The sequence below is a fragment of the Pan paniscus genome, chromosome 12, assembly GCF_029289425.2.
Source record: "Pan paniscus chromosome 12, NHGRI_mPanPan1-v2.0_pri, whole genome shotgun sequence".
In the NCBI taxonomy this organism is placed as follows: domain Eukaryota; kingdom Metazoa; phylum Chordata; class Mammalia; order Primates; family Hominidae; genus Pan; species Pan paniscus.
This window is the reverse complement of record NC_073261.2, coordinates 62,188,655-62,315,767: the sequence shown is the minus strand read 5'-3', so window position 1 is coordinate 62,315,767 and position 127,113 is coordinate 62,188,655. Positions and strand designations below refer to the sequence as shown.

At 38.5% G+C, this 127,113-nt stretch overlaps 1 protein-coding gene across 2 annotated transcripts; it reads right to left on the bottom strand.

Annotated features, from left to right (window-relative positions):
* Window positions 1-9,009: 9,009 nt before the first annotated feature.
* On the bottom strand, window positions 9,010-65,138 carry PELI1 (pellino E3 ubiquitin protein ligase 1). Of its 2 annotated transcripts, XM_003830894.7 has the most exons (8): window positions 61,495-65,138; window positions 60,731-60,939; window positions 24,404-24,543; window positions 20,870-20,999; window positions 16,532-16,633; window positions 12,561-12,758; window positions 12,273-12,461; window positions 9,010-11,416 (listed from the first exon to the last, which is right to left on the bottom strand). In XM_003830894.7, the coding sequence occupies exons 3-8, from the start codon at window positions 24,472-24,474 to the stop codon at window positions 10,850-10,852; spliced, it is 1,257 nt and encodes a 418-aa protein (XP_003830942.1). In that variant the 5' UTR covers window positions 24,475-24,543; window positions 60,731-60,939; window positions 61,495-65,138; the 3' UTR covers window positions 9,010-10,849. The 2 variants fall into 2 exon arrangements, with proteins under 2 accessions (XP_003830942.1, XP_034809157.1); XM_034953266.3 differs by lacking the exon at window positions 60,731-60,939.
* Between the last annotated feature and the right edge of the window lie 61,975 nt (window positions 65,139-127,113).

Sequence of the window (127,113 nt, the reverse complement as noted above, 5' to 3'; positions counted from 1 at the left end):
AGTTCTTCAACACATGAAGGATGAAGGCTCCAGTTCTAATCTGCTCAAATATTCAATGAATATTTAACTGCAGGCTGACTGTATGCAAGACATCTTATTTCTCATAATCTCCTCAGGTCTCCTGTAAGTATTTTATTCTCTTGGACAGACCTCCGTTTAAGAAAAGGAGACCCTTACTCTATTGACAAGCCCCCCTAGCCTTTAAGAAGCAGAATAACAGCTGATAGTTTCACTTCCAATCATACCGGTACCAATCATGCTACTAATTTAAAATATCAAAAAAGAGATTTTGGTAATGGCTAATGGAAAGCTGTCATGGGTCAATATATAATTAAATTCCGATACAAATACCAAAAAAAAAAAAAAAAGAATTTTGGTATCTTAAATTATCAGATAATTTTGCTCTGAGCTGTTTTTCTAATCAGATTGATTGTGATGTATTGCATTATTCACACTCTTTTATCCATTCATTCCAGTATATATTAGCCCCAATATATGTGTGCAAGATTGCTGGTCATAGGATAGTTTTTCTTCAGGAGAAAATAATTGGTCAACAAAGGGGATCAAATTTTAGATTTATTAACATAATAACTGACTCAAACCCCACTTCAAAAAGAACTGATGATCTGGCATTCCATTAAAAACACAGCATTATCTTCTTGGCACCCATATTAGTTTGCTTAGACACAACACCAGAAAACAAAAAGCAAATGTTGGCATTTCAGAAATGCTGTGTTAGCTGGAAATGAACCATGCAAACAGAAGCACATAAAGAACCTTAAGAGTCAATGTGTTTTTTCCAGCCAGGAAAATAGTGTCACTACATAAGATTCCCTTTTGTTTAATTATACCTAGTTCTCTAAATAAAGCCTTTTATCACCTTTCCACATAAAGGGAAACTTTAAAGAAACAAAGTGACAAAATAGATGTTTTTGAAATATTTTCACTCAGTGAGGTATGAGCTTCTTGTTGCAAACCCTCTCTAGTAGATGCTGGGTCCTGTGGTTACAGATGTACTTACAAATCAGGCCAAGGATATCTGGAAATCCAGGTTAATCAGCAGTCCAAAATGTCAGTCATAACAAACAACAATAATGACAAAGGTCAAATTAATGTAATATTCTCAGAGTAAAAGTGTGTATTTCTCCTTGTTATGTCAATTATTTTGCTCATGTTGCTCCCATTTTGTAGGACATTTCATTGGTCAGCAGGCTTAACTCATCGTAATGAAGGAATGAATGAAAAGGTGAAGATCAACTTTCTATTTTAATTCCCATTATGACAAAACATTTTTGCAGATCAAAAAGATGTTTGAACTAGTGTCACAGATCAACACAGAATTACATTCCAATACAAACTAATAGGAACAAATTCCTTGGAATTTGTTGTTAGAGAATTTGATATGTTGGGTCATTGCTCTGTACTCTGTCCTCCAAACTATATATCCTTTCAAAAGTGTTTCAGCTACAGATAATTTGGATTATCCTTTCCATTAGCCATTGAATGATTAAAAAGCTCCTTAGACTGAGGATAACTTTAAAATACATTTAAGATGCTCCAGCTGGGTACAGTTGCTCACGCCTGTAATCCCAGCACTTTGGGAGGCCGAGTTGGGTGGATCACCTGAGGTCAGGAGTTCGAGACCAGCCTGACCAACATGGAGAAACCCTGTCTCTACTAAAAATACAAAATTAGCCTGGCATGGTGGCACATGCATGTAATCCCAGCTACTTGGGAGGCTGAGGCAGGAGAATTGTTTGAACCCGGGAGACAGAGATTGTGGTGAGCTGAGATTGCGCCACTGCACTCCAGCCCAGGCAACCAGAGCAAAACTTCTTCTCAAAAAAAAAAAAAAAAAGCTCTGATTTTGTTTTATTTCAAAGAGCCCACTGAGCTCCCAAAATAAAGAGGCTGTAAATTTGTTAGTCTGAGACCATCTGCTGTTGCAAGTCTAATTCCATACATAGGGCCACCACCAAAGACCCAAGGAACTAAAATAGGGTAGAAGAAGTATTAATTCATTGATGCCAAAGGGTTGAATTACTTTGTTCCCATAGAATGGTAGGTAATGAGATTCATGATCACAGAGCCAAGGAGTTAAAAGTATGTTACAAAATGATAGGAAATGCTGGCTTCAGTACAACTGAATCCTCTCCGAAGGGCAAACTGCTTATCTTGATATTTTCTAACTCCCCTCACTCAGTCCCTAGTTTATTTACAGTGAATAACTGCCCATTGTTACCTACTTTGATAAAGGAACATTTAAGGACTGGTATCTGAGGCCAGACTGGATTAAGGCTTGGACCCATGCCTTGTCTGAAGAATTCCTTGTATTTGTGAAATTCCACCCAGACAACATTTTCAATGGTCCTTTTGTATTTAAAGAGGAATTAAAACACTTTGGTAAATAAATATGGCTATATTTGAAATCAGTAGCAATAATGAAACCATAAAAGCAGCTGCAAAGAAACTCTTGATTGTTAGCTCTCAAACTTTAAAAGTCCTATAGCATATACCAAAGCAGAATAACATTCTTTTAATGCTTCTCTGCAAAAGGTTACATCCCAAGAGTCATATCTTTCACTTTAATTTCATCATAACAAGTATCACTTCACAGTTGTATTACCTTTGCAACAAGATACCAACTTTGCATAGTATACTTGATTCAGGGATTCCTGTCACAGTTGAGTTCTTTGAATAAAATCAATGAAAAATAGAATCAACATTTGCATTCATGCAGTATGACTAATATAGAAATGACACTAAGAAACATGTTAGAATTCACACACTCAAGTGAACACTGTTTCTTTCAACCTAGTCACCTTGAGAAGCTATACTTATTCCAGAATTTGGAGGATTTCTTTGGTGGGTGTGTTTATGAGAGAGGAGAGGGAGACAGAGAAAAAGAGGGAGATGGGAGTTGGGGAGAGAGACCAATCTCCAAAAAACTGCTTGTTCTCTCTTCCCCAACCCCTGTGCAAAACAACTTGGGAAGACTCACAGTGGGGGATTCCTCCCACTACCCCTCCGCAGCTGCCACCTGAGCCCATACTACTTTGGGAGCTCCTGGCTGTAGATAGCAGACAGCCTGTGTGAACCGTTCATTCTCTTGTCCCTATACACCTGGTCCAATTCAACTCCTGCCCCTCACGATTCCAGATTTTGACAACTTTGTTTTTTGTTTTGAGACAGTCTTGCTCTGTCGCCCAGGCTGGAGTGCAGTGGTGTGATCTCGGCTCACTGCAACCTCCGCCACGCAGGTTCAAGTGATTCTCCTGCCTCAGCCTCCCAAGTAGCTGGAATTACAGGTGCCCGCCACCATGCCTCACTAATTTTCATATTTTTTAAAGTTGAGACGGGGTTTCACCATGTTGGCCAGGCTGGTCTTGAACTCCTGACCTCAGGTGACCCTCCCCCCGTCTCGGCCTCCCAAAGTGCTAGGATTACAGGCGTGAGGCACTGCGCCAGGGCCCAAATTTAGACAACTTTATGGTCGCTATGGTTCAGGTTACTATTGTTCAACTACTTTGTGAATTGAGAAAGATTTTTTTGAATTGCTTGATAGTATAGTGATTTTAACATTTTAATAAAACATTACCATCTCCATTTCAAATAACTATTTTCCCAAAGGTCATTTGACAAAGAAGCCAATTGAAAGTGAACAGTATCTGAATACATTGCATTCCTGCAGAGGTATGCTAGGCAAAATAACTGTCCTAACTCCATAACAAATAGTAGAGTAAAATAAGAGCCTTGTCATTGAATGAGCACTCATATTAGCTGAATGATTTATAATGATTTATATAGCATACCAAAGGACTGTAAGTGAGTCTACTGGACAACTCTTGATTCTCTTTCCCTGCTTTTGTCTTTCATTTCCAAACTAGGCAGCCTTTTAGTTAAATGAAATCTGAAGCAGATCATTCCTTACATTTGGGAATCATTGTTTACATGACAAGAGTTGATAGTTTTACTCTGCAGACACTTATAATTTAAAAATAAAAACTTAAAATGCAATGTTCTTACCTCTGCTTCAACAAACAAAACATGGAAATATAACTGAGTCTTGGAGGATAGACATAGGCATGGAAGTTCTAATACCAGATCTGTCAATCAGTAATCAGTTCATCTTGGCCTTCATTTCCTCATCTGTAACTTGATGTCCAGGATCCTCTCTGGTTTATATTTTATTATTTTTATTAATAGTTATACAGTAATATGATATAACTTCAGGAAATCTTAATTTTCCCTTTAAATATTGGCTGCTTGTTGTGCCTTTCCTCATTAAAATAGGTTCTTAAAAATTTGAATGTCTGGATGACATCCTTTTTGGCTATCATTGATATTTCTTCTCTTTCTTCCAGGGCAATCCTTTTGTTCTATTCTGGCACCATCGATTTTCTTCTTGTTGCCTTGTCAACTTTCCAGTTAGTGCCACTTTTTGTAGTATCTTCACCTTTTCCCTTCCTATTTTTCAGCCAATGAAAGCATATTTTCTGATCAAATAATAGCTTGTATGTAACCTTTATTCTTCTGACTATTTTTATTAATGCTTCTACTCAGTATTAAGTAGCTTAAAGGTCCAGAGTTCTCAGTTTTCTTCAATCATCCATGAAATAGTTTTCGAACATCTGTCATGTGCCAGAAGTCATACTTATTTACCAACTCGCAAAAGAATTCCTTCAATGTGTTCCATCATTAAAATGGGGAAGCAACAAAATGTGGCAATTATGTACACACAAATTGGGTGAGACTTCCAAAGTTCAAATTCCAAGTCCCCCAGTTAAAAGACACGTGAATCTCGGGCAAGTTACATTGCTATGGCTGGTTTCCATTGTAAAATGAATGTAACAGTTGTTTCCTCACAGGGATGCTTTGATTTTTAAAATAATATCAGTAATATTCCTAGTAGGGTACATTTAGAATAGTGCTTGACACATAGCATACACGCACAGGTTAGCTGTGAGGAATGCTTGTATGCTGTGGCTTAATATTCACACACATAGCCGAGTTGACAATTTAATGTCAACCTAAATAACCCAACATTCCTGTTCCATCATCTAACACAATGCATGGACATGGTATTTTATGGCGATTATTAGGAAAACTCGATCTTTTTTTTTTTTTTTTGAGACGGAGTCTCGCTCTGTCGCCCAGGCTGGAGTGCAGTGGCGCGATCTCGGCTCACTGCAAGCTCCGCCTCCCGGGTTCACGCCATTCTCCTGCCTCAGCCTCCCAAGTAGCTGGGACTACAGGCGCCCGCCACTACGCCTGGCTAACTTTGTGTATTTTTAGTAGAGACGGGGTTTCACCGTGGTCTCGATCTCCTGACCTCGTGATCCGCCTGCCTCGGCCTCCCAAAGTGCTGGGATTACAGGCGTGAGCCACCGCGCCCGGCCTGGAAAACTCGATCTTATTACTGTTTTTTGTTGATAATTATCAAATACAGGCCTATTTCCTTCAGGGAAACTGGACGTTAAAATCTGAACTTATAGGTTTAAGAATTCTGTTTTCCATAAGCACTCAAATATTTTTTCAAAAACTTTAAAAGCAAAGCACAACTTGTGCTCTGCCACTGCCAAAAAGGATTTGAAGCAGCAAAATATTAAGATTCAAGAAAACTGAAGACTGTTTTTTTTTTTTTTAAAGGCAAGAGCCAAGGAAAAAGGTGTATATGGCGAGGAAGAAAAACTTTATCAGAATACTTTCGCTAAATGAAGCGATTATAGTTGAAAACAAACCTTCATTTCCTTAGAGGGAAGCCAAAGCAAAGAGAGAACCATGAGACGTGTCCCAACTCTCTATTTCAATGAAAGGAAATTCACCATTCATCAGGAGGGATACTTTTTTGTTTGTTTCTAAGCTAGCGTGGGGTATACAGAGAACACTGATCATAATGGTTGAGAACTTTGATAGTAGTTAAAAGTGGAGATGTCCTTCCTTTGGCAAATGTCGTCTGACAGGTGCCTCAGTCTAATACTCAGGACGGAGTTCCTGATTCCTCCACCGGTGAGCCTCATCCCCCAAACAGTTCTTCCTATAATCTCTACTTCAACAAATGGCAGTTCCATCCTTCTAGTTGCTGAGGCTGATTGAGTGGAGTCATCCTTGATCCCTCTTCTGTCTTTCAAACCCTGTAGCTGATCTGCTAGCAAATGCTGTCAGGTCTGCCTTTAAAACACATTCAGAATCTGATCACTTTTCAAACCACCTCCACTGCCACCACCTTATTCAAACCATGATTTATCTCCAGGATTACTGCAATGTTCTCCCTGATCCCACCTTCAGTGTATTCAGATCCTATTAAAATATGTCACATCAAGTCACTCACCTGCTCAAAACCCTCCAATGTCCCAATCTCATTCAGAATTAAAGCCATAAATCCCAGGGGGCTCTCCATAATCTATTGTCATCCCCATCTCTCACTTAAATTCTGTCGTTTTACTTCTTTGACCTTACCTGCTACTCTTCCTTGATTCATACCACTTGGCATCACACGCCTCTTTGCTATTGTAGAAATATCCCAGACATGCTTCTATTTCAGGGCCCTTGCAAGGGCCTTGTAGAGCTCTCTGCCTAAATGCCCCTCTAAGTGGCCACTCCTTCTCTCTTCAGCTCTTTTAGAGCTTTATTCAAATACCACCTTCCCAGTGGGGCTTTCCCTGGCCTTCCTGTTTGATATTGCAAACACTTCTCCTCCTGCCCCAGCATATGACATTTTGCATCTGCATCTCCTCTTTCTACTTTATTTGCCCCCTCAGCACAGTTCACTATCATATTGTATATATACATATATTTACTTTTTCTTGTTCATTTCTATCTTGTACACTAGAATACAAACACGATGAAGGCAGGGATTTTTTTTTTTTTTTTTTTTGCCCGGCTATATCACCCAGTTTAGGACAGGGCTTGGTGCACAGTGGGTATACAAAAATCTGTTTTAAGAAAGCAGAGGCCGGGCATAGTGGCTCACGCTTGTAAATCCAGCACTTTAGGAGGCCGAGGTGGGTGGATCACTTGGGTCCAGGAGTTCGAGACCAGCCTAGCCAACATGGCAAAACCCCATCTCTATGAAAAATACAAAAATTAGCCAGGTGTGATGGCAGGCACCTGTAATCCTAGCTACTTGGGGAGGCTGAGGCAGGGAGAATTGCTTGAAGCCAGGAGGCAGAGGTTGCAGTGAGCCAAGATCACACCACTGCACTCCAGCCTGGGCGACAGAATGAAACTCCATCTCAAAAAAAAAAAAAAAAGTAGATAAAATTTGAGGATAAAACATTAAAGAATACTTATATAAGAGTAATTCTGAAAGTGGGGGTGACAGACAGAATAAGAGTTCAGTGATGCAGAGTTTTGCTGTTCTGATTTGCTATAGGGCAGTGCTTAGAGAAAACAGAGAAGGGAATGGAACATAGGTTTATTAACCAGTGGTCTCTAAAGTGTGGTAGCACAGCAGGGTGTGGTGGCTTAACACCTGTAATCTGAGCACTTTGGGAGGCTGAGGCAGGAGGATTGCTTAAGAGCAGGAGTTTGAGACCAGCCTGGGAAATCTAGTGAGGCGGCGTCTCTACTGAAAATGAAAAAAATTAGCCAGGAATGGTGGTGTGTATCTGTAGTCCCAGCTACTCAGGAGGTAGAGGTGGAAGAATTGCTTGAGCCTGGGAGGTTGAGGCTGTGGTGAGCTGTGATTGCACCACTGCAGTCCAGCCTGGGTAACAGAGTAAGACCCTGTCTTAAACAAAAAAAGTGGTAGCACAAGATGATCCATTGCAACCAAGGGCCAAAGTGTTAAGAGTTATGTTGAGCTTATAACCTTAGAGACATAATAAGTGGACTTTCACCAGTGCCCTCAGTCTGGGTCAGACGGGAAGAAAGTGAAGTGGGACACTCAAATGTTAGAAGTAATTAATCCTAGCACTTTGGGAGGCCAAAGTGGGCGGATCACGAGGTCAGGAGATCGAGAGCATCCTGACCAACATGGTGAAACCCCGTCTCTACTAAAAATACAAAAATTAGCTGGGCATGGTGGCGGGCGCTTGTAATCCCAGCTACTTGGGAGGCTGAGGCAGGAGAATGGCGTGAACCCGGAAGGTGGAGCTTGCAGTGAGCCGAGATCACGCCACTGCACTCCAGCCTGGCGACAGAGTGAGACTCCGTCTCAAAAAAAAAAAAAAGTAATTACATACTTACATTATTATTTATTCCTACCCTGCTTTACATGTACTGGAAGACTTTTACATGAGGGAAGTAAGCAAAGAAGGTTGCAAGAGGATAACCTAGTAAAAGAACTCTGATGTCTGAATGGCTTCCCTTCATGTCTTGCTTCATTACCCTAACATTTTAGATAAAGGGAAATTTAATTCCTTGAACAAATTAAGTAGCATTTAAATATAAAGATTACTTTGATAAAAGAGTTAAGCCATAAAGATTATCTTTCTTGAGAATGCATTTAGGAGACCTAAAGACAACTTTTTCTCCTCCTTGGCCAGAATACTGACATTCCCTTAATACAACTGAGTAAGTAAAAGTGTTCTATTAGGCCATGACAAAATAACAGTTCTGCTTGAACAGCAAACACCCAACTGATCATTTAAATTGCCTGAATTTTTAAAACTTCAATTTGATAGAAAATGAGCCAGGGTTTTCCCTGTTAGAAGAGATTGTTTTTACCTGTTAGAAGAAAATGCAGCCAACTTTGGGAAGGGCGAGCAACTTTTATGGTTACGAAGCCACTATTTAAATAGTCTAACATGCAACTTACAGGTGCCAACTCCCTAGCAAGGCCTAACTTAGAAAAGGCCTCAATTATTCAACCACTAACAAAGTTCCTTTATTAATAAGACATGCTTTTAAAAAAGAACCAGAGACTTTAAAGTGTTACATTAAATGCAAACTCTTCATCTATTTCAAATGAGTATTTTTGGAGTGTGGAATAGAGTTGTTCACAGTTTTCACTTCTGGTTTCTCATTCTCGATTATGCAAAAATGAACTCACAGAGACGAATTCAATTATGTATTTTGAAAAGTATTTACTTAGTTTAAATAAATTAATTGCAAATAAAAATTAAGCTACAATATATAGCCTGAATAGAAATGACTAGAACAAATACAACACAGGACTTGCTTTCTTGCATTAGTCACAAAGCATGTGACAATCTAGAAAACTTCAAAAATCAATTATATTTCTTTGAAAAAGGGGTAACAGCAGTTACTGATACATCACAACTAATAAACTTATAATACAAGTTTCCTGACATGCATTTCCTGAGTGAACCCAAATGATCATTTTTTAAAACAAGGAAGTTTCGACAGTTGAAGTAAAATAAAATAATTCATGGCTTCTAAGCAACAAGTTTTGTTTTTTAAAAACCAAAAGAAAATTCAGAACAGTTTTGTAATAGGATAAATTAAAGCTATGCTACCACATATAAAACTTTGCTACAGTCAAATAAGTATTATACAACTTTTCAAACTGAAGGAAAACAAATCAAAATATTAAAAGAAGATAGTCTAAAAGTGTACTGGTTTCTACAAGTGTCAAAAAAAGATTTGATGTAGTGCAACTGTCTATACTTGGGGTGCCTTTGAAAAAAGGGTGGGAAGGAGGGGAGAGAAGAAACTTTTCTTGCTTCTGGAAGCAAAAGACATATTGGAATTAGAGAATAAACAGACCGTGCAGTGCGTCACTCCACGCTGCAGTCATTGGTGCTCATCTGCCAACCAAACATTTGCTTAAGTCTCACTGTGGCAATCTCCTTAGGATTCAAACCCAGAGTTAAGGCTGGTCTGCTAAAAACGGGGGCACTATTGTCATTCAACCCTTTAGATCTCTAGATTTCCTAATGCCCGAATAGGGCCAAATACAGAATAATTAATTAAGCATTTCTTTTTCCAAAAGCAAATCAAGTCACTCTCCTTTCTTGCTAATTTATACTTTTTCTTATGGGAATGATTTTTTTCTAGAAACAGTGAACAGATGAACCACAGTTTATATCCAAAAAATAAACTTGCCAAATGCTGCTGATACTAAAAACAGATTAGTTATCATGGGAGAAAAATAGATAATCTAGATTAAATTGCATATCCAAAGGAGCATATAAAATGTTTCTTAGCATTAAGTTTTTGTTATAGTACTACGCTCGAGAGAAACATTAAGAAAAAATCTTTCCTGATTATCTTCAATGTGGTTAAAAAGAAACACCTTTCACACGGGTAATTAGTATGAATTTGGTCTTACAAATTACAAAGTATTCTAATTTACCAAATTCCATATTTAGACTGGGGTGGGGAGAGAGGCTCTCTTGTCCTTCTTCCTAACTTTGCAAATCCTTGAGCTAGGTTGCTCACTAAGCTACCATTCACACCAAGGGTGTGACACCATCGTTACCATGCTACTCTATCAAGAACATTCTAAGGTATTTTCTATAATAAAGATAAATAGAAAAAAGTTAATATACATGTCGCTGTATTTTACAATGTTTGCAACAAACTGTAAACTAACATAGTTTGAACCAACAGTACCCTCAGTTATACAAAACAATTTCAGCACTGAGGATAGGTGATTCAAAAACACTAAAAGGAAGGCATCAAATTAGACTATGTCTTTTTCTCCTCAAAATATATTTTCAAAACTCAGAATTCAGAAGACTGATACTTTCAGAAATTCCTTTGCTTGAGTTTCCCAGATTTTTGCTCAGAAATTGCTACTATTTATTATAAATGTTTTAAAAAATTCTTCATCTTAATGCAAATGACCAGAGCAGAAAAACTGTGACGTGGACAACAGGTTCGAAAACCCAACTCACTTAGCTTATAAATTTATAATGTAGTCCTGCAGGACAATGGTCTGTTAGTCTAGAGGTCCTTGAAAAATAAGTCTGATGTAGCCTTGTTCACCAGCCAACTGATGTGCACAAAAGGGACAGGCTGCATGAAAAGTATGAGTACCATGAGGAAGCGGGATCTGGGACCAATAGGCAGTTGTCTTTTCTGAACACACATGCCCACACGGGCTAAACGCATGGGTTGGAGGGCCGGCGTCCACATAAAATCCAGCTTCACATCCAAGCCACAGAGGAACATAGGGACCGACAGACCTACACATAGGACATTCACGATCTTTTCCATCACGTTCTTCTTTGTTTCCCCAGTTATGATAGCCATGTACATGGCCGCAGTTTAGATATACCCATGGTTGTTTTTCATCTACAACATCTTTCCTCTTCATACTAGGAAATGCTAGTGTGTTGAACCCTACAGGGCACTGAGGTCGTGCTGCATTGATTTCCTGTCTTAAAGCTTCTAAATGCTTCACGGTAGGAGTGTGGGAAAGGCCTTCTGCAGTACGCCATAGCAATGTTGCACCACAGAGGTCAATTAACGAGCCATCTTGTAACTGATTGGTTTCAATTTCCACCTAGAGGAGACAAGAGTTGAAAAACATATTCACCACTCTGTTTTGGATTTTTACATAAGCGTTTTGGTGTTAAGTACTCCTTACTCAAGAAATGAGATTTCCTAGGATTTTCACTAAATATTCAAGAAACTAACAGTAGTTATGAAAAACGTTAAGTTTCAAAATCAAGGATAAAATATGAAACATTAACATATTTCTTTTTAGCCTTATGGTAAAGACAACTTATGATTAAAACATCTGGCTAATCAATAAGTCTAATATTTTTAATGAGGTAAATATGGTCAAAGATATACAGATGGCAACAGAAAAGATCAGAGAGAATGCTGTTTAGTTTAAGAAAGCTTAGGTTTTAAAATATATTAACATGATATGACAGAAGAATGAACTTCCAGAGTTTACTAAAATGCTCTTGTTGCCCAGGCTGGAGTGCAATGGCGCGATTTCAGCTCACCGCAACCTCTGCCTCCCAGGTTCAAGCTATTCTCCTGCCTCAGCCTCCCGAGTAGTTGGGATTACAGGCATGCGCCACCATGCCTGGCTTACTTTGTATTTTTAGTAGAGACAGGGTTTCTCCATGCGGGTCAGGCTGGTCTCGAACTCCTGACCTCAGGTGATCCATCTGCCTCGGCCTCCCAAAATGCTGGGATTACAGGTGTGAGCCACCGCACCTGGCTACTAAACAAAATATTAAAGAGACTGTCCTCTAGTATAGAATTTGGTAGTCAGTGTTTGATAGACTTAGTATTCTGTGTTGGCAATAGATTTAAGAGTTTTCTGGAATGTATGTAATGCATTCAGTTCTACTCATCCTATGTGTTTATTGTAGCTAATTAAGAAAATACCATTCAGTATTTACCATTTTTCCTCTCTGCTGAGCTGATCTGGTTTCACGTAGGCTAAATACATTTCCACACACCGATATTTCTCTCCATATTCCAGGCTTGGAGTCTTCTGTGAACCCATTGCGTGGATGCATCACAAGAACACCATTAGTGGTCAAGCCATCCATCTGTCCATCTGATGTCTTCCATTTGGCAGCCTTCTCCTAGTAGAAATAATAGCAGTGAGCTTCCAACTTGTAACTTGTAACTTGGAATGAAAGCTAGTATAAAAGAAAGCATCATTTAGAAAAAAAGCTTTTTACCCCAAGAAAGATGTTTTTTGATGAGTCAAATCCTGCAGCATAAATCCGTGCTGTAAAGGGAGGATTCCGTTCACATATGATTCTGCAGGCAAATCTTGATATAGTGCTTTGTACTGACTGTGTATCAGAATTACTTTGACTTCCAGGAACCGTGTCAGTTACTACAAAATCAATGGGGCTTTCAGTCGACCGGCCAATCTGAGGGAAAAAAAAATACCTATAAACCCATTCAAAGAACACAGTGGAAAATCCATTCAAGAAGGGCACAATAAGGAGAAAACATTAGGTCTCTGAAATTTCTAAAGTTGAAGTTTACCATACTTAATGCTGGGGGCATCTATACTCTTGAAAACTAATCAGTCAGACTGTCTCTGATGAAGTAATCACTTAGAGCATAGCATTAAATGAGAACTTACAACAATATACGAAACCCTTAGGGAATGAAGAATTCAGGAATGGCTGAGATTTCTAGATGGCTGCAGATTTTAATTTTAACCCTTTTGGATGGAAATATGTGTATCATGTAGGTTTTTTCTCTTTAGAGATATTTAAAGAGATATTCTACCTTATTTAACAGAATATAGTGAACATATATATATAAGTAAATCTTTTAGGATGACTGCAGAACATTACACTATAAATACCACTTACGTTAAGCTGAAATGCAGTGATGTCTTCAGGTGCTATAAGAGGTATACAAGACTGCTGGTCCTTATGTCAAGGGCTTACATAGCCTTGCTTTGAGGTCTTATGTATACTTCATATATTTTCTTGTTTCTTTTCTGTCAGGTTGTCAGCTATCACTCCTTGTTTTTGGTCATGCTTGTTTCCAGCAACAAGCCCCTCTTTTAACTGGCTACTCTTACTGTTATGGGTTGAGAAATCAAATAACCTATTTCAGAGAAAAGTATTTCAAAAGGTTCTGGTGAGAGCCTAAGGGATCCTCTAGGGAGAACAGAAAAGGAATTTCACTGCATCAACTTTGTGGCATTTATTTTATATATATACTCTTCCTGGTTCTTACGGATATTACAGAGAGACAAGGTTCCCAGATAAGAGTTCTGGATGGGTGAGGTGTCAGAGATTTAAAAATATCTTCAGAGGTACTAGCTAGTAAATAAGTTAATTTCATTTTGAAAGTTGAAAAGAAAAAAGGAAATCAATGGGGAGATGACAAAAGTGACAAGTGTCACAGGGCTTTAAAGCAAACATTTGGAAATTATCAGTTCATGAATGTATTTGTTATAAAGTAGTACCATAAAATTGAAGAATGTGGGTACTGAGAAAAAATATTGATCCACTACAAAGATAAAGACTCTTAAAAGTCATTCTTTACATATTTTAGCCTCAAGTTCCTCATATCAGCACACTTTCAGATAAACCTCTTTAGTGTTTTTGTCCAATTGTCAAGTATAAAGTCTTTTTATTTAGATTGGATAGTTTTAGAGGGAAACTAGTTAACAAATATAAGATTGGATATTCCTTTTCTTTATTCTTAAAAATAAAGATATCTTAAATGGCCTCAGATCTTTGAAACTAAAAATATTCCCCCAAATAAAAAGGCTCTTTAAAAGCTAAAAGATATAGGCCAAGGATTGAACTAATATTCAGAATCAACAGAAGTAGCACTTATTTGGAAAGAGACTGTTCCAGAGAGCTGACATTTCAACTGGGTCTTGGAAGAGAATATTTAAGACACTGAAGCAATATTTGTAATGACAATGAGAAGGAAGAAACTTAAGTATCTATAAAGAGAAAAAAACCACCATGAATGTGATCAGATGGCAAAATATGATTGTTAATAATTCTTCCCCTGCTATTATTAGCATTAAAAATACAGCTCTTTTGTTACTCTCCCTTACCCTCATGAGAAAACTCAAGGGTTCCTTATAGCTTATCCAAAATTTGTAGTTTATTATTTCTGATAATAGTTAGAAACTGACTCAAGATTTGCCTCCCATCTACCAATCCAGCCGAATTTCCTGCTATTTGTGTATACTAGCTACAACAGCTTATTCGTCAATCTTTCACCACACTGTGTACTACTTCTTTGCCATCTCTTTTGCTAGAATGCTTTTCTACCGGTTGCTGGCAAAAATCCTACTTAACCTGATAAAAAGATCTACATGAAAAGGCACCAGTGTAAAGTCTTTTCTCCATCCTTCTTCAACACAATCAATGTGCTTAAGATTTACAGGGTCAGTACAGCACCTAGGCATGTAATCAGCTTGTAATGTCTCCCTTATGTACTTCATAGTGACAAACAAAGCATAGAGTTGGAGTTGGAATATCTGATGACTTCAACAATAAATGTTCTTGTTCAGTTTACAGGGTAGACAATCCTAGAATGTTTCCAGTACAATTCCTCGAAGACTGGCTAGTTTATCAAGGTAGTTTCTGATACATCATAGTCTTTTTGATGCAGAAATGTTTGGATTTTCCAAAGGTATAATACCTGTAGAAAGGGCATAATCAGTTTATGATACTGGGAAAAATTCTCTACTTTATGAAAAAGACAAAACCCAAACTGTTAAAACTTATTTAAGGGCCTTCATTAGATGGTGAAGACATTGTTTCAGAATTCAGGATGCCTGGTTTAATTTCAGTTTTGCCCCCAAGTAACTCTATCATCTTTAACTCACAAGATTTCAGTTAACTTCATCTACAAAAGGTAAGCAGTAAACAAATAAATATAACATACTTTCTGAAGCTAAAATTCTAGCCTGTGACCAAATATCTTGGAGATACACACACACACACACACGTATATATATATTTATCTATATTTTATTAAAGAGACGAAGTCTCACTATGTTGCCCAGGCTGGCCTCAAGCTATCCTCCCACCTCAGCCCCCTGAGTAACTGAGACTACAGGCCTAGTAGCATCTTGATTTTTAAAAAAGCTAATAAGCTCATTCATTTTCACTGCTTGTCAGTGAAACAAAATGTGAAAAATCATCCTAAAGCTTTGTGTTAGGTTTTTCTTGGATCTAAACATTAATCTTCATTAAAGATGTTATTTATTTTTGGTAAAAGTGAGGAAAACATAATAAATGCCCACATTCTAATATTAACTAGAGAAAAGAAATTCAGTATCTCATCTCATTAAAAGGGTTGGGCAGAGGGAGTGGCTTCAAAGAAATATTTCACTATTGACTGAAATTAAATATATTTCCAGGTCTTTTCACTTTTATTTGCCTTGTAAAATAAAGAAAAATGGAAGTCAATGTGACAGTAATTATAAAAGCAACATTATCAGGCAATTTATGTTCTACTTAAGTTTGTTTTTAAAAAGCCTAAGCTTCAGAGAGCTCAATATTAAGGGAGAAGATCAAGGATTCTATTTACATCTTTGGAATTGACTGTCCTAAAATCTATCAGTTTATAAAAATATCAGCACTGGATTGGTACAAAAAGTAAGAGAAAAATACCTTTATTGCATGAGTAGCATTGACCAAATACATGCTGAGAAAAAGGTTTGATTTCACATAGATAATACAAATAGTTAGCAAGTGCCTGGATTGTTTATTGCCTAGAGAGGAAGGTGGGAGGTAGTGGTAGAAAAAGTCATAAACGTATGCAGAGTATTTACTGTTTTCTTTTTTGGATAATAGCTACTATTCACTAAGTGTTTTTACTAAGTGCCTGGCACAGTGCTGAGTACTCTGCATGTACTAGATCATTTAAGCCTCTTAACAGTCATAGGGGAGAGTCTATTATCTGCACTTTACAGAGGAGGAAACTGAGGCATATAATGGTTATGTAATATTTACCAGTAATTCTTATTCTGGAGCCCATCTCAACCACGCTAGATTGACTTCTATTTATAAGGGTTAGCAATCAATCTATATTTTAATAAAATACAATATAAAAATCTGATAATCCTTTATCTGACCTCAGCAAAAGTCACCAACAATAGATTTTTAACTTTTTTGTTTTTTAAGAAAAAAAAATTAAGATGTTTTAATACCTGAAACATATCGGTGTTGCTGTCATGAGTATATTCAACCACCACAGTCTGGGCCCGAGATAAAGTATATGATATGCTATGCTGGTCTTTGTTGCTTATTGCCTAAGAACGAAAAAGTTAATAGCAAAAATTAGTAGGCAGGTCAATCCAATCAGATAATCTTTTCATTAAAAAAAGGGAAAACTATTTATCAAATACATGACATATTTATACATTTTCCCCCTGAAATTTAGAGAGGTTAATAACTCCTGTCAGCTGTGACAGTAGTTTCTCAGGTTGAATGGGGTACTGAAGAATATTTAGAAGCAGTTACAGAACAAAAACATAATTTTCTTTCCTTTTTTTTAAAGACAGAGTGTTGCTCTGTTGCCTAGGCTGGAGTGCAGTGGTGCAATCTCGGTTCACTGCAACCGCCGCCTCCCAGGTTCAAGTGATTCTCCTGCCTCAGCCTCCCAAGCAGCTGGGACTACAGGTGCACGCTGCCATGCCTGGCTAATTTTTTTTGTATTTTTAGTAGAGACGGCATTTCACCATGTTGCCCAGGCTGGTCTTGAACTCCTGAGCTAAGGCAATCCGCCCGCCTCAGCCTCCCAAAGTGATAGGATTATAGGCGTGAGCCACCGCGCCCGGCCCATAATTTTCTTTTATCAAACCACTAGACTCCCTTATTACGTATTTTAAATTATAATCAAAACCAAATCCCACATAAAAACAGAAAACAATAGTACTGCTCTGATAAGAAAATCTTGCAAAATAAGAGGAATCTTATTTTTGAAGTCATTCAGAGAGCTATAAAGTTCACTCATAAGCCAAGTTAACTGGTTTTCTAACCATTCTGTGACTCTACAGATGACAAATGTTTGCCATATGCTAGGTGAGATACAGAAAAATGCATTTGGGATTTGGTCCCAGGAGATAAAAGAAAAAAATTAAAAAAAAAAAACAAAAGAAACATTCATAGAATGATTAAACATTACCAAAGGAAAGGGATGTAATGCTTATGACTGTACTTCTGATTTATCTCAAACTAAAAACATTGCTAAAAAGAACTTTTCAGTTTTGTTTTCAAGTGTTTTCTATGTATATGAGTTGAAGATAATATCAAAGGAGGGGAAAAATCTAGTCATCACACAAAGGAAGTAGAAATGGGCTGCATAAAAAGAAAACAGACACAAAGACAGAAGAGAATAATTATATACAGCAAAGAAGCTAAATGAAAAAATCCTTCTTAATTAGAAGTTTGGCATCATAAGCTTTTACTTGGTTTCAATTTGCAACTAATCTATAATAGACAAAGCCTTAAAACAACAGCTTTAAGATTGTCAAATTTCCAAATATACAAACAAAATACAGAAATACCCTATTTCCAAATATAGAAGAGACTATACTAACGACTCAGCTTTATCAAAGCTTAATACTGCCACTTTTGCTTCTGATTTTTTTTTTTTTTTTTTTTTGGAGACAGAGTCTTGCTCTGTTGCCTAGGTTGCAGTGCAGTGGCGCTATCTCGGCTCACTGTAACCTCCACCTCCCAGGTTCAAGTGATTCTCCTGCTTCAGCATCCTGAGTAGGTGGGATTACAGGTGCATGCCACCATGCCCGGCTAATTTTTGTATTTTTAGTAGAGACGGGGTTTTGCCATGTTGGCCAGGCTGGTCTCGAACTCCTGACCTCGCGATCCACCCACCTCGGCCTCCCAAAGTGCTGGGATTACAGGCGTGAGCCATTGTGCCTGGCCTGCTTCTGATTTTTTTAAGGAATTAAACTACAAATACAATTGAGGCTGCCTACATGTCTCTCCCAGTTCCCTTTTCTTCACAGAGGTATCCAACCTCAAGAATGCAGTGTAGATCATTTACATGCATGTTTTACATATTTCTTTCTACACATTTAGGTATTCATAAATACTATATAATTGTTTTACAAGTTTTAAACATATATATACATATATATACACACACACACACACACATATACATATATATATGTTTAAGAGACCAGGTTTCGCTATGTTGCAGAGGCTGAAGTGCAGTGGCTATTTACAGGCAGGAAAATGGCACACTACAGCTTTAAACTCCTGTGCTCAAGTGATCTTCCTGCCTCTGCCTTCCAAGGAGCTGGGACTAACAGGCATGTGCCACTGTGCCCCGTTAAACAGCTCACTTTTCAATGAAACAATTACTCGGTATTTTGAAAATTAATTCTTAGTGGCTAAAGAGATTTTAAAACATTGGTTTTTATGTGCTTTGAAATTGTAATCTTTGTTAGTTATTAAACCTACTCTAAGACTGAGAATAAAAACTATGTCAAGTTACGTTTGAGTCTCACTGGACTAGAACGCAGGGTTTTAACTACTCATCCCAGATGACTGCCAGACTAAATGCTTAATTTTCATCATGACCTCACAAATACATTCCTCCAAAATTTAAAGAGGAAGAGTCAATCTTTTTTTTTTTTTTTTTTTTTTTTTTTTTTTTTTTTTAACTGAGACAGGGTCTTACTCTGTCACTCAGGCTGCAGTACAGTGGCATGATCTCAGCTCACTGCAGCCTCTGCCTCCCGGGCTCAAGTGATCCTCCCACTTCAGCCTGCCAAGTAGCTGGGACCTCGGGGCATGCCACCACGCTTGGCTAATTTTTTGTATTTTTGGTGGAGATGGAGTTTCACCATGTTGCCCAGGCTGGTCTCGAACTCCCGAGCTCAAGTGATCCGCCCACCTTGGCCTCTCAAGTGCTGGGATTATAGGTGTGAGCTACCGCACCCAGCCAAGAGTCAATCTGTGATCCCTAAGATTCTTATTGCCTAGTAAAGATGAAAGATGAAAAAGAGATAACAATGAAAACATGAGGGCATGGCAGAGTAAAACAGGAAGAAAAGTACAGAATATGGTATTACAGAGGCAGGGATTAGAAATATTTTCCCTGATAGTGGTTTTCAACCAGAGGTAGTATTAGCAGTCTAAGGGGCATCTGAAAATATTCTGTGCATTTTTTGGCTGTTTTGAGGATTTGTAGGCTCAAATGGCATTTTGTGGGTGAAGGACCCATAAATGTCCTGTAGTATGTGGGAAAGTCCTGAACAATGAAAAAGTGGCACACCCAAAATGTCAAGAGCACTCCGGGGGGGAGCTACTGTAAGAAGCTCCTCAGATTCAATCAATCTGAGATTTACTTCCACCACCTGCTTAGTATATTCCTTCTCGCCAAAGGAGCAAAAAGAAACTGTCCCTTTTCTGCACCAACTGGCTCCCAAATAGTAACGGAGGAGTCCTAGTCAAGGCCTAAGGATTCTTTCACAAATCAAACTGGATATAAAACAAAGCTGAAAAGCCAATTACCTTCAGACACTGAAGCTGCAACCTAAAACCACATCATATGCCAATTTTTCTGTCTCTTGTTTATTTAACTTACAAAGATAGGCTTCAGATGGTATAATATTAATGTACATCCTAGGGCTACTTAGCTAAAGATACAGGTACTTCCAGGAGTCAAATAACTCTTTCTAATTTTTCTTATTTGCTCATTACAATATTAAATTCTTTGTAACACAAAGTCAGTGTTATAAAATTGGAGGCAGAAGAATTCACAGAAAATATAAAGATGTGAAATTCCCCCTCCTTGTCTGTCACTCTAGGAAAAGCCCAAGTATCCTGAAATGGTGGTCCAGCTTCTGGAAATTTTGTTAGAAGAATACAAGGGGGCTAGAAGCACAAAATAGGCTAGGGGGTTGAGAAGTTATATTGTAGATGCAGTTGGATATTGCCTTCATAGCTTTGATTCAACTTAATAATTATTGAGGTCTACTTTGTGCAAGGTACTATGCTAAAATATATGAAGTTATAAACCAAAAAGGAATACAACCAATACACAGAATCTTAAGACCCTTAGTTTAAAAATTACCTCATCCAAACATGCTTCTAATACCTGAATACACATATTATACATCACATTCTTCATCCAGTCCAGGGAGGCCCCTCTAGTAACAGAGTGGGAACTTCCCACTTCTCAGGGCAGACAGCTGCATAATTCTAAGTACTAGATAAAGCCCTGTCCCCCATCCCACCTCTTTTAATAAGGAAACAGAGTGTTTCCTTCTAATTTCCACCCACTGATCCTGGTTTGTTATTTTTTTTTTTAAAAGTCCAATTCCCCTTCCATATGGCAGCTCTTCAAATACCGTATCTCCAAAGTCTCTTCTCCAATCCAAAGAAAAAGCAATTTCTGAAATAGAAATGTGAGGGGAATGCTAGAGAATACAAACAACACATAAAAGTCTTTCAATTTCTCCAAGTTAATTTATGTAGTTTTTTTTTTTTTTTTTTTTTTTTTTTTTTTTTACCTTTGCAGCCTGAGGAGTACAAGCAATATGCACAGTGCTGGGCTTCACCCCATTTGCCTTAGGTCTTTTAAACAAAGCAAACCTACTTTTCCTCCTTCCTCTATCGCCATTTGGGAGAGACCCATTATACCTGATGGGGGAAAAAAAGTACAGGTGATCTCTTGCAAGAACTGCACAATTATAAAACAAATGTTTGACTTTGCCTTGCAGAATCAATTCCCAATTAATTATCTATTAACACATTATAATTATTTAAAATTCCTTTGAGCAACTGTTGATCTCCATACCAGGTGCCAGTGTGTGAAACAAAATGAGATTCTTTTTCTGGCTTCATTCCAAGTCACAGAGAACCTTTTGGATTATACACAGATTCGAGTTATCTCTATTTTTTTCCTTCCCTCTTTTATGGAAGATAATTAAGAGCTGATTAATGGCATGTCTGACTCCTTATGACTCATTCTGTTTTTTTAAGGTGAACTGTTTGCATGTGCTAATACAACCTTTAAAAAGTACAGTATGTATTGTTTAAAACACAATCTCCTTTAATTGTGAACCAAACACTTTAAATAGCTGAACTTTTGAAGTAAGGAATTTTTAGATTTGTTAAGTCTTAGCTACCTGAATGTACAAATGCACTCTCATTATGTTAGCAGAACCTGTCCAACAGACATGTTTGCTAAGTAGTAAACATACTTTTGTTGTTCAGATCTTATGACCATTTCTCCATAACATGTACACATATACACACACACACACATACATCCTAAAGGTAAGCAAGTACTAAACCAATGGAAACAAGTTAAAAACAAAATAAAAATATTTGGGTGTTTACTATGTACCAGGCACTATTGAATGCTATCCCATACACATCACCTCACTAAATCTACCCTTGCAAAAATTCTACTAGATTGAAATCACTGTCCCCATTTGTGTACATTAGGAAACAGACTCAGAAGAATTATATTCTGAAGTGACGCTGGCAAAGCCAGAATTTGAATTTAAGTATGTTTGTCATGTGGTTATGTCATTCTTTACTGTTTCATTGAGGCATGAGCAGTAGCTTAATAATAATCTTTCCTCATTCACCGTCCACCTCCCCTGCCCCCGCCCCCTGACAAATCTTGGGTTTGATGATCTACCATATGTAGTTGGTCAATCTAGGGGGAAAGGAAGCAGGGAACAGGGACAGTTTTGAGGCTGGAGGAGGAAGTGATTATAAAATGGCCTGTAATTGTGGCTGGCAAGGAAGAATGTTTTAAAGCTGAGAAGAGAGTTTACTCAATGACTGCCATATATAGAAACTACATTGACCCTTTATAAAAAATAAAATACTTTATATTGGAGAAAGCCCTTGGTAATGTTGCTAGCCTTGCTGTAAGTCCAAAGTACAGCCCCTTAGCTAATAATTATTTTAGCTATTCTAGGCTTTGTGTTGCCCCCAGACCCTCTGTTGATTCCTCACTGCCCCTTCACTACTGTCCTCTGAGTTGCATGACTCATCCCACTTCTGGATCTTGCTCTTTAGTCCCACATTGCGTTCCTGTAGTTCAAAGCTCTTTTCTAAGTAGCAACAGCATGAAACCTTGTCCAGCTTCACTTCTAGAGGGTTGAGAAGAAAAATTATCTGTATTTTAAGACACCAAGTACCAGACACAGAGACAATTACTGTTGCTAATGATTAACTAAGGAACCTATAGGCTAAGACTGGCAGTTTAAAACCCTAAGCTAAATATTAAACTATTCTTCAAATGACTTCTCAAATTTCCTGCTAGAAGAATTTAATCTGGAAAAGTTTTTGGTAGTTAAGAGCTGTTTGTCATTGATACCATTAAAATCTATGTGATCTGAAGTTCTAATACTGTAGTTACTATGCTAAATTTATGATCTTTTAAAGTTTTGTTTCTGAGAAAAGAATTTTAAGTCTCAAAGGGCCTTAGATGATCTTGTCTGTCATTTTTACAGACAAGGAAACTAAGGCCCAGGATGGTTCAGTGACTTGCCCAAGGTCACACAGCTAGCAGTGCTGAACAAGCACTGGATTCTAGGATTCCTAACATCCAGTCAAGCTCAGTAACTCCATATGATTTCCCCAGTTTCTCTTACTGTCTCATCTGAAACAACGCATTCTCAGTTTAACAACCTGACTCTCAAACATACTGCAATATCTAGAGTTGCTTTTTAGGCAAAAGGAGAGAAACAGCAGGGGGAAAATAAAATTAGCAATTTTCTTTTTTCTCATTTTTTTCGAGACGGAGTCTTGCTGTTGCCCAGGTTGGAGTGCAGTGGCGCTGATCTCAGCTCACTGCAACCTCCTCCTCCCAGGTTCAAGTGATTCTCCTGCCTCAGCCTCCCAAGTAGCTGGGATTACAGACATGCACTACCATGCCCAGCTAATTTTTGTATTTTTAGTGAAGATGGGGTTTCACCATGTTGGCCAGGCTGGTCTCGAACTCCTGAGCTCAGGTGATCCGCCCACCTAGGCCTCCCACCTGTAAGCTGGGATTACAGGTATAAGCTACTGCACCTGGCCTAAAATGAGCAATTTTCTAGTTTCTGAGATCTCTAGTTAGGAAAGGCTAATACTGTGTCTCCATTTTGATAGTTATGGCAAGTTTAAGTGGAATAAATTGAAATAATTTGGAATAACAGAATCATCTATTCCTCAATCTTCAGATTCTATTTCTGTGAGTTACATGGATGAAATTATGTTAGGAGCTAAGAAGTAGCTAGGTCCTGGGCTTCAGGGGCATTATGCTGTCACCATACACATATACAACTCCTTTAACCCAAATGTACAGCACAAAGCAATAACTACTGTAGAGAGGCAAAAGAATAAATGAAGACTAACCTACATTAAATGACTTAAAGCAGGGAAGGGAAAGGGAATTTTTGGTAAAGTCAGCTGAGGCAAAACATGGGATAGGGAAGACAAATGGAATGACTGTGACAGTGGACAAATACATTTTTCATTTCATTTCTTTTTTTTTTTTTGAGACAGAGTCTCACTCTGTTGCCCAGGCTGGAGTGCAGTGGCGCGATCTCAGCTCACTGCAACCTCTGCCTCCAGGGTTCAAGCAATTTTCCTGCCTCAATCTCCCAAGTAACTGGGATTACAGGCATGCCTCACCATGCCCGGCTAATTTTTGTGTTTTTAGTAGAGATGGGGTTTCACCATGTTGGCCAGGCTGGTCTTGAATTCCTGGCCTCAGGTAATCTGCCTGTCTCGGCCTCCCAAAGTGCTGGGATTACAGGCGTGAGCCACCATGCCCGGACTTGCCATTTCATCTTTGAGAAACTCTGCCCTTTCTGTGGGTAAGGGTGAGACAAAGCTTATGTCATATTTGAGTGCTTTTAAAAGATGGCATGAATATGAGAAGTAAAAGAGTTTCTTGATTTGGTAACATTACCTGTAGCTTTAAATTCTTTTTGGAAGCAGGTAAGATATAAATTCCAAAAAAAAAGTACTTTTAGCCTAGATGCCAAAGTTAGCATGTATTATTAAACTGTGTGTGTCATCAAATGGAGAAACCTTACCCTAAGACAATGAGTTCACCATATTTTACTGGTGCTTTAGATGGATGATTTTCTTGATCAGGAGAAAACATGAGCTTGGCTGTCTTTCTCAAATCTTTGTTCACTGGTCAGGAGCCTTGGGACACCTTTTGCATTATTTCCTAGAGGGGAAAAGTTTTCATTAATAATGTGAACAATTCGTTTCAGTTTAAATAAAGATGTTATTTTTCAGCAGTCCTCTTGAACACAATATTATGCAAACCATCACAAGGTATATACGTTTTATGGGACATTTTGCCCAATAATGATTATATATTTTACAAAACTGTTTAAAGGAATCAAAAATGCAAATTTGAAGACTTCCACTTACAGAAGCATAGAGCAGATATACTTTTCCCTTTTATTTCTGCTAAGTATAACTAAAGACCCTGGACATTATATACAAAACATGAGAAGACTGTGAAAAGTGGAGAGAAGGCAGACTAAGTAAGGGACCTCAGGACCCATGGAATGACACGGTGGTGTAAATTCTCTGGGTTTTCTTTTTGCCTAATATATCCCAGACTTGGAGCTAAAGAAGGCAGCAACCTGGAAATGCCAACTGGCACAGACAAAAAGAGCCACAACAAAAGCTTGCTCTCTCTAGCCAAAGAAACAAGAAAGGGACAGCCTGGCAAGATAGAAAACTTTTGACAGTAACTGCTCCACTCCAGCCAAACCCAGAAAACAGTTTTGCCCCACCACCACCCACACCAACGAAAGCTAAGTGAGGAGCCTTGACTTCCAGCTCATAAACCATAGTGAGGAGCTCCAATGCCCTATTAGGGCAATGTCAAAGTAGGCCAACTAGGGAGCCAGGACTTTCACCCTGATGGCCGGGCATGCCCCAGCACCTACCTCAGTAGGTGTCAGCTAGACTTCCACCCCTACCCAGCAATAACAAGAAGGATCCTCTTCCTGAGGCATCAGTAGAGGCTGAGTAGGGACCCTTGACTTCTATGTCCACCTGGCAGTAATGAGGCACCCCCTATGACCTTGCCAAAGCAGTGTCAATAAAAGCCAGTGGAAACAGAAGGTTTAGATAATATCCAGAGCCTAGGAACATAATATGAAAATATCTAGTTTTAACAGAAAATCATTCATCCTAGCAAGAACAAGATTTAAAACAATGCAAAAGATAGGCTGGGTGCAGTGGTTCATGCCTGTAATCCCAGCACTTTGGGAGGTCGAGGCAGGCGGATCACTTGAGGTTGGGAGTTTGAGACCAGCCTGACCAACATGGATAAACCTGGTCTCTACTAAAAATACAAAATTAGCCGGGCGTGGTGGCACATGCCTGTAATCCCAGCTACTAAGGAGGCTGAGGCAGGAGAACCACTTGAACCCGGGAGGAGGAGGTTGCAGTGAGCCGAGATCAGTGCCACTGCACTCCAACCTGGGCAACAGAGCAAGACTCCATCTCAAAACAAAAACAGAAACAAAAACAAAAACAATGCAAAAGATAATCAATAGGTGCCGAAACTTAGATGACAGAATTACCTGACAAAGATTTAAAAGCAGCTATGATAAAACTGAACAGTGGAAATTACTTGATCTGAATAGAGAGAAAATAGGAAAAACAAAATGAAACAAAAAACAGAGCCTTATAGACCCATGCGTGAGACTATAGCAAAATCTAACACGTGTGTCACTGGACACACATGTCAAAAAGACAGAAGAAAGAGTAAAGCTGAAAAAATACTCAAAGAGGCTGGGAGCAGTGGCTCACGCCTGTAATTCCAGCACTTTGGGAAGCGGAGGCGGGAAGATCACTTGAGGTCAGGAGTTCGAGACCAGCCTGGGCAACATGGTGAAACCCCGTCTCTACTAAAAATACAAAAATTAGCCAGGCGTGGTGGTGTGCCTTGTAGTCCTAGCTACTTGGGAGGCTAAAGTGGGAGTAATCGCTTGAACCTGGGAGGCAGAGCTTGCAGTGAGCCAAAATTGCGCCACTGCACTCCAGCCTAGGCGACAGAGTGAGACTCCGTCTCAAGAAAAAAAAAAAAAAAAAAAGAAAAGAAAATATCCTGGAAGCAGAGAGAGAGGGAGAACACTGCATTTATAGGACAATTAGACTGACAGTGGAGTTCTCATCAGAAACCATAGAACCCAGAAGATAGTGGCATAGTATTTTTCAGGTGCTGACAAAAATGGAAGGGAAGTCAAGACATTCTCAGACGAGGAAAAACTGAGAGAATTTGTTACCAGCAGACCCACTATAAATAAAGAATGGCTAGAGGAAATTAACTAAACAGAAAATAAATAAATAAAAGAAGCTTAAAATATGAGAGATGTAAAAACACGGTAGCAAAAATATGAGTAAATACAATCAACTTTCCTTCTCTTGAATTTTCTAAATTTTGTCTGATGGTGAAAGTGAAAACTATAATACAGTTAGATGTAGTTCTAAATGTGTGTAAAGGAAATAGTTCAGAAAGGCCAAGGTGGGAAGATCACTTGAGGTCAGGAGTTCAAGACCAGCCTGGCCAACATGGTGAAACCCCATCTCCACTAAGAATACAAAAATTAGCAGGGCATGGTGGCACATGCCTGTAGTCCTAGCTACTCGGGAGGCTGAGGCAGGAGGATCACTTGAACCTGGAGGCAGAGGTTGCAGTGAACCCAGATTGCACCACTGCACTCCAGCCTGGGTGACAGAGCAAGACTCCATCTCAAAAAAAAAATATATATATATATGTATTTGACACAAGTATAACAAAAAATTAACACTTCTGATCAGCCGGAAAATCACTACAATAAATAACCCCCAAAATATTATCATGTCTTTTTCATCCTCAGTTTAATGGGATCAAGTATTTCCTGCATTTATTTCTCTCCCTAGTTCCTGATAGACCTGTTACAAAGGTTTCACAGCAAAACTCCTACTAGCTAGCCCATAAAAGTCTCCTCATTTTATACCTCCACCAACAGGTTTCATAGGAATCTCATGAATGCAAAAGGTCTACTTGTCTTTTTCTACAGTACAATGAAATACAGCCTGTGTAGTGGCACTTTTGGTGAGAAGGCAACAGGGAATGCATGTAGCCCAATGAATAAGAACACGTCAAAGGAAAAGTCAATGATTAAAACAAATCATTCTGACCCCTACTAATCCCTTGGAAGTGACATACACATTTAGACCAGTCATTCACACTAACACACAACTACTATCATCAATAAATTCAAAAAATTATTTTAAAAAATGCTTCAGAAATATTTTAAGAAAAACATTTCCATCATTCAAATACACTTAAAAACACCTCTCATCACCCTAGATATATTTGCTTTTGCTGAAGAGATTTTAATTCATTACAGTATTTAAAAGGTTACAGAAACCAATATATTGCTATTTCACCATAACTGTGATACATCTGAGTTGTGAGGCAATCAGATTCCTTATTTAGAAAAATAAACTTATGCTAAGCTAACTAAAACCTTCAAAGTAAAAACTGAAGTTTCAAGAACAATTAAATCAACCAAAGAATAATTTTGGTTCCATATAATAAGATCTTCTGATATACATGAAATCATACTTTAGTATATAAACATGTATTCATGCCCTCTCATTTCCCCTCTAAGAAGCATTTCATTTAAAAAAGTTATACAGAAGCTTAACTAGAGGCATTAAGCTGTGCTTTTTCTGTTTAGACAATTAAGGAACTGACATCAAACATGAAAACAATGCTTTGACACATTTCTGACCAAGAACAGCAATAATTAAAAATTTAATAACAATTAAATTTAAATTAATTTTAAATTAAATTTTAATAATGTTGCTTTGTTTTGAATTCCTATTTAGAGTTACTATTTAAAGGATATAATGGTTTTCTATTTATAGTAGCAAAAAATTTCCTTTAAAATAAGCTTATTTAAAGGAGTCAATTTAAATTGTATTAAATAGAATTAGTAAGTACACAGATATGGCAAACATCTGAAAGTGTAAATGCCCGTATTTGGCTGACATTAGTATATCACATGGCTAGCAAGTATTAGCCTGTGTTCTAGTTCTAGCTGTCTTTGAACAAAGCAATCTGTTTCCTCATCTCTGAAAATGAAGGGACTAAAGTAGAATAAAGGGAATTTGGGAGCTGGAAAAAATATAAGCGACCATTTGGTCCTGACATAAGAATTTACAAGTAACATGCATAACACTATAGATTTAGTTCTATTGCCTCTGTATCAAAAGAACAATTTTTTTGCTTAGACAAGAAACTAAAAAACAAGAGTATGGCTGGCATATACCCTCCATATAATTTCTAGAGCCCTTGGTCAAATTAGCCAAGAAAAACAATATATTTCCAATCAGACATATTCTTACTCTGCTTAGATCTCTTAGAAGGCCTTATCTAGGGATATTTTATCAGTGACATCAAAGTTTCAATCACAGGAACACATTCAATCTTGGCTTCTACTTCTGTATTTGATAATCTAAACCCAAAATAAAACACTTTTGTAGTACCAGTTATTTATATACATAAATGACCCAAGATAGTTTTCAAAATTTAAAAATGGCATATAATCAATCAATATACAACTGGCCTTATTAAACTGCAAATAAAATGTGCTGTGACAGCTATTCCTCCTGGAACTTTTTTTTTAATGTGTTCTCTGAAGATTCATGATCTTCCCAAAGGTTTATACTCTTTAACAAAGACCAGTACCTAGACATTGCTTTCCTACTCACTCTCTTTATATATTCTCTCTATATTTTAAAATCTGAGTAAAAGAATTCTTCAAAATGAATTCCTAGGCTGGGCATGGTGGCTCATGCCCGTAATCCCAGCACTTTGGGAGGCCAAGGTGAGAGGATCACTTGAGGCCAGGAGTTTGAGACCAGCCTGCACAACATAGTAAGACTTCCGTCTCTACAAAAGATTTAAAAAAAAAAAAAAGTAAAAACAGAAAACATTAGCCAAATGTCATGGCATGCACCTATAGCCCCAGCTACTCAGAAAGCTGAGGTGGGAGGATCACTTGTGCCCAGGAGTTTGAGGCTACAGTGAGCTGTGATCCTCCAGCCTGGGTGACGGAGAGAAACTCTGTCTCAAAAAAAAAAAAAAAAAAAAAAAAAAATTCCTGAAGTCATGTACTTGAGAACTTTAAATGAGTATGTACATAAAAAACATCCGAATGTCTCGATTACTGGCTTCATTTGTTGGTCTTCAATTAAGTTAGTTTGACCTCATGTATTCAGCCCTATCCCAATGTTATCTAGCACCAAGAACATGAAATAGCACCATTAATTCTACTCAAGACTAGAAGAAATGCTAAAGAAAATCTTCCTAATAAAACTGTCTTCTATTTTATCTATTACTTTGAAACTTTGCTTGATACTCGAAAGCATGTTGCTCTCATTAGCAGGAACTAAACTTTCAGAGTTAAAAAAAAATTTTTAAATAAACATATTCTGAATAGTGTTATTTTCTTTGTGGGCTGGGAGAACATGAAAAGTTACTCATAAAATATGTATTTATTAGGAATAGTATTATTAATTTGACTGTTAAACATTCTAATCATTTCCTTTTTAAGGGCCAGTGAAATACAATTATTTTCATATCAAGTCTTCCCAAAGGAAAGACTTTCTATAATATCTGTCAGTTTCACCTAAAGAAGAAAAACTGAGAAATCAATCTTTGTCTCTCAACATAACAAATGTTTTCTTTCATTATTTACATCACACACAGCCTTTTGCTTACTACCTACTAAACACAAGTACAAAATTCCTGCCCTAAAAAAAAAAGCAAAACAAATACTAAGCAAGGGACAAAACAAATCTTATGCAGATTGTTTACATATCTTCTGAGCACTTCTATTTTAGTGGGCAAGTGGGTAGGCATAATGGGGTACTGAGAAAAAAAGGAAAATGTTTTAAAACATGAAAATGTTATAACTTTTTTTATGATGAAAAACAATGTGGACTGCATATATTATCTCAGATAAAACAGATTTCCATCTATACTAGAGTTTCCTTGTGGCTGATTTCAAAAGGATGACTCAAACAGAACTGCTTTAGTATGTTTGCGGTGGAACCATTTTATGAAACCAATTCAGCTGATGACTGGAGTTTAATTCATAGCAGTTTCTTGATAAGAGTGAAAATTTAATCACCTTCTTCATTCTTTTGCAACCAGCAGGAGTAACACATAGCATTTTTACATAAAAGGAGAAATAATGGTGTGCAGTAGTACTTGGAGGTTACTACTTTCTGCTAGTGTCTTTTAGCTTCTCAACACAGCAGTGGAGGAAGTGAAGTCTATGTTCCCCTTCCCAAGATACGGGACACCACCTGTGTAAATTCCCACCCTCCTCTCTTAGAGAAGCCAAATAGCATGCTGATAGTCTATCACCTACAGGGATAACTTATTTCATCCTGATGGAAAAGGAGTTAACATCTTTCCTAGGGACAGTATTTGTTCCTTTAACTGGGGCTTCTCAACTTGGGCATTACTGACATTTTGACATTGTGGGGTACTGGCCTGTGCATTGTAGGGGGTTCAGCAGTATCTCTGGCCTTCCTGTTCTACCTAGATGCCAGTAGAACATTCTAGTTGTGACTTTAAAAATGCCTCAACTTCCTATCTCCCCACTACTCACTCCCCTACCTTGTGAGAACCACTGCTCTAATCTTGAAGACAACATACTTTGTTCTTAGGATGGAAATTTCCCCTTTTTTTGGCATACTTCTTGGCACACAGTAAGGTACTTGTTTGCTTACTAACATTATACTGATACTGATAATAAAAGGTTATTTATACTAAGACTTGTGTTAGTAAAGGCCGTGGCTTTGAAGGTGGGTGTAGTTTCAGTATTTTACTAGAATTGATAGGGGCTGAGAGTGAGAATGAGAATCTTGCCTTGATGGCAATTAATGATTAATGTTTCTGTACATTTAAAATATTTTAATATTGTGGCTACCTCTCTCAAATGGTTGAAGGAAAGCGACTAGAGCTGGAGTGGCCACGGAAGTAGCTATAAGGCTACTGCTGGGTAGCCTGCTGTTTAGAGAAAGGCAAATCTTTGGAGGCTAGATAAGTATCTTCTGGACTAAGGGGCCCATATTTAGAAAAATTAAAAGCAGGTTTTGGCAAGCATGGGAGAATTCTTTTAGGTCAACAGAGGGTGTCAATTTGAATCAACCTTGGGGTAAGGTCTATCTTGAACTTGCATAGAATGGTAATTAGCCAAATGCTTTCAGGTAAGATTATTTTATTTGACCCCCATAATAGCCCTGTGAATTGGGTAGGAAAGTCTGAACTCTATTTTCCAGATAAGGGAACTGAGTAGGTCAGAAAAGCCCAGTGACTGAAGGCCAAAGAACTCTGGCAGAGCTAGGACTGAGATCCACATGTTAACTCAACATACATTACCCCATTTAATTTCTATTACAACTATAAAGTACAATCATTTGTCCCCATTTTATAAATGGAGAAACTGAAGCTACCAAAGTGGTCCAGATTTTCTAATGTCATTACTCCACACCCCAGACAAGGTAGAATGGGGCTAATTCCTAAACAGACTAAAAGACCCTATTACAGGACCATTTAGAAGACTAGAACGTATTCATATGTAAAATAAACTGTAAAAAAGTTATACTTCAGCATAGATTAGTAACAACTATTCAATTATGAGTAGTGCTGAGATTATCTGAACCTTTGTCACTTCCTCAATGTTCATTGTATTTGTCAACCATTTCCTGGTAGTGACCAATGACAAATATTTCAGTAAATAAAGTGGACTTTGTGTGCTTATTTTAAAAATGAGGACAGAAAGGAACCTAAGGGTGGAAAATCAGGGTATTTCACAAAGGTAAATTCCTGGTACTACCAGGAAGAAAAACATACACATTAGAAGTGAGTCCAGACAGTTTAGGAACAGACAGGGTCACGTGCTCCCTGATTGTGGAAGGAGAGCTGTTTACATAGTCTTGCAACCTTACCCACAAATAATCACTTAATTCCCCACACCTAGAAAATACATTTTTAAACACACAACTAAGAACCCAAACAGTTTTATTGTCTGTGCCCATTCTTAGCTTGTATTCAACAATTTTAGATTACCAAAGTTCCTAAAATGACAAAATGATCCTCACAAAGCAAGACTAGAAAGTCCTCTAGGTTTAACCATTAAAGTCCCAAATAAAATTCTGCATAAAGCAGCAAATTCAGTGGGATTTGGCAGTTATTTGGAACAAAAACATGAGATAAAAGGATATTCATGGGAAATCCTATCATTTTCTAAAGTCAGCATCCCACACTGATAGTCCCTTTTCATAATGGCTAACACTGAATTCAGTCTCTGTGCCAAGCACTGTTCTAAGCACTTTACATGTATTAAGTGATTTAATCTCTGGGACAACCTTATGAGATAGGAACTATTATAACCCACATTTTACAGATAATAAAACTAAGGTTACAAATGAGCACTCTGGAATTGCTGAAACAATTGAGTTTTAAAGTTTTAAAGTACAGGCGCATCTGGTTTTATTGCACTTTGCTTTATTTTACTGTGCTTCGCAGATACTGTGTTTTTTACAAATTCAAAGTTTGTGGCAACCCTGCGTGGCCAAGTCTATTGGTGCCAAGTTTCTGACAGCATGTGCTCACTTCATGTCTGTGTCACATTCTGGTAATTCTCACAATATTTCAAACTTTTTTCATTATTATTATTACTATTGTATCTGTTATGGTGGTCTGTGATCAGTGATCTTTGATGTTACTGTTATAACTGTTTGGGGGTGCCCTGAATTGTGTCCATATAAGGTGGTACACTTAATTGATAAATGCTGAGTGGGTTCTGACTGCTCTACTGTTTCTCCCATCTCTGCTCACTCTCCTTAAGCCTCCCTATTTCCTGGGACACAATATTGAAATTATGCCAATTAATACTCCTACAGTGGCCTCTAACTGTTTAAGGGAAAGGAAGAGTTGCAAGTCTCTCTCCCTTTAAATCAAAAGCTTGATTTATGGTGATGCTGCTCCATCACTTAATATTTAATTATTTTCTCAGAGATTCATATTTTTCAGTATCTTAAGAAATGTTTATAATCTGTTCTTTGTAGATAACTTTTGATACAATGAATTAAGTTCTATTTTTTTTTTTTTACCACTCTTAATATATAATAGACCTGGAAATACAATCAAAGACCTCAAAAAACATTGCACTTAGTTTCAAGGTAGAATGCTGTATAAATGTTTGATTCTCCATGGGGAGGGAAAACTACATCTAAATCAAATATCTAAATAGAGCATATATTCTCTGCTCTTTTAGAGAAGCTAACTTTAAGCCTTTTAGTTTCGAAATTCCATTATAAGCTCCATTCAAAAGGGATGAAAACAGAAAAATGTAGTTGAAAATTCAAATTACAAATAAGTCTCCAATATTGTAGTAAAGTCGACTACTAATAGAGAGAAATCATTATTAAAAGATGACAATTATTACTACTTTAATGAAAAAAGGTTTCATCTTATGAGAGTTCTAATTTTCTCTTTGGGTCACAAAAAGTTTTCAAAAGTAGCATCTAATCTTTCTTTAACCAAATCATAATGTTTTCCCAATAATTTTTTTTTTTTGAGACAGGCTGGAGTGGAGTGGAGCGATCTCAGCTCACTGCAACCTCTGCCTCCCAGGTTCAAGCGATTCTCCTGCCTCAGCCTCCTGAGTAGCTAGGACTACAGGCGCATGCCACCACGCCCGGCTAATTTTTTGTATTTTTAGTAGAGACAGGATTTCACCATGTTAGCCAGAATGGTCTTGATATCCTGACCTCGTGATCTGCCCAACTCGGCCTCCCAAAGTGCTGAGATTACAGGTGTGAGCCACCGTGCCTGGCCCTTTTGTTTGTTTAAACAGAGTGAATATTTTAAATCACTCAGTATGATATTCTTATTTAACCCTTTTCATTAAGAAAACAATAAATACATACAGCTGGGATATTTCTATGAATTCCCTCTTTATCCACTCTTGATTATTGTTATGTTAGCACATTAAAAATACCCCAATTAGGTAAATTATTATGAACAACTTTCTCCCCAAAATTACAACTTTTCTCGTCACTAACTTAATAACATCCATTTTATACCTACACAAGAGAATGAATACTGCCTTCTCACAAATAGATTAGAAAACTGGACCCAAAACAATCATACATTACTGAGCAGCGCATGTCTGTATTCTAGAAATCAGATTAAGCTTTTCATGAATTTCCTATAGAAAGAAAAAAAGTTCAATTATACTTTTTCTTCTGGTGAAAATAAAATGTTTCAAAAAAGAACACTGCTGGGAAACTAACAATTATTCATTTTTTAGCAGGAAGACTCCCCCTAATCAATTATCAGACCTAAAATTATTAAATCTCTCCCAACCATATCAGAGGAAGAACAAACAGAATATTCAGGTAGAAACATTACTTAAAATCTCTATAAAGTATGACTGTCAATATTTTTAACAAATTCTTCATAATTTTTCCCACCTTATGATAATATTTAAATATTAAATTGTAGTTGTCTCAAAGGTCCAGATCTCTTTCTTGAGAAGATCTTGGGAAAAGATTTATGGCTGAAAAACTATGCTTCTGAATAAGCTGTCTACAGCTAACTAAAGTACAATGACAGCATCACCATTCTGGCTACGAAACAACAACATAATTCTCAAATTTGTAACGGAAAAGTAAGCAATGAACAACATTAAGTTCTAAAACATGTTTTTGTTTTTTTTTAAAGCCCTAAGTACTGTAGCTTGGATTGCAAAAATATTAAAAATGAACAGCTTTCAGTTCTCTGTTGACCAATAATCAACAGGCAATATACACCTGTAGTGATATTTCTTAGGCTTTAAGGCTGATGAGAGATGAGATACATAGTGTAAATATTCTCTAAGAACACAAAAGCCTTGGAGCTTGAGATTTATTTAACTCCTTCCCTAAGATGGAAGGAAATTAAATCCATACAACATACTTCCTAAAACTGAATATGAAAAAATAAATGTGAAAAGTTAAATAGAAAAGATCTGATGAATTATGCTTCAAATTATTCCCTTTGCAAGCTTACTTTAACCTGAAGCATTGACAATGTGACACTTAAAATGAAGCCACAGAACACATACCTCTCTGTTTCATCGTTAGCACCACAAGCTATACAGAAAACCTTCTCACAGAAAAATAAAATCCAGATCGTATTAAAGCATCTGCCAGTTACAGTTGGAACCACACACTGAATAGCTGGCTGTCTGTTCACAGTTCTTTCACTTAAGCACCTCATAATGTGTGTGGGTGGGCCTATGTTACGCAAAATAGGTAAACACTACATAATTCTAGATTCCATTGACTGAAGTGAGAATTCACTTCTCCCTCACCTCCTCCCTAAGGAAGTCTGTGGCCCAAAAGGAAAGAAACAGAAGTAAGAGGAAGCACAGAGCAATTTTTAACACAGGCTTAATATCAAGTTATAGAGTAAGGTACTTCCAGAAAGAGTATGATATTCCATTTCTTAAAAAGCAGCCTGAATTAACTACATAAATATTCTATAAATGTCAGAAGTATAACTATGATACTGAAGCACCTTTTCATATTAGTAAACCTATTTTTATAGTACTCAATCTGTTAAGCAACACTCCATTAAAAAAAAACACAAAAATCAATACAATTCATATGTAAAGAAAGAAGCCCCTTTAGCACTATTAAGTGAAACTGATTTTTGTGGTCTGGTTATAAAATACTATATTATCCCAGGCATAAAAATAGGTGAACATTCAATCACATTTTCAATTGATCACACTTGTTTATTTCCAGCTTTATTCTTTACAATTTTAAAATAAATTAGATACATTTGATGCTCATGAATACGGAGGAACTACAGCAGTAGCCAGAGGTAAGCTGGGATTGGACAAGCTTAATCAAATGGCTATGGAAAGCACCTACATACTGACATGTGCTGTTCTCAGATTATCCCACTTGTAAATTCCATTCTAGAAAGTACTGCCTGCTACTCCAAATTTCCCCATATGCTGTCTCAGGAAAAGAACTGTGTTTTCTTATAGTGAATGGTTACACATAGAGCTAGTCTAATCCTCCAAATAGCCAAAGGCGAACCTGATTAATTACATTTAAGATTATTTAAAAGAATACTAAAATTAAGTCACAAGTAAATGCTGTTCATACTTGTTCAATAATTTGCCCATGCAAATCATCGATAATCTCCACCCATTAAAGTTCAACTTGAGTCTAGATGCTTGATATTCTTTTATTAAAGTTCTTTAGTAGCCCTAAAGTGTTCAACTCTTTTGTAAAAAGTTACTAGTTATTACAGCAGAGCCCTAAAATTAGTATTGATACCCATAGTTCACAGCCACCTAAGTAAATGGCTATCCAGACAATTTCAGCCTTAATTCAATTACACTATACTGAATGATACATTGCTAATAAAACCTGACTGGAGAGTCAGTAAGTGTCCTTGGTGATCTTAATTGGAATCATTCAAAGTCCCACCTATAAATACATTGTTATCTTTTTTTAAAAAAGTAGTATAAAAATACTTTTGGTGGTGCTAAGTTTATCTGCAAAGCCTTCTTACAATGTGTCCACAGGACAATAGTTCTGGTTCACAGTAAGGCTATCATTTTTAAGAGAACATCACTATAATAGTACCTAGTAACTTAATGCCTTGGCACAAAACGAACCACCCTTTATCACACAGCTACAAGTTTACTTCTGTTGCTTCCCAGCATTCTGTAACTGTCCCATTCCCTGAAGCAGTTCTGTAAATCTGTTTAATGTTTCTTTTGCTCCTTGTGCTGGCAGCAGGCCCACTTAGGTTACAGCGAAATAAATCTGCGCAGGTAGGCTGCTTATATCCAATGTTGATACCTGTTCAGTCCAGGAAACATACCTGCAAAAATGATCGGGGCATATTCTAGGGTTTGCTGTTTGATGATCCTGCCTTGTCATGTGATTCCGGGCTGATGAGATTGCTCAAGAAGCCGGACATGACAAATTTAATATTCATACTAAATAGAATGTAGTTGTAGCTGACTCTCAATGTCTTATACTTGATTCCATAACAAAACCTGAGGTCCTGCCATTCTTTGGACCAACATACCAACTCTCTTAACTTTGGAAGTATATTTCCTGCTTAACCCTAGGGAAACCAAGATATCAATAGTCCTTATATCATCATTACCATCTTAATGATTAAAAACAGAGCACTGAGAGTATAAAAATTCCTTATGTCTTTAAAGATCTGTGTTTATATCAAATAATCTCTTGAGGAAATATTTTTTTTCTTAAAAAGTTCTAAAAAGACATTAAAGATAAAATCTCCATATTTTCTAAGTATTATAATGAGCTGGCCAGGTGCCATGGCCCACGCCTGTAATCCCAGCACTTTGGAAGGGCAAGGCAGGTGGATCACCTGAGGTCAGGAGTTCGAGACCAGCCTGGCCAACATGGAGAAACCCCGTCTCTACTAAAAATATAAAATTAGCCAGGCGTGGTGGCACATGCCTGTAATCCCAGCTACTTGGGAGGCTGAGGCAGGAGAATAGCTTGAACCCGGGAGGCGGAGGTTGCGGTGAGCCGAGATCAAGCCATGGCACTCCAGCCTGGACAACAAGAGCAAAACTCCGTCTTCAAAAAAAAAAAAAAAAAAAGAGTATTATAATGACCTATTTTTATAATGGGACAAATAATCGTATTCATAAAGAAAAAAGGGTTAGAATAAAATTTCTAAGCTTTTCTTTTCAAAACTACATTTTTTAAAAAGACAACTTTCTTTTTGCTTCTCATATATGCTTTATTTACAATGATGTTTAATTAATAACATCATGGAGGCCAGTCAAATACAAAAACAAAACATAACCAAAACCTGAAGTAGTGTTCTTCGTGGGAATCAAAGTTACCAAACTTTGGCAAATGAACCTGAATCTCAATGACTTTCCCCTACTCTTCCATATCCTGCTTGGCTTACAAAAGTCTTAAACTTCCTTATTTTCCTCTACGATGTCTGAACCTCTAGCAATTACCTCAGTTGAGCTCAGGGAAAATGATAAACTTTCAGTACTCTGAAACTTAAAAAAAAAAAAAAAAAAAAACTCCAGGAAAAAAACCGAACAAAACAAAGTGTACTTACCTCACAATTTCTAGGCCTTTTCAGATGTCTCTTTTCTTACGGACCTATTTTTCTTATTAGGTTTTTGTTTCACCCTTGGACACACTGACCTCTGAGAACGTCCTGCTTCTTTAATGATCTCTGAATACTTCCAAGAAGGCAATCAGGACTCATTCGTCACAGTCCCTTTACCTCTAGCCACACCCTCAGCAGGTGCATAAATTATTTCTTCCTTTAGTTCCACTCCACTGGTGACTCTTAGGTCACGTTCCTCCATCCCACAATGCAAATTCACGCAGATGGCATTTGCTATTCTACAGTAAATTTGTATTGAATATCGACACATGCCCAGTTTTTTACTTGTCAAATCCATCTAACTCCAATCCTTTTGAGAAAATGTACATTAGGCCTAAGATTTTTCAACAAGGTTTAAGAAGAAAAATAATCACTGTATTACTGTATTATATAATTACATTTTAAAGCTGGAAAGAACCTTAAAGAATATACTGTGCAATTTGTTCAATTTTCCTTCCAATTTCATTTTATAATAGATGAGAAAAATCTATATTCAGAGAGGGTAAGTTATTTGATGACAGTCATAGGGCTAAGTAGTGCAGCTAGCTAACTGATCTTGGGACTCCTATGTTGGCGTCTGTTTCATTAATTTTGGAGGCAATACCACAAGCACTAAAGAACAGAGCAGTCAGCCAATAAGTAACTCCTACCTTGTACTGTGTATTATTACAGGAGATGGCCAAGTGTTCAACTTTAGCTCCACTCTTTTCTATATGTTGTTATAATTTTATATCACAAAGAAAAAGCTGAAAATCAGACAAAAATTTAATGAAAGGCATACCATGGAGATTTGTTTCTTTTTGCTCACCAGATAGAGCACTGCCTCCCTAAATTGGCTGTTCATACTCCCACTTTGTGGGCTGTGTTTACCTGGCAGTCTCTTTAAACGAACAAAAGAAAGCTAGGTATCAAAAGTACTGCCATAGGTAACCCACATAATGGGAAAAATTATTTGCAAATCATGTATCTGATAAAGGACTTATATCTAGAATACCTAAAAAGGTCTCATAACTCAATAAAATATAAATGAAATTAAAATTTGGTAAAAGATCCATTTATTTCTCCAAAGAAGATATACAAATAGCCAATATGTACATAAAAAGATGCTCATTAGCCATTAGGGAAATACAAATCAGAACCCACAATGACCACTTCAAACCCATGGCTATTATCAAAAAGTCAGATAATGACAAATATTGGTAAGGATGTGGAAAAGCTGGAGTCCTCAATCATGGCTAGTGGGAAAGTAAAATGGTGTAGTTACTTTGGAAAACAGTCTGGCAGTTCCTCCAGATTAAACATTAAGTTCTCATGTGACTCAGGAATTCAATTCCTAGGTATATACCCAGGAGAAATGGAGACCTATGTCCACACACAAACTGTGCATTAATGTTCACAGCAGCAATATTCATAATAGGCCCAAAGTAGAAACAACCCAAATGTCCATCAACAGTCGGATAAACAAAATGTGGTATATCCATATAATGGAATATTATTTTGCAATAAAAAGGAATGAATTACTGATATATACTACAACATGGATGAACCTGGAAAACATTCTGCTATGTGAAAGAAGTCAGTCACAAAGGATCACACATTGTTTGATTCCATTTACATGAAATGTCCAGAAAAGGCAAATCCAGAGACAGAAAGAAAGTAGATTAGTGGTTGCCTGGGAGGGGAAAGAAAGGGGAGAAAATAGGAAATTGGGGAATGATAGCTAAAGGCTATGACATGAGATTCGTTTTTCGGGTGAAAATGTTCTAAAATTGATGGTGCTGCACAGCTCTGAGACTATACTAAAAACCACTGAAGTGTACCCTTTAAGTGTTTACATAAATGGTATAAAAATTATACCTCAATAAAGCGAAGCAAGCAAGCAAGCAAATAAAGCTCTAGCACATTAAAAACAAAAGCCTGCTATAGACTCAAGGTTCACTGGAAGCTGGCACATACCTCTGGAATTCAAATATATTACTGATCTTATGCAACTTTATAACCTACATAAATTTTAAAAATTCTAGATACTGTTAACTCCTACTTCTTGGCCAGAGAAACTGAGGGAAACTAATCATTTGAACATTCTACAAGATAAATTTTCACAAGCAAAACTGAAAGCTTTCCCAAATGAAGTGCTTTTTGTACCAGAAATTATGAAATTGACACTTAGGTTTGGAATTTTAAATCTCATAATCTGTTTCAGACTAGCTTTAATCATAAACATGTGCTTTTTTGTTTATGTTTTTGCTGATAATCTTGCATCATGTTCAATGAGTGTTCTCTCTGACATCAACCACCAACTCTCCAATTCTGACACCAACTGGGCATCCAACAAATCAATTCAGTTCTGACACTATTATCTACCTGTAGTGTCAGATCTCACAAGTTAAAGGGCTCATGCCACAAGACTCCCCTAAGTTCAGATGCCAATCAAAGTCCCAAACCACCTGACTTCTGACCAACTAGCTATAAATCGGGGGTTCCCACAACCCCCTCCTCAGGTTCCATAATTTACTGGTACAGCTCACAGAAGAACAAGAAAACACTTCTTTTATGTTTACTGGTTTATTAAAAAGAATGCAACCCAGGAACAGCCAAATGGAAGAGATGCACAGGGCAAGGTATGTGGGGGTGGGGGCGGGGGTGCGGGGAGGGTAGAGCAGTGGAGCTTCCATGCCCTGTCCAGGAATGCCACCCTCCCAGCAACTTGATGTGTTCACCAACCCAAAAACTCAATCTCCAGGCCTCTGTCCCTTTCCCAGAGGTCACTGGGTGAGACAAAAGTCCCAACTCTCTTAATTTCTTGGTCCTTCTGGCGACCAGCCCCATCCTGATGCCATCTCAGGGCCCCACCCTAAGTTACCTATTATGATCAGAAAGGGGGTTGTTATAAATAATAAAAGACATCCTATCACTCAAAAAAATTCTCAGCATTATAGGAACTCTGTGCCAGGAAGACAGCGTGGTAGAAAGACCAAATAGATTTTTGTATTACACCACAGCAACAATATCGTAGTAAGCTGAATATTCAAATACACAGCTCAATATAATCCCATGACCAATAAGTTTCACTTGATTCCTCTGAGGACAAAGACATTACCAAACCAACAGATTTGGTATTTAATCCAATGCCTGGTATTTAATATAAATACCCAATGTTTTAATTAATTACCTAGCCTGTCCCTCTAGCTAGCTAATAGTTCTATTTGGTTAAACAGCTAGAAGTCAAAATCTTCTAATAACTAATATACCTAGGTTACCAGATGATGATATCCCTTCACCACAGAAGTACCTAGATTAGTACAGGTTGAACAACCCTAATCTGAAACCGCAAAATGCTCCAAAACCTGAAATTTTTGAGCAACACGACATCTTAAGTGGAAAATTCCACATGTAAGTACTTAACACAAACTTTCATGCACAAAATTAATAAAAATATTGTATAAAATTGTCTTCAAGCTATTTGTATAAGGTGTATATGAAACATAAATGAATTTTATGGGTCCCATCCCAAAGATATCTCATAATATATATGCAAGTATTCCAAAATCCAAAACACTTCCGGTCCCAAGGATCTGGTTAAGGGATATATTCAACCTATACTCTCCATAAAATGCTAATTAATGATTTCTTCTGTTAATAACCATTGTGAGCTTTCTTTGCAGTTTAATTTGCTTTGATGTTGCAGCAGTTCTTAAACCAAGGGCTGTGGTCTCCCTATTTTTTTTTTTGAGATGGAGTCTCACTCTGCTGCCAGGCTGGAGTGCAGTCACACGATCACGGATCACTGCAACCTCTGCCTCCCGGGTTCAACCGATTCTCCTGCCTCAGCCTCCCAAGTAGCTGGGACTACAGGCACACACCACCACGTCCAGCTAATTTTTGTATTTTTAGTAGAGATGGGGTTTCATCATGTTGGCCAGGATGGTCACGATCTCTTGACCTCGTGATCTGCTTGCCTTGGCCTCCCAAAGTGCTGGGATTACAGGCATGAGCCACTGTGCCCAGCGGGTCTCCCTACTTTTAATTTAGTGCATCTAGAGTCACCAACAACACAATTACTAACCCAACAAATATTACTGAGCATTCACTATAAGGTCAGAAGTTATGGGAGTATTCAAACTAATGCAAAAGGTATGCCTCCCTATACCAAACATTTGTTTACTTATGTTTACTAAAAAAGGATGTAAATTAAATCAGTATAGAACAGATATCATATTAATGCAAAAGACCATAAATACTGTAAGACTTCAAAGAAAAGTGTTATTACTTAGGAGGAAGAGGAACAAGAGGAAGCTTCATAGCAGAGGTATTCAATTTGGACCTTGAGAGACAGACCAGACTTTGATAAGTGAAAAAAAAAACCCAGTTTAGGTGGAAGAAACAATCGCATGAAGATAAAAAAGACAAGGGGTAAAAAGTATATTGTGTTCTCAGGAAAGGGTAAGTCAGTAGGTTCCCTGGAGTTTGGTTAGGAGATAAATAAAAAGTAAGTTTGTGGAAATCAGGAACCATGGCTTTGTAAGCTCAGTGACTGTTAGGAAGTGCTGAATCAATGTTTAATAGCTGAGTGAGATGCATCTGGAAAGGTAAAGAAGCACCTGTAATAGTGGGCCTTAAGAATCAGGATAGAGACTGAACTTTATCCTAGAGTTAATGAAAACCCTTTAAACTTAGGTTTCAGAAAGGGGAAGAAAACACCCATGTATATTGTAGGTACTAGGAACTTCCATATGTTAATCTTTACAATTGTCCTATGACAAATGAGGAAATTAGACTAAATAATTTGTTCAAGGTCATTTAGAAACTAAGTGGCTAGAGCTGGGATCTAAATCTAAGCATGCGTTCTTTCTACCATTCCATACTGCATGAATAGATAAATAAACCAACCAGTGCCAGATGTCTGGAAACAATGTTTAGGAAAAAATAATGTACTATATCAATTTAAATTTTTAGTCTGTTTATTATTACATTATGGTAACTTACTTTTTTTGACAAATTTGAGGGGAATATTGAAATAGTCTGACCCAAAACATAGGCTGTATAGCACACATAAAATTCACTTTTGCAACTCTTGGGAAATCATCTCAAATAGAGACACCTTTCAGAACAGATTAACTGATAGATGAGAGGTCAATCTAATGGTGGAGAGAGAAAGATGTGCCATATATATTAAGACAAGACAGATTAGGAAAGCTATAAATTGAAAGCCACAAAAGACACACACAGCCTGGTTGTCTTTCTAGTTACTGATTCTCATTTGTCTTGGTAATTTTTTATTGTTTATTTGTGAAAATCTATGTTGATGAATATAGGAGGCTCATGCGGGCTCCCTCAGTATTTGCATATATTACGGCTTAATTTCTCCCAGGAGAAAGGCTCTTTCCCTAAGAAAGGCAGGATCCTTGGAATCACCAAAGATGAGTTTGCACCCTTCCTTTTTCTCTGGGTAAATGGATCAAGAACAGATCAGTAATGTGGCTCTTTCCTCAAGTAAAATGAGTTGCATGAAAATGTCTGGAATGCAATTATGTTAAAGAAGTAAGAAACTGTATATAAAGCTGGAGGATGCTTATTAAACTATGTAAAACTAGCCTGGACAAAATTAATCAGAAGGAATCTCTGTAGATGTTAGATATGGTCTTCCTATTTTTACATATTGAGAACAAGGACAAATTAGATCAAGTATGAGTTTACTTAGAGATGGGGGGAGTAGGAGAAGGTGGACTGGAACAAACCCCCCAAAATTATTCAATTATGATTTTTAATATCTGTGTACCAAAATATAAAACCTTACTTGAAAAAATTCAGTTTGCTGTAAACAAAAAACAAAAAGTATGACAATTATTAACTCTTTACATCTGTATAGTAAAGAAAAATCTCTTTATACTCTTAGAAAGATGGATAGACTACCAAGACCAGAGAAAAGATTCCCTTAACGCCTATTAATTTGTAAAAGTCCAGGTTGTTAAATAACACTTGTGCTGATATTTATTAAACAACAACAACAACAAAATAAAGGAGAATGAAAGCACAAGACCTGTTAAATTCCAAGCCATTAAGAGTTTATTTGAGGCCGAGCAAGGTGGCTCACACCTGTAATCCCAGCACTTTGGGAGGCCCAGGCAGGAGGACTGCTTGAGCACAGGAGTTTGAGGCCAGCCTGGGCAACAGAGTGAGTCCTTGTCTCTACAAAAAATGTAAAGTTTCAGACAGGCATGATTCTGTATGAAATTTGTTGGGATACCATGCTTTAGTAGATCATAACATCACAGTTATGTTTTTCAAACAATGTCGAGTGAGGTTTTCTTGTTTTTTAAGTTTATTTTATTTTTCCTCACACTATCAGGGAGAAGAGTAAGGTTTTTAACATTGATGAATATGGCTTGAATTTGAAGTGGATGTCTTCTGGGAACTTTTGTTATGTTAAAAAATATATTCATTTAATGCTGTTTTAACTTTTTCCCCAACCCTCTATTACCAACAAGACCTTGACTGTGACAACTGCAATTTTGCTAACTATAATTCTTTTCTATGTTGTCAAAGGATTATTGTACTTGAAATTGGAACTAACTTGGAAAATCTAGGTGGTTGTCTCAGCTGACCCCTGAAAGTTGAAATTTAGCTCCCCTTTAACCACACTGTTAGGACTGACCACTAGACAGGACTATCTTTTTTCCTTTTTTCAAATCAACTCTCCACCTTAGTTTATCTATTCTTTTTCCAATCAACCATCTCAGATAAAAACAGGCTCCTCCCGTTCATATAATTTAGTCTAAGTCCTTCTTTCTGAAAAGAAGGAATTCTGCTAAATCAAGTTCCCTTTCAGGCAATTTCAGCTCTGGCCAACATTTAGTAGATTAAAAAAAAATATCAACCAGTTTTCTTCACACCCAAAACTGAGAACCTATTTGTATCAAAACTGAGATTCGAAGGTGTGTACAGGGGTAAGGAGCAGTGGTATAGTTTTAAAGCCTAGAAAAATAATTCTGCTTTGCACCCTGATATTTCTAAAATTCAGGTTAGTTCAGTAAACATTTATGGAGTGCCTATTATGGTTCAGATTCTGTGCTAGGAGACTAATATGAAATGTTCCTATCTTAAAAGGAGCTAATGGAATTAGAAATAACACTTTTACCCTCTAGAATTTTTCAAGATTTTCTATTTTCAATCATGTAATAATAATAATAGTATTAAAAGTAAATAAAGCTACACATGATATATTTTTCTCCTTTTGAACTAAGTGATTAGAATTGCAAATGTACTTCTTAAATATACTATATACATCTTAATTGCCACAAACATTTCTTTCTCCTCACATCCCACCCCCAAAGCAGATTCTTTTCTTATAGTAGCCCAAAAATCCCTAAAATTTACATTTCTAACTAGAGTTACAGACTGAGTCAGACTAATGTGACATCCATAAGGTTTTTTAAAAATTCTTATTTTGCTTCTACTGTTATCTTTGTCCTAATTATGCCATCCGCCTTTATTGGCATTTACTGCGGAGTATATGATAAGTTTAAATTTCTACACACATCTATGAATTTCATGCAGATTTAAATTCTCAGCAAGGATCTCCTCTATTAATATTTTCACATAGTAACATTTGTCAAACTCTTGGGTTTTATGTAAGTTAACATGATTATTTTTTCACTATAGAAATTCAAATGAGATCCTAATTAACACATTGCTCCTTCTTTGAAGACCTTGACACAGACACAAAATTGCTGATATTTGGATCTATAAGTTTGATGAGTTTTTTGTTGCTGTTCTGTTTTACCTTTCACCATGGAAAATTTGGTCTATCACCATCACAATGTTTACTGAGCCAACTATCTACAAGGACAAATAGCAAAGCTTCTTATTCATTCCAGCTAAATCAATTAGGCTATTCATACACTTACTGACCATTTGCCAAAGTGCCACCCTTTTTTGGTATCAATAAAAAGCAATCTTATAATAAAGGTTTATTTTGTTTTGAAAAAAAGCCAGGGTTCTCAAATTCACTGTATTACTTTGCAACTCTTGCTTCCCTTGCCTTCAACATTGTGTGGGTGGAGGAAAGAAACCAACATATTCAGAACAAAATGTGAAGTCAAGGGAAATTTTTAGACAGCAATAAGTTGTGAAAATCACTTAAACTTACTGTCAGAACAATCTTTTGTATAGAAACATAAAGGGAGGCATTTTAATATACCCCTGGCATTCAATGAAAAAATACGAGGCTCAGAATACCATAAACCCAGATACTGTATTTGTTTAAACTAATTGGGCTTTTTTATATATAACTCAGTAAACTGCAATTACAACCATATTCAAACAAGTTTTGTCTAATTCCTCTTCTTAATACCTTTTCAAAAAGAGGACTTTATTTAAAAAACAAATTCTTAATAATTCATGAGATATATTATTTCTTTTTTTGTGATTATGAAATGTTCTTCAGTACATATTTAGGCTATTTATAAGTTTTCTAAGACCATTCTTTTAAAGTCACACTGTATCTTCAAAAGCCCACTTTAAACAAACCCTCCTATTATTTATAAAACACACTAAGACTTACGTAAACACCAAACAAATAAATACATTGCTGATTCTAGAATATGTATAATAGAATATAGTCTACAATTGCTTGTATTGATGATCCACATAAAGTCACAGGAATTTCTTAAATGATAGAAGATTAAAGTAGCACTTTTTAAGGCAATGTATGTACTATTAAGTTTTCATGCAAATCACTGATTACCTCTCCAGAGACACAATGTAATTTTTGTTAGAAATGATTTTCAACTCTAGTATATACTACGAAAAATTATTGTGGTGGCTGCAGTAGAAAGCTTCTCATTTGATGTGTCCCAATAAGCTATGTGACTTTTGATTTTGAAATTTTGAATCATGTGTCTTTTGAATCCACCATAATTCCAGATTCTTCCCAACTTTCCCCCCCAATTTAAAGTGACATGGTTGTTACTCTCTATATCACATATATCAAAAAAAGAATTTCTTTTGAGATAGGGTCTGGCTGTATTGCCCGGGCTAGTCTGAAACTCCTGGGTTACTCCCATTTTAGCCACTCGAGTAGCTGGGACTACAGGCATATGCCACTATGCTACGTTCATATATCAGACATTTTTGAAAAAAATGAAACTGAATATGTAATAAATACTCAGCAAACAAGTGTTGTTAACGTTATCACTATTCACCTGTAAAAAATTCTAATAGTATTTCAAGGCCCATTTGATGTTCTTTTCCCAGTCTGAAAGTTTTTCCTTATTCCCTAAACTGGGTATAATCTTTTTTGAGCTCCCATAGTTTATCTGCAATTCTTTTATGGGCCTTATCCAGTTTTATATTATAGTTACATATGACCCTGTGCTATCTTCTATTAAAGCTGAACACTCCTCCAAGGGAGAAACTGTCTTGCTCATTTTGCAGCACTTAATATTGAAGAAATAAGGGAAAGACATTAAAAAGTTTGCTAAATTAGATCTTACGAAATCTTCATTTTAATTTGGTGCATAAAAAAGCATACATATTTCTATAAAATTTATTCAAGAAATTTTGAAGAAAAAAATAAAATTTCCTAGAGACTATAGAATGTTAAAGCCTTTTGGGAACAGATGTGCTCATTCATATACACAGTAATATAACACAGGAAATAGAAGAATCTATCTAAATGATATTAGAAGCCATAATGTATTATTTTTTATTTCATTTCATATTTTGGGTGTTAAAAAGGAAGAGTAAAACACAATGGGTAACTTATTTTCCTTTTTGGTAAGAACTGGGTTTTCATTTTCAGACTAAAATCAGTTCTAGAAATCAACACATAAAGACTCTGTTGTTACTGCCCTTCATAACCCTTTACTCCTATCTCTCCCTGAGGCCCTGAGTACCTAGGAGAGAACCTTCGTTTTCATGGTTCTTTATGAATTTCTTGGTCCAAAAGCACAGTTTGCTTAAGACATTAAAAAACTAGCTATCAACAAATTTCATTACTAAAGCTAATAGGAAAATTAATAATAAGATATTATATTAAATTTGTTAAAGTAGTGCCAAATTTTAAATTTTGATATATTCTTAAAGCTCTCAGGGGTCAAAAAGTTCTAGCAATTCATATATATATATACACATATATATATACACACATAGGTTCAGGTCAATGCCCTGGGGGTAGGGACCTCTGACTTATAATACCTAATAAAATGTAAGTGCTATGAAAATAGTTGTTATACTGTACTTTTTAGTTGTATTTATTGTTGTATTGTTATTTTTTATTATATTTGTTTTCCAAATATTTTTGATCCATGCTTGGTTCAATCCTCAGATGCAGATTCCATGGATACAGAAGGCCAACTGTACTCGAGAAACAAAGGCAGAAACGACAGGATCCTAACCGGCATGTAGAGAGTGAAATAGTAATCTCTCTCTTTTTTTTTTTTTTAATTGAGACGGAGTCTCACTCCATTGCCCAGGCTAGAGTGCAGTGGTGCCATCTCGGCTCACTGCAACCTCCACCTCCCGGGTTCAAGCAATTCTCCTGCCTCGGCCTCAGGAGTAGCTCAGATTACAGGCACACACCACCACGCCCAACTAATGTTTGTATTTTTAGTAGAGATGGGGTTTCACCATGTTGGCCAGGCTGGTCTCGAACTCCTGACCTCAAATGATCCACCCACCTTGGCCTCCCAAAGTGCTGGGGTTACAGGCATGAGCCACTGCGCCCAGCCAGAAACAGTAATCTCTACCAGTATTGAGGGAGGCAGAACAGATATGGAAAGAAAACAGAGGTCTTTTTCACTATGGTAAGTTTGAAGAATTTTAGTTAATATGTCTAATAAGCAGTTGAAAATTTAAATTGGCTCACAGAGAAAGGTACTGAATTGGCAACAGATCTTTCCCCCTCCTTTTTCTCTTTCCACTAGACCAAGTCAGGATGCCAGTAGAAATAATAAAAATAGCTTCCAATTCTTGAGTACCTACTTTATGCTTGACATCGTGCTGAGAACTTTATATATTATCTCTATTCCTTTCAACAACCTTACCAGGAAGATACAGGTTGAGCATCCCTAATCTGAAAATCTGAAATCCAAAATGCTACAACACCTGAAACTTTTCAAGTGCTAACATGACTCTCAAAGGAAATGCTCTTCCAAGTATAATGCAAATATTCCACGATCTGAAAAAATCTGAAATCCAAAACACTTTTTGCCCCAAGCATTTTGGATAAGGGATTTAATAAGTCCCGGTGAGGCTTGTTCTCAGAACCTTGAGATTAAGTAAACTGAGTCAACTGTCCAAGGCAAAAGAGCTACCAATTAGTGGGGGAGGCATCTGAATAAAGTTTTCTTCTTATTAAAGACTCTATTATACTACCTTAGCTTTAACTTGAATGACCACCTATGTCAAGTTCATTCTGGAAAGGGAAAAACAACAAAATTAATGGAGCTCTCAGACTGAGAAAATAGGGAATAAGTCTAGGAATATGTGGTTTCAAAAAGTACAAATTTAATAGTGATACGAAAGAGCTGGAGAAAAAGAAGTGGAGTTATAGTTTAAAGACCCTTTAAACCAGAAGGAGCCTTGGAAATGGCATAGTACTTTTATAAGTAAAAGTGTGGTCCATGGCCTATAGCAGTAGCACACCCAGAAGCCTGCTAAAAATGAAGAATCTCAAGCCCCAGCCATACTTACTGAATTAGCATATGCATTATAATATGATCCTTAGGTAATTTGTATAATACATTAATGAAAAACACTGGTCTGATACCATTACAATAGATGAAGACACTAACCAGGTTAAAAAAACAGTTTGCAAAGCTAGAACTCAGGCCTCTTTATTTCTCGGTCTAGGATTCCTATGTCTTCATCATGTGCCCTCCAGACAAATACATCACTTCGAATTTCACTAACCTGAGGTCTGTGCCATAAACATTTAGAACTTAAAATGAGTTTCCATCAAATTAGCACTAAACATTTTTATGTTACCATTTCATTTGGAATTTTAAGTACCCCCATGAGTTTTCTTCAATCATTTGTTTTAACATCACTAAATGAAACATAAACATGCTATCCCTGACTACAAAGAATTCTTAAGCTCATATAGTAAGTTTCAACCCTGAGCACTCAATGTGAAGAGACAGTATAGATAGAAGAGAGAGACTTTCTATAGGCAAATTATTTAAAGTCATAGAATCCTGGAGCTGGAAGAGACCCAATATAGCTGAGATGACAAAGAGATTTCATCAGAATGGCAATTATATATATAGTTTCTGACAGTGCTGTATAAAAAAGTTACCTGAAACTGGTTTGGGATACAGATACCGATACAGATACAGCTACTAGCTGTACCTGCCATGGGTTGGTTCCAAAGAGGGTGTGAGTGATGGAGTTACTGACCTTGTAAAGATAAGGAAACTCAAGCTCAAAGAGGTTAAATGAAATATATAAGGTCACATATTGAGAAGATAAACCAGAACTCCAGGTCCCCTAACTTCTGATATAGTGGTTTTTATCCTGTATCATATTGCCTCTCCTATTTACTCAATAAAAAATACAAAATCCTTTTCATGTAATAGATAATAAAAACCAAACCAATTAGAAATTAACTGGGAATAAACACCTCAGATGGTTTTATGGGCATTATAGGATTTATAATCCTATAATAAGGACATACATGGAAGTACGTTAAAAGATTTAAAATGAAGCCCACAACCTATAGATTGTATCATTGTGATCAATGAATGATCTCTGACTCAGACTGCTTTCTAACATTCTTACTTCATGTAGAGTTTTTCCATATGACAATTCTTCTTTAGAGTTTATCCATGATGACTCAGGGTACCTAGATGGTATGAAGGAGCCTTCAATTTAAGGAGTAGGAGGAAAATGAGGGGGCCTACTGAATCATTAGCAGCCTACTCAGTTCTGAAACTCAGCAAATCCTTTTGGAAGCCATTTTAAAGTCAGCTTTAGGAGACAAATTCTGGCTAAAGCCTTAAAGACTGGTCCTTAAGAGCTGAACTATATGCAACTAAATCAACATGTTATTTCTAAAAGAGACACAACCAAAAGGCTTTAGCAAAATCTGATCTTCTTTTTGTTGAATAAATGTCAGTGATGAATTTTTAAAAATGTCTGCTCTCAATGAAGTTACAGATCTGCTCAAAGTTTAAGAGCCCCTCCTCAAAATTCATCCTAGTTCCTTTGGAGAACAGACAGGGCTAGTTCAGAAACTGAATCATCCTATTTTAAATGAAAGTAACAGTAAAGCAGTAAGTATATTTAAAAAGCTTTTTGATACATAAGGTATGTCTATAGGACCGGTTTCTAATTAGAAGCAGCCGCTACTTTACAAAAGATACGTATTTAACACATTTTCTCATGAATGATAAACTTAGTTTTGTAATTTGGATGTTTTGATCCTTTGATGGTAAATTTAAAGAATGACAGTGAGAACAATTCAAAGAAAAATCCATCATGTTAACTGTAGTCTAAATTAAAGCCAATCAGCTTTTAGTGCTTCCAGTACATGCAGTTCATTAAATCTGAAATAAACCCAGAGGAACATGAAGTACTATGGATAGTATCTGCCAAGAACCAGGAATTCAACATTAAAGTTTTGAAGAACCAACAAAGCACTTTCAATTGTTTTCACTTATTGTTAAAAAATAAAATTAAACTGTGCCTTCTAAAGATTAAGCCAAATGATATGTTGAGCACTACAATGAGTTACTAGAAAAATATCAGGGCCAGTCACTTCATAATTCATTCTTGTGGAAGGAAGAAGTTATAACCTTCTTTACCACATTACTTATCTTTTTATCTTTTCCTCTTGACTGAAAGAGATGCTCAACAGAAGTACAGTTTTCCCCTAAGGTCATATATGGTTAGTATTACAGTAATGATGAGGTCCCCAATTGTTTGACAATTTTAGAAAAGACAACAAACATCAAGAGCTGAAAATAGTTTTTGAAATTCCACTAGGCTGTTAATTTTACTATCAAACTTTGCTAGTTTAGGTATGTAGGTTCTGGATGGATGCAGGATTAACTCAGTGAGTTTGAGTTTAAACTCAAACTGTTTCCTACTGTTTCCTACATTATTGAGTTAAAAAAGTATTGCATCCTACAGGTGATGTAGTTATCTCTTAGTGTCTGATGAGAGATCTCCACCAAGGCACACACCAGAAATAGGCAAGGGAAGTTTAAAAAGATTAAGTATGGCACAAATAGGAAAAGTATTGTACTTGCCATCCACAGGTTACTACTTTATAACCTTAATTCATTCCAAGTCTACTTTATAAGTATAAAAATGGCAGACAAACATAGAAAACGCTGTTGAAGAGCAATAGGCATGACTAAAGCTGGCAAAGGATGATAAAGAGAGCTATTGGAAGAGTAATGAATAGATGAAAGTGAGACAGGCAGGAAATTACAAGTATCTTGCAATGCACAAGCTGAGAAGAATAACCTTGAACCTGTTGCTGTAAAAATCTACAAAGCTTAATAGATTGAATTTTCAAATAATCTCTCAATTATTGTTACTCATTATTATTTCCAAAATTAAGTATAGATTTTATCATGGTCATAAGGTTTAAGTCAACGTGAAATGTAAGATGCACTTTTGCAAAGCAATAACTTCTCTTCAAATGCAAGGTGTATTATTACTTCTATTCTCTACTTAATTTACACATCTGAGCCTTAGCTCATTAGGTCATAGACACGTAAGCACATCCAAGTTAAGAGAATTATCCATACTCATATTTACTATTTTGTGAGATCCAATTTTTTCCTTTCCTTCCTTCTCTTGCTGCCTTCCCTCTCTCTCTTCCGTCAGAAGTTATTCATTTATTCCACAAAAATGGAAATGAAAAACAGATTCATGATCTTACCAGCAAATCAACAGCCTGAATGAAAGCTTTCTAAAATAAGTTACACTTCAGTATGGTCATCATCATAGAAGTTCAAAGATCTTTATGAAAAACCACTGCCACTTTTTTTTTTTTTTTAGATGAATGAAAGGTTTTAAAAGACTTTCAGAGTTAATGGAAAGCCCAGGAATTAAATATGGGCTCAGATGTTCCATGTTAACAAACTAGTGTTTAAAATACGTTAAATAATCTAGTCTAGCAGCTCAGCCCTGATAATATGTGCAGTATATGGTAAGAAAGTCTGGCTCTCTATACATACACATGCATACATACATCTACACACACTAAAGGGACAAAAACTCTGAGTGAATTAAAGAACTAGATTCCTAACAATTTACTGAAAAATGTTTAAAATAGGAAGCTTTGTTAAAGTATTCCTTACACAGTTATATACTTATATTCTTAGTGGTCACTATGTAATTAACTACATAATAAAAGTTCATAAGTTCTACTTCATGGCATTACATTTTAAATGATTGGTTAAAAATACAAATGAGGCTGGGCGCGGCGGCTCACTCCTGTAATTCCAGCACTCTGGGAGGCTGAGGCAGTGGATCACGAGGTCAGGAGATCAAGCCCATCCTGGCCAACATGGTGAAACCCTGTCTCTACTAAAATACAAACATTTAGCTGGGCGTAGTGGTGTGCGCCTATAAACCCAGCTACTTGGGAGGCTGAGGCAGGGGAATCACTTGAACTCAGGAGGTGGAGGTTGCAGTGAGCCGAGATTGCGCCACTGCACTCCAACCTGGTGACAGAGCAAGGCTCTGTCTCAAAAACAAAACAAAACAAATGAAAACGTTGTGCTCCCCCACCATTGGACATAAATAACAAGAAAAAGAATGGCTTTCTTTACTCAATATTATCAGGAGAGTAAAAATCACTGAAATGTTTAGTTTCTCAGGTTGGAAAAACTGTACCTCTAAAGGATGAACTAGTATAGTAACTGTTCAAAATTAGTAATCCTACATGTATATTGTCCTGAGAGTAGATTTTTACAATCCATATTTATTGAGGTTTTTGGGGGCATTTAAACATTTAGATGAGATCCAATTTTTCCTATGCCTTTTTTAATAAAAACAGTTCTTATGGTAAATCAGAATGTTCTCAAAACAATCTAATCTGAGAAATGAAGCATGAATATAAGAAGACTTAAGAGCCAGATTCATCTCTTAACACTAACATGTGTTAGTCTTTTAGTTCCTTCCCCAAGTGTATGCCACAGCGACAAGACTTAAACAATTTCACTGTGTTTTAAATACCATCCCTTTAGTCTTGAATGCAGAATATAAATGAAATTTACCTGAAATGACTGTTTTGATACTTAGTATTAAGAATTGTATATGATCTTGTGTGTGTGTGTGTGCGCGCATTTTGTGAGACCTTAAAATATCCAAATTAGTATGGTGCCTTCCATACTAGTCACTCTCAGAGGTTATACCCTTATTCCAAATGATGCTACAATTATCCACAACATTATTAAAATTCCTTTTTAGTCTATGGGTGGATCTGACTTTTACAAACAATAACTGCCTTCTCAGACTGGATCTGATTTTTAGAAATAGCCTCAAGTTACTTCCCATTTTCTTTCTGTCAAGATCCTCTGTGAGTCATATCTGATAAATAACATGAAATATCACGTGGCCAATCACCCCTTTTTTCCTTAAAAACAAGGAGCAAATACAAAGTAATGAGCTATTTTCACGTGTGGCTCTTAAACTGGCTTAGACGACAAAAAAATTTTTTTTTTCTAAAAATATTGAGTAATGCTAGTATTGTTAAGTGTATAGCTTCCATGGTGACTACTCTAAAGTATAAGACTTATTTTAGATAAGTGTATAAAATATTTTTCCTTTAAAGATGGATAACCAGCCCTACACAATTTAGTCTTCTCTAACCTTCCTTTCCCATGCTGATGCTGATTTTATGTACTCACGCTCACCCTGATCTAGTTACGCTAGTTTTTTTTGTTTTGTTTTGTTTTGTTTTGTTTAGACAGGATCTGGGGTTATGCTGCTCAGACTGGTCTGGAACTCCTGGGCTCAAATGATCCTCCCACCTCAGCTTCTTGAGTAGCTGGCACTACAGGTGCAAGCCACTATGCCTGGCTCACACCCTTGTCTTCTTGTAGTTTCTTGCAGTTGTAGGCACGCTCCCATCTCAGGGCCACTGCACTTACTATTCCCTCTGTGTATAATGTCTTGCTCCAAGGAGACCTGCAAGGCTTGCTGTGCTACCTCCTTCAGGTCATTACTCACTTTAACTATTTATCATCTTCTCAATGAAGTCTTTTCTCACTACCCTTTAAAACTGCATCTTGGCCAGGTGCGGTGGCTCCCACCTGTAATCCCAGCACTTTGGGAGGCGGAGGTAGGTGATCACCTGAGGTCAGGAGTTTCAGACCAGTCCGGCCAACATGGTGAAACCCTGTCTCTACTAAAAATACAAAACTCTACTGGGCGTGGTGGCGTGTGCCTGTAATCCCAGTTACTCAGGAGGCTGAGGTAGGAGAACCACTTGAACCCAGGAAACGGAATTTGCAGTGACCTGAGATCGCCCCACTGCACTCCAGCCTGGGTGATGAGAGCAGAACTCCATCTCAAAAACAAAAAACAAGAAACAGAAAGCAAAAAACTGCATCCTCCTCCCAACCTCATACACATATCCCATTTATTCTCCCTTCCCCTTCCCTGCTTTATTTTCCTGTTTGTGTGTAAAACTGTTTATTAGGGGAAATTTCAAACATACACAAAAATAAAGAGGAAGTAAGAAACCTCATGTATCCATATAGCATCTACCTTCAGCAATTTTCAATATATGGCCAATCTTGTTTCATCTATGTTCCTCTCCCTTTCAATATTTTGAAGTAAAAACCCACACATCACATTTTAAGTTGTAAACACTTCATTATACATCTCTAAAAGAACACTTAAAAAGTACATTCTCACACCTGAAAAAATGGACAAATCCTTTTCATTAAATATCCAGAGTCTAAATTTCCCCAATTTTGAATAAATGTCTTTTTACAGTTAGTTTGCTCAAAGCAGGATAGAACTAAGCTTCATACATTGCATTTGGTGGATAAGCCTCTTAAGTCTCTTTTAATCTTATAGTTCTCCCTCCCTATTTCTTGCTATTAATTTTTTGAATAAATCAGGTCATTTTTCTTTTATTTATTTTTTAACTTCTATTGTTTTGAGGCAGGGTCTCGCTCTGTTGCCCAGGCTGGAGTGCAGTGGTGTAATCATGGTTCACTGCAGCCTCAATCTCCCAGGCTTAAGTGATCTTCCCACCTCAGCTTCCCGAGTAGTTGGGACCACGTCCAGTTAATTTTTTAAGAAACTTCTTTGTAGAGACAAGGTCTCACCACGTTGCCCAGGCTGGTCTTGAACTCCTGGACAAGAGGGATCTTCCCACCTCAGCCTCTCAAGGTGCTAGGATTACAGGTGTCAGCAACTGCGCCCAGCCATTTTTCTTAAAACGCAATGTATTTTATTTATTTTATGGTTTGTGTCTTATTATTAGAATGTAAACACCATGAAAGCAGAGATTTTAGTCTGTGAGGTATCAGCATCTAGACCTGTGACATGTAAACGGCATCAATAAACACTGAATGTATTTGGCATCCATGCCAAAAGTCCACCGCTCACCAACAGCAGAAATTGCTAATCACAGTACTCTTTCCTGCTAAGTTTGAACAAGGACTCCCAGTTTTCTAAACACAGCACTCTAGGCAGCCACCACTAAACAATCAGATTTGGTACCCCAAATGAAATTTATTTGCTGTCCCTGCTTTAGCCCCCTTCAAAAGTGTACTATCCCTAAAACAGATTTCATTGCACCTTGTATGTTGAAATTTTAGCATGATAAATTACTGACTGTGTTTCTTGTCAACTACATTTAAACATTTCTTAGCTTATTTTAGACAGCTTAGGGGAAAAAGAAAACTGTAGCCAAAAAAATAATAGAAAAAGAAACTGCAGAAGATGGTGGGAAACCGCGGGTATTACATATTTTTAGAATTAGCAACATCCCAAGAGGCTCATTATAAAATAAAAATTAGCAACAAATTTTCTGAAAAGGAAGTAAATTACATGTGTGTTGAATTAATTTTTTAAAAAACTACATGAAGATTAACTGGAGGATGAAGACAGATGTCAGGATTTTCCCATTTATAGGCATCAGCAACACATTCTGTTTTTCTGCAACTGGTATTTTGAGGTGTAAAGGTATTACAGGGGCGATACAAGAGTACTATGTAGAACTCCATTTCTCTGAAGTGGAGTTTATGTGCAAAAAGAATCTAAAACATCTAGTACAACATTCTGAAAAATTGTCAATTCTTCTTAAGAGTCATTTACAATTCATTTCTGTTAAACTACCAGATGAAGCTCTCTTTCTCTAGGCTTATTTCTGAAGGTAGCTAAGCTAATTGAAAGACTCCAATCAGATGTTTATGTTTTGATTACTTTTTTCTATCAAAAAAGAAAAAAATTAGAAATTCCCTGACATCCATTCAAGAAACATTGTGCTTTCTCTTTATTACCTGTAAATTCATTAAACAACAAAAAGTATTTAGGACCTACTAAACATAGTATGTTAGGCAGTTATTTTCAGCCTTTGAAGGAAAAATAGAAGTGATCTACTCAAGACAACATGCAAAAAAAAAAAAAAAAACCTAGGGGCAGAACTTGAAATCATATCCAGATCTTTCAATGACCAATAATTCTTGTCTTGAGGTTCCCACACATTAGTCTAGGGAAATATTCTATGGCACAGGTCACACTTAAAACTAAGAAAATATAATAAGCACTTCCCCTCCCCCACTACCACAAGTGTAAAAAAATCTCCAAGAACCCAAATCCCTTGAAAGAATGACTTCTATTTACTTTGCCTGTGTAATATATTCAGAGGGAATCTGGAAAAGATGGCTAGAAATCTATAAACAGAAAGTGCTAAGTGGAATTCACTGTTTATAGACTTCAACTAGAATTTTGTCCCTTATATATAAATGCTGCCAACAATCTTTACATTGTATTATTTAAAAACATCTTCATCAGGTTTTCTTCACTTTGCTGATTTTCTTCCTTTTCTCACTGGCTTTTACATCTGCTTTACTGTCCTCAAAGACATAAATGTAACTTTTGGAATAACATGTTTTTTTTTCCCCCCCAAAGGAGCTCCTAAAGCCACCTCAGTGCCATCATATATTAGTCATTATGAAATTTTAACATTTACAGCTAAATATATCTGTATAGTAAAATAATCCAAAAAGCCTTTCTAACCTAATAAATACTAGGATAGGTCTACATTGATGTATTATGGTAAAATGTGTATGTATATATTAGTTTTCAATTCTAAGTCTTTGGCTTAAAATCTTTATCAGCTATAGAAGCTTCTGCCTAAAAACATTAGTTGTCCACGAAGCATAATGACTATCTACAGTCCTTACCACCTGACCTACTAGAAAATCATAATAAATCATATTCTGAAATGATAGAACTCTTAAAATACAAAAGTGACATTCTGACAACCCAGAAGAGGCTGAACTTAAATCAAATGGAAACATCCTTTGGCTTCCCCTTTGAAACTTGCCTCAGTGGCATTTGGCAGTACTAGACTAACTTCCTACCCCGTACTTTTCAGTCATTTCCTTTAAGGGGTCTCAAAGAAATTATGAAACCTGCAAAGCCAGACTTTGCCAGTCAACACTAACTTCTGCCTGTGGATTCCAGTGACTGAGCCAAGACAGTGTTAGTAGCTTCCTTGAAGTACAAATGTTCCTGGTAAATCTGGCTTGAAAATACCACAGAAAAAGTTCAACATAACCAACTGTAAGAACATTTAAATGCCAATCTTAAGGAAAGGATGGATTCCCTCCCCCTACAAATTCCACTGAGGCAAATTTCCAGCTTACTTTTTAGAAGTAAATAAATACTACTAGTATTACATTACAGCACTTCTACCACGCTAATAAAAAGCTAGGTGATAGTTTCCTCTTTAAAACCTGTACATTCACTACATGAGACACTATAACCACTTCACTACATGAGACACTATAACCACTTCACTACATGCAACTTTCCATACATATAACTGTTCTACTTTCCAATTATTTATTTTAAACTCAAGATCTCTTTTAACATACTATAGAAAGGGAACAGGTTAGAAGGCTTTGGGGAAAAAAAATAAAATAACGAACATCTCACTTTCATTTTCTGATGCAACCACCAAAATCTAAAATGTAAGGACAACTATATAGTACAAAATTAAATTTAAGAGAATTTAGAGTAAGTGAAACTATTCACTATTACTACAGCTCTGATTATTATTTACCTGAGGAAAGAGCTAGTAGAAGTGATGCTTGATTTAAATTTTTGGTGCTTTCCAGTATGGTACCGAAGAAATAAAAACTCACAAAATAAATAAGGTCCTCAGAGTTAAAGATTTTTCTCCAGAAGAGGTTGTTGGTATAAATAAAAAAAATAAGGAATTCATATGCTGTATTTGTACAATAAGAACAATGTTTTGAGACATGTAAATCTTATCACTCAGAAAATATTTTGTTGGCTATAAAGAAAACGCATCGTAAACTGAAACAGAACTGAATAAAGTGAACCTTTACCACAATTAAAATATTTTAAATTCACCCTATTATGCAAACTGAATAATAAATTCATTTATCCTTAAGTGTAAGAGTAATACATATTCGACACAGTAAAGGACAATGCCATTTCTGAAACAAAAGATCATGTGCAATGAAAACAAAGTAACATTTTGCAGAGTAAGAAAAAGTAAAGAGCCTGTGAACTGAAACAGATGACCTTTTCTTATATATAAAGCTTCAGTTTTTAGCAGAACCAGCACCTTATGAATAAAGTTCTCAATAACATTTGTTGATATACTGTTTGATGACTAAACGACAGGAATATTGTTGGTGCTGTTAAAACCAAGGCACATTTCCTTGTGTGTAGTGATTAAAATCTGTTAAATGTACATTTTTTAAAAACCTCTGCCCTCTGTCCCCTTCTTGCTCTCTTGTCTCTAACAGACCTGCACGTACAAAAATAAAAGTAGATGGTGACGTGAGTTTATGATTTACATTAATTTCCCTACTCGGAGCATTTTTCACTAAGTCTTTAGAGGTTTTAAGATTCAAACACTATGTAAGAAGAATTATGGTTTGAACTACGTAACAATTACCTAGACATCTTTTGGACTTCAGTTAACCTGTAAGTAAAACGAGCATCTTTAACTTTTCCACGGGGCTTTGGAGAACGGGTTCTTCCTCATAAACGCTTTCATATCCTCAGACACGAGGCGCGGTAGAAGATCAAGCGTATCCATCAATTAGAGAGCTTTTCACGACCTCAGTTTACCCACTTAGGGAAACGGGCGTATTAACTTGTTTCCTAGGGGACCCGGGGGTGAAATTAATTAGCGTGTTTAAAATGCTCTGAGATCCAAAGATGAAAGGAAATGTGAAAGACGCGCAGAGATGATGACAACAATCGTAACAATAAAAAGAATGACTAACTTGAAGTCTGCATTATGTAAGGGAGGAAAAGAAGTTATCAGATCCGCACAAACAAAAGGGAAACCCACCGCCCCTTTTGTTTCTCCCATTACCCTCTCCTCCCCGCCACCCGCAGAGCTCCCCTCTCGCAGCCGGAGCGCGCGGCCAGCCAGGCGCGGGGCTCGGAGTTGGCCGCCGCGCGCCCCGCTCCCGGGCGGAGGGGGAGGCCGCGTAGGGCCGGTTCCTGACAAAGGCGCTTCCTCGAGCCAGGGCGCGGGATGGAGGCGCCGCAAACTCCGCTCCCCGCCGCCGCGGGGGCGCGCAGGCGGGCGGGGAGAGCCGGCTGGCTGGCCGCCGGGGAAGCCGCCGAGGAAGTTGCGCGCCCGCCCTCCCCGCGCCCCTCGGCTGCCCCGCCGCCATCCATCCCGCGGCGCCCCGCGGTCACACTTACCGGACAATTGCTGGTGGCCGGGATCCCAGAGCAGCCCCCGAGACCCGAGGCGAGAGGGTGAAGTGTTGTGCGCGGGGAGCGCGAGCAGACAGCCCGCCGTTCCGCCGCTGCCCTCCGCGCCAGCCAGCCGAGCCCAGCGAGGGGAAGTTGACCACGGAGCCGAGCGCTGAGGAGCCGCGGACGCAGGGAGAGGCGTTGGGGCTGCTTTGTGGTGCGCTCCCGGAGGGCTGGGGACCAATTGGACCGCACCGCGGGGCTGGCGCTGCTGCCGCTGCTGCTAGTGGAGGCGGCGGCGGCGCCCCCCGACGGTCCCTCCGCCTCACACCGCCTCTGGGTCACTGACACACACTCGCAGGGAGGGGAGGGGTCTAGTCGGGGGGCGGGGCCTGAGGGAGGGGACGCTGTAGGGCCACAGCGGAAGGCGGTGTCGCCGCACCGAGAAGGCTCTTGGGAATTGTAGTTCTCCGGTTGAAGAAAAAAGGGATTCATTGTTGTCCAGCACCCTACCAGGCTCGCTCTGCACTGAGCATGCTCGATGGCGAGGTTTGGGCCGCCCCCTCCCACCGTTACCATGGTCACCGACACACTTAGCGAACGTGTTCAGTGCTGCTGTTGGCTGAACAAGGACGGTCTTGTATTATAGTGTTGTTGGGGATCCAACCCTTAGACGGTCCTTCCTACTTTGCTCCACCTCCAACTCCTAGCCTTACCAGTCACAAGTACCCAGTGAGGTCTGACTTTCTCTCCGTATTTCAGTCTTCCCTGCTGCGTAATTTATCTTCCACAAACCCTAAATCACAAATACCTCTGTCCCTCACTTCCCTCAATTGAATCTTCTCTGGCTAAATTCAATTTTCTTTACCTAAGGCTTGTCGAAATGTAGTTGTTTCCAGTAATTGAACAATTAGGTTATAAAACTTAGGAATATCACCACTATCAAAGTCCCGTAATTAATTACTTTGCTCAGTTAGTCACATCTAACTTTAAGATTAGCAAAGGCAAAGTACAGAATTAAGAACCCTATATTTTACTTGATTACTATAAAAGAATCCGGGTTCGTTCATTTTAAGGCCTACAGTTTTTAAGACATACAAATTTCATAAAGTATACGTTCAAAAGACAAGTTGAAAATTGTTTATGTGTATTGGCCAACTTTAGTTTGGTAATAAGAGAAGTCTGAACCAAGGTATGAGTATGTTGTTGGGCTGGTCAGCTAAGTCTACACCCATCTTGGGCACCCAGGTGTGGATAGGTGGTAGGGAGGCGGGTGGAGAAAGGCAGGACACATTACTGGCTCTCCGGAGAGCTAAAGGCAACGCGTCCTGAGCGCTTTTGTTTTCCTTCTCCACCTACCTAGAACCCCACACCCTGGAAGAAAGAGATTAATGCTTAGGAATCACACACTTTTGGAGCAAGGCTTTCAGAGAGTCTCAAGATCAGAAATCCTTATATCTACAGACTATATAATTATACACTCATTCGAAAAATGCTTGTTGAGTGTCTACTTGTGCTAGGCACTGTTTTGAGCCCCAGAAATAGAGATACAAAAATGTAAAAGAAACATTCTTATTTTCAGAGTGCTTACTATGCAAAGGAGGAGACAGGTAAATAGACTTAATTTGAGAAGTACTACAATAGGAAAATGCACAGCTACCCACAGATGTGGGCAAAATCAGGAAATGCTTCAAAGATCACTTGAGATAACTAGGAATTAGCATGTTTGTGTATTTTGGTAGGGGAGGAGGAAGACAGAGGTGGGTGAGAGCATTGGGGGTGGTGTTGGGGAGAGCATCAAGCACAAATACCTAGAGGTGTGAGACCCAAACGTATTTTGGTTCAGCAAATAGTTGCATTGCTGGCAGTAGAATGGAGTTGGGGGAGTGGCAAGAGGAGACACTGAAAAAGGTAAGGGAGACAGCTTAGGTAATGAAGAATCTTGCACAATATGCTAAGGAACATGAACCTTTTCCTGGAAACAATGGGAAGCCACACAAGGATTGTAAGCAGATGAAATTTTGATAAGATAGGCATTTTAGAAAGATCACTCTATGGAGTGTGGTATGTATGGGACCTGTTACAGTATTACAGGGGAAAAAACCATGAGAGACTGAACTAAGGTAAGGCAGTGGCAGAAGAGAAAACTGAGGGTAATCAGACACTATTCAGGGGATAGAATATAGAACATAGTGACTAATTGCCTAGGTTTGGGGGTGAAGGGAAAAGTAAAGTTATGAATTATGATGCTTGTGGTTGAAAGCAGCAGAAAACCCAGCTCTAACTGGCTTAACCAATAAAGGAGATTTATTGAACCATCTAGCTAGGAAGTTCAGGAAAGAGGCAGTCTATAGGGATGACTGATTCAACAAATCAGAGATGTCATTAAAGGCACTTTTTTTTCCCTCATTTTAATTGCTTTTTCTTCTTTAGTATTAGCTTTATTGTCAAATGACGGTTGCCAACAACTTGTGTAGCTTTAAGTTTCGCTATTTAGGTCCAAGAAGAAATAAGAAAAAGATTCACTTTTGGAAGCTCTTTTGTAAAGGAAAGAAAACTCCTTTCTGAGAAGCCTCAATGATTTAGTCACATGTCCCTACATAAACCAACAATGGCTGCCAGGAGATGGCACAAGGATAATTATCTTAGGATGAAGACATGTGTGTACCCTTAGAGCCATAGAAGTCAGCTTCTACCAAAGCTGTGATGAGGAGGTGCAAATATCCCAGTGAAAATTGAGCTGATTACTCAGAAAAAGAAGCATGGAGTCTGAGAAGTGGACCACAGTGTCTACTGCAAGGAAGAAGCCAATGATGGGTCCCAGATTTTTGGATTGTGTGCTTATGAGCTAGTGATCAGTTATGTACATGACTCTTGTGCCCTGGAGACAGATTTGGGCAGCAGAAGATATAACTGGAATATACCATCATATAAATGGCTGTTGAAATTATGGCAATGGATGAGATCACCCATGGAGAGTATGCACAGCAGAAAAAGGAGTCAATAATAGCACCTTAAAGAACATCAGCACTTAAGGTGTAGGCAGGAAGATCGTGAAAATGCCTGGGAAGTAGCAAGAGAACTAGGACATACAAGGAAGCAGGAAAGTAATCTACAACCAGGAGGAGAGTCAGTCAACATAAAGTCACAAATGACAGAGATGATAGAATTAGCAGTCAACAATGTTGAAACAATTACAATAAGTATGCTCAGTATGCTGAAAGAGAGAAATCAAAGATATAAAAAATGAAATTTCTAGAAATTAAAATGACAATTTCTGAAATAATTTCACTGGATGGGATTAACACTCAGAGGCAGATTAGGCACAGAGCAAATTAGACACTCAGAAGAAAAGATTAGTGTACTTGAAGACATAGCAGTAGAAGCTAGCCAAAAGAAAGCACACAAAGAAAAAAAATGAAAAAATACCCCCCAAAACAGAGTCTCAGTGATCTATGGGATAATACCAAGTGCTCTTAATATTTGTGTAATTGGAGTTCCAGATGAGAGATGGGTCAGAGAGGTGACAGAAAAATTATTTGAAGTAATATAGCTGAAAATATTTTCACGTTTGATGAAAATTATAAACCCACAGATTGAAGAAGCTCAAGGACCCCTAAGCAGAGTAAACACACACTCCCAAAAACCACTGCAAAATACGTCACTATTAAATTGTTGAAAACCAATAATAAGAAAATATTAAAAGCAGCCAGAGGAAAAAGGCAAATTATGTATAGAGGAATAAACACAAAATATCAGCAGACCTTTTTTTTTTTTTTTTTTTGAGATGGAGTCTTGCTCTGTCGCCCAGGCTGAAGTGCAGTGGTGCGATCTCGGCTCACTGCAAGCTCCACCTCCCGGGTTCACGCCATTCTTCTGCCTCAGCCTCTGGAGTAGCTGGGACTACAGGCGCCCGCCACCATGCCCGGCTAATTTTTTGTATTTTTAGTAGAGACGGGGTTTCATCGTGTTAGCCAGGATGGTCTCGATCTCCTGACCTTGTGATCCTCCCACCTCGGCCTCCCAAAGTGCTGGGTTACAGACATGAGCCACCACGCCCGGCCAAATATCAGTAGACTTCTAATCAGAAACTGTTCAAGTCAGAAGACCATGAAAAGGCATTTCCAAAGTGCTGGGAAAAAAACCTGCCTGGCATGGTGGCTCAAGCCTATAATCCTAGAACTCTGGGAGGCCAAGGCGGGTGAATCCCTTGAGCTCAGGAGTTTGAGACCAGTCTGGCCAACATGGCAAAACCCCGTCTCTACAAAAAAATACAAAAATTAGCTGGGCGTGGTGGCATACGCCAGTAGTCCCAGCTACTCCGGAGGTTGAAGTGGGAGGATCACTTGAGCCCAGAAGGTCGAGGCTGCAGTGATCTGTGAATGCGCCACTGCACTCCAGCCTAGGTGACAGAGCGAGACCTTGTTTCAAAACAAACAAACAAACAAAACACCCTGACACATAGAATCCTATAGTTAGAGAAAATAATCTTTCAAAAATGAAGTTTAAGACAACAAAAGCTGTGAGGATGTCACCAGCAGAACTGCACCTCAAGAAATGTTAAAGCAACTTCTTGGAAACTTGGATTTATATTAAAGAATGAAGAGTGCCAGAAATGATAAATATATGAGTAATTATAAAAAACTTCTCCCCCTGACTTAAAATTTTTTGAAAAAAGATAACTGACTTTAAAATAAAAATGACAAGACTGTATTATCAGGTTCATAATTAAAGATTTCTGTCAGCATTTTTATATAAGGGACAAAATTCTAGCTGAAGTCTTCTAACATGTAAAGTTTGATAACAATAGCTCAAAGGATGGAAGGAAGAAGTGGAATTATATAGAAAGGTCTTACATTACACATGAAATATACTATTATTTGAAGGTAAATCGTGATGAGTTAAAAATGCATAAGCTAAACCTTAGAGCAGTCGTCAAAATGAAAAAAACAGATGTGGCTAAGAAGTCAATAGTGGAGATAAAATGAAATCTTAAGAATAAAAAGCTTGGATGGAGAAGCAGAAATAAGGAAGAAATCTATGTCCCTAAAGACCGTGGAGCTGACATACCAGCTCTGGACTCTACCTCCTGACTTCTTTTAAGTGAGAAACAAACTTGTTTTGTTTTTATTTTAAAAAATTTTTTATATTAAAAAAATAGAGACAGAGTCTTGCTATATTGCCCAGGCTGGTCTTGAACTCCTGGGCCCAAGCAATCCTCCTCCTCAGCCTCCCAAAGTGCTGGGATTACAGGTGTGAGCCACCATACCCAGCCAAGAAACAAACTTCTATGTTGTATAAAGACATTGCTGTTTTGTACTGTGTTATGTATAGCTGAACCTAATCAGACTCACAAGCCTATAGAAGTTTCATGAAATAGAGTATTTTTGTCAGAATCAGGTAGATCCATGTGTTGCCAGCATTTCAACATAGTTCTGAGGTTCCTATATTTGTCACTAAAATTCCAGGGATACAGCATCTTTCGTGTGGGCATCATTTACTATTAGTTTAATTAGTTTTTCTTGAAGGAGAAAATACATGTAAAGTGCTTAGCCCAGGCTTGGAATGCAGCAAATGCTCAGTCAATATGTAGTACTTTGAAACCAAACCACAATAATAAGGTAGATGGCCCACAGGTTAGACATATGTTCGGGTTTGTTCTCCAAAGTCAGGTGTAGAAAATCATGGTGACATTCACTTATATATCAAAATCTGTAGATTCCTTTGTGAAATTGTGACTTTACCTCCACCATACAGTTCTGTACAGTTCTTCAGAATCTACAGTCCTTTGAATTCAGAACAGTTCAGTCGTGGAAAATGAGTGCACCTCCAATTACCGTATATATGCTCAGTCTACATATCTAGTTAAATACCTACATTTCTTTCACCAGAGGGGCTATCCGTTTGTTGCTTATCTGCAGTTTCCAATTTGGTATATTCAGCCATCTAGTCATTTCAGTAAGAAAGTGAATCCTGGGGGACTAAAGTTTTTTGGATCTCTTAAACTCTAAAAAGCTTTTGATCTGTGGATGTTGCTCAGTAAACTTCAAGTTTCCTGTACAATCTGACTATATCAAAATCAACTAAAACTGTGTTTCTACTCTTTCCTCAAACAAACATGAAAACAGTGTTTGGGATAAGAACATAAGGAAAAATCACAATATTGATGTCATTTCTAAAACAACATGAAATAAATATAATTTGCTAGTAAATGAGGAAGAGGAAATTAGATACACGTCTTTTCTTATAACTTGAAGAAACTGCTGCAAACTTATTTTTCTCCTTTCACTGCTAATATTTCATCCACTTCAAATGAACATGTTTATTTCATTTGAAATAAACATTTTATTTCATGTTTAGTCCAAATTTCTCATAGTTTATACTGACCCTAGACTGCCTATTGGACTCTTACTGACATTCTTGGGATTTGAGAGTGATAAAGTTGTGTGTGTGTGTGCATGTGTGTGTGTGTTTAATATTCAGATTTTAAGTAGGTTATCTCTCAGAATTCTTACCTCCAATATTTCTCCCAAAAATAAAATTATTCTCTCCTAATGTCCTCAAAGTCTCCAAATAGCTCATAGTCAACATAGAACATGTTCCTATTTTAAACCTGTGAATGGCACATAATTTGAAGGCCTGGGCTTTCACTCAAAAGATTTGTAGGCCCCAAATGCTGGCTCTGACATTTTAGATATATTTAGAAAATGTCAAAGACAAGCCAGTTAAAATTTCAATGTTTTAAAGGAGTCTGCTTGTACACCAAAGAATGCAGCCTACAAATTCTCAGTATTAGTGCAGTCAGCATATACACAAGCAGTTATTTTGGAATTTTAAATAATACTGTGAATTGAGAGAATTGGAAAACCCATGAAGAGAACATTTAGATTGTGTTTTCATCCCTAAAATAGATGTATTTGCTGATAGACTACTTAAATTTTTGTATCTCAAATTTCATGTATTCTTTCGTGGAATACTTACTGAGCACATACTATGGTGCCAGACTATGGATACAAAGATTAATTAGTCTTGGTCCTAAGCTTTTTTTTTTTTAACTTTTCTCCCGAGATGGAGTCTTGCTCTGTCACCCAGGCTGGAGTGCAGTGGCGCGATCTTGCTCACTGCAACCTCCGCCTCCCGGGTTCAAGCAATTCTCCTGCCTCAGTCTCTGGAGTAGCTGGAATTACAGGCGCCCACCACTGCGCCCAGCTAATTTTTGTATTTTTAGTAGAGATGGGGTTTCACCATGTTAGCCAGTCTGGTCTCGAACTCCTGACCTCGTGATCTGCCCGCCTCAGCCTCCCAAAGTGCTGGGATTACAGGCGTGAGCCACCGCGCCCAGCTGGTCCTAAGCTTTTTGATGTTTAGGAAAGGGGAAATGCAGAGAAGGGAATAATCAATTTTACGTGAGAATAAAGTCAGAAAAACATTTCAAAGAGGAGGTGGCAATTGAGCTGAATCCTAAAAAATGAGTAGGTGCTCACAAGCTGAACAAAGACATTTCAGCAGAGCTTGTGATGTTAAAAAAGACATGGGAAGAGTGAAGTAACAGCCCATTTAAAGAACTACAAGCTGTTCAGTATGGCCAGATCATAGGGTGTGACATGGGCCAGGTCAGGAAGTTTCTGAGACCAGATCATAGAAGTCGTATATGCCATGTCATGACAAAGAGTTTGGCAATGAGAAACTGTTGAAAGATTTTAAGCAGAGGAGTGCTATAAAATCATACTAGTATTTGACAGAGTGACTAGCTAAGAGAATATGCAGTAATGCAGGTGAGAGATGATGGACAAACCAAGTAAGTGTGGGGAATCAAAAGAAGGGGGCAGATACCAGTGATGTTTCAAGAGATAAAATGAATAGGGCTTGATATGTTGATTGGATGTAAGAGGTGAAGGAAAGAGAAAGGAAGGATCATTTGGAGGTTTCTGGTCATGTAGCTGGGCATTATATATTATAGTTATTCATTAGTATAGAGGAAAAGCAACTTTTTATTGCTTTTTGCAGTCAATACTTATTTATATTCATGTGTTTACAGTCTTACCAACATTTTATTTTCTGTTGGTTTCATTTTAGTAAGTATGCAGTGTCTTATTGTAGTTTTATGTATTTATTTATTTTTTGGGAACAGGGTCCTGCTCTGTGCCCAGGCTAGAGTGAAGAGGCCTCCCAAGCTCAAGCAATCCTCTCACTTCAGCCTCCTGAGTAGCTGGGACCACAGGCTTGTGCTACTATATACAGATAAGATTTTTTGATTTTTTGTAGAGACAGAGTCTCTCTATGTTGCCCAGCCTGGTCTCAAACTCCTGGGCTCAACTGATGCTTGCACCTCGGCCTCCCAAAGTGTTGGGATTACAGGCATGAGCCACTGTGCCCATCCCCAACACTGTAGTTTTAATTTACATTTCCTTGATTGTGCATGCAACTGAGTAACTTTTTATAAGAATGTTGGCCATTTGGAAATCCTGTCTTCAAAGAGGCTGTTTAATTTTGCCCATTTAAAAATTATATAGTCTTTCTTTTTTTTCTTATTGATTTACAGGTGTTCTTTATATATTCTAGTTACCAGTCATTCATCAAATATGTGTCTGTGTATGCGTGTGTGTATATATATATATGTAATATTTTCTCCTACCTGGACTAGCTTTTATCTAAGTTTCTCAACTTGGGATTCTCTTACCACAAAGGCAATGGAAATTTAGACCCTACACTCACCAGCTATGCAACTTTGGGTTTAGATTTCTCCCAGGAGAATACTTTTTCTCTCTCCAGAGCTCAGGGCAGACAACAAACTACTTTGGTACTTGTCCAGTTTGACAGACTAAACTTTTCTGGCTCCTTTTCGCTGACCATGTAGCTTTTATAGGACTTTATGTCCTGGAATTAGCAGAAATCCCAGTTGTAGCCCCTGCACTGCAGATGCAAGAGCACATCTCTTGTCCCTATGTGGGCATTAAAACCCTGGCTACCAGCTGCCAGGGCATATATTCAGGCTTCTGGCTTTGAGTCTCTCCCTACCCCCCACTCTACCATCCCCAGCTTTTTTTTTTTTTCTCATAACAGGAATTTTTATTTCTCTCAAGCTCAGTTATGTATTTCATTGTCGTTTTAGTGGTTATATTTACCCAGTGTTTCTACATATTTGTATCAGAAAAGGTGGCTTCCATTAGCTCAGTCTGCCATGATGTAGGAACCTATTTTCCATTCATTTTTGAAAATTATTTCAGACACTTTGCCATAACTACCTACATTACTCTTTTTCTAAAAGTATTTCAGGGATACTTGTAAGAACACATCTGACTTTCTAAAATGCTACTTTATTCGTGTTTAAGTAGAAAAGAAACATACTGTTGGTTAGGCATCCCCATCTCCAGATTTGTAATGTAGAAACTCTTATTACATTGTTAGAGAATCCTGGAGATCTGGAACAGGGTTGGGAGAGAGCTTAGGGTAACAACTATATTTAAATTTGGTAAATTAAAAGAATATAAACTCATAAAGCTCAGTTTAATTCTCCCTATTTCATCCCTCCAGCTGGGTGCCCACATAACCCAATCCTTTCTCGTTAGTTTCCTCTAGTTCTCCAAGTTACTCTAGAAACTAAAGTAGCAAATTATGCCCTAAACGCCTCAGTTTTTGTTTTAAATCTCTTTATAGACCTGAGTACAGGAATCCTGGATTTTGCCAATTAAACTTTCCTATTTGAGTTCTGCCTTTTTGGAGACTGATTCCTCAGAACTAGCTTTCCCGAATGTACTGCTTTTAATATTTTGTCACATAATCCCCCCAAGCAGTTTCATGCTTTGCCTTAATCATCCTGTGTCTCCTCCTGCTCCTTCAGCCTCCACAGTTACCTCTCAGGGATATTTCTTCACAACTCTACCCCACTGCGTCAACATAAAAAGCACCCAGGCTCCAGCCTCCCGACCTGAGTCACACCACGCCCCCTTCTAGTGTTACCAGCTCAGGCTCCTGCCCTGCGTCTTGTCTCTTCTCAGATAAAATCAGTATCATGTAGTATTAGCATAAGTGCAGTTCTATCCATTTGGCTAGACTTAGCCAGCCTGGAGTTTTTCAGTTGATGGGAGTTTTTTTTTTTTAATGCACAATTTAAAAATCTTTTTGTTATAGAAACTTTCAAAACACACAGAAGGAGAAAGAATAGTCTAATGAAACCCATGTACCCATCATCCAACTTCCATAGTTTCAATTCTTTGTCAATCTTGTTTTGTCTTTACCTCCACCACACCCACTGGTTTATTTTGATACAAATCCCAGATGCCCTAAAATTTATTTTGTATATCCATATGTGATTCTAAAAGGAGGGATATCTTTTTTTAAAAGCATAAGCACAATAACACTATCACACCTAAAAGTAAAAACCCCAAATATTTTCTCAATACTGTCAAATAGTTTTTAAAAATTGAGATACAAATAAAGAATATACATGGCATTGGTTGATGTATCTCTTATATCTCTCTTTTTTTAAAAAATCTTTGCATTATGGAAAGTTTCAAACATATACAAAGCAAACAGAATAACGTATGTACTCTATATCTAGTTTCAACAATGATCAATTGTCTATCACTCTTACATCATCTATACCTTCACCCACTCCCCAACTCAATTGTTATTTTTAACAGTTTTTTTTAAAATAACGTGTATTAGTTGTACAACTTTGACAAATGGATATACTAATATAACCCACAATGCTATCATGAACACAGGACATTTTCATCTCTCCAGAAGATTGTCTCGTGTCTCTTACTCTTTCAGAGGCAACCAGTGTTTTCATTTTGTTTAACCTTAGATTAGTGACTGTTCCACAACTTTATACTGTTTTACATCCAGCTGCTTCTCACTATAATATCTGTGAGATTTATTCATGTTGTTGGATTAGTTTGTTTCTTTTCATTGCTATAACTACTACAATATATTTATTCTGTTGAGCTTATTTAACACATGTATTTTCTCTATAAGGCACATCGCAGCCTTTTTGTGATTAGGGACCTTAGGCAGCACTTTATCACTACGCTCGAGAGTCATTTTAAACAGTGAAATCACCAACAAAAAGCAAAAAACATGGCACTAAATAGACTGCAAAAAAGATGTTTATTTACAGTATGAGAGCTGAAACAAGTAGGTAGAGAGTACAACCTCATCTGAGAACATATGCATCAGGTGACTCAATTTTTGGCCACTCTGTGAGTGTCCATGAATGACCACAACAGTATTGATTTTGAGGTTATGAATACCTTTTAGCGATCAGGCAAATTCACGAATACTGAATTCATTAATGATGAGTAGCAACTGTACATATGTGTATCAGCATATGTACAGATGGTCCCTGACTTATGATGGCTTAACACATGATTTTTTAACGTTATGGTGGTGTGAAAGCTGTACACATTCAGTAGAGACCATACTTTGAATTTAATATCAACAAGTGTCTCTGCCCCAGTGCCTTCTACCAATGATTCTCCAGCCTATCAGAAGAGAGAGAAATTGATGACCCTGTTGATGTAGCATACTCATCATCCAGCAATTAATTTTAGTTCAATACTTCAAACATTCTTGAGGCCCAGTGTACTTTCAGCTGTGTGTGTTAATGGTGAGTACTCATACAACCATTCTGTTTTTTACTTTCAGTATAGTATTCAATAAATCACATGAGATAGTCAACACTTTATTACAAAACAGGCTTTGTGTTAGATGATTTTGCCCCACTGTAGGCTAATGTAAGTGTTCCGGGCACAATTAAGGTAGGCTAGGCTAAGCTATGATATTTAGTATGTTAGGTGTATTAAATGCATTTTTGACTTGCATTTTCAAATTACAATGGGTTTATCAGAACATAACCCCACTGTAAGTCAAGAAGCATCTGCACATATGTATAGATATGAAACAAGGTTATCATCTATTTCTATTGCCTTGAAATTTGGAAACTAAAAAGAAGAATAAGTTTCCTACCTTCAGTAAACTTGATGGGACTATATTCCAGAAGACTTGGGCTTGATGGGGTATCCTGCCCCAAAATATGTGTGGATTTAAGGGTAACCATAACTCACTGTGAGAGGAGAAAATGTAAATAAATTGGGTTTTAGATATGCTAACATTTTTACTAACAAAGATTCCTGCCAAAGTGAGAAAAAAATATATAGAGGTTCGAATGACATGTGTTCTAGAAAGAGAAATATAAAAGTGTTTAACTAAAAACCTGATTTGAAAAAAAGAGGAGACTGATAGTTGTATACTCAATAAAGATAAAGGATGCAGTTCTAAGGTATTTCAATGAATGGAAAATGAGAGACATGCCTAATGCAGATGTCAGGTGACTGGAAGAATCCGTTTTACCTGGGAGCTGAGAGGTAGAGGTGGGGCACAAACAGAAATGACGTTGCCTCACCAATGAAAGGGAAAATAGTCCTGACCTGGAATTGAAGGTATACGCATGGGAAGGCCTAGTAAGAACAGACTAAGTGATTCCAGAATATGGGTAAAGGAAATTGTCTCAACCTGGTTGTGTACCTTAGAGAACAATTTATTAAGAATCTGAAGAATTAATTTATCAACATCAAATATGTATTAAAAAAACGAATTATCTGTGACTTACATTTGAAAATAGATTTTATGCCCCCCAAGATCTTTATAAATTGTAGTCATATATTTTTGCTCTGTATTTGACTTACTAAGCAAGAGCTGGACTGAAGAACATTATCAGGGATACTACAAGAAATGCATAAGATGAAGATCATATTCTCCAAATATTAGCATCACAATTACCTTTTCCAACCTCTAACCTCTACTACTATTCTCTTTGACGATGACAACAGAAAATAAGTCACCTGACTTTTGTTCCACTCTCACCCTTAAAATTTCCCTCTAGCTCAGATACCCAACCTAAGATACTTCTTGGAGTCAAGTCATAGAGCTATCCTACCACTATCTTGGGATCCTTGACCACAATACTTACATCTCTATGCTGACAGATTCCAGTCTCCTTCCCAACCTCAAACCATAATTCCTATAAAGCTCTCCTATCATCCCCACTCCTAAGATGCTCTTACATTGAGAACTTATAACAGCATGCCCTAAGCCATAGCCTGGGTCTCAATTCTTTGTTTATTGGATATTTTGCTTGCACTCACCAGTTTCTATCTGGATATAAGAATTTCAAAGACTATACGCAGACGGTTTAAGAAGTCCCTTCATATGGAGGGAGAAAAGGTGTTGAAAAGCCCACCAGTATGTATTTTTAAAGAAAGCAACTTGGCTAATCAGATTATCATCACTATGATATATACCTACATTTTAGTTTCTCACTGACCAGACTTAATATTTAGGAAATTTGTGAGAAGTAATTTTTTTTCTCTTAGAAGACTAGACATCCAAGAAAGCCCCATCATTCAGAAGTAGTTTTACTGATCGATAAGAATAAAACAGAATTCAGTGAAAAACTTGTTTTGTTCATAAAAGTAGTAGGACTGATATAAAATAAGAAACTAAGCCCTTTCATAAATTCAGGTTCAGCTTGAAGTTTTGTTTATTCAATTTCTAAATTTTATTCTTCTATTACAATCATATATTACCACTTGTGACATTATTTTACTATCTTGAGCAATTTGTTGCTATTTATTTCTCAACCATAACTATTTACCCTCATCTTTTACTCTCCATTTCCAAATTCCTATAGATTATTCAACTGGAGTATCAGCCTGGGCTAGGGGTTGCAGACCATTGTTAGTTGATACTTAATAATAAAATCAGAACATGTCAAATTACTCTGAAGACAGGTCCCCATGTACAGCTTTGAGAGGTAACAAAGGGCCAGATTAGTGATTGTGTGTAATGTTAAGATTTGGGAATGGTGTTTAGCTGGCAGTCATTATTGCATCTCACCTTTCCCCTTGGAAAAGTGTCTGCTATGTTGCAATCACTGAGCAAATGCCAAATGCCTTCTGGGAAAGTCTGATACTGCCAAGAATTCCCTCACCCACAAGCTGTCTTCCATTGTGTGGGAAAGTTTTAGAATTTCTAGTCTCTAGCATGCTACACCTAAATCCTGGCCAACCAACCCTAACAAATGTGTAATTCAAGCAGTCCCTTAGATTGCTTGGGTAACCAAAAATGTCCAGGGAACAGAAGAGAATGACAGCATAGATACATATGCTTATGTATGATTTTTGACACAACAGAGAGAAAAAATTGCCATTAGAATTCTACCAATGTTGGAATCAATAGTCATATTATGTCTTGATAAATAAGCATAAAAAGGAACCGTAGAAACCTTGTTCTATAGGTACAGAGCAGTGAAACTGACACAAAATAAGAAAATAAGCCCTTTTGTAATTTGAGGTTCAGTTAAAACATTTGTTTATTCAATTATTAGATTTCATTGTTCAATTAGAACCATGAATATGTAACGTTTATGAGATGATTTTGCTATCCTAAACAAGTTGTTGCTATTCACTACTCAATAGCTATTTACCCTCATCTTTTACTCTCCATTTCCAAATTCCAACAGATTATTCAGCAAGAGGATTAGACTGGGCTAGTAGTTGAAGATAAATAGGTGATAATTGACACAAGGAAATGGAATACATAATGTAAATATGTGATGTTTTAGTAGATTATGAAATGAGTTAGGTGTTAAGATTTATAAATATCATGGCTTTACTGATAACATGGTGAACTGTGGACTTGGCTATTGATACGGTTGGCTATCCGTGAATAAAAGGCAAACATTTGTACATGGAAACACAGGCAAACTGGTTGGCTTAGCATAAAACTGCAAATCTATCTTTACAAGTGGAACAGAAAAAAATGGAGTCCAATCATATAGTAAGAAAAAAAGAAAAAGAGCCAGGCATGGTGGCTCACGCCCGTAATCCCAGCATTTTGGAGGCCAAGGTAGGAGGATTGTTTGAGCCTGGGAGTTCCAGATCAGCCTGGACAATGTGGTGAGACTCTGCCTCTAAAAAAAAAGAAAAACGATTAACTGGGTGTGGTGGCACATGCCCGTAGTCCCAGCTAGTTGGGAGGCTGAGGTTAGGGGATTGCTGGAGCCTGGGAGGTCAAGGCTACAGTGAGCCGTGATCATGCCACTGCACTCCCACTTGGGCAGCAGAGGGAAACTGTCTCAAAACAAAACAGAACAAAAAGGAAAAGAAAGAAAAAAAGGCTATCTCGCAGTTCTATGTGGTAAAAATCCCAATTACCTTGAGATCTTTATCCAGCAATCAAAATAGGACTCACTAACCCAGAAGTCAAAGTAAAACCTCTGAGCTGCTTTAAAAAAAAAAAAAGAAAAGAAAAGGTTTAAAAAGCTATATACTGAAGCTCAGAAACTTGATTAATAGAAAAATTTATTAGGTTTTAAACTCATTAAAATAAACCTGATTATTTCATTCCTCGGGCCATAGAAGATTAGAAACAACAAAAATTTTCCATTCATTATAGATTCTAACATCTATTGTGTGTTAACTATGTGTGAGGGATAATTCCACAAGCAACTGATTTTATCCTCTGAGGTAAGTATTATGACTCCCCTCATTTTACAAATGAGAAAACTGAGGTGGAGAGAGGTTGATTAATTTGGCCAAGATCACACAGTAGAAAGTAGTAGCGTCAGGATTCAAACACAAGTTTTCTACTGGTGTCCACACTTTCAGGTACTACTGGCAAACAGCAGGGTCTATGGACACAGCAATGAACAGAGCAGCAGAGGTTCCTATTTTCACGGTTGAGAAGCAACAGGGAACAGTAAGAGAACCATGACCAGGTGCGGTGGCTCACGCCTGTAATCACAGCACTTTGGGAGGCCAAGGCAGGTGGATCAAGAGGTCAGGAGTTCGAGACCAGCCTGGCCAGCATGGTGATGCCTGTAGTCCCAGCTACTCAGGAGGCTGAGGCAGGAGAATTGCTTGAACCTGTTAGGCAGTGAGCCGAGATCGCACCACTGCACTCCAGCCTGGACGACAGAGTGAGACACCGACTCAAAAAAAAAAAAAAAAAAAAAGAGAGAGAGCCGTGAACTGGCAGGAGCAAGAACTGTGAAGAGCAGAACAACAGGGATGGGAGCTGAAGACTGGGGAGCACTGGGCTCTTTACAGTTATTACCTCATTTACTCTTTACAACCATTCTGCAAGTTACCATCATCATTGTTTAGATGAAGAAATTAAGGCTTTAAAAAGTCAAATACATTTCCCCAAATTGCACAATTAGTAAACAGTGGACCTGGAGTTTGAATCCAGGTCTGTCTGACACCAAAGCTTAATTTTTCTCACTATACCTCACTGCTGTAACAAAAAACTACAAACACAGGCGCTTAAAAAACATTTCAGTCTCGGCCACTCTGTGTAGAAGGAAACAGTACTGAACATACTATGCTAGTCATTGAGGGCTTTGTTGAATGCACAAATGGTTGAATATAAAAATGGCACTATAATGAATGTGTAAAATTAAGACTCTAATAATTCAGAAACAACTGCATTCTGTTGGTTAGTCTCCGTTTAAGAAAACAGGGTAATGTGTGGTATATTTTTAAAGTCTAAAAATAGATATGGTTAAAATAAAACTAATCTGTGGATTTAAAGGGATGAGTTTCAAGTACTTAGAAAATTCTTCTATGTGGAATATCTATTTTCTAATGATACCAGATAAAGTTTTCAATACACAGAAACAGTAGAAATAGACATATTAAATAAAGGTTTATGCTATTTTGTGTTAACCTTTATTTAATAAAATAAAGGGTCCAGTAAAAATAAAGGCCAAATAACCTTTATTTAATAAAATAAATAAGGGCCCAATAAAAAATAGTCCCTCCTTGTTTCATGTTTTCCTAGAAAAAATAAAAAATAAAACAACAGTAGTCCCAGCCCTTTAATAACAACTTAGATTATGTGTTAATGATGATTCATACAGTATTTTTAAATGTTTTTACAAATTATAAGAAATTATAATTTATCAGGAATTCAAACTATTAGAAAGGTAAAATAATTGGATTTTCCCCTGCAGTATACTTTGGTGAGAAAGAAAGGACATGAGATGTTCTTCAGAAAACCTCCAAACTTAAAATTCAGGTATTCAGCCAAGTAAACAAATCATTTACTTAAAAGAACAATGTATATTTTACATCTTTAATGCATGTTTAACTCCATTTCCTACACTTTCCCCATCTATATTACTGTATTGATGATTGGTCCCGTAATGATAATCATGACATACATTCTGTCCTCTAAGCTACAAAAGAACAAAGAGATAAACTACATTCATTGCAATTGAAGAATATTATATTTGATTTCTATATATATATATATATTTTTTTTTTTTTTTGAGATGGAGTCTCACTCTGTCACCAGGCTAGAGTGCAGTGGTGCCATCTCAGCTCACTGCAACTTCCAACTCCCTGGTTCAAGCGATTCTCCTGCCTCAGCCTCCCGAGTAGCTGGCATATAGGTACGCGCCACCACACCCAGCTAATTTTTGTATTTTTAGTAGAGACTGGGTTTCACCATGTTGGCCAGGATGGTCTCGATCTCCTGACCTTGTAATCTGCCAGCCTCGGCCTCCTAAAGTGCTGGGATTACCAGTGTGAGCCACTGTGCTCAGCCTTGGTTTCCATATTTAAAAATTAGTCAATTATTGCTTATCCAGTAGCTTTCAGATAACTCAAATATTAATTATTAATTCTTTAGATTTTTTTTTGTTTTTTGAGTTGGAGTCTCACTCTGTCACCCAGGCTGGAGTGCAGTGGTGCGATCTTGGCTCACTGCAACCTCTGCCTCCCGGGTTCAAGCGATTCTCCTGCCTCAGCCTCCCGAGTAGCTGGGATTACAGGCACGTGCCACCGCGCCTGGCTAATTTTTTATATTTTTAGTAGAGACGGGATTTCACCGTGTTAGCCAGGATGGTCTCGATCTCCTGACCTTGTGATCCACCCACCTCGGCCTCCCAGAGTGCTAGGATTAAAAATTTTTGTGAAAAAATTTTTGGAAAGTTTTCCTAGAAATATAAGAAAACCATGTTTTCATTGATTGCACAGTTACTTGTACTGACTTCCATTGACTTTAAAGTCCTATGTCCTGCTTAGGAGTTTGACATATTTTTAATGAAAAAAATTTTTTTTTTCTTTTTGAGACGGGGTCTCATTCTGTCACCCAGGCTGGAGTGCAGTGGCCTGATATCGGCTCACTGCAACCTCCGCCTCTGTGGTTCAAGCAATCTCTCACCTCAGCCTCTCCAGTAGCTGGGGATACAGGCGGGAGCCATCACGCCTGGCTAATTTTTATATTTTTAGTAGAGATGGGGTTTCACCACGTTGGTCAGGCTGGTCCCGAACTCCTGACCTCAGGTGATCCGCCTGCCTCAGCATCCCGAAGTGTTGGGATTACAGGTATGAGCCACTGTGCATGGCCAAAAAATTTTTACGATTTAAAAATAGTAAGAATTTTTCAATTGGTTAATGATCATAGACAACATTCAAGCAAAATACCATTTGATACTGAATAGTTCTAACATTTTAATTGTATTGCAAGAAAACTTTGTGTTGGAGATAATTACTTAATTTAGATCCGAATATATGTGCACTGGAAAGTGGCACTTTATGTTGATTACAAAAATGTAATTAGGCAATAGGCTTAGTTTTGACCAAGCCTATTTGCTAATTGTGCGAAGTTTTTTTATAAAAATCAAAGAAGTGAGTGTAGTTTAAAGTACAAGAGAAAGAAAAACATTATTTTCTTCCTAGGCACTTTTCTGGTGGATGGATGGAGGCTATATAGCTACAACTACTTTTTCCAGATTTTTTCAAGACAGTTCAAATTTTAATATTACATTTTGAAACCATATTAAACCATTCACTCTCATTTTTGTTTCAAAATGTTTGGACACCATGGGGGGTAACAGTCTGACAATTTTAGGAAAATCTTACTTTTACTTTGATTCCAAATGTAATATCAGAGAGTTTCCAAAGGTGGGTTCCAAAAAATTTAGAATATTTAAGTAACAAAGAGTAATTGACTTTGGATAGGCCTTCTCATTGGCTTCAGAAATTTTATGAGATATGGTCTGGGTTTATAAAACCATAGAGAGACCTATTTTTGAAGCTTCATTGTGCCAGAACTACTTTGGAAGTTCTTTCTTCCAACTTAAGGCTTCATATAGCACATATGTACTGATTAATATGTAAGTTAGAAAAAGTTTATCATCTATTACTAGGACAGTATTTCAACAATGTAGAATATATTTCTCCTTTTAAAAAACATTTATTATATTTATTTTTTCCTTCCTTCCTTCCTTCCTTCCTTCCTTCCTTCCTTCCTTCCTTCCTTCTCTCTCTCTCTCTCTTTCTTTCTTTTTTGAGACAGTCTCGCTCTGTCACCTGGTCTGGAGTGCGGTGGTGCAATCTCGGCTCACTGCAACCTCCACCTCCCGGGTTCAAGCTATTCTCCAGCCTCAGCCTCCTGAGTAGCTGGGATTACAGGCATGCACCACCGCGTCCAGCTAATTTTTGTATTTTTAGTAGAGATGGGGTTTCACCATGTTGGCCAGGTTGATCTTGAACTTCTGACCTCAGGTGATTCACGCACCTTGGCCTCCCAAAGTGCTGAGATTACAGGTGTGAGTCACCGCACCCAGCCTATAATTATATTTTCTAAGAAATTATTTAGGCCAGGCATGGTGGCTCACACCTGTAACCCCGGCATTTTGGGAGGCTGAGGCGGGCAGATTGCTTGAGCCTAGGAATTCGAGACCAGCCTGGGTAACTTGGCAAAACCCCATCTCTACGATGAATAAATAAATAAATAAAACAAAAGTAAGCTGGGTGTGGTGGCATGTGCTTGTAGTCCCAGCTACTTGGGAGGCTACGGTGGGAGGATTGCTTGAGCCCAGGAGGTGAAGGATGGAGTGAGTTGAGATCATGCCACTGCACATTAGCCTGGGCGACAGAATGAGGCCCTGTCTCAAAAAAAAAAAGAAAAAGAAAATGAAAAAGAAAAGAAAAAGAAAAAGAAAATAATTATTTAAATATTGAAGCGGTATGACAGGTCTTGTCAAAGCAACAATTAAGTAATTGGCCTAGAATATACTTTGCACACCTTGATGAAGCTCAGATAGTAGACTCATTAAAAGAACATAATGTTTTGTTTTCTACTCCTTTAAAGAAAAGGAAGCATTTTAGCAGTAATGGTGTAAATACAGGACATCCCTATTTCTTGCTTATTAAAGAAAATGCTGAAAGGAGACCTTATCTTCGCTTGCTTGACATCCTCTTAGAAAAGACCAATCTTTTAATTTCCTTTCTTTTTTTCTTACAACTTTTAATTGGTTCATATGTTTTAGACCTCATAGGACAATGCCAGCTTTCATTTTTAATGTGGTATATCCTTAATACCCTAATGCCTATTCTTTTGGTACAATATAGGTGGTTGCTCCTAAAACATACTTGCTTTTGTGTAATACTTGGGTTACATATATTTTATGGCAGTTGTGACATACTTCTTATATATAAAATCAGGATTTTAAAATTTGCCTATTTTTTGGGATTAATGTATATAGTTGCACAGATTATGTGTATATTAGTATCATTATTATGGACTCATATTATGAGTCTGAAGGTTTCTTTTAATGATGAGATTATACATGTATCTGAAACAGGATTCTAAAGGTTGCTGGAGAAAGCCCAACACTCAATTCATGTAAGGGCTCTGAAATTGAGAGCATTTCTGCTTATATCTGATTTCCTGGTCTTGTATCTTTATATAACTAAGAAATTATGCAAATTCATTTAACCATAACCAACAGCCAAATCTTCCACAGGCACTTTGAGAGTATGTGCATGTTCATGAGTAGATATGTTAAGGATTCCTATATTTGTAATTCCTAAACTTTTATGTCTAGACAGAAGAAAATACAGTACAGTATTTGAGCATTATTTTTCATATGTGTGATGATAATTTGCAGGGACCATTTAGACAGACCTAAAATACGTGAATTAGATGTGGTGCTTCTAAAGAAACTCCTTCCCACTTTTCTCACTCTGGAAAAAATAATTTACTCTTTTATTTAAATATTTTTTTCTTTGACTTAAAGGATTCCATGATTTGTATATATTTTTCTTATAAGTATTTTAAATAATATACCATAAAAATAACACGCAGTAAATTCAAATTTAATTAGAAAAATATTTAATTAAGAATGCCACGTTTTGGCTGGGCGCAGTGGCTCACACCTGTAATCCCAGCACTTTGGGAGGCTGAGGAGGGTGGGTCATGAGGTCAGGAGATCCACACCACCCTGGCCAACATGGAGAAACCCCATCTATGCTAAAAATACAAAAATTAGCTGGGTGTGGTGGCAGGTGCCTGTAGTCCCAGCTACTCAGGAAGCTGAGGCAGGATAGCTTGAACCCCGGAGGCAGAGGTTGCAGTGAGCCGAGATCGCGCCACTGCACTCCAGCCTGGGCAACAGAGTAAGACTCCATTAAAAAAAAAAAATGCCACGTTTACACAGCATTCTTCTCTTGAAATTTGATAGTGAGCTTCAAAATTCATAAATCCTTTTTTCCTTTTCTTGAATAAAACATCATCTAACATGTAATTGGAAAATGAAAACTTACATATTGCAATGGAAACAATGATAATATTGTTCATTGTATTCATTGTACATGAGGCACTACATTATGTGATTGATCAATTTTATCTTTAAATGACTTGTGTGGGTGACTTATCAGGGTTTAAAACAGTCACAATGAACGGGATATTGTTTTTAAACTTAAAGAGAGCATTAGTGGTTTCCTAAATATTTCCAATTTAAGTTCATCTAGGCAGAGCAAGACCTTTTGCCTTTGTTTATGATCATGCTTCCATTATGTCATCCTACCTCCCTGAGTGTTCACTAGAAAGGGATTCAGAGGCAGCTCTCAAGGCCCTGTTTCAACATCATTTTGTCTTGCTCAGCCCACAGTACTGCATCTCTCTTTGCTGTGCATTTAATATCTCCCTCTCCACTGGCTGTCTCCCAAAAATGCACCCCTTGACCCTATCCCCTTCTCTAGCTATTAGTCTGTTTCTCCTTCTCTTCCCATTCAAGTTTCTTGAGAGGGGGCTACATTCAGTCCTTCCATTTTCTTATCTCTCTTTCATTTGTTTAGTATCTTTCTTTTATTGTACTAAAATATACATAAAACTTTCCATTGTAACCATTTTTAAATGTACAGTTCTGTGGCATTAAGTACATTCACACTGTTCTGCAACAATCACCACAATCCATTTCCAGAACTTTTTCATCTTCCCAAATGGAAACCCTCTACTCATTAAACAATAACTTTCTATTCCGCCTCTGCCCAGCCTCTGGCAACCACCATTCTACTTTCTGTCTGTATGAGTTCGAGAAATTTCAGTGCCTCTTAAAAGTGGAATCATGCAGTTTGTCCTTTTGTGACTGGATTGTTTCACTTAGCAGAATGTCTTCAAAGTTCGTCTATGTTTTCTTTATTCTCTTTATTATGACCTGTCTTCTCCATGTCATTGAAACATTCCTTGCCAAGGTCACTTGTGACCCTCTACTTCCTCAATATTCTGGAAAATTGTCTTCCTTTTTCTTTTAGTGGCATTTAACTGCACTTGGTACTTTTTGATACTCTCTCTTCTTCTCACTTCTAATTTTCCTCTCTTTTGATTTTCTACCTACATTTCTAGCACTTTTTTGTACATTTCTAGTACTTTTTTGTGGACTCCTCTCCACCTTAAACATTGTTTTTCTCCTGTGTCTCTGTACACTCAAAAGTATATTTTCCTCCAATGATCTCATCCATTCCTGTGGCTTCCACCTACCACTGATGTATTGACTCTGACTTTTTATCCAACTCTTATTTCTCTCCTTAGCTTCAGGAAAGGGTTGCTGGAGATCTTTACGTGAAGTTTCCACAGACAAGGTGTTCAAAACTGAAATTACCCTCTTTCCCTCCAGATTTGTATCAACAAATGGCTGGAACCAACCTGAGTCACTCTTAAGTCTGTTTTCCTACCCATAACATGCAGTTGATTTCTTAAGTTTTCTCAGTTTTACCCACTTAATATCCCTGGAATCTGTCCTTTTCTATCCATCCATTCTCACCATTACTGCTACTTGTCAGCTCAAGTATTATTCTTTTTTTCCGGGATTACTGTCACAGCCTCCTAATGAGTCTGCTTCTCTTCTTTCAGTTTCATCCCCATCGAACATAATCCCCACTTGCTGCCAGAATGATCTTTCTACAAAGCAAATCCAATTATGTCTCTTTCTGAATAGTTTTTGAATGCCTTCCTTTTGCCGTCAGGAAAAAATCCAAACCTCTTAGCAGAACATGCCATGGTTCTGCAGGACCTGGCCTCTGCTCACCTCTTCAACCTCAGCACTTGCTACTTTCCTTTATGCATTACGTGCTTCCACAGGTGTGATAAACCTCCCTGGACACACTCTCTTCAGACCCACCATGTTTTTGTATGTGGCATTCTCTGAACAACTCCTGCTAGTCCTTTAGGACTCAGCTCCAAGGCCATCTTCTCCAGGAAATCTTCCTTGGAGATGGGTGTAGTGGATGCTATGGTATGCTGCTTGCATTTCTCTATGTCCTTGGGACTGAAGCACAGATTTCACTAACTGCTGGGAATATTGGATAGATCTTGGCAACATTTTGTTCTAGAGATTGCCCTTAGTTGAAGAGAGCTTAAGATCACGCATTCCTTCCTAGAGCCAGCCCAGGAATGACTACAATTATTAGTTGATTCAGAAGTTTATACTTTTATAAGCCTGGTCCCATTGCTCCAGTGGGGACAACTCTGTAGGCCATCCTAGCTCCATAATTCTCCCATAGAAAGGCTGAGGACTTTGTGGCAACCACATCATAATCCCACTTCGCCTTTTGCCCAGTTCAGCTGTTTTCACTTCACCCTATAGGTGCTAATTCTGAAAGCAAGCCTCCTGCACACAAATATCCCTCTGAGTCTGTTTCCCAGGGAACTGAAGAGCAGCACTGGGTCAGGACCCTTAATACCATTTGCCTACTCCTATCACAGCTCTTACCTGTCCCCCCGCTGCCAACCCATATCATAATTGTCTGTCTGTTTACTTATGGGTCTATGCCTAAATATAGTGAGGAAACTAGAGAACAGGGATTTCAATCTTGTCTTTTTATCCTTTATTTCCTTTTTACCCTGACTCATTAAATCTGTTTGAATAAATGAAAGCATAAATGAATGCAAGAGAGATTTCCATCTTCAAAAGCTTTGGGGGCTTTCCTAAAATCAGCTCAGCCCTTCCTGAACATTATTTCTTTTTGGAATAGCCCCAGAAAATCTGGGTCATCTCTCCTTGGGTGTATTTTAGGTTTGCTGCTTTTCATGCTTCATGAAATTATGAGAAGCATGGATTTGGAGGTCTGGATTTAGAAACCTGGGTTGAATTCTTGGAGCACCATGTACTAGTTGTGTGATTTTGGCCAAATCATATAACTTCTTCATGTCTCAGTTTAATTAACTGAAAAACAGCACTATCTAGCCCACAGATACTGCCTGGTGGCAAATAAATGAGATAATATCTGTATAAAGTGATGGCACATAGTAGATACTCAGTAAATTTTAGCTTCCTTCCTCTTTTTCTTCCTTTTAGATTGAATTTACCCATCTATAATAACTCGCAAAGAAATAAATTATAGTAGTTTGGTCCTGCTGAGATGATCTCAATAGCTCTCATAATCTTTTTTTCCCCCACATGGCAGAAATCCATCATTCTCTGTTACTATTCTGATTTTAGAAGGAAAAAAAACACAGCTGAAATCATCTACTCAACAATGCAAGTCCCTTCTTGCTATAAATTTTATTTATCATGAGGCATCAAATTTGCTAGTGGCAAGAGGTATGTGTCTAGGTGTGTCTCAGAGTGAATCAAAGGCGAGTAAATCACATGAATGTAATACTACCTGATGGGTTTCACTGATGTGTAGGAGGAGCTAAAATGATTAACATAAGGTCACAATGAAGGGTTAAAGGGATGGTAGCGAGTTATCCCACTGATTCACCCATATATCCAGTTTTCTTCTTCTCAGTACTTGGAAAAATCACATTTCTTAGTTCCCTTGCAATTGGGTGAACCACATGATGAGCTCCAGCCAATTGGCTGGGAGTAGAAGTAATATATCACATGTAGGAAGAAGTATTTAAGAGCCAGTGATCAGTTCCCAGCTAGAAACAGTCTGTGATATTGAAGGATGTAAACCCTAGACACTGTCCCAGACCTGGGGCAGATTTTTCTGCAAAAATGAAATAACCTTTTGTTGTGTTAAACTCTGAAATATTCATGTTACTTATTACCATCACAAAATTAGGCACTTCTAACTGATGCATTGGGTTCAGAAGAACTCAGGAAAATCTAAATAAATAATATATCTCAGGAAAAACAGGAAACACAGCCAGCTGTCTCAGAAAATAGAACTGGAAGGTTATTTAGGACCATTGTTGATTTACTGCTCCACCACTAAAGTAACTTAGCTTCTCCCTTTAGATCTGCTCCTTTCTGTGTCTACTTCTGCTTCCACTTCCAATTGCCAGTTGTCTTTTTCTGCATCGTTGCATTTTACATATCTTGCAGACAGATACAACCCAGTAAGTACAATTTGGATACTGAATCAGAAATTTCTCTTGAACCAGACTACTTCGTAGGCTACTGGGGAACCTAAAATTCTCTTTCAGTTACCTTCCCCTGGTCCAATTAGCAACAACCATGGAGTTGGGTCCTGAAATACAAAACATGGCCATGTATCCTTGAGGAAACCTTGGGGCCTCTTCCTCCTAACAGGAGCTGTGGGTTGGAGTCCTGTTAGACAGGAGCTGTCAATATGGTAGGCACCATATTGGCCTGTTCAGTAAACTGGGATACAGACTTTTCAGGTCAGCGACAGAGAGGCTATTATTCTGTCACTGTAACTGCTGGGCCTAGAACTGGTTATACAAATGTCTTGGTATTGACCTGGAAATTGGCCAGTGGCTTCTGGGTCGGGACAAAATTTTTGTTGAACTGAGAAGTCTTCCTAGATGAGACAGGAACTGGGCCCAATGACCCAGGGTCAAATGCAGATTTCTTGCCTTTTGGATACATCTTGGTCATGACCTAAATAGTCAACTTTGAGAATGTTTTTGGTTGATAATATGCACAAAAGGCAATAGTTTTTTCTTAGGACAATGTAATAATCAGTGACTTAACATTGTTTTGATGTTAAAATATAATTTATGGACTATTTCACTTTACCTTGGGCATTTGGTTAACTCATAAATGTGAAATTAGAGCTTCCCTTTGTTCTTAATGTCACCATCCTAGTGGCTATTGTCTCTTTATGAATACTTTTTAAAATTTAAGTTAGTCTGTGTTTGGCGTATATTTATTTATTTACCTTCTTAAAATGCTTACTACCATTTTAAACTCCACTCCTCAACCCAATCCTTTCTCATTTAACCTTCTTTTAAGGCACCTTTTATATTTTCCAAAGTACTGCATTGTCCTCTCAAATGGCTTCAGTGCCCCAATTGATCTGCACCTAACTCTCAATCAAAACCGTTGCTGCCTCTGAAGTGATCTCCATTAGGGGGTTTACAGGGAATAAGCCAATTAAATGACTATATACTAAGCTACAGGTTTTGGTAGTTATCCAAAAAAAAAAAAAAAACCAGTTGTTTTTTTTTTGTAAATCAGAGATATCTTCCTAACAGTCTTTAAGTTATTACAGGTCATTCCTGATTTCTTTTAACGTACAAACAGAATGGTGGTCTCCAACACTAACTCTTGGTTAGAGATAATGGTATAGAATAGGGATGGTGGACTTACTATGTTTTGGGAAACCACGACCATATTTCATATAATTTAAGAGACTATTATTTATAAAACTCATCTCTATTGCAGGGCTGCTAAGCTGTGAAAAAGATGTGCTAAAAATTCTACTGAAATATGATACAGTTATACACCACATAACAATATTTTGGTCAACAACAGGCTGCATATATGCGGTGGTCCCATAAGATTATAATATCATATTTTACTGTATCATTTCTATGTTTAGATACACAAATAATTACCATGGTGTTACAATTGCCTACAGTATTCAGTAGGCTGTAGCATGCTGTACAGGTTTGTAGCCCAGGAGCAACAGGTTATCCCATATGGCCTAGGTGCATAGTAAGCTATACCATCTAGTTTTGTGTAAGCACACTCTATGACGTTCACACAATGAAAAAATTGTCTGACGATGCATTTCTCAGAAGGTATTCAGGTTGTTAAACAACGTATGACTGTACATGGGTTGATGCACTATGGGGACGGAGCAGTGAGGGAGTAGAATGAGGGCTGAGCTTTCACTGAGACCAGGTTTGACTTCCAACCCTGCCCCTAATTAGCTGTGTAACCTTGGGCAAAGCATTTAACCTCTCTGAGCCCAAGCGATTTCATCCGAAAAGTGGAGATAATAATAGCTATGAGCTTATTAGATGTTTCGCATAAGATATCGTACATGAAAAGCTCTTGACACACAGCAGGTGCTCAGTGGGTGTTAGCTGAATTTGAATCTACCTCCTTTTAAGTATCCTTTTACACTTCAGGAAAGAGACTCCTGTCCTGTTAAGGAGATTGACAGAGGACTGTAAAGAACTCTGGTTGGGAGAGAAAAGATCTTAGCCTTGACTGCCCAACCTCCTTTATACTATTATTGCCTTGATAATAGTTTGCTTGTTATTCCTTCTTCCCTTCACTAAATCATTAAATTTTGAGTTCCTACGTTTTGTCAGGTACTAGGGATAAAAAGATGAATAAGATACATGGTATCCATGGATCACAGAGTCAAGTAGGGAAAGAAAAACTGTAAGCGAATAAGTAAGAAGTGTTAACTATTACTCTGAAAAAATTTGCAAACCTTTTCATTAAATAAACAATTTTTTAAAGGTAGATTCCCTATAGCATCTATGATTTGTAAAATGTTGTAGAAACATGGACGATTTAAAGCAAACCCTATCACAAAGCAAATTGCCTTCAACTTTTCCCTCTTGTTAGAGTTAATTTTGACTTTGGCATGAGGACACATTTTGTTTTTCTTCTGCTCACACAGTGCATCTGCTACCTTCTCTGTCAGGCAAGTATAGAAAGTAAATTGTCAGGCAAGAAACAGTAAGCACACATCTAAAATCTGAAGCAAAATTGGTAGGCATAATTTTAGCTCTACCTGCATATGGAATAATGTATCTATAGAACTCTTAGTTTTTCTGGTGAGGCAGCATAGTACAGTGGGGAAAATACAGGCTGAGGAATCAGAATACAATCTAAATTTTGGCTTTACTAGTTTTGTGGGCAAATCACTTAACCTCACTGAGCCTCAGTTTCCTCATTTGTAAAAACGAGTGATAATACAAGATTATAGTAACAATTATGTCTATACATAATAAGCCTTTAATAAATATTATTATTCAAACCCTAGAACACAAAAGAAAATAATTTATCAACCCTTAGGTAATTGTACAAAATACTCAAATGCCTCAATATAAATTAAGTATATATTAGGGGCAGAATTTGACCTGATCATTTTAAGCAGAAACTAAAATAGTCTTAACTTGGGATGCCTACTGGGACAAAGTCATTATAAGCTATAAATGTCTAGCTAGAGTAGTAAACCCTGAAAACCAGGATGGGCACAGGTTGGAGCTTCATGGAATGTGAAATGCCCAAACCTGGTCCATAACACAAAATCGGAGTCTGCAGTCTTCTGGGGCTAAATATTGGGCCAAAATAGAATGTCTGAGTAAAGGTATATAATAGTTTTGTCTTTAGTGTTCAATGTCGAACCCTTTTCTCAATTGGTAGCTATAGGACCCACTTTCCATCACTAAAGTGCAAGGCCAGTGACTCAGTTTCCATATTCTTGTCAATAAGGGCATGCCATGTGATCTAGACCACTAATAACTCTAGACTGGAGAAGCAAGGTCTAGAAATAACTCATTTTGGCAGAAGTGACAGTGGCAGCAGCATCCAATGTCTAGTGACAACAGCGTCTATGGGGCTTCCAGGGTCATTTCTATGTCTTGTGGAGGTAGGGGAGAGGTTGTCAGTGATAGCAGTCCAGTGTACCCTGACCAGACAGGTAGATTCGACTGTTCTGATCTCTTAATCTCTCTTGGTTCTGGCTCATTTCTTGCAGCTGGTTCTTCAGGCTTCTCATCAATTCTAGGAGCTACCTATTAGTCTGCCAATAGATTCCTTATCTGCTTAAGACAAAGTCCATTTCAGTTGTCTGCATACAAGAATCTTGACTACTGTAGGGCAAATGGAAGAATCACAGTGTGAGGCAAATCTGAGGTCAAAGCTGTCAGAGACTTGAGGAGGAGGTAAAGGAGAGGACCTCAGTAAATATGTTGATGGTCCAGAAGAAAATGTGTAGATAATATCCATTTGTGATTGAGGCCTTGCCTTGACAAACCACTTCTTGTCTTGAAGACACACTCTTCAACTCAGCTTCTCACAGAAACCAAAACCTCAGCTCATGGCAGAAGGCTGGAACCAGAGTGAGAAGGCTGGTTGCAACAAAGGGTAAAATGCTTCCTTAGGGGATAATCTAAGGCAGCTAAAATACCCAGACCCATTGCTATGGTAATCCACCCACATAATAATTACAGGTTATTTGCATATCTGGATTCCTTTTCATAGCCAGGGGATGGTGTGAAGTCAGTGCTAAAGAAGCAACAAGTGGCTGTCATGTGTCATCTCTGCCCCAAGTGGTTCTGAAATTGGTTTGAAGCTTGAGGAGCCTTCATTCTTTTTGGGATAAAGGATAAGAATCCTAACAGAACTCACCCCCAGTCATCACTAGTCAGAGAGAGCCTTCTGGCAGAGTAGGGTAGTGAAAGGCCTGGGCTCCAGCAGCAGTAACCTGAGTCATGTCCGAGGCGACAGAGAAGAAAATAAACTAGGAGGCCAGAATCTGGGAGGACTGAGAACCAGTAGGAAAAGGAGGGTGGGAAGGTGTTTATGAAGTAAGACAAAGGCTGAGGGTATTAGCGCTCCATGGGCACAGTTACATGTGGTGATGGCTTGAGGGTGATTCTCCAGGCCCAGCCCCAGATGTCTCAGGGAACTAACAGTGCCTCTTCTGATTCACGGTGATAATAAATAACAATTATTTGTTATAATTTATATAATATAATGATACATGTTACATATATCATTATATTATAAAAATATATTTATACATTATAAAAATATATAGTCATAGATAATAGTATATATTACTATTATAGTTACAGATAATAGTATATATTATCTATAACTATATATTTAGTTATATGTGTTGCATATATAATAATCATAATTTGTCACTATATTATTTATAATAAAAATTTTAAAAATCCAATTTTTGCCTTCTGATACCATTCTGAGCCTGGAATAGCCTCTTAAGGGGCAAAACTCACTGCCATTTAGTGAAGTAAATTTAGATGAGAGTCTTTTAAAATAACTGCCTTTTGAATAATATATTGAGCCAGGCCTGCCCTACCCAACCTCATCTTGGGAAAGCAAGAAGGTAACCCATTGTAAGAGCAAGTTCGGTGTCCCCTTCTCCCTCTATAGCTTGATCCCTTGGTCAGGGACTGTGGCATCTTGGAGCTTCAAGGAGAGACAAGTCCTTAAGGAGAGAAGGGGCATTTTGGGACAAAATTGTCACATCTTCTATCACTGTCCTCTCATAAAACCTGCTCTAGCACACTCTTGCCAAAAGCAAACTGACTAGTGCTTAAAATGCAAGTCAGGAGCAGTGCATGAGCAGTCATGCAGGATGACAGTGGGTGAGATGATTTGTCCTTAAATCAGGCATAATGTCCTCTTGCCTCCATGCACATCAGGACATCTGAGGAGCACTTCCTGTACCCTGGGCAGGATATTTTAAAAATTAGCTGCCTCAGAGTAGAAAATAAAACTCCACAAGATTTTATCTTATTTTTAATTTCTATGTCTCCCTGGCAGCTGTAATATTATACACAGTAAATATCTAGGTTAAACCAAATAGTCACATGGGAAAATGATATTTCACACCTCTATTTTGGAATTATGTGCAAAATTTGCCACATCTGTGTTGTTGAATAATACAGAGTTAAATTGATAACTACCCCAGTTGAACATGATGATCTATAATTAAGTTATTAGCCATTGTTCTGTTGCATAAAAATATTTGATTTTTCAACTCAGGGGTAAAATCTATAGTAAAGATTGCTGCTTTGCAAGTTGTTATTTATCACTGACTTATGTAAGGTTGTAAAAAACAGATTAAAAATGGCAAAAAAAAGAGTGAATACTTAGAGAAATTATTAGGTCTTCTGTTAAAAAAAAAAACAAACTTTTATGAAAATTTAGATTTAGTTCCTAATAGAAGAGTAAAACCAAAAGGGCACTTGCCCCCTCAACACCCGAGTGCTAGAACTCTGCAGTCCTGTGGCATATATTAGCCGTGCTTGAAATTCCCCCCTTTGTGCTAAAGCATTGGCAGAGCAAGTAGAGCTGACATTGTACTATCCTACCTCTCTTTATTTTTTATTCCTCTTCGCTTTTCTCCCACTCCCCATTGCTTATCATCTAGTCCTCCCTCCTGCCTTCTCTATCCTCCTTTTCTTTCTTTTCTGCTTCTTTCCTCTTTCTCTATAGTCTTCATGCTTTCTCTCTTTTCTTTCTTCCTTATCTCCTTCTTCTTCCCCTCTCCTTCAGACAATGCTGCCTTGTGGTTATGAAGAGCATGGGTTCTGGAAGCTGATTAAGGCTTCTAATGTTGGTTCTGCCATTCAGACTGAGTGATCTTGGCGTAAGCTACTTCATCTTAAACATGTGTATCAATCAGGGTTCAACCAGAAAAACAGAGCCACTGGGGAGGAGAGGGTCTGAAGGGGGAGCTAGAAGATCAGAGGGGCCACCCATCAGTTCACCTGAGAAGGCAGACACGCCCAGCTGCTGAAATAGGATTGTGAATAGGGAGCTGGTGGAGAAATCTATGGGGGGCTGTTGCCACAGAAGGGTCACATTCAAGTATAAAGTGACACTGCAATTAATCATTGATGCCAGAGGCCTCCCAAAATGGCAGGACGTGGAGTGGAGGAGAGCAGACAGCTGGAGCCCACTGGCACCTTTATGTCTGTCCACTGCTGTATCGAAAGATGACAATCTTCAGAGAGTAATGGCTGCTGCTTTACTTCTGTCTTCCAAATCTCCTGCAAATTCTACTTTTGGCAAAATCAACCCCAGAATCATATTGGGGGGAGGATTCTGGAGAACCTTCTGGAGAAGGTCTAGCTTAGCTGATTGAAGGAGTAAATATCACCACGTGAATCGTTTTTAAAAATGTAGTTATTCAGAGTTCATAGCTCATGGGGATGTTGTGAAAAGTAAATGAGATTTAATACATGCAAAGAAAGCACTATTCACAGTCTGACACATAGTAAGCACCCAATAAATGTTGTCATTTATGCTTTGCTTTCAATCCATTTCCTCTCATGATACTCTTCTACTTAAGCACTATTACCAAATTTATCAGTGTCATTGCCATGGTATGTATCATCAATGTTCAGGATAATTAGTGAATGATTGTGGGATGTGTAACAATAAAATAGATATTTATTGAGTACTTAGTAGGTAACATACAATGTACTTTTACATGCTTTAGCACACATGATACTTATAGCAATCTTGTGACCATCATCATTCACATTAAAACATGAGGAAATTGAAGTAGAGAGATTATTTACTTGCCCCCAAATTACACAGGATTAAACACAGTGCCAGTTTACTCTGGAGTAATGTAAACCCAACGATTTCAAATAATCTGTTTCTGTTAAGAATAGGAATACCTCCTGTAGGAAGATTATCTTCAGAAATACAGCACCTTCAAAACTTACAACAGATCTTAGAGTTCCTTTTTTGTTGTTATAGTTTCACACAAAATCTGGGCAAGTTATAAATCTGCCCTCTATGGTTTGCAATAAGACCAGTGGCCGGAAAGAACTTGGTATGAGGCAGTGTTTAACAAAGTAGCCTTGCTCAAGCCAACAAAACATAGAAGTAGTTGGGAAGAGAGATGGAGAAAAGTTGAAGAAAGGTTAAAGTTGGCTCATAATTAGATACAGTTTTACAACATAAAACATGAAAAACTTGCTCTAAATAGACTCCTAGGCCCTTTTAAAGCATGGCCTGTGACTTTTACTGGAACAAAAAGTTCCTTAAATTATTACAGCCAGTAGTTCTCTTACCCTAGCCCTAAGCTCGAGTTGTCTCCTAAAGCAGAAACTCCAAATTGGCAGCTCTACAGATTGCATGGAATGGGCTTGTGCAATCTTTTAAAACTTAAAAAAAAAAAGCCTATCTAAATGTTTTCAGATGGGGCTTATCACAGTTTCTAATCATCTCTCCTTATCTGTCTCCCAGCCTTCCTTCACTTATTGATGCTACGTGCCTCAATCTAGAAGGCATGTGAGCTTCCAACTCCTGCAGAGTCATGATTTCTAGGACAGATTTCAAAGGGATTGGCTGGTCCTGAATTTCCACATGGAAATCAACAGAGACAAGGGCATGAACCTTCGCAATTCAATTTTCTACTCATCTGACCCCTTCCCTCCCAGCTCATTCCTGAAAGTTCTTAATGGATAAACTTGTTGTGTGGCATTCTGACAACTGCTAGGTTTACCTTCTAAGAATTAAGACCTGAATTGCTCAAAAACCAAGTGCTGAAACCATACAATTTTACCTTTGTCAAATGTGACATGCATTTTGTAAATGAAAAATCCTGAGATATAAAGGCTGACTAAGCACTGAAAGAGTGAAACAGAAAACTTAGGATTTGTTCATAAGTAGGCACAGGTGCAATCTCTGCAAATACACTTGAAAATGGGTTAATTGTGTACTTCTCAATTTGTAGGGCTTGAAGTTTTAAAGTGTGGTATTAGGCAAATATTTAATTTCCTAGAGTTTGGAACACATGTGGTATGAAAACTTGAAGGTACTAGAATATGATAAATGATAATGTTTTAGCTATGTTGACAAGCAAAAGCTGGATTTGGTATTTTATGGTAAAGATTGACAAAATTTGTGGCATAATTTAAAACACCTAGGTGTAGTTAAGGTAGCCATAGATTTATTGAATAGAATCTTCCTTTTTTATGAAGATATGGAGATAAATGGGATTATAGAGTCTAACTTGCTAAAAGGAGACATAAAACCTTGCTCTTTATAAGAGAAGCCTTGTAGGAATTTACATTTGCGAATTTCTCCTGGTGTGCTCAGTTTCCCAGTACGTGTACCTGAATCTGAGGATCTGCCCCATTCCTTTATATCTTCACCATTCTCTTATGCTTTTTCTCAAACTTATATCATTAAAGATGCTTTTGCTTGTATGGGTATTTAAATCAAATTATTGCTTTAAATTAAGTATAAATGTTATAATCTTGTTTTCCTAACTCTGGCAATGTTCTGATCTTTGCTTTCACAAACAAAATGCTTGTTTATAGTTTACAGAATAAGATGACTGGAACTAGAGTCTTTGATTTAAAAAAAGCTTAATTGTTGAAATTAAAGGATCTCACCAAACATATTGAATATTATTCATTTGGAAAACTATATCAATTTACACATAATTACAATTCCAGAATGTGTGCAATCACACACTTAACATAATTAGGGAAATTAATACAAATCCCAATTCCTCATATACTAATGATGGCTTCTAGAACACATATCTTTCCCATTTTTATCCAACGTATAGTGCATAGGAGGCCTGGCCTGTGTAAAAAATGCACTTTTAGAAAAGTATATATTCCCAATTTCAAGGATTCTTTTGAGTACTCAGGAAAGTATATAAAACTATATATAGAGCCTTACAAATCAAAGTAGACAAATACAAATTATTTGTTATATATTTTGAAAGAAAAAGAGGTGAAATACTTGGTTTAAGCTCAGTCATCAAGGGGGAATAATTTTAGGGGAAAGAGGTTTAAGTTGCACAATTAATATTATCAATGGCACCAATAATAATGATCTGACTCATTTTGGAAAAAATAATGCTGTCTTTGGCCTCGAATTTTAGAATTGCTTGAGTTGTGCTAGTAGAATTTTCTACAATGATGGAAATGCTGTATATTGTGCACTGTCATATATAGTAGTGAACAGCAATGTGTGACTATTGAGCATTTGAAATGTGGCTAGTGCAACTGAGGAACTGGATTTTAGTTTTATTAATTTTAATTAATTTAAGGTTAAATTTAAATAGTCATATATGGCTAGTGGTTACTGTGTTGAACAGTGCAGTTCTAAAGTGTTATTGATAAAATCTCTTTGTGAAATTTCTGTAATTTACTCACTTATTCATGGACACATTTATATATTTTTACATTCATTTATTCATTCTACAAATATTTATTGATGGCCTTCTTTGTTCCAGGCATTGAGAACATAATGGTGAGCAAAACTGACCAAGGCCCTACTCTCGTGGAATTTATACAGTCTCATGGAATAGATGGATACCAATCAAATAATCACACAGCTGGTAGAAATTAGAAGAACCGAAGGTTGTAAGATTATCCTGTGTGGTGATTTCTGTGAGGAAGTCCAGGCTTTGCAACCTCTTTAAAGTCTTCTGATTTTCCCCCAGGAAATGACCTCTGACCTGAGATCTAAAAGATGTTTGGCTCTACAAAATGGATGGATTTTATCAGTTGACACTACAGAGATCAAACAAGGTTGGTAGGAACAAATTTAGATAATTATCATACTGACTACATATGTAAACAAAACAACTGTTTCTCTTTAGAAAGAAGAATATCAGGAGCATGGTGGCTTAGAATTATTAAAGCTGTCAAAACTGAAAGTTGAACAACTGATCACAGTATAGCCAGGGAGTTTCCAAGTCATTTTGACTCACAGTGTGTAAGGCAGAGGTGCCCTTAAGAGCTTCCTTCTCTGTTATTGAAATAAGGTACAGAAAACACATATACGCACACACACACACACGCACACACACACGCACACACACACACACACAGAGCTGGGTTTAATTAAGAGGAAAGTGGTCAGATGAATTACATTTTCTTAAAGAAATATTTTGAGATGTTCTTGGAAAAATATATCCCTACTGAATAGCTAGGTTTCTGACATAGACAAAATATGTCTCTTGCAAACATGCCATAAAAAACAGCGCTGATCTCTTCCATTCAGATATTTCCCAGTGCCTTAGGGTTATCCAGGGAAACAGTTGATCTGAGGGTTTAGGAAACAAAGATGTCCAAAATGATCATAAATAGGGATTGAAATCTAGTTTGCATGTAGAATTCCAATCCCCCTGGAAGTTCTAGCTGATAATCTAATTTAACCATGAAATGATATATGATAATTTGAAAATAATTATGCACTTTCAAATGAGAAGCCACTGAAGTACCACAACACTTTCAAATGAGAAGCCACTGAAGTACCACAACACAGAATTAAAGTAGCATGTGACACTCTAATTTTTTTTTTTTTTTGAGATGCAGTCTCACTCTGTCGCCCAGGCTGGAGTGCAGTGGTGCAATCTCCGCTCACTGCAAGCTCTGCCTCCCAGGTTCACACCATTCTCCTGTCTCAGCCTCCCAAGTAGCTGGGACTAGAGGCACCCGCCACCACATCCAGCTAATTTTTTGTATTTTTTAGTAGAGACAGGGTTTCACCGTGTTTGCCAGGATGGTCTCGATCTCTTGACCTCGTGATCCACCCGCCTTGGCCTCCCAAAGTGCTGGGATTACAGGCATGAGCCACCGCGCCTGGCCGTGTGACACTCTAATTTTGACTGCTGTAGTTTTAATTTGGGGTTGGAGTCAGGGTGGCATGGCCTCCTCAAAACATCCTGATGCTAGTAACATATCCAGGCAGAATATCTAAGACAGATAGACTCTCTTATCTTCAAAAGTGTGCAAAAACTATTTTGAGCACCTCTCCCACTGTAATATTTCATGAATCTGCCCACTTTTTATGGAATGCTGCCAGGTGGCTGAACTCTATCCTTCACCCTTTCTTCTCCCTTCTTGGTATGCCTGAGAGTATGTGAATTAAGTGACATGCATAATAACTATAACAAAATTGTATTGCATTCAATAGAAATTACTACATAACACACCTGAATATTCTGGGGGTATGTGCTACATATAGCCAGTGAGAACCCTTGGGTCGACGCAGTATTGAATGCTTTTGTCTCACCCACACGAGACAAATTGATACCATGTCGTTCCCTAGGCCTATGTGTAAAATCTCCATGAGTGATAGAAGTGATAGGATGCTGCTCCATGAGTCCACATCTGCAGATCCCCTGAAGACTCTCAACATTATCGATTGTACTGAATTCAATTTTCTTTCAAACACACACGAATTGTTTTCATTAGGATATGTGCTCAGTCCTTGCCCAGAGGTAAGCATTGCCTCTAGGCAAGTCCCTGGGTTATTACCCTGTGTTCACCCTTTCTGACTTGTGGCTTTACATTAAAGAGATCTTGTTGAGTAGGCTTGTGTGTATGGAGGGGGAGGCAGGGAGATTCAGTTCATTTCACTCTGGTGGTCACTAATGTCCTTCCAGGCCCAAACCATTATCATACATTCTGTAGCCACTTACATGTGTACATGTCAATGACTTGTGGAAGTCCTACAGGTAAGTTAGCTTGTAGAATATTTTAACTTTTTTTTTTTGGAGATGGAGTCTCGCTCTGTCGCCCGGGCTGGAGTGCAGTGGTGCGATCTCAGTTCACTGCAAGCTCTGCTTCCCGGGTCCACACCATTCTGCTGCCTCAGCTTCCCGAGTAGCTGGGACTACAGGCGCCCACCACCGCGCCCGGCTAATTTTTTGTATTTTTAGTAGAGACTGGGTTTCACTGTGTTAGCCAGGATGGTCTTGATCTCCTGACCTCGTGATCCACCTGCCTCGGCCTCCCAAAGTACTGGGATTACAGGCGTGAGTCACCGCGCCCCGCCTTAACTTTTTATAATGCAAAATTTCAAACATATCGTAAAGCAGACACACGGGTGTAATGAAGTTCTATGTACTGCCATCACTCAGCTTTCACATGATCAACTCATAGCCAGTCCTGTTTCATTCACAGCCCCACATATTCACCACTTTCTGTATTACACAGAAAGTCTTCACTTAACTTTATCCATAGTTTCTTGGAAACTGAGAAACAATGTGTAAGAAAACCAATTTTGTCATAGGGTAATTGATATATAAACAAGAGTTACATCCCTAAAAATGGAACTACCATTCCAGTCAGCAATTCCACTACTGGGTATATTCCCAAAGGGAATAAATCATTACATCAAAAAAGATACCGGCATTCACATGTTTACTGTAGCACTATTCACAATAGCAAACATAGGGAATCAACAATGGAGGACTGGATAAAGATGAGGTGTAGATACACCATGGAATAAAGTTATAAAGAAAAATGAAATCATGTCTTTTGCAGCAACATGGATGGAACTGGAGGCCATTATCCTAAGTGAAATAACTCAGAAACAGAAGGTCATATACCACCTGTTCTCACTTGCACGTGGAAGCTAAACAGTGGGTGCACATGAACATACAGAGTGGAATAACAAACACTGGAGACCCCAAAATGTGGGAGGGTGGGAGAGGGGTGAGGGTTGAAAATGTACTAAGAGCCCAGACTTCACCACTATGCACTATATACATGTAAGAAATCTGCACCTGTACCCCCTAAATGTATAAAAATAACATTTTTAAAAAAGAATTAAGTTTTTATGGCATATTTCTGATCACAGAAACATCACCAGACTTATAAATAAAGACCCTAAACACTTATAATATTAAACACTGAAACAAACGTGAGTTATACCTACATTTAAGGAAGATTAATATAAACAGGATAATTACCCAATTTTGGTGAATTACTGAGTGATGGTAGTCATAAAGGTAGTGGGTTAAATCAAAGAATAAATGTTTGCAAAGTACAAATCATAAGGAGCATCTTCTCCCACCAATACGGTTCAAAATCAAACAAGGACAAATCTGGTAGGCTTGCTAAGTGCTTTTGTGCTGCATCATTTATTGTTGTGCATTTGTGTGATTATTGAACACTTTTCAGATTTTTATTTTATAATAACTTGTATTCATTCATTCATTTTCCAACCTGCATATTCCAGTTCAGGGTCACAGGTAACTGGAGCCTATGTCAGCACCTCAGAGCACAGAGATGGAAACCAGCCCTGCACAGGACACCATCCCATCACAGAGTGGATCACACTCCAATACTCATTCATATGGGGACCATTTAGATGCACCCGTTTACCTAATGTGCACATCTTGGGATGTGGGAGGAAAGTTGAGTAGCAGTACCCAGAGAAAACCCATGCAGACATGGGGAGAACATGCAGACGCCACACAGACAGGGGCCCTGGCGCAGAGGCCATTTTTTTTTTTCTCATCAACGTTATAACAATGTTGAATGAAACAACATTATCCGGGGACCTGCTGCATTTTAAAACAAATTCGTGAATAGTTTACTGATGGATGGAGCAGTTAATAGAGGAGGCCACTTTTCCCCCAAAGCCTTCTTTGATCCTTTGCTCCCTAGTAGGAAGTAACGGCCACCCTTGAGACTCCCCAGCATTTTCTCCCTATTTTTCTTCTAGCACCTACTGTTGTTTCTTGCCTGGAATTATACGTCTTTTTGTATATCTCTCTTTCCTATTGAACCCTAAGCTCCTTGAAGGCAGGCTCCATGACTAACTCATACAGCATTCAATAAATATTTATTGAATGAAGACAGGAATGTATAAAGATGGGTTACAATGATTGAAATCCAAATTTAGATCAAGACAGATCCATACCCAGCACTGAGAATCTCTTTATTCTGTGATTTGATCTGGCTTCTGTTTACAGATCTTAATTGAGTACAGACTTTGAGTTTCTTCCAAATGCCAATAAAACCTTTAGACAAAATATGTTTATCTCGAATTGAATGAAGAACTAAATATGGCAGAAGATATATTTGTTATTTATGATAATATAAAAGAAGCAGTTTCATGTAGCTATGTATTAAAGGACACAAACTTGAAAATGGAAATTTCTATTTTTGCATGAAATAGGAAAAGAAATTTGGAAAGGATGAACTTCCATGTAAAAATGAACTTTAGGGTCAGGCAGACCTGGTTGCAAATTCCAGCCCTGTCACTTTGCTATATGACCTTGAATAAGTTACTCAGCCTCTCTGATCCTTACTTTCCTAATCCATAAAAATGGGAAGAATTTTTCCTTGCTTCTCAGGATTGTGAAGGATTAAATGAGGTAGCATATGTGAGACCTCCCAGCACTGTCTCTCATGTAAAGTTGGTCCTCCCATGTGTTGGTAATAATTCTAACAACCACTTATTCAGAGCTTACTATGTGCTGGCACTGGATTAAGCAGGATACAAGTATTATTTTAATTAGTTCTCACAGTAACTTTGAGGATGGTGTTAATATTTTCATTTTGCTCATGAGGAAACTGAGGTCTAGAAAATTAAGTAACTTGCTCAAGAACACACAGCTAGTTAGAGCTAGGGCTCTAACTAGAAGACTTGATCCCGAGTCTTTATGACATGGAAGTGGAATTCTTTGTTCCTACTGTGCTGCCTAACTTTCTTTCATTATAATTTCTTTGAAACTGGCCGGCACGGTGGCTCTCATACCTGTAATCCCAGCACTTGGGAGGCTGAGGCGGATGGATTTCCTGAGCTCAGGAGTTTGAGACCAGCCTGGGCAACATGGCAAGACCCTGTCTCTATTTTAAAAAAATTTTTTTGTTGTTGAAACTTTGCATAGAAAAGGACTTAAAACTCTAGGGAAAATGTCTTTCAATCACTCACTGCTGTTGCAATCATATATAACAGAATCTGAGAAATATGCAACTTTGAGTATTTGGGAGTTTTTGAAAGGGGGAGAGTAAATAGTATTAGAATGAATGTTTGAAGACCATATTCATTTTTATTTTAAACACTTAAAGGAATAGTGATTTGGTAGAAAATTAATACATTTAATCAAGGCATGCAGAATTTACAGAGACTTTTTTTGTAACGCTCATTCCAGTGATGTAGTGGGAAAATATTCCTAAAGGCACAACTCAACTTCCAGAAGACATCTATAGCAATAGCAGCATCAAAAATGTATACAATTTATAAAATTTGGAAAATTTTCTGAAGATCTTAAGTAAAAAATTTAATATTAGTAAAGTTTTAGAAAGTATTTAGAAAATTTAATATTAGTAAGGTTTTTAATAAAGTTTTTTAGAATAAATATAGAATAGGTGTTTGTTGGACTACATGAAGGATGAGGCATAAAATGCCCAATATATTCAGTCATTCAGAATCTGAGGCAGTATCCAGGGCTTAATTAGGAGTTCTGGCATTTCCTAAATCTATTAGTTCCATTAGTTATCCCAACACAAATGTCTAGAAAAGCTTCTACTAAAATATTCAGTTTGATTGTTGGAAGCTGTCATTACTGTTCTCTTTGAATGAAAATATTTAAAGGATTTGTTCTAGAAAATGCAATCCAGCCTGGAACTCTGTCTTTAAGGTGGGACTGACATGGCTAGTCCCTACAAGCTTCCATGATCCAAGTACAGATTTACTGTAGTAAAGAAAATTCTGAGTCAAATGTCTGAAGAACAGGGTGTGATTTAGCTAAAAGTGCCAATTTTGTTACAGCATGTTTGGAAAAGTTGCCCCCGAACCGGCTGTCATGAGTATTTCTTACATTAAAATAATTCCCACTGAACTTTTTGAAAGTAAATAGCTGGTATCCAAGAATCTCCCAAAATAAGCCATTGGAAAGTCTCATGAGGACAGGAATCTTTGTCTCTGGCTCTCACCATAAACCCATGTTGACTGTGAAATGAGAGGGAAATTATCTCTGCCATGGTTCAGCCATACCAGGAGTCTGGCTTTGTGTTTGTTCTTACATTTGAAAACTTTCCCTTAACAAGCTCTCAAATTCCTGGATGTTACATGAAACATTCTTCAAATAAGTTTTGGATGATAACCTTGATATGATCCAAGTTGTATGCAGCAAATATAAATCTCCAATATTATTATTGCATCTCCTAAAACTTCCCATGGATTTGAACTCTGGCAGAGATAAAGCAGACCCCAAAATGGTCTCAACTAGACAAATGTTGAATAGAACAATTGCTGCCTCCAGTTGCTCTTGACACAAGTATTTGGTGGGGTGGGGAGGAGGACAGGGTGTTGTTTGCTATTCATGGACAGGCTCTTTTCTTTTTCATTCTGCAGACAATGATAACTAATTAATACTGCAGGGTCCTCAAGGTAGGACACATGGGTCAGTTCCTCTGTACCTGGACTTCTAATCATCTCAGATAAGGAGAAAGAGGAAGGAGGAGTAGCCAGCTGCCTTTAGTAGAAATGTTGCTTGGTTTTCTGGCAGGGCTCTGCCATTCCACTTTGGCTTGGGTATGGGGTGGGCAACTTCTCACCAAGAGGTCCTCAGGAAGAGAAAGTCTTGGGAGGAGGGGCAGCATGATAGATGAAACATCAGGTTGAAAAAGTCCAAGTATGTTCATCCTTGGTCTCATCTTTAATATAAGCAGTTGAGAAATTAAGTTGCTCCTGCTGTGTTAGAGTGTCTCAGTTTCCCCAAATTTAGCCATCAGCAGAGAGCACATGTACATCCTAGGGGCTGCTGCTTGCAGCAGAAGATAATGCTTTTGCATGCATCTCTAAGCACAGCGTGAAATGAGTCCCTAGTGGGAGGAAGCATGACCAATGAGTGTCAGATGTTCAGGCTTTGTGTGTGACTCCAGTCAGGGGCAGGGCTGTGGGTAGGTTAAGACAGGGTTTAGGGAAAGAAAGGAATTTGAAGGCAACCAGAGCTCCAGTTTAACCAACCCCACAGTGTAAAATGCATAAAGAGGCAAGTGGGAAGGAGGATGAAAGGGAGGCAGTGGGATAAAAGAGTGGGGGTTGGGGGTGGGGAAGATCTTTCCAAGCCGTATATGAGAGCTCTTGTTTACTGGCCTGACCACTCACCAGCAGGGTGACCTTGGGCATGTTACTTAACTTTTCGGGGCCTCACTTTCCTCATTTGTAAAATGAGGATGATAAGTCTACTTAGGTCATCAGATTTTTAATGAAGTCCAAATGAATACATGTAAAACATTCAGGTCTGTGCCTGGCAAATAGTAACTGCTCAATAAACATTAGCCTTTAGTATCTGTGGCTCAGGCTTGCTCTTATGATGTGGTTTCATTAGTTTACCTACAGTTTGTACTAAAAGAAGGCTCTTTTGGAACATGCAGAGAGTGTTTTGCAATACCCAGAGAGGCTCTAGTGGGTATTACTTCATAGTTTGAATAAAATGTATGCTTGTTCAGGGAAAGCTTGGAGATCCTTAAGAAATGTCTTTAAGAAGGATTACACCTGCCACTAAGTGTAAATTATTTGTCTAATTCAGTGTTTCAAATAAAAAAAAAACAATAGAAGAAAAGACTTTCCTTACATATGTACTCACTTGATAATATAATAGGACACTTAGGGTCTCCCTCTCTGGTTTGCTCAAAAATAAAAAGGCAATTAAAGAGCTTTACAAAACATTCAGTTTCAAAAAGAAAAAAAAAAAACACTGAGGCTGTGCATATCTTGAGAGCAGTTCCTTTCTTCTGCAGGAATGCCTTCTCATTAGCTCTTAGTTCAGCCTGCATCTGGGAGTTGGGAGGGTGTTGGTTCGAAACAGACCTCTCTGTACAAATCTGCAAAGAGATATGATCTAAAAACCCACCAGAAGGAGAAAGATGCTATGAGCTTCCAAATAACTACACGGTCAAGAACTCATAGGACCTGAAATTTGACATGTGATCAAGGCCAGCACAGGCTTTTGAGAAACACAGACAAAAGTTATTGTAAAGGTGATACATTAACTGGTTCAGTAAGAGACGGAGGGCAATACCGTTTAAAAAATGTATTTTGGATTTATTAAATCATAAGGGAGTGAGGACTTACTTCCTTATGAGATAGCTAACCTGTTTAGGGTTAATCTTAGGTGTCTCCTTGCCAGAGTAGTCAAAAGAGTTGGTACAAGGTCATTTTAGATATAAACCAGAAATAGCATGGAGGCATAATTATTATATCAAAAATACAAATCACAGCAAACAAATTTTTCTAGAGACTCAGTTATGGTTTTGGTCAGGAAAAGAATCGTTGGCGTATTTTCACTAGAGTCTAGCTTCATAGGGTAACCTAGGGGCAGGACTAGTACTGAAGTTACTGGAAAGTCACTGTTATTTGGTGTTTCTTCTAAAGTCTGTCATTAATATGTCTCTGACAGAAATTAACTCTGCAAAAAGCGCTGTGGAGAACCTGGGTTTTAATCTAGGGTTTTGCAAGTTCATGCACCTGGCAGTGGCCTAAGGCGCAGAAGGACCAAACTGAGGTGGGTTGTTATTAAATTGTTTGCATTCAACCTTAGTTTTCTTCTTAAAAATGTTTTCAGGGCAAATAATTGCTAATGCTTCATAAATAGAAAAAAAAATAAAGTTACAAATCAAATTGCTGTAGTTCATAAGGAAGGAGAGAATTAAAAAGAAAAAGAAGTTGAACTCTTCATTTGAAAGTTTAGAGTCAGAACCTGGGAGCTTGGATCTTGCCATCAGTGACAGTGTGATCCTGAATAGATATGTTAGCTTCCCTACATAGGAAGCTGAGTAAGTAACAATCTTTCTGCTACACATTAGGAATACTTTGTGAACATTTCTACTGTGTTCACACAACCCAAAATAAAGTGATTGCTGATTATTTAGTTTAGGTGATCGGTGAAGTTGGCAGAATCAGCCAAGACAAGCCTGAGATTCGTTGTCCTTGACTTGTCTGCCTTGATTACTTACATGGGTCTTAATTAGCCAATGGATTGCAGACTTCCTTTCACTTTGTGCTCAGCAAATTTGACAGCAGAGTTGTTTTCCTCCATAGTGGAAACGAGCAATATTTATATTGCTAAGGTCTAAAAGAAAATTTTTAAAGATGATTAAATAACTAGAGAGTGGGAAATTTTAGTTTACTGAAACTCTGCTTTCTTGTTCCTTTCTCGCAAAGCGTACCTCCTCATTTCCTTGAGTCACCTGTTTCACTTCTAAACCAATGACTCTCAAATTTGAGGGAGGATCAGACTCACCTGGAGGCTGGGCCCCACCCCTAGAGTTTCTGATTCAGCGGGTCTGGGGTGGGACCTGAGAATTTGCATTTCTGACAAGTTCCCAGTGATGCCGCTGCTGCTGCTGGTCCAGGCACCACAGTTCAAGACCCACAGACGGAACTGGCCTCCTGTCAGTTTCTGAATCGCCCCCGTGGCCGTGGATCCACCCACAGCCTTCATCTCTGCCTTGGGCTCTTGCTTCCTTCACTGCCTGTCTCCACGTGGATCCCAGGCCTCCCTGGGAGCTCCCAGCTGGGAGCTAACGTGCAGGAGGCCTAATTCCCCACACCCCCTCAAACACATAACTTATATGTTTTTAAATGAAAGGATAGAGAACAAAAGGGAATTACAAGCAGGAGTGAATAATTTGAAACTGAAGCTAAATATAATTGCTCTGGAACACTGTTCCTCAACCTTTTTTTTTCCTTATCACCCTTCCCCCAAAGGAGACCTTTAGACATTTTTTTTTCCTAATTGTACTCCACCCCAACCTTTACTCCACTCATGAAATTTAAACTCCACAGATACACTGTATATTTGCTTACTTACTGTGGCCATTGGGAAGGCCACAAGCCATTATAATATCTAAGATTTTGTTCATCCACTGAGAACCAATATTTGCCCCCTTGGAGATGATAACATTCCTATTGACAAATGCATTTTCTAGTCTAGCAAGGTAAAATCAGTAAACAATGGGAACTGTTCATGGGTTCCTCTGTAGGCACACTGCCCTTCTCAACCTTGCTCCAATGTTACTAAGGCTTCTCTTGCCTCCTCTGTCTGAGAATGGCCTATTCTTCAATTTTCTTAGTGCTGCTTCTCTGCTGCTCTAGTTTTTAGAAAAACTCCATCCCATTCTTTTACCCTCAGGTCTAGAAAGTGATAGAGGAAGAATAAAGCCACCTAAGAGATCTACAACTCTCTGTTCCTTCTTAGCTCCTTACCAACTGACTTCAGGGATGAAACTCTGCCAAAGGGGGAAATTATATTAAAATCAGTACCAGATGCTTTCCTCCTTTTGTCTGACCACAACAGACAAATAATACCACAACAGCATTGCCCGAGGTCTGAGTTATTCAATCAAGAATAGCCCCATAGGGACTTTATCAGGACAGTCAATGGGAAGCTCCAACCCTTCAGGAAAGGTCCCCTCAAGGTTTCTTCACTGCCGAGATGTGCAGAAGTTTCTCATTCTCCCTGCAAGCTTTGTAGGGGTGAATATGAGAATATCTCCTTCACCTCCCTCTCCCGACACACCCTCCCTCCCCACACACAGACACCACAAACACACACATGCAAGCATGCACAAAGAAAAAGCAACAATTCTCAGAGACTGAATAGAAAACTTTTTTTTTTTCCTAAATACAATTGGGAGTATTTGTCCAAATTCCTGTGCCCACAAGGGAGACAGACTTTTACATTTTTTTATGCAGAACACTTTCATTTCCTTTCTCCTGTTGCCAGATAATACCCTAACTCCTGCTGTGAGAAGCCCATTAGAACATCTTGACAAACAACAGAACCCTCTACCCCAACTAGAACTGGAGCTGGAAATTAGAGCTTTTTCTTCACTTGGGGTCATTACTTCCTTCAGTGAGCTCTAAAGTAGAAGAGGAAGCTTAGGCCTTGTTAGCCTCCTGCCCACAGTAAACACCTGGAGAGATAATGGCAGGTGGTGTGCTAGGAAAGTATTGTGCTGCTAGTCACATTTTTTTAAAAATGGAAGTCTGTTTTATTAGGATGGTATATGTACTTTTGTGCCTCTTCTAAATGGAAAAATGGAAGAAATATCACTGAATTCATTGGATAAGATCTTATATCTAGCACAGTTGATGGATTACCAGCCAAGACTCAAAAGAGGCAGATGGCAAATGCTTGGGCTGAAAATCATATCTCTAGCAGATCGGAAACGGTGGCCCTATTACAATAGCGTCAACCTGCCATGTTAGTGACTCCTACTTCCAGGCCTAGGAAAGATGTGAAAGGTATCCTAATCGAGCTTGCTCATCTATACTGAGGAGTGAGATCCAGAGGGGCATAACATGGTTTGTCCAGGGTCAGCCAGGTGAAACGGAAAAGAGCCAGAGCTCAAAACTAAGATCTGATTCCTACCTGGGTGGATCCTTCCTTCCTTTCTTTTTCTTTCTTTCTTCTCTTTCTTTCTTTCTTTCTTTTTCTTTCTTTCTCTCTCTCTTTCTTTCTCTTTCTCTTTCTCCCTTTCTCTCTCTCTCTTCTTTCTTTCTCTCTCTCTCTTTCACAGGGTCTTGCTTGCTCTGTTGCCCAGGCTGGAGTGCAGTGGTGAGATCTCAGCCTTCTGCAACCTCTCCCTCTTGGGCTCAAGCGATCCTCCCACCTCAGCCTCCCAAGTAGCTGGGACTACAGGCGCACACCAATTATGCTCGGCTAATTTTTTTCTTTATTTTTTGCAGAGATGGGGTTTTGCTATGTTGCCCAGGCTGCTGGATGGTTCTTTCTACCACACCAGGACACTTCCTCCATTTCCTTCTTCCTTTGTGGTAAAGTCAGGATTATGGTTTCTTCACAGATATTGCTGAGATGTGTTAAATCTACAACAGAAAAATCTGAAAGGTCTGTCTGGGTTTAGGCTCCAATTTCCTGAAGAATTAAAAGAAGCAGGATGACCTTTTTGGCTTATGAATTGGAGTGGGGGTAGGAGACACCAAAAAGGAGACCCAGAGGTTTAGGACAGCTTTCCTATGTTTTCAAGAGCCTCAGAGTGAGAACCCCAAAACATCTTCCTATGGCTGCCGTATGGCCAACATGAAAACTAAGTAAGGAAAAAAGGAAGCTAGGGGTGAGGGCAGGACAGATTTCCCTTTCCTTCTCGAGTTCCTCTTCTAGCATGTGAAACTCTAGAAGCAAGATTCAATGACATCAGCATCTTTGGTGAAAAGGCAGACAGAAGTGGAGGGGTTACGAGAGAGGAATTAGCAACCTTGACGTGCCTGACCTAATGAATGCAGCGTAGGCATCCCACAGCTTTCTTAGTGGAAGCACCATCTGAAGGTGGCCTCAGTTGCAGGGTATGAGCCCAGATTAAGCTGTAACTTGACCTAATTCAAAATAAAAAAATAGTAAGCTTTGATTATGTGCCAGGTAAGTGTTGTAGGAAATAGAAAGACAAATATGACATGGATTCTGATTTCAAGGGGTTTATTATTATCTAGGAGACAGAGAGAGAGCTGTATACAAACTACTAAGATACAAGACAGAATGTGACTGTGCTATTAAAAAGTTAAAAACAAAGTTCTCTGGAAGCCTGAGGCTATGGCTGCAAATGAGCTCTTAGCCAGTATCCTGTGCATTTGGGCTACCATCAGATGTTAGAGAAGGCAGAAGTGAAGGGCCTATGCTAGGGAGTAGGTGGAAGTAGTTGGGGGATTTGATGATAGAGAGGTTTTCCGTTGACTGAAGAAGCAGCTACTTCTAAGTAGTCATTTGTCATCATCGAGGTCAATTTTCAATTTTAGTTTATGTATTTGCATTCCTAGTTTTGGTGAAATCCCTCTTCCTACTCACAAATTTGTGCTTGTAAATGACCAGTTGTTCTTTTCACTCGGGCAGTTAAGCAACAAAAGGATTGCATGCGCAAATTCAGGGGTTTGGAGACAAACACAACGGTGCGGTGTTAGTGGTTGCGTAACTCCAAACTGGGAAATGGAAAAACTAAGAGACAACTGTGAAAATCATTACTAATGTTTTCTTTCTGAACTATCAAGAAATAAAATTATTTATTTGGTTTTTGGAACATAATAGATGGGGTACAAAGTTTCCTTAGGCAAAGGACATGGTGATTTTCTTTTCTTCTTTTTTTTTTGAGATGGAGTTTTGCTTTTGTTGCCCAGGCTGGAGTGCAATGGCGCGATCTTGGCTCACCGCAACCTCCGCCTCCTGGATTCAAGCGATTCTCCTGCCTCAGCCTCCCAAGTAGCTGGGATTACAGGCATGCACCACCACGCCCGCCTAATTTTGTATTTTTAGTAGAGATGGGGTTTCTCCATGTTGGTCAGGCTGGTCTCAAACTCCCGACCTCAGGTGATCCGCCTGCCTCAGCCTCCCAAAGTGCTGGGATTACAGGTGTGAATCACTGCACCTGGCCAGGACATGGTGATTTTCTAAGTCGCTTATGCCTTGTTATTTGACTCAGTAGGGTCTACATTAAAAATGAAAAAATACAACAACAACAAAAACCCAAATCACGAGATCTGGAATATTTTTGGCCATTCCATTTCAGTAAAAATGGGTCTAGAAATAAAACCTAGGCACACCCCGGATAGCAAGTTTGAGGTTTTGTATGGCAGAGATGGCCAATGATTCATCAAAACTTTACCCTCCTCTTTTCATAGTGGAGTTATTGCTGGGAGGTGGCTTCTAAGATGGAGGCTACATTTTTTAGCATGTCCTACCTTCCTGACTCCTTGCATCCAGGTGGTCATCGATAAAATGTGACAGAAGGTGTGCATGTCTCTTTTTCTAGGCCCAGACTTTTAAGAAATGAGTGGGGGCATCTTCATTTTCTCTTCCCCATCTGCTGGCTGAACGCAGATGGGTGGAACCACAAGATGGAAATAGCCTGGGTTTTTTAATAATCACATGAAGGAAAGCTGCCTACAAACCAGGCACACTTGCATTGAAGTATTACGTGAATGAGAAACAGAATTCTAGTTTTAGGTAAATTTTATCTGCTACCTGTAGAGCTACAGGGGTCTTCTGTGGTGAGCTTCTCTGGAGGAAGAGCATCCTTCCTGTCCACTGATGTTGGGCTTAGTCATCTGACGTGCTTTGGCTAGTGGAATGTGAGCAGACGTGATGTAGACCACATTCCAGCAGAAGCTTCAAGAGCTATTGCATGACTCCACCATGATCCTTTCTCCTGTTCTAGAACAGCATTTAGCCTGGATCCCATATACAGAAGGGACATTTAGGCTGGATCCCAGATAAAGAAGACAAGTGGAGCAGAGGAGCGACTGACACGTAGCTAACATATTCCATAGCAAAACATAAACCTTTGCGGTTGATATGGGGATTGCTTGTCACAGGAGAATAACCTAGCAAAAGCTGACCAACAGATTGTGCTAAACCACTGACATTTTAATAGTTATCTAGGCTAGCATTTGGTGTTACCCTACCAAACTAGAAGGATTAAGTGTGTGGTAAACTGGGGAGTGGGTAACAGTGAACAAGATATCATAAAACATTTTTGTTTTAAAGTACAATTAAATGCAAAATACTCTAATGGAATTAAAAGTCATAGTAAACCAGGCTGAGCGACATGGCGAGACCCTATCTCTACAAAAAAACACAAAAAAATTAGCCAAGTGTGGTGGCACACACCTGTAGTCCCAGGTACTCAGGAGGATGAGGTGGGAGGATCACTTGAGCCCAGGAGGTTGAGGCTGCAGTGAACCCTGATTGTGCTACTGCACTCCAGCCTGGGCAATAAGTGTGACCTTGTCTCAAAAAAATTATTAAATATTAATTGACAAATCACAACCTGGTAAAACGGCAGACCAATAAATTCATTTTCAAACACAAATTGAATAATGCAACATTAAGGTAATGGACCACTCTCTGGCTCCATGGAGCTATCTGACTTCTGCCAATTGAAAGTTCTTGGCAGAATCTGAAGAGGTGGGTGGATTGATGCCTAAACATAGAGATGATCCTATAAAGATTCCTCTGTTTCTGCAACCCCAGTACAACCTGACTCTGCCCACAACTCCCTTCATGGAATGTCATAGGAGAAGGATACCAGAAGGGTACAGATAGGGTGATGCAACAAAGATGCATTTAAACTTGTCATTTTTGCACGAGACTGAACCCTTCACAGGGACTAACTATTGAAGAAAAGGGCAGGGTCATTTTGGAGCTCCAGGACACTTGGAGATGGCATACCTGGTGAGTGTCTGGAGATGGGATGTGGGAAGGGGTAGAAAGAAAAGCTTGTGATGGAACCAAAGTGATACAACTGCCCAGAGGCCCTAATCAGCTGATACCTGGGGACATTGGGCAGGTTACTCTTGTCCCTCACTTGATCAACAGGATGGTTATGAATAAGAGATGAGTAATTTTAAATATAATTTAAAAATGTTGTCATAAGAAAAAAAAATGAAAATATGCTCCGCTGGTTGAAAAAAAGTCTGTTGTATTGTTTTCTTTTTTCCTTTATTTCATTATGACCAGGGAATTTATTTCCACAAACAATAAGTTTATAAAAAATAGTGAAGACATAAAAATAGTTATTCATAAGCTAGAGAATAATAATGTCCTTGGTGATGTCTGATTGAGTTGCAGAAGGCATGAGTTTGCCACCAACAGCTCAGTCACCTCCATGCTCTCCACCACAGGAATGTGGGATGAGGGGGTCTTGTCATACGCGGTGCTACCCAGCTCTTTTAAAAATCTGGTTGGCTCTGTCACATCATACTCTGGCTGTGGTTTCACTTGGGTGACACTGACCATTCATTCAACATATTCCATTTGGCAGATATCTTCCATTTTTACCCTAGTGACAGTCTTTTACAATTACTTAACTTGGCAGCCTCTTTGCAATGTTAATGGATGTTTTCTAAACAGGAAAGGTGGATGGTGACAAGGACCTGGCTTAGCTCCTCACTGGATATCATATCACATCCCATTTTGGCTGATCATCGAAAACACTCCCGAACCATGCCATCAGCTCCAAAGTTTATTTGAAGAAATTTATGTGGAAAGTTAACTATATTACTACGAGACTAGTCTTAATTTCTTCCTTGTTTTATTAAGAAATTAAATGTATGAAAATTAGGAGGTTAGTGTATCATGGGAGTTGAGGATTCTGTGATGCATAAGACAGAAACAGTTCCTGCTCTCTTGGAGCTGATATAATAAGAAAGACAGACCAAAACCACCCCCCCCACAACATCTAACAAACAAATTAATAAAACACTTCGGAGTTGGGATAAGAGGTATGAAGGCAACAGATAAGGGACTGAGCTAGAGAAATAACAAGAAGAGAAATGTAGGCTGGGTTGGAATGGGAATGGTGACATTTAAGCACAAATTCAACCTTAAAGGAGGTATCTTTGCCACCACTGGGAGTATTTACAGGAATAAACTTTAATTTTGAAGGACAAATTTCTCCATTGTGTAGATATCTTTCTTTCTTTGCAACTGAGACGGAGTCTCGCTCTGTCGCCCAGGCTAGAGTGCAGTGGCGCTATCTCGGCTCACTGCATGCTCCTCCTCCCAGGTTCATGCCATTCTCCTGCCTCAGCCACCTGAGTAGCTGGGACTACAGGCGCCCGCCACCACGCCTGGCTAATTTTTTGTATTTTTAGTAGAGACGGGGTTTCACTGTGTTAGCCAGGATGGCTAACCTCCTGACCTCGTGATCTGCCTGCCTCGGCCTCCCAAAGTGCTGGGATTACAGGTGTGAGCCACTGCGCCCGGCCTGGGGTGACATTTTGAAGCTATGTGAATTTCCTGTTTTCTGACAACATTTTAATGCCAAAAGATTTACCCAGTTTCATAGCGACTAAGTCACAGAACCGTGACTGTGGTAGGAAGCAATATCTCCTATTCTCAGTCTCATGTACTTCCACCCGGCCACACTTGTCCTATTCATAGTACATGGACATTTCAGGAGAGGTTTGGAGAAGTCAGGGTGCTAAGAAAATCTAGGTGCTATTTAGACCTTTATAGTTTACTAAATGAATTGAATAAGAAAAGTTTCATTAGAAGTTCTCATTTTGTGGGAAATAATTAGATTTCCCTTGATGTGGCTAAAGAATAAATGGCAATACTACTAGATAAGTAAATTATTGCTATTGTTACTCAAAAGAAACAGATGTATGGCCAAGTTTCCTGCCCCCAAATATTCTTAAAGAAGTTGGATCCTGTTTCCTTTGCCGTTTGTCACTTTGAATGCCAGTGTAGATGTACTGGATAAAGACTCTGCTGGGCATGAGTAAAAATATCTTTCTTTAGAATCATTAACCATAACTTTATATCAAGTGGATTAATGTTCACTTTTATTTTTTAAACCAGGCCAGATGTGGTGGCTTATGCCTGTAATCCCAGCACTTTGGGAGGCCAAGGTGGGTGGATCACTTGAGATCAGATCAAGACTAGCCCGGCCAACCTGGGGAAACCCTGTCTCTAATAAAAATACAAAAAATTAGTTGGGCTTGGTGGTGTGCACCTGTAGTCCCAGCTTCTCAGGAGGCTGAGGCACAAGAATTGCTTGAACCTGGGAGGTGGAGGTTGCAGTGAGCCGAGATCATGCCATTGCACTCCAGTCTGGGTGACAGAACAAGACCTTGTCAAAAAAAGAAAAAAAACCACACACACACGGTGGTGGCTTTTAGGTGAATCAAATCCCTTTTACTGAGCCTTTCTAACCCTTAGGAGCTGTCCCAAAGACTTCCTGTGGCAATGTAGTCTGTGGGGTAATTGTATTAGGATAATAGGGTTGAAACATATCATAATTTAATGAGTTTGTGGTTTTCTTATTCCCAGAATTAAAAAGAACCTCTATGAATGTCAAATTTAGTAATTATCAAACTGAACAGACTTTGGCTGTATTTAACCAACGGGCACATAGTCTGTAGATAACAGCATGATTTGGTATTTATAAAGAGCCTATTCCCCCTGCTCCTACCCTTAGACACCAGAAATTCATTAAATGTAAAGCCTTACATAATTCTGTAAATAAACTCACTTATCTGGAATGTTCCTAGCCTCTAAATTAGGTATTAAAGAAGAGATATCATTCTTTTGGGACAGGCCTTCGGCTTTCCCTAAAATGTAGTGGCTAGGTATGGCCCAGAATACAAACTGGCTAGAGTTTGATGGAATTTAATGAATAACAACAACAACAATAATAAAACGCCAAGTCTCCTTGGTGTGAGAGCAATAAACAATTGAATTCTTGGGAAAGAGATGAAAATAGGATCTAGTCCCTAAGTGGCCTAAGGCCTAGCAGATTCCTTCTGGCCTTAGGTTACATACATTTGGGTTGATTTGGATTAGAAACATGAAAGTACAAATTTTGCCTTTAATTACATATTTTTTTCAGTAGTACTCTTGCTAAATGTCCAAAGAAATATAGAGCTAGACAATAATAATAGCTTAGATTCATGTCGCAAGTGTTTTACATGGATATCTTTTAACCCTCACAAATAACCCCAGAAGGGATACTATTATTATTTTCCCCTTTGAAAGATAAAGAAACTGGGATCCAGATATGCTAGGCAACATCCTGTAGAATAATCTGGCTGCAAACCCAAACAAACAGAATGACTGCAGAGTCTGAGACGATAAGGACAGGTAACACCATCTCCCAAACTCTGCTGCCTCTCCACTAAGGGGTAGCAGATTGATAGCAAGACCTTTTCATAGGAGGATCACTAAGTGCTTTGCTTGAATGTAATGATAACTTCCCCCAGCAATCCTTTGGTGTGGTTTATAGTTTTGTTTTGTTTTTGAGACAGAATCTCTCTCTGTCACCCAGGCTGGAGTGCAGTGGCGTGATCTCGGCTCACTGCAACCTCCACCTCCCATGTTCAAGCGATTCTCCTGCCTCAGCCTCCCAAGTAGCTGGGATTAAAGACATGCTCCACCACGCCCAGCTATTTTTTTTGTACGTTTTGTAGAGATGGGGTTTTGGTATGTTGGCCAGGCTGGTCTCAAACTCCTGGCCTCAAGTGATCCGCCTGCCTTGGCTTCCCAAAGTGCTGGGATTCCAGGTATGAGCCACCGTACCTGGCAGACTGGAGTGCAGTGATGCCATCTCGGCTCACTGCAACCTCTGTGTCCCAAGTTCAAGGGATTCTCATACCTCAGCCTCCCGAGTAGCTGGGATTACAGGTGTGAGCCACTGCACCCTGCCGGGTGTGGTTTAAAAACCAAGAACTAGGCTGGATGTGGTGGCTCATGTCTGTAATCCCAGCACTTTGGGAGGCCAAGGTGGGCGGATCACTTGAGGTCAGAAATTTGAGACCAGCCTAGCCAACATGAGGAAATCCTGTCTCTACTAAAAATACAAAAAAAAAAAAAAAAAAATTAGCTGGGCATGGTGGTGAGCACCTGTAATCCCAGCTTCCTGGGAGGCTGAGGCAGGAGAGTCACTTGAACCCAGGAGGCAGAGGTAGCAGTGAGCCAAGATCACGCCACTGCACTCCAGCCTGGGTAACAGAGTGAGACTCCATCTAAAAACAAAACAAAACAAACGAACAAATGAACAAAACCAAGAACTGACTAGAGGCCCATCAAATGGAAAAATGATTTATGTTAAGGCACTCCTTGCAAAACTGGCAGATAGGGGCAGAAAGAGAAGAGGCTCTTACCTTCACTTCTGGGACTTCGCCAATGGCCAGTGCTCTTCTGAACTCCACATAGTGAAAGACAAATAGCATTCTTTCCAGTCAGTGTGCTCATTTGCTACTCCTTCTGCATTTCTCCCTAGGGGCCAAAATTCCTGGCAAAGAAAAATAAAACCAGGATCATAGCCATAGAAATCAGATTATAAAATTGCTTCCTATCTGAATTCATATTCTAACCTTTCTTTAGTGCTTTCATAAACCCCTCCCAGACTGATAGAATTATCTTTTTTATGACTCATGGATATATTTTACTTTGCCATTTTTATCCTCTTTACTTTGAGGGAGAAGATCAGATGATGAAGAAGATTCACCCTGTAGTGCTACATAAGATTTTATTTTACCCTAACATGTGGACTATGGACCTAAAAAAAGAAATATGTTCAGCTTAGTATTATGTATAAGAAATACTTTTCAAAGTTTTACAAAAACATAATCCAATGATAAATTTTATTCGTTTAAAAAGCATTTGTTGAATTCTTTCTAGGTGTCAAGCACTGCAGTAGATTCTGAAGATACAAAAATAAATAAAACATTCCTGCCCTCAAGACACTTACACTCTTATGTGTAACACTGTGTGACCATTCATCTGGGCCTTCCTGAGACAGTCTTGGTTTACACCTGTTTTCCCAATGTAAGTATAAATAGCAACCCCTTTCACTCTCAAGTGTTCCTTTTTAGATGATAAATTATATATACCCTAGTAATAATATTTCCCACTAGATGATGTTTTTAAAATACTTGTAATTCTTGGATATAAATAAAAAGTACAAACAGCGAAGGACCAAAAATGTACTTGACACTCTGTCTTCATTTTGGAATCACTATTTCTGTCACTGAGCGTCAGTTTAAGTCAGTTCATTGGGAAAATGTGAACTTGGTTCACATTATTTTTGTTGTGGTTTTACATTATTTTACAAAATGCAGCTGCTGTCCAATCTCTATAGGGAGGAAGAAATGAATGGCTAGAAAACTTAAGAAGATGAGAGAATACTGCAATAAATGGAGATCAGAGTATGTATCATATCATATACTCAACTCCAGTTTTGGTACAGGCCAAAGATGAATAGGGCACAGAGGTCTTTAAGGGCAAAAGCAGTGTCAGGTAGAGCAGCCAAAGCAATGACTGAAGGCAGTTGTTGTCAAGGACCTCTGATCTTAGAACTCAATGTGGCATGTGGCTTTCCCTCAGACTCTGGTTTCTATTCCATTTCTAAAAACACTCAACTCAATGGTTTTTAAAACTATCCGCAATGTACTTTTGTGAAAGGTTGGTGTTTGCAGAACTTCTCATTACACATCATTCTATGTACTGTTGTCTGAATATGTATACGTATGTATTTTGATATTGAAGACAGACTATTTTTAGTTTCCTTTGGATATGTTTGGAGAAACTCCTAACTGTTGCTATGCTGCTATGGAAACGGTATCCACGTATACTGACATGTTTACAATTGCTTAAAACACTATAAACTTTCCAGGGCAAAGGCAAACAGCTTGCTTCTATCAAAGTTGCTCCATGCTTTCCTTTTTTTATTAGTTTATTTATTACTCTCAGCCCCATGTTGGAATCTGTTTCATCTGTGCCTGCATTAAAGAGATTTTTTTTTTTTTTGCTGACCCACATATTCGTTTAATTGATTTCACATTCACAACTATAGTGGCGCTGAAAGCCAGTGAAAAATTTTCCCCGAAATAAAAAATATTCCTTGTTAGGAATTAAGAATTGAATACCTGCTAGTTTCCCAGAAGAAAAATGGAAAGAATACTTCTTGAGAGTATGTTGACAGTCTGTCTAGAATTTTCAAGTGTAGGAGACTTTGAAAGTAGCTTAAATGTAACGATTGTAATTACGATTTGTGTATACAAAATGAATTTAAGGACTATTCTAATTGCTAGGAAACATGCAAACCTAAAAAGGAGGTTTATTGCTTTTTTTCAAGCATAGGAAAAACTAGGTGGCTGAGAATCTTTACAATTTTTGGAGAAAAGGATCTTAACAAAACCACAGGAATGAAAGTGAATAAGAACCTGTTTGTTTGAAGACATCAGAAAAGTGGTTTTTGTCAGGGCTGTTTTCTAGGAGTCAAAAAATATTTGAAAGTAGAATCTATAATTGTGACTCATACAGCAGTGGGTCCTGATTACATAAAAAAGGCACTCACGCTCTAGTAGAGCATATTTTTTAATAGAATTTTAAACCCAGAGTACTTTCCCCTTTAAAATCTCTTTTCCAAAATTTGATACCTATTTTGCATAAGTATACAGTAAAACAAATTTAGGCTGTCATGATGGAGTCTACTTTCCTCTCTCTTCTACTGAAATCTCCTTTTTGTCATCTTCTTGAAATGGTCATTTTAAGTCACACATAAAAAAACAAAACAAAACACCAAATAGAAGTTTTATGGGAATGGAAATGATTCACGGAGAACTGGTTGCAGCGGGGAACTGGGCCTCGCTTGCATCTGGAGATCAGGGCTCCGTAGAGCCAGTACTTGCCCCTGACCCAGGCCCCTTTCCAGCAGTGTTTATATGCTTTCTCCGCTTCAGCTGATCAGAGGATATTCCATTCTAAGCCTTTCATGGGACAATGTTTATGTGATTTTTTTTTTCTTCTTCTCTGTGGGGAGGATTCCTCCCTGCCTCTTGGAGCTTAGCAGCACTAAGAAATGTCATCCTAAGGTCACATTTAGATGAAAACCCAGTAAAACCTGATGGACTTGTTATAGCAAGTGACTGTGAGGGACACTCACAGTATGATGACTGTGGCTTGCTAGTCTACCATGGGGACAGGAATGAGGGTGGGTCACAGGAGGTCCTAACGGGGAGGCAAATCTGCTTTAGCAGCAGCTCGTGTCAAGAGGCTGGGTGGTGCGGCATTAATTCTCCTGGGTTGGGAGCCTGGGCAGGGTGGGTGTCAAGTGGCTCTGGCAACTGGACCCCTTCGGGGTTGCCCTCAGGATCAGGATGAAAAGGGGGAAGTCAGGCTGGAGCAGCAGCGCGGTTTACGCAGAGAGCACCCCAGGCAGCCACGAACTGGCTTGCTCCGTTCAGATTTCTCTTAAACAGCAGTTTTCCGTTTCTGTTCTATGGCCTCTGAGGGAATTTCCCAAATTAACCTTCACTAAGCTTTCCTGAGGGACTGTTTTTGAGCGCTGATGGGGGAATTTCCCCCTTTTGACCACACTGTTGCTCGGAGACTTATTGCTGCTCTTCATCTGGGGATTTTCTCACTGGCATTTTGCTACTTCCTGTTTCCCAAGAGTCTCTTCTCTCTGGGAACTGAAGATTTATCAAGAGAAGGGGACAAACAGCCTTTAGGAAAAAGGGGAGGAGGGTGTATTTAATACAGTGGTGCTTTTCTTCCCCTCCTTTAGTTCTTTGCTACAGTAACATTGGATTTGAAAATCAGGCCCAGGGAGCTTGCTGAGAGCTTTGGATTGATTACGCTAAACATTCCACAGGAACTTGAGTTGTACGGTGTAATCACAAATCACATAAATGATTGTTTTATTAGAATATCTATCCTCTATTTGGGATGGATAGAAACCCCTGTGTTAAAAGAAACCACTAAAGAAATCATTACTCCTTTTACTTAGTGAAAATGCACTACCACTTGTTGAATGTTTCCTGTGTGTCAGCCATGGCACTGGGGCTTTGCATACATTTCTCGTCTGATGCTAGCAACAACCTGGAGGAGTAGGGCTTATTCAGACTCATTTAATAGATGAGCGAACCAAGCCTGGAAGAGGCTCTGAGAGGTTAACTGACAACCACATTTTCCCGGCTGGTATTAAGCAAAGCTCCAATTCTGTGGATTCCTAAAGCCTATGCTCATATTTACTCAGCTATAAATTTGTATTGAATTGGGGATTTGTTTCATGGGTCTCTTAGGTGCTATTACCAGGAAAGCAGCAGGAGAGACCCCGAGAAGAAGCAGATCCCCAAAACCAGAGGTGAAAATATTTTAGGGAGCAGTATTGATAGTCCTTGGCTTAACCCTGTGCACTTGCCAGGCCCTTTTGCCATGTCACCTGGAAAAAGCTGCTGACTTGAAAGGTGACAGGAATAAATATATAAAAAAAGCTTCAATTGAACGAATTCATTAGTTCTTTCTCTTAGAGAAACTTTCCACCTAACCACTGCTGTCACCTTGCTACTTCCTACCCTAGCTTTGTACATTTTATCAAGGGTATTAGAAATAATTCCCCTGGGGACAGGTCCCAGAATCTCTCTGGCCCTGCTCTGTGGAAGTTGACATCTAGAGAAAATAATGTTCTGGAATTGCTCTACCTCCTTGACTCTTGATGCTCTTAAGCCAGATGAGTGTCTGTGCATGCATGTGTGCACGTGTGTCTGTGTTCTTGTGGTATGAGGTCCTTGGGGGATGGATTATTAGCCACAGTTGACCTTTGCAAAGTTCTCCAAGTATTAAATATTTTCACTTCCACTGGAGGAGTGATCAGCATACACGAGGGGGTGCTGGAAGCAGCTTGGGGAGTGACCTGGCTGTTCCTGGGAGTTCCTGAGGAAAGGGGGTGCAAAATCTGCATTGGTGCCCCCTGCTTCCTGCACACTTTGCAGCAGCTCTTCCTCTCCAGGGTTTGTCTAGGAGGGCTCCTAGCTGTATTGTCTTCATCCACATAGTGAACTCTGATAACCACCAAATGTTGAGAGTTGACTAGTTGCCTAATAGTTTACCTGCATTGACTTAACTTGATCCTCACCCATGAAGGTAGGCAAAATGATTCCGTTTAAAACAAAACAAAACAAAAACAGTGAGAAGACCAAGGCCCTGGAAGGTTAAAATGGCCCAAACCTACCGGCCGGGCGCGGTGGCTCACACCTATAATCCCAGCACTTTGGGAGGCCGAGGCGGGCAGATCACGAGGTCAGGAGATCGAGACCTTCCTGGCTAACACGGTGAAACCCCGTCTCTACTAAAAATACAAAAAATTAGCCGGGCATGGTGGCGGGCGCCTGTAGTCCCAGCTACTCATGAGGCTGAGGCAGGAGAATGGCGTGAACCTGGGAGGTGGAGATTGCAGTGAGCCAAGATCACACCACTGCACTCCAGCCTGGGTGACAGAGTGAGACTCCGTCTTGAAAAAACAAACAAACAAACAAACAAACAAAAAATGGCCCAAACCTACCTAACTAGTAAGTCAGGGGGTTGAGATTCAAATATTGGTTGGTCTGATTCATAGCTGTAGCTTTATTATGGCCAGGGGTGGGTGAGTGGAGTAAATCTTATTTATTTTTTAATCACTAGGAAACTATATCATAGCCTTGAAGTTGCAAATATACAGACTGTTATCATTTCAAATAATCAGGTGGTAGAAAGAGAGCAAGATTCTAATCAGCACAATGCCCAGGCCAGGGAAGGAACATGGCGCGACCCAGAGGACCCTGGCTTGACCAAAAGTGGCATTTGGAAAAGGGGGCACTGATCCTCTTTTGTGCTAAAGGGGACATGGTTTTCTTATCTTCACTGTTTCCAAGGCATCTTCTTAGTGGTGGCTCTGCAACTAGAGAGGGCTAAACAAGCAACGCCAGGTTTAGGCTTTCATCCCATTCTACTTGAGAAAAAAACAAGTCTTCCCAAATCTAGTACTTTACAACACTTCATAATTAAGCAGCCAAGAATCTATCTTTCAGTGTTTGTGCCCAGTCACTGGTACACATTATAATCAAAATCCCTTTTCCCTTCAAAGCAGAGCATCACTGCCTTTCCCACTATTCTCCTGCAGAAGAGCAGGGGAAGGAAGCACCAGGGTCCATCGTGGAGGTGAGAGAAAAGTTCTGCTTCCCATGCCCACTATGATGTATGCCTCTCATGTATCACATGGGGTCCAGGCTGAAAGATGTAATGTGCAAGAACCTCGAGAAAAGCACAGCTGTGTCTTGGTGGAAAGAAAGGCACTTCTATCAGGAGTCTGTCCAAGTTCTAATCGTTACCCTTCTCTCCAAGTGCCACATCTTAATCAATTTCAATCCCTTGAATGTTGTCCCTGTTCATTTTGTGCTGCTATAACAGAATACCTGAGACTGGGTGTTTTATAAAGAACAGGTTTCTTTCAGTTCTGGAGGCTGGGAAGTACAGGGTCAGGGGCCTGCACCTGGCAAGAGCCTGTGTTTTGTGTTATCCTATAGCAGAAGGCAGAAGAGCAAGACAGTGTGAGAAGGAGAGAGGGTGAGGAAGGGGGCCTGTCTCTTAAAGTCATCTCTTAAAGATGTCACTCCTCAATGCTGTTGGGTAGGGGATTAAGTTTCCAACACATGAACTTTATGGGACACGTTCAAACCATAACAAACATAAAAATCAAACCAAACCATACAAAAATACTCTGAAAATATTTTTTCTTTTCAAATTAGAAATGACATCATGTAGGTTTCTTCATGGCCTATGGAAAATGGTGTGGTGGCACATCCTGGTATATGGGAGTTTGGCAACAAACAGAATTACCCTCTTCAAATTCTATCAGACCACAGGTAGATTAGGGGAATTTTCTAGTTCATTGCTACCTGTGTACCAAGAACAACTGGTTCAGAGGGCTCTGGCTTGGTGTGACAGGGGAAACCCATACTGCTAAAATAAGCTCTTACTGCATGAAATCTGGCTCTAGAAAAATCTTGCACTACTACTGACTCAAAATTTATTTATTTATTTATTTATTGATTAGAGACAGACTTTCACTCCATCGCCCAGGCTGAAGTGCAGTGGCACCATCTTGGCTCACTTCAACCTCTGCCTCCGGGGTTCAAGCGAGTTTCCTGCCTCAGCCTCTCGAGTAGCTGGGACTACAGGCACCCGCCACCATGCCCAGCTAATTTTTCTATTTTTAGTAGAGTCAGGTTTCACCATGTTGTCCAGGCTGGTCTCGAACTCCAGACCTCAAGTGATCTGCCTGCCTGGGCCTCCCAAAGTGCTGGAATTATAGGTGTGAGCCACTGTGCCCAGGCTCTGACCCAAAATTTATCATCACTTTCTTCAATTTCTATTCCTATGGATTAAAATGTAAGATGGAGCCAAATGTCCAGTGGCAAGTTAACGTATTATTTGAACTTAATACAATTCTTGATTGCTTCATTCCTTGATTTTTCTTAAAAGACAAAATATTTCATTCTTTTAAATAGTTCTTGTTCTTAACCCTGATGGTCATGGGCAAAGATTCTTATTTTCCAGTGGATGAGAGGGAACCCTTTATATTTTTGATCATAGATATGGTTTATGTGCTCATCCACACTCTTGCTCCCCGTATCCATCAACTCTTTGACTGTGTTGTTGCAGGTGCATTGGGTTGTTTGGTCCTGGAACTTCTCCAACTTGCAGGTCACCAGGACCTGAGGATGCAGCTTTCCCTGCAGTACTTTTTCTGCTGCATGGAGGCATTGTTGCCCCCATGGTAGCCAGCGCTGCATGGGAGCAGGAGGCCCTGCATCCTACTCATGTTTTGTCTTTCTGCCACATCCTAGACCCAACCCTGCGCAGTACCTGTCTCTCCAGTGCCCAGATGAACTCAGGAGGGCATGCCTCCCCCTTCATCGGCACTTCCTGGGCCATCACTGTCATTGCAGGTCTCAAAACTAGTGTTCTTAACCATTCTGCTATATTACAATTGGAACGTCGCTAACACAGACATAAGTTTCACACAGAGATTAGCAATACATTCTTTTCCATAGTATATTAAACATAATTTCAACATTTATTCTTGCACAAGGAAACTACTTATACAGCTAGGTGAGGAATGATCTGTGTCAGTGAAAGTCATAAGATAGAACATGTTCTATTTACTTAGAGATGATCTTTACTATGATTGTGGGTGCAATAAATGTTATCTCTTTTGGAGGATATTTTCAGAGCTATTTAAATTAAATCAGATTTTTAAAATGCAAGTTTCAGGATATTACCAGTGATTTAGATACCATGATATGGCTTAGGTATAGTTTGAATAAAGAGCAAAATAGCAAAAAATTCCTGCTGTTCTCACCTCTCCAGAAAAGAAAAGTCTTAAAAACAAACAAACACACATGCACCTTTGGGTTTGAAGTTAGCCTTTGTTATTAGCACAAAACACCAAAATTACAGTCAAAATTAGTCACTGGAGTTATATCTGACTTTTAAGACATGCTTCCTCCTCTGTCTTTATCTTCCTCACACCCACAGCACCCACATACCAACTCACTGCCTTTCCCCATCGTACAGTATTATTGGAAGTAAGACATTGGATGCTAAGAGCTGCAAGGTCTTGGGTATAAGTGGCAAAGGTTGCTGTGCTTATGCTTCACAAGGTGCTCCTGCTGAGATAAATGGTAGCATTTTGAGAAGGATGGGAGCGAAGATCCTAAAACATATATCAATTTGAGAAGGCCTCTTTTGCTCTTTTCTTTCTTTCTTTCTCTTTCTTTCTTTCTTTCTTTCTTTCTTTCTTTCTTTCTTTCTTTCTTTCTTTCTTTCCTTCCTTCCTTCTTTCTTCTTTCTTTCTTTTTCTTTCTTTCTCTCTCTCTCTCTTCTTTTCTTTCTTTCTTTTTTTCCGAGATGAAATCTCGATCTGTCACCCAGGCTGGAGTCCAGTGGCATTCTCAGCTCACTGCAACCTCCACCTTCCAGGTTCAAGCGATTCTCCTGACTCAGCCTCCCGAGTAGCTGGGATTACAGGCGCATGCCAAGACGCCTGGCTAATTTTTGTGTTTTTAGTAGAGACAAGGTTTCACCATGTTGGCCAGGCTGGTCTCAAACTCCTGACCTCAAGTGATCTGCCCTCCTCGGCCTCCCAAAGTGTTGGGATTACAGGCGTGAGCCACTGTGTCTGGCCTGCACAGTTTCTTCTATAATGGAGATGATATTATAATCTCTAAAAAGACCTTGTACAGAAAAGAGAATTCATAGTTTGTTAATTCCATTGTAAATTGTTAATTTTCCAATAATGTTCTAGTAATTACATAGTATTTAGTAGACACTTATTAGACATGTTTGCCTGTCTGAAAAAATAGGACATTCATTGAGCAAGTATTAATTTTACATGCTAATGCCTAACAAAAACACTTAAGAAAAATGGGGCTACAGCCCCAATTCTTTGCATCTCCTTTTGAAAGCAGAATTTTTCTAAATGGTTATCGATATTTGCTGCCTCTAATTTCTCTCTTTTTATCACCTCTTAATCTTTCTCCAAACAAGTTTTTCTCCCATGAATCCTCTGCTGAAGCTTGTCTTTTCAAAGTCACCAATGACTTACACTTTTCTTTTGTTTTTTTGAGACAGATTCTCATTCTGTCACCCAGGCTGGACTGCAGTGGCACGATCTCGGCTCACTGCAACTTCCACCTCCCGGGTTCAGGTGATTCTCCTGCCTCAGCCTCCCAAGAAGCTCGGATTACAGGCATGTGCCACCACGCCCAGCTAATTTTTGTATGTTTTTGTAGACAGGGTTTCGCCATATTGGCCAGGCTGGTCTCAAACTCCTGGCCTCAAGCAATCTGCCTACCTTGGCCTCCCAAAGGGCTGGGATTTCAGGTGTGAGCCACTGTGCCTGGCCTGACCTACACTTTTCTAAGCCCATTGCTCGCTTCTCAGGCAACATCTGAGGTGTGTGTCAGTAGCATCCGACACAGTGATGACTGACTTGTCTCTGAAACAGCTTCTTTACTTGGCTTCCAGCACACACCCTTTCTTTATTTTCCTCCTCCTCACTTCCTTCTGAGACTCCTTTGCTGGTCCCGCCTTTTCCCTCTGACCTCATAATCTTAGTCCTGTTCTCTTCCTTACTCACCTTCTTGGTGATCTCACCTGGTTTCATAGCCTTAAATATCATCAGAAGCTGCCAAATGTGTACCTCCAGCTCAGATTTCTCTCCTGAACTCCAGAGCTTTATCCAGCTGCCTGCTTCATATATCAAACTTAACAAGTCCAAACTTGGACTTCTGTTCTTCCCTTTGAAGTTGGCTCCACTCCCAGTCTGCACCCCATCCGTCGATGGTGA

Coding starts and splice junctions, on each gene's coding strand:
- PELI1 (XM_003830894.7), bottom strand. CDS start 24,474: ATGTTTTCTCCTGATCAAGAAAATCATCCATCTAAAGCACCAGTAAAA. Junction 12,759..16,531: donor GCAACACCGATATGTTTCAG/GTATTAAAACAT, acceptor TTTTTCCCTCAG/ATTGGCCGGTCGACTGAAAG. Junction 11,417..12,272: donor CTCAGCAGAGAGGAAAAATG/GTAAATACTGAA, acceptor TGTCTCCTCTAG/GTGGAAATTGAAACCAATCA.